This window comes from Rhamphochromis longiceps, linkage group LG3, assembly GCF_057381845.1.
Source record: "Rhamphochromis longiceps isolate RC_006_pf linkage group LG3, R_longiceps_female_GT1.1, whole genome shotgun sequence".
Taxonomy (NCBI): Eukaryota; Metazoa; Chordata; class Actinopteri; order Cichliformes; family Cichlidae; genus Rhamphochromis; species Rhamphochromis longiceps.
The window spans coordinates 30150066-30293253 of record NC_140559.1 but is presented as its reverse complement, the minus strand read 5'-3'; the positions used below and the strand labels follow the sequence as shown (position 1 = coordinate 30293253).

The 143188-nt window shown below is 40.9% G+C and overlaps 9 protein-coding genes and 1 pseudogene across 17 annotated transcripts in view; 4 read left to right on the top strand and 6 right to left on the bottom strand.

The window, feature by feature from the left end:
- LOC146674034 (uncharacterized) overlaps positions 1-13228 on the bottom strand; it is a 27374-nt gene extending 14146 nt beyond the window's left edge. The window contains exons 1-3 of the mRNA XM_085392851.1: positions 13054-13228; positions 8796-9059; positions 4820-5766 (exon numbers count right to left, since the gene is read on the bottom strand). Of these exons, the coding sequence (XP_085248977.1) occupies positions 4820-5766; positions 8796-9059; positions 13054-13225 (1383 nt within the window). The 5' untranslated portion in view covers positions 13226-13228. Of the gene's footprint in view, positions 5767-8795; positions 9060-13053 lie in introns of the transcript that reaches the window.
- A 6729-nt stretch (positions 13229-19957) lies between these two features.
- LOC146674033 (uncharacterized) lies at positions 19958-21105 on the top strand (annotated as a pseudogene).
- Positions 21106-25007: 3902 nt separating this feature from the next.
- Positions 25008-26565, top strand: LOC146674032 (uncharacterized). Its single transcript, XM_085401034.1, has 2 exons — positions 25008-25090; positions 25686-26565. Exons 1-2 carry the CDS (start codon positions 25008-25010, stop codon positions 26563-26565), a joined length of 963 nt encoding a protein of 320 aa, XP_085257160.1.
- A 5438-nt stretch (positions 26566-32003) lies between these two features.
- LOC146674031 (uncharacterized) lies at positions 32004-36894 on the bottom strand. Its single transcript, XM_085401033.1, has 7 exons — positions 36790-36894; positions 36078-36341; positions 35604-35873; positions 32813-32938; positions 32602-32670; positions 32343-32398; positions 32004-32093 (listed from the first exon to the last, which is right to left on the bottom strand). The coding sequence occupies exons 1-7, from the start codon at positions 36854-36856 to the stop codon at positions 32004-32006; spliced, it is 942 nt and encodes a 313-aa protein (XP_085257159.1). The 5' UTR covers positions 36857-36894.
- Positions 36895-39292: 2398 nt separating this feature from the next.
- LOC146674030 (Fc receptor-like protein 5) lies at positions 39293-49372 on the bottom strand. Of its 2 annotated transcripts, XM_085392761.1 has the most exons (17): positions 49188-49372; positions 47944-48061; positions 47578-47613; positions 47132-47395; positions 46268-46537; positions 45886-46164; positions 44310-44579; positions 43927-44205; positions 42585-42695; positions 42443-42458; positions 42274-42347; positions 42134-42184; positions 41995-42051; positions 40649-40708; positions 40418-40483; positions 40210-40269; positions 39293-40050 (listed from the first exon to the last, which is right to left on the bottom strand). In XM_085392761.1, the coding sequence occupies exons 2-17, from the start codon at positions 47978-47980 to the stop codon at positions 39965-39967; spliced, it is 2016 nt and encodes a 671-aa protein (XP_085248887.1). In that variant the 5' UTR covers positions 47981-48061; positions 49188-49372; the 3' UTR covers positions 39293-39964. The 2 variants fall into 2 exon arrangements, with proteins under 2 accessions (XP_085248887.1, XP_085248878.1); XM_085392752.1 differs by lacking the exon at positions 49188-49372 and having other exon boundaries at positions 47944-48427.
- A 7701-nt stretch (positions 49373-57073) lies between these two features.
- On the bottom strand, positions 57074-64364 carry LOC146674029 (uncharacterized). 2 transcript variants are annotated; one of them, XM_085393387.1, is made up of 3 exons: positions 61564-62187; positions 60715-60978; positions 57074-58810 (listed from the first exon to the last, which is right to left on the bottom strand). In XM_085393387.1, exons 2-3 carry the CDS (start codon positions 60908-60910, stop codon positions 57807-57809), a joined length of 1200 nt encoding a protein of 399 aa, XP_085249513.1. In that variant the 5' UTR covers positions 60911-60978; positions 61564-62187; the 3' UTR covers positions 57074-57806. The 2 variants fall into 2 exon arrangements, with proteins under 2 accessions (XP_085249513.1, XP_085249503.1); XM_085393377.1 differs by lacking the exon at positions 61564-62187 and adding an exon at positions 63975-64364 and having other exon boundaries at positions 57081-58810.
- A 10151-nt stretch (positions 64365-74515) lies between these two features.
- Positions 74516-78601, top strand: LOC146674028 (uncharacterized). The gene is made up of 5 exons (XM_085392774.1): positions 74516-74839; positions 74930-75978; positions 76249-76605; positions 76897-77340; positions 77812-78601. Exons 2-5 carry the CDS (start codon positions 75151-75153, stop codon positions 78469-78471), a joined length of 2289 nt encoding a protein of 762 aa, XP_085248900.1. The 5' UTR covers positions 74516-74839; positions 74930-75150; the 3' UTR covers positions 78472-78601.
- Positions 78602-89051: 10450 nt separating this feature from the next.
- LOC146674027 (uncharacterized) lies at positions 89052-98676 on the bottom strand. 5 transcript variants are annotated; one of them, XM_085393528.1, is made up of 3 exons: positions 98011-98672; positions 97426-97884; positions 89052-91503 (listed from the first exon to the last, which is right to left on the bottom strand). In XM_085393528.1, exons 2-3 carry the CDS (start codon positions 97595-97597, stop codon positions 90569-90571), a joined length of 1107 nt encoding a protein of 368 aa, XP_085249654.1. In that variant the 5' UTR covers positions 97598-97884; positions 98011-98672; the 3' UTR covers positions 89052-90568. The 5 variants fall into 5 exon arrangements, with proteins under 5 accessions (XP_085249654.1, XP_085249663.1, XP_085249647.1 ...); XM_085393537.1 differs by having other exon boundaries at positions 97426-97881; XM_085393553.1 differs by having other exon boundaries at positions 91106-91241; positions 91313-91503; positions 97426-98676.
- Positions 98677-107583: 8907 nt separating this feature from the next.
- LOC146674026 (uncharacterized) lies at positions 107584-116351 on the bottom strand. Of its 3 annotated transcripts, none has more exons than XM_085393433.1 (4): positions 116113-116351; positions 114919-115101; positions 113695-113928; positions 107584-108537 (listed from the first exon to the last, which is right to left on the bottom strand). In XM_085393433.1, exons 2-4 carry the CDS (start codon positions 115088-115090, stop codon positions 107687-107689), a joined length of 1257 nt encoding a protein of 418 aa, XP_085249559.1. In that variant the 5' UTR covers positions 115091-115101; positions 116113-116351; the 3' UTR covers positions 107584-107686. The 3 variants fall into 3 exon arrangements, with proteins under 3 accessions (XP_085249559.1, XP_085249548.1, XP_085249570.1); XM_085393422.1 differs by having other exon boundaries at positions 114919-115107; positions 116113-116350; XM_085393444.1 differs by lacking the exon at positions 116113-116351 and having other exon boundaries at positions 113695-114095; positions 114919-115058.
- A 2893-nt stretch (positions 116352-119244) lies between these two features.
- On the top strand, positions 119245-122904 carry LOC146674025 (tripartite motif-containing protein 16-like). The gene is made up of 2 exons (XM_085393092.1): positions 119245-119411; positions 120128-122904. Exon 2 carries the CDS (start codon positions 120424-120426, stop codon positions 122095-122097), a length of 1674 nt encoding a protein of 557 aa, XP_085249218.1. The 5' UTR covers positions 119245-119411; positions 120128-120423; the 3' UTR covers positions 122098-122904.
- The last annotated feature ends 20284 nt before the right edge of the window (positions 122905-143188 follow it).

Here is a 143188-nt window from a genome sequence, read left to right as displayed (position 1 = left end):
TCCAAATACACATTCATTTATACTGCTCTTTTGATATTCTTGTATGAGACTGCTACTTCTATTCCTCTAGCGCTCCTCTCCACTCTACCTGATCATAAAAGGTGAATCTGTCTGGATGATCAGAATAACACTGTTGTTCTTTCAACTGTGTTACTTTTCTGTTCCCCTCAGATAATAACAGATGCATATTTGCTGTGTTTGGATCCAGTGTGATTTCATGTGAATGTTTTAAGAATCCAGCTCTGGTCTTTGGCTCAGGTGGTGACAGTAAAACATCCACTTCAGTGACTGTCAGTGAGATGTTTGTCCATTCCTCTCTCAGAATGTCCTGTAGTTTATCTCTGGTCTCTGACACAGCTGCTATCACATCCTCAAAGTAGCTCAGAGGACGAATATTGATGCTGGATGAGTGTGTAGACTCACTGAGTGCTGACAGTGAGGGGTAGTTGTGTAGAAACTGGTTGTGATCCTCTGTGTGTGAGAGCTGCTCCAGCTCGCCGTCTTTCCTCTTCAGCTCAGCGATCTCCTGCTCCAGCTTCTCCTGAAGCTCTTTGACTCGACTCACTTCAGTTTCCTGCTGGGATCTGACCTGCTGCTTCACATCAGAGCTTCTTTTCTGGATGAGACGGATCAGCTCAGTGAACATCTTCTCACTGTCCTCCACTGCTTTATCAGCAGAGCCATTGATGGCCTCCACCTCCTGTTGAAGCAGCTTCACATCTTTCTCTCGCTCCTGGATTCTCTGCTGGATGTTTAGTCGTCTCACCTCGAGCTCCTTCTGCTTCTCAGTCCTTTCTGCTGCAGCTGGGACTGTTTCATGGCCTTTATGTTCATCCACTGTGCAGAGATAACAGCTATAAGATAAAAGTCTAAGGGGGTCAGATTGTGAGACCTTGGGGGCCATTCAACTGGCCCATGACGACCAATCCACTTTCCAGGAAACTGTTCATCTAGGAATGCTCGGACCTGGCACCCATAATGAGGTGGTGCACCATCTTGCTGGAAAAACTCAGGGAACGTGCCAGCTTCAGTGCACAAAGAGGGAAACACATCATCATGTAGCAATTTCAAATATCCAGTGGCCTTGAGGTTTCCATTGATGAAGAATGGACCCACTATCGTTGTACCCCATACCACACCAAACCATCACTTTTGTTGTTCCAACAGTCTTGGAGGGATCCATCCAATGTGGGTTAGTGTCAGGCCAATAGCGGTGGTTTTGTTTGTTAACTTCACCGTTCACATAAAAGTTTGCCTCATCACTGAACAAAATCTTCTGCGTGAACTGAGGGTCCTGTTCCAATCTTTGTTTTGCCCATTCTGCAAATTCTGTGTGCCGATCTGGGTCGTCCTCGTTGAGATGCTGCAGTAGCTGGAGTTTGTAATGGTGCCATTTGTGAGTAGCTAATATCCGCCGAAGTGATGTTTGACTAATGCCACTCTCCAGTGACATGCGGCGAGTGCTACGCTGTGGGCTCTTGCTGAATGAAGCTAGGACAGCCACTGATGTTTCTTCATTAGTGACAGTTTTCTTGCGTCCACATTTTGGCAAATCCAACACTGAACCAGTTTCACGAAACTTAGCAAGCAGTTTGCTAACTGTAGCATGGGAGATGGGTGGTCTCGTAGGGTGTCTTGCATCGAAATCTGCTGCAATGACCCGGTTACTGCGTTCACCAGATATCAACACAATTTCGATCCGCTCCTCACATGTTAACCTCTTTGACATGTCAATGGCTGTGACCAAAGAGAAACTTGTAAATAACTCATGAAAGAATAAAGTTATGTTGAAACCAAGCACACCATTGTTTTTCTTGTGACATTACCAATAAGTTTGATGTGTCACATGGCCCTCTTCCTATTGAAAAAACAAAAGTTGTATCCAAGATGGCCGACTTCTAAATGGCCAACATGGTCACCACCCATCTTGAGGAGTTTGCCCCCTCACATATACTAATGTGCCACAAACAGGACTTTAATATCACCAACCATTCCCATGTTATTACGGTGTATCCATATAAATGGCCCACCCTGTATATTCCAGATGTGCTCATGGCACATTAATCCAGAGTCAAAGTGTTTTTTCAAAGAGGAAAATCTTAACTCTCTCCGAGCTATTTCCACATAGGGTTAGGGCCCTACCTGCTTCAACTTTCTTGTCTGGCAAGAACAAGACGTTTGTTCTGTAGAAACTTTTGCTGTTTCCACAAAAAAATTTTAAACCTACAAAGAGTAAATTGGCCCAAATGGAGGGTGAATGTAAAAGTTGTATTTGAGAACTTAATTGTTTTTGTTAGTTCAGTCATGAAGCAGATTTATTCAGGTAATTTAATTAAAACACAATTTACTTAGAAAAAGAACATTAAAACAAAACTTTTCATTGCAAGTTTACAAGGACCCCCTACCACCACTGGATCCATCATCAGGAATAAAGACAGAAATCTGTGAAAAACTCAACAATACTATGTTATGCTGTTTTCATATATTAGGTAAGAAACCCTCAAAATACATTTAATTAAATTCAATTTTTTTTAAACAGTGCCAAATCACAACAGTTGCCTCAAGGCGCTTTATACTGCATGTATTCCTACAATAATACATGCAGATCAATGACCCCCTATGAGCAAGCACTTTGGTGACAGTGGGAAGGAAAAAATCCCTTTTAACAGGAAGAGAAAGAAAACAGGATATAAGACATGCTGTGGAAGAGAGACAGAGATTAATAACGGGTATGATTTAGTGCAGAGAGGTCTATTAACACATAGTGACTGAGAAAGGTGATTGAAGAAGAAACACTCAGTGCATCATGAGAATCCCCCAGCAGCCTACACCTATTTCAGCATAACTGAGGGAGGATTCAGGGTCACCTGGTCCAGCCCTAACTATATGCTTTAGAACAAAAGGAAGGTTTTAAGCCTAAAAGTAGAAATAGTGTCTGTCTCCTGAATCCAAACTGGAAGCCGGTTCCACAGAAGAGGGGCCTGAAAACTGAAGGCTCTGTCTTGCTGCAGCATTTTGGATTAATGAAGGCTTTTCAGGGAGGTTTTAGAACTTCCTAATAATAATGAATTAACGTAGTCCAGCCTAGAAGTAATAAATGCATGAACTAGTTTTTTAGCATCACTCTGAAAATTAGAGGTCCAGGTATTTATGTCTTTTTAAGACATTCCTGCAGTTTAACTAACTAATTGGTGTGTGTTATCTGGCTTCATGGATAGATAGAGCTGGGTGTCATCAGCATAGCAGTAAAAATGTATAAGGGAAGCATGTTTAATGTAAACAGAATTGGTCCTAGCTAGGGCTGCTCAATTAATCGAATTTTAATCACGATTACGATCTGGGCTTTCAACGATCATTAAAAATGACTGAGCCGATTATTAGCCCCTCCCTCATTTATCCGCGACACCTTAAAGGCCGGTCCGTGAAAATATTGTCGGGCATAAACCGGTCCGTGGCGCAAAAAAGGTTGGAGACCGCTGATTAAGAGGACCCGAGGGAAGCTCGGAAAGCTAAGCAGAAGTTATTTGGAGAGTGACTGCCGTTGGTTGAAAAGAGAGTTTAAAAAAAAAAAAACTTCAGTGGTGTTGCACACTATTTTATATTATTTTTTTAAAGTCATTGTTAACCCTTTAAAGCCGGTCAGAGCAGCATGCTCCATTTTGCGTAACTATTTTTAAATCCCTGTAGAACCTGAACCGTGTAAGCTAGCGCAATAATTTGTTTTGCATATGAAACCGGAGGAGTTGTACTTACATCTGATGCCACCAGCTTGTCCTCGGTCACGGTTTCGTTCCACATATAGCTTTGCAAAAATTGCATAAAAAGCGCTTGCAGGAACAAAAACATAATATTCCAGAAACACGCTTTGCCGTTCCTATCAGCTGTTCGTAACACTTCCCACAGTGAAATGATGCACATGCTGTTTTCTTTGCAAATTTGCATCATAGGATTGTTTTTTCGTTTTTCCTGCAGTATATAAAAATTGCTGTATCTCCAAAATAAAACTATGAAGACACTCAAAATAAATTTCCTGTGGTGGGAAACTATTTTTTGCAACTTTATTGTATTTAAAGTTTTGAGGGATAAGCCTCTTAAATTTCTCCAAGTAGAAATATATGTAAACAAAACAAAAGCGATTTTCAATTTTTTTTGTAGTTTATTGCACTTTTTTGCAATTTATGTAATTACTATGGACTTAATGCATACTTATTATTAAAACATGGGCTATAACAGTTGTATTGATGTATAGCAACTTGAAATGCTCCCACAAATGGCACTACAGCATGTAAAAAAAATAATATAAGCTCTGGTGGACTTTGTTCTATAGTAGGTCTTAAAGGGTTAAATAAATATCGTGATCTCAATTTCAGTGAAAATAATCGTGATTATCATTTTTCCCATAATCGAGCAGCCCTAGTCCTAGCACTGAACCCTGTGGAACTCCATAATTAAGCTCAGCATGTGAAGAGGACTCTCCATTTCCGTGAAGAAATTGGAGTCTATTAGATAGATATGTTACAAACCACTGCAGCGCAGTACCTGTAATACCTACAGCATGTTCTAATCACTCTAATAGGATATGCAATTATAAGAATAAGGTAATAAACTGAACAAAGAATGATGAGAGTTCTTCACTCCTCTAGACAATCCAATTTTATTCAGTTTTACTTATAAAGCACAAAATCACAATGACAGTTCTCTCAAGACGCTTTAAATTGTAAAGGACCTAAAATAGCAGAAAATACTGTCTTGAATATGAATCATCTCCAATCAGTTGTTGCAGTGACTTGACAGTGTAAGCACTACCACCAACACACTGCTATGACTCACAGGTGCTACGAGAATGCAGCTTCTCATCTTTGTGAGTTCTTGTATGACAGTTCAAAAGTGATTTTCGAGTGAATCTTTTCCCACAGGTGCTACAAGAATACGGCTTCTCGCCTGTGTGAGTTCTTACATGAGATTCCAATGCTGCTTTCTGACTACATCTTTTTCCACAGATCCCACATGAATATGGTTTCTCACCTGTGTGCATTCTCCTGTGTTTTTTAATTGCTGATAAATCAGAAAATCTTTTTCCACACGTGCTACAAGGATATGGTTTCTCACCTGTGTGACTTCTTTCATGACAGTCCAAAATTGATTTCTGAATAAATTTTTTTCCACAGGTGCTACAGGAATATGGCTTCTCACCAGTGTGAATTCTCTTGTGTCTTTTTAATGCTGATGAGTGAGAAAATCTTTTTCCACAGGTGTTACAAGTGTACGGTTTCTCGCCTGTGTGAACTCTCAGATGTATAGTCAGCATAAATTTATGCCGAAAGGTTTTTCCACAGATGTCACATTCTAGAGACTTTTTCCTTGAGACAGGTTTACTTTGACTCTCTGACACAGCAGTGTTGTCTAGTCTCTGTCTATGACTTCTCTTTCTGTGACGTCTCTTCTTCAGCTCTGTATTTCTAGTAGATCCTGACTCCACGTGCCCATTTTCTTCATGATCTCGGCTCTCTCCTTCAGGAGAGCTGTGAGAAAGAAGCTGCTCACTGTGGTCACTTTCCTCATAAGATCGAGTCACCATGAAAGTATCAGCCTCCTGCTTCAGTCCAAGCTGCTCTCCCTCCTGACTGCTGCACAGTTCCTCCTGTTCCTCTTTAATGTGTGGAGGCTCTGGGTCCTCCTGGTCCAGACTGGAGTTCCTCTCCTGGTCACAGACCAGCTGGTCTGTGAGAACACCGTCCTTTTCAGAGAGAGCCTGCTGTTGGAGGTCTGAAAGCACAAAGGAACAAAATGATAAAAAATACATTTACTGACAGGGCTCTAGACTAACTTTTTGCCATCGTTGCACCGGCACAAAAGTTAGGCGGACTAAAATGTTTCAACCGCATCACTTAACACCGCAGTTTTACATGTGCACTTTTTTGGGGGGGAAGTTGCAGTCCATACAGACAATATTCATTTCTAAATTATTAACTAACAATCTTATGCTTACAGTGCTTTGTCAATATTGTAGAAAATGTTAAACTTAATCATCATCTTGGCCTCCTCTGACGACCTGTTTGTTGCTGTCTGTTGCTGAAAGGCAGTGGGGAGAGGGGACACTTGGGCAGTGCATTTTTTGCAGCATATAATGTGCTTTCTGGATACACTGTGTTTTTTCAGCATTCAAAGATAGATGGCACCATGTCAGAGCTGGCTATGAACTTCAGATGGATCAGGCCTTAACTTAACAAAAAAGTTATCAATAGTTCTTTTCATCTTTTCTTATTACCCACAGCTACATCCACTTCTGTTAGGCCAAGGCTGCTCACTAGGGCTGCGTATCATCACTGATTTCTATAATCCATTCGACTCAGGTTCTCAAAGTCCTGATTCGATTCAATTTAGCCTCAGACAGTCAGAAATATTATAATTCTGATCATTTATCAGTACTGATACATGTGAGACTTCATCAGAATTGTGAACATCACAGCAGATGCCTTTGTGTCAAAGTAACTGAGAATAAAACACAGAAAAACATGAATGAGATTTTTCTGGCCTGGCCTTTTATAGCAGATAACCTTAAAAATATTCTGTAATTTTGTATAATTTTAAAAAGTTTTTCTTCAGTATTGAACAGCAGAAACTATGCTTTCTTGTCCGAGGTCATTTAAGTGAAAAAAAAAGAAAAGAAAAGAAAAATACAGCGGCCGACAGCGCTGTAATCAACGGTAGACTGGTGGGTAATAAGCGAATGAATAATGCAGAAAACAGATTTGAGACGGGAAACTGTTCTTGAAGTACAGAGAGAGAGCTAGCTGTGCAGGAAGTGTGATTTTTATCGTGGTGGAAGCAAAACAGCAAAACTCAAAGGGAATTCATGACGACATTGACCAAATGTGAAGCGCAGTTTGCTGCTTCTTTTGCTGCTGGCTCTGTGAATTTTAGTTGGAGAGAGACAAAACCTGCAGCTCAGAATCAGCGCAAAAAGACGTGAACACAGAGCTCCGATAGCGTGTCCGTCTACGGGCCGTCGGGTGAGAAAGCCGAGAAAGACAAAGTTGATTCTGATGCGTCGGTCTGTTCTGTGTTTACGTCTTTGTGTGGAATCCGTGTACCTGCTCTCATTTGCTGTTTGGTTGTTGTTGAAATGGTTTTGTGAGCTTTAATCTGAGAATCTGGCGTTTCTGGTAAAACACAGTTAAATTTAAAAGTCAATTCAGGATTTAATGAATCGATATCGCTTTATTCAAGCTACAGACCTCCCACTTCCAACTGCACTTTCAATTGGACCACAGCCAATCAGAGAGGTCCCGCCCCTGACTATCTCTGATTGGTTTAGTCCATGACACGGGCATAATGTGTGTCTGTTGTTGACCACACGGAGAGTTACTAGGGATGGGTACCGGTGTCCGGTGCCATGATGGCACCGGTTCTGACATAAACGGTAGTAACCAGACCGAAAAGCAGCGCACATTTCGGTGCTTTATTTCGGTGCTTTTTTTTCCTGAGCTGTGATACACTTCTAGCCAATCATTTTACGTTTCCGAGGATAGTAGGCGGGTCCAGGTATGTACGTTCTTTTAGAGCAGAGCTACAGATTAAAAACGCCCAAGACGAAGCGGTCAAAAGTCTGGCTGTACTTCACAGCAAAAGATGCAAACTCAGCAGCCTGCAACAAGTGCTTTAAGCTGATACTGTGATACTGTCAAAGGAGGTAACACCTCAAATCCGATGAAACACCTGGCGACGCGTAGCGTTTTTTTTAAAAGCCGAGAAATGCGCCGTATTTGATAGCTTGCTGCGAGACCTCACACCGAGCGCATCTACTGCGGGTGTGGTGCCTGTTATCAGACCCGGAGTTAGCAACATACCCAAAAACCCAAAGAGGAGAGTCCTGGCCCCTAGCCCTGCCAGTGTAGCAGAAATGATGAGGATGATGATGGCAGCAGCAGCCGTTCTTCTCTGCATGAGTAGCTTAATGTTGTTCGTGTGTAATTTACGTTGAGTAGGCTAACCACGTTATTACATTAATGCATGTAAGGTGAACTAGCAAACATCATCATAGCTACATGCGGCTGTCTTCTTGTTTGATGGCAGATACTCCCTTCACCCTGGCCAAAAAGGCTAAAATGACCAAAGAAAAAGAGGGAAACAGCTAAACATGAGAGGTTTTTGGACAAAGTTTGTGTTTTTTCCATTGTTTAAGCACTGCTTCCAGCCAAGAGTGATACCATATATGCCCCATAGCTGCAGAAAAGGCTAACATTGTTATCTTTTTACAAAAAAACAGCTGAACATGAGAGGTTTTTGGACCAATTTTGTGTTCTCCATTCTTTAAGCACCGTTTGAGCACCGGCACTGTTTCAAAAGTACCGATTTGGCACCGGTATTGGATAAAACCTAAACGATACCCATCCCTAAGAGTTACAGAGTTGTTTTTTTTTTGTTACCCGAACAGTTGGTCGCACTCTGCTCAATGTTATTTTTAGTAACACTGTTATTTTTACAATGTTATTACAATGTTACTGGTGGTGGTCAGAGGGCCCGGTGGCGCCAGTGTCTGGAAGCCTCGCCTCTGTCAGTGCGCCCCAGGGCAGCTGTGGCTACAATGTAGCTTGCCATCACCAGTGTGTGAATGTGTGTGTGAATGGGTGGATGACTGAATGTAGTGTAAAGCGCTTTGGGGTCCTTAGGGACTGAGTAAAGCGCTATACAAATGCAGGCCATTTATCTTTCTTTTTTTTTACAATGTTATTTTTACTCATCACCTACATGGGTGATCTTCATTTTTATTAGGACATCAGAGTCTTACATACCTATTTTGTGTAACTTTATCACAGGTTTCCAGATGATCTCCATCTCTCTCAGCTGCTCTTCCCCAGTCCAGACGATAATGCCTTCAGACTCCTGCTTCAGTCCAAGCTGCTCTCCCTCCTGACTGCTGCAGAGCTCCTCCTGTTCCTCTTTAATCTGTGGAGGCTCTGGGTCCTCCTGGACCAGACTGGAGTTCCTCTCCTGGTTACAGACCTGCTGCTCATCCAGACCCTCCTCTTCCTCACAGTCATGATTTTGTGGGAGGTCTTGAGGAACAAAGAAAAAAAAACAGAACAAGGTAACTAATGTGATGATACAAGAACACACGCAACACTATTTTACAAAAGCATGAATCAAAGCCTGAATAAATCGTGATCAATTGGAGAGACAGTGAGCTCAGATTGTAGCCTGACCGGCGCCACAGTGTGGTATTGATCATGTTAAATTAAGTGTATGAATGCAGGATGTTTTCATCAGCTGAGGCGGGTCATAGAGGCACTCTCAGGCAATGAGGTGGAATTCACAGGTGATGATGCAAAAAATGCATGAATGTTTTCCAGTTTTGAAATAGTTTAAAGTGTAAGAGTTCAAATGTGCAACTGTCATTAAAAATAAAGGCACCACTGAGCAGTGAGATATATTCATTTGTAAATGTATAAAATTAATAGTTTTCTGTTAACATTCTGTTAGCATCTTGTCATTTTTGCAGAAACAATGTTGCACTTTGGCGTTATATTTTTCATGTTCACTGTCGAGCTTCATCACCAGGTCATGTGATAAGGTCTATCATGTTAGATGGTCTGTCTAACAATATCAATAGTAGAGCAGGGCGATATGGCCAAAAATATTTATCACGATATATATTTGAAAATTTGCGATAACGATATAACTGATGATATAATTGATGCGAGACAAAATACAACTCCACAACATTACTAGCGCAAAAAGACAACCTTCCATTTATTTTCACTTAAACAAGAAGCTGGTTTTTATGTACATTAAAGCTTTATAAAAATGTAACAGTGCAAATGCAAATTCCTTGCTGAAAGTTTAACCAAAAGGCATTTTGTCGAGATGAAATATTATTTTACATTCATAATCTGTGACTATTCATAATCATTATTACCGTTGCATCACTTATGATGTATCATTATTATCATTTCATTGACACATTTATGGAAACTGGTGAGGTTATATTGAAGTCCGTATTTCAGGTGTTAGCATAAGCACATAATCTTTCATTGCAGGTGCAACTGTAATCATGTTATACACATATTGCATAATTAAAGGGTTGAAGCTCGGTCAAGTTAATTAATGGTTTGAAGCTACGGGCAGCGCGATGTCTGGCCGATCAATGGAGCAAAGTTCAGCTATTGAAAGGTTGCCTACATGTTTACCGTATAATTTACTACATATTGCCTGTGTGCATTCAGCAGCCTCCTGCATTGAAGTTTGCCTGGTAACAGAGGACGTAGAGGGGGGTCAGGTGCTAAGGTTAACAACACAGACACATAGTCTGCCTGAGGGAACTGATTGCAAATGCTGTGTACCTGCATACGTGACAGTTTAGTTCTGATAAGTCCAGTGTAAGAGTGTAATAACAGGATGCATCTGTTAGGTGGAGGAACATTGGAAGGAACTGTTCTTTTTTAGAATATGTCCTCGCTGGAGTTACTGGAACATGCATCTGCAGTGACGCGTATTGCTTGTATAAATATTACACCCCACCTATTGTCAGGCAGGAGATGGAGCCTGATGTTTTGCAGAGCCTATCTTCACCACATATATGTGTTTTAATAAAATAATTTGTGTTGACCCACTATGGACTTTCAGTCGTATGTCTCTTCCTCAAAATTCGAACCCCGACAGTTTCCAGTAGAAATGGGCTGACATCCTGAGCATAACCATGTATAATATCCACTAAAGTTAAAAAGAGGTGCTTTGCAACATTAAACTGCAGTGTGCAGTATGTATTTTTCGGACCATAAGGTGCACGGGATTATAAGGCACATTAAGCGAAACAAAGCAGTCAGATAAATCAAACTTTATTAAACTCATTCTTCTTGCTTCCTCCACTTCTGTACCATTGATTCATTAATGTTGAATTCTCTGGCAGCTGCTCTATTCCTATGTTGTTGCAGTCTATTAATGTCTAACCTCGTATTGTGGATGGATTATCTCAGTTGTTCTCCTGACTGAAGTTTGGTCCGTTTACAGCATCCTGCCATGCGATTGCATTTGTCTCCAACTCTCAGGAACCTTAACGTTAACTTTTATAAGTGGAAAAGTGTTAGTGTTCGTCCTCCAGCTTCACTGTTTATGTTATGCTAACATAGCTGTGTTGCTAGCGATCAGGTAGCACATCATTATATACCAGCTAGCCCAACTTCAGTAACCCTACAAACGTCACTGCTGTTTAGTTTCCTGTCTTCATTTATGTTGGAAGTGATAGCAGAGCTGTACGTTTGAATTTTTTCAGAAATCTCAGTCAGAACATGCAATATCATGCTTAGGTAACTAGCGAAACTAGCGAGCTAACTTCCGCTAGCTTCCTGCTAACTTCTAACTCCGTTAAATGTAATAAATTTTGTTTTCATGGATGCCTGGAAGTTAAACTTTATAGCTACACCTGGTTAAGCAGCAATGCTGATCGTTTTATTAAAGATGAAAGAATTTAGACAGTTTTTAACTCTAAGTGATGCTGCAGTGTTGTTTGACCTGAAGAACAGAGTTTAGGACCCAGATTACTCCCAGATTTAAGAGCAGCTTAGTCCGACAAATACGACGATAACGACGGCCGCTTGCATGTTCTGCAAAAAAAATGTGCTTTGTTGTGTATCTGACAGACAAACACCAAACCAGTTCCACATCACTGAAGTTGCACCATTTTTACAAACCAATTCTGGTTCATCTGTTTCACTCAACAATCGGCCATGTGCGTATGAAAACAAAGGCACTGCGCATGCGCGTTTTACTCATATTCTATCGCGATATTTCATTTTCCTATCGTTGCCTAACATTATACCGGTATTACCGTGAACGGTATAATATGACCCAGCCCTAATCAATAGGACCTAAAACACTGACACCTGATGAACTGTGGAATCCTGTTGGAGAAAATAAAGTTTAAAAAATTAAATAAATGCAACAAAATGCGTATTCTTTAAAAAAACATTTTTTTCTTTAAGCTTCTCCAAATTTTAGTGCAGAATAAACATTAGAGCACTTTGTTTAAGTATTTATTTTAATCTGGTTTTGTGGAAAGATAAACTAGTTTAGATTTAGATATGTTTACAAAATGTGTGCATAAGTGTTCAAAATGTACAATTTATATTTGCATTTCACGTTATAAAAACAATTTACTCAACATGTCTGTGTTGTTTTTTTTAACAGTAAAATAATACTGGTGGGATTTTGTTTTTGTGTGATTTCAGATCAATGAATGATGTCAATGAAAAAACAATTAAATTCAGACATGCGAGGTTGAGCTGAAAAGAATGATACCAAACAAGGCAAAGGGGGAAAAAAAATAAAATGAAACAGTCTGAGGGTGAAATACAAATGTAAAATCAAAAGGTGTCAAAAATGTCCGGTTATATTTTGGACCTCAGAGGGTTAACCCAACAAATCATGAAAAATTAGGTTTACATTTTTGTTCATAACAGTGCAGATTTATGACATTTTGTGTAAATTTAACATGAAACAATTTGAATTTTTTCTAACAAAAACAGTGTGAAACTTAAGTTAGACTTGTGTGTGTAAATGAACCGCCCTATGTTGTGTAGCTTTCTGGATTTTATACTTATTGGGCTACATATTTATTTATTATACAGACTATACAGTACATAGAATCAAAACTCACATTTTTTATGTAACTAAAGTTTTTAAGTATGTAGGCTACAGACAATGATTAAGCTACAGACTATATTTATATGAAAAAAGTGTATACTTACTGCATTTTAATCATTGTACCACCTGCATATGTGTTTGAAAAGAAAAGGCTTTGATTTTGCCACCCGAAGAAAATTTCTTTAGATCCGTCCCTGGTCTGCTCAGAGCTGCTGCTGTCTACACTGGCTTACTCTGCTGCTACCAGGAGCTAACCTAGCAGTGACCATGGACCTGCACCAGTCCAACTTAGTCCATCACTGGACACTGACCCACAGCACTGATAAATACCCAGTTTAACATCTTCTAGTAAAGTCAGTCACACTGAAGAATCTGAGCTTGAACAGCACAGAGTTAAAAACATGTCCATACCTATGATGTGTGAGTTTCTGTCGGGTTTCCGGCTGATATCTAGCAGTCTGTGCTGACGGTTGATCTCCTCCTCATACTGGACGATGGTTTTTTGAACCTCTGAGAAGATTTCTTCACAAACAGCAGTTAGTCTCTCCTTGATGAACTCTCTCAGATACTGAGCTAAACTCATCGCTGCTTCAACTCAGGCTGAGCGGATCGATACAAGCATCTATACAGACTGATCTACACTGACGTGATGGGATCGATACTTTTTTTTTTTTTTTTTTTTTTTTTGGCCTGTCCCGTTTGGCTCTTTTGCCATCAGAATTGTTGTCTAAAGGCAAAGAAAGATGCCCAACGGATTTACTTTACCAAACTGACCATCCCAGCCTTGCCGTAATGGTCCATTTGATTCATCTTTTATTGTTTATTTTATTTTCACTTACTGAATACGGGACAGACTTGACTGGGGGAAAGAAGGGGAGAAAGAAAGAGGGAAAGAGAAACAGCTGAGAAGAGGGACGGGGGAGAAGGGCAAAAAACAAAAACCAACAGAACGGGCAGAGAAAAAAAATGCATATATCAATCACCTAGATCACCTGCTGAGAAAGAAAAAAGAAAACAAGCAGAAGAGAACAAGAGTAATAGAATAAACAACATCACAATGATATATGGGAATATGACAGTAAATACTAAATATTAAACATTATTGTGCAGCACATAAGATCAACAGAACACAGTGTGCTTTGAGGTAGGAGCCAAAAAGGGTGTAGTTTGTGGGTGTGATCACCCGTGTGTACACCTGTGAGCATGGACGCGCTTGTTTTTTGTTTTTTAAAAGGTTCCTTCATGTAATAATCTGCTAGAGGGTGTGGGGGGGCCACAGCCCCATCCTCCAGGGCGTGAAGCAGGTGTGGAGGAGATCAAAACTCCAGACATCCAGAGGCCCCCAGAACACAAGAGACCAAGGAAGACCAACAGAGGGGCAGCTGCGCCACTGTCCCGGAAAGAGCTGAGGAGAGTCCCAGATGAGGGCTCACTCAGCAGCCGCGGAGCACAAGCCAGGGGGAGTTGCAGTGACGCGCCCGTGAGCTCCGCCGGCAGCCAGCTGCGCCTGAGTGACCGAGCCCCAGGCCGAGAGGCCGGGGGCACCCCACCTCCGAAGTGGCCCGAGCGAGCCCCAAGCCTCAGGCCCCGATAAGCGGCCGCCAAGGAGTGAGCCGGTGTGTACCTGGACGCCCATCCCCGGACACAAAGAACCACCAACGCACCGATGTCTGAGGGGGTCCGCCACTGGCAGGGGAAGTGGTGGTAGGGGGAGATAGGTCTCCAAACCTTGGAGGGCCTGAGATGTCCCCAGAGAGGTGGCGCCTGACACCCAACCTGACATATAGACACAGACATACAGGCACTATCGATGGGATCGATACTTAAGTTTCTCTCTCCCCGGAGTTCAGCAGCCATATCTGTGCACGTGACTATTCTAGCATGGACACGCCTCCTTTTACTTTGTTGCTCTGCTGTGATTTGTTGGCCTGCAGTCACGTGACGTTTTTTCTCCCTCGTTCATAACTTCATTCATATTCCAAAGAGAAAGCGTAAACAGGTTCATGCTTGTTATTGATACAGTATTTATCACAGGTTCTCCATGAATTCTCCTGCTGTATATCATTAAATAAGGAAGAGCAAAAGAGGCAGTAACATAAATAATTATATTCCTACAGTCAGCTGTTATTAATGCTTCTAAACTGAAGGCTAAATCATCAACAGTATGAGGACACGTGTTGGTGCAGCATCAAAAACTACAGCAGATTATTTTGGTTTTATGGATATTTTGAATTTGTCCAATTTGTATGATGATAAAAACACATTATGACGAAGCTGCTGAGAAACTATCAGGATTCAATATGTCAAAAATGAATCCTGAATTAACAAAGAGTCTTATTTTATTTATTTATTTGCTTGGATATTACTCATTTACATATTTGTTGTTGTTTTAATGCATATCCGTGAAAACATTTGCCTACATTCTTTTAAACGAAGCAAAGTATTTTTAGCCTGAGACCATCTTATAACGTGTTTCATAGTCCCTGTTAACACATGCCTGCTGACACATGACACACAGTAATATGTGTTTGAATACAACCTGAAACCTGTTAATGTTCTGATTTAACAGCAGATTTCTCCACATGCAGGACAGAGAAATTCCTGCATCTGTCACACAAAAAGTGGAAAATATATTTGTTTGACATTTTAATCACAATAATAAATAAATAAAAGGTTGGTATATCCACTTTTTACAACGAATCATCCATCAGTAAAGAGTGTTAAGTAGAAAAAGGCCAGTGAGTTTATGTAAATGCTGTATCTGCTGTAAGACACAGACATAAAAATACATTAAAATGATTTTCATTTCTATCCATCATCTTGAACACTGACTATAAATGTGTTCACTTCATTATTGTGTGATTTGGTTTCTTCACGTGTCTCCTTCAGTGCAAATAAAGGACTGTTAGAGTGTGTGCTGTGTGTTTTTCTCAAGCATGACAATCCTTTCCAACAAGTATTTCCAGCTGTTTGTCTCCACTCTGCACTTTAGTCTTTCTTCCTGTCATGTCTGTATCTGTCCACCAGGTGTCTCCCTCAGCTCATTTTCTGTGTGTGAGTTTTCTTTCGGTCTCTGGTCATTTTAATGTTTGTTCAGTTGTGTGTAATTGTTTTTTTCACATATGAAGTCAAATCAAACACACTGAGCTCAACATAAACTTCCTGCTAACAGAATTTTAAATCAGTGCAGAGGCACAGAAGAAAGGACCCCACGCACACACACCGCTGTCAGTTTGCTCAGTTTGTCTATGGCAGCCGATTCTGTTGTTTTGGTGCTTTGCACACTGGAAACAGTCACTCCAAGACTGCTGCCACCCACTCGTCTTTCTGCTCCGCTGTCAATGAAAAAGCCAAGAAGATAGCAGTGTGATCTAACTTACCCCCCCTCCTCTGCAGCAGGCCAGGGAGCACACCTCCACCACAGGCACCAAGAAGTAAAACTGCTTCAGCTATTCATTAAAACATGTTAGTAGTCCAAAATTAAACACATTTAAGTATTCCTTATAGTTCTTATTTCTTTTTAAGATACATGTTAATTTGAGCCCATTAGGTATGAGTCAGACACCCACTTTGCTTTTAGGATAAGGATTAAAACTTTGTTTTTTGATGAAGCTCGTAGTTAGGATCAGCTGACACTGAACCTTCCCTTAGTTATGCCACTTATTCCAGTAGCCTAATCTTCTTCTTTTTCTACACTCATCTTTCTCAAACACCTCTCTGCATTTAATCATTAGTCATTATTAATAACTGGCTCTTTTACCCAATGTGTCTTTTGTCCTTTCATCCTCCCCTCACCCCCAAACAGTCATGGATGGCCCCGCCCCTCCCTGAGCCTGGTTCTGCCAGGAGGTTTCTTCCTGTTAAAAAGGAGTTTTTCCTTGCCACTGTCACCATGTGCTTGCTCATAGGGCTTTGTGTGATTGTTGGGGCAGGAAACGTTGATTGATTAAGAATGACAATAACAGAACTGAGACTGACAGCAGAGGAAAAGTGGATGTGATGTAGAGAACAGACCATCAGCCATGAACAGAGACAGTGAATCCAAATCTTTATTACTGAATATACATTTAAAAAACAGAAGTTCATATTTACTGGCAGTTGTAATCCACAGCAACTCTTCAGTGGTGTTTATTAAAGAAGGGCTTTCTCTCAATCGCCCAATAATTGTTGAGTATTACAGGTTAGTGGTTTTTGTTCTTCCCCCTTTTTTTAATAATGAAAACGACAGGAGTGAATAAAGCAAGTAAAATATTTATTCTTGTCATTGAGAGAAAACAAAATATTGACATTCTTAACAGGAGCTGCATGTCATGCTGTTATGAATGTTAACATCATATTTTTCTATATTAAATAACTAGAGGAGAGAAAAGTTTGAAATGTATGAAAATAAATATTGAATGCAGACTTTGAATACAATTGGCTTTACAGCAGCTTTTAGTTTTACTTTAAACAATTAAAGTCAGAACTTTCAGTTTCTAATCTGCAGGTTTTATTATGACTGCTTTGGTCACAAGTCCAAAAAAATATTTTCTGCATGTCTTTAACCTGTTGGACTCGTTTTCTATCAGTGTTGTTCCAGTAACTGTGTGTGTGGGAGACTGAGATAAACAAGATATTTTCAGGTACAGTACAGAAAAACACTCCCATTTTAATTCAAATGAATCGTCAACACATTTCAGTGTTGTTTTAACAGTTACGTAATATCAATGATGCGAGTTGCTCCTTAATGCTCAAATCTCCCTACTGTCCGTCTGTTTGTGTGCTTTGAATACCAGAGCCTGTCACCTTTGTTATAAAAACCATCCCTCCTAAAGGACTTTGTTGTTCTTTATACACATAGTTACTTTATCTCTGTATTTAAAAATACAAAGCATATACACATGATTATAGGATATGATTCTTTTATTCCTGCAACTTACTGAAAGCTTATAAGATGTGTGTTAACATTCGATACTATTTTTGTTAACTGTCATATTTGATTTCCTTTGTCTTTGGACTGCAAGTGTCCAGAGTCTGCTGCAGCTCAGTTGTGGTGTCTTTGAAGGAGAGGCGATATGAAAGAGGCTGATGACACACAATTCAGAAGTGTGTGACTGATAAGAAAGTTTAAAAGAACTAGTTATCTATGCTTAATCTGTTTTTTAATTCATGTTGAAATAATGTGGTTATTAAAGTAGGATTATCGCTGTTTTCAGCTGGCGCACAAAAACACTCGAGCCCTTCAAATAAAACATTTACAGGGCAGTGTCTAAAGGACGGAAAGCAAATATATTTGAAAGTAAATGTCAAGCAGAGTAACTCCTGTAAATATTTTATTCAGTTGTGTCAGATATGTGGTGTTTCTGGGTGAATATTAATACAATGTTTTATTTTATTTTAAAGCTGTTTCTCACTTGTTGTTTATTCGTGGCTCAAGAGTTGGGAGTTCGCCTTGTAATCGGAAGGTTGTGGTTCGAGCCCTGGCTTGGACAGTCTCGGTCGTTGTGTCCTGGGCAAGACACTTCACCCGTTGCCTACTGGTGGTGGTCAGAGGGCCCAGTGGCGCCAGTGTCCGGCAGCCTCGCCTCTGTCAGTGCGCCCCAGGGTGGCTGTGGCTACAATGTAGCTTGCCATCACCAGTGTGTGAATGTGTGGATGACTGGACATGTAAAGCGCTTTGGGGTCCTTAGGGACTAGTAAGGCGCTATATAAATACAGGCCATTTATTGTAGATGATAAATTAATACTATTTTTATTCTTCATCATGGTCTGTAATACAGCAATTTCCCTTGTGGGAACAATAAAGTATTGATCTGTCTATCTATTAAATTCAGTAAGATTTATATTTCACCAAATCATAACGACATGTTTAATATCGTAATCCTACAATAATATAGGGAAACCACAACAATTACACAAACTCTTAAGAGTGAAACTTTTCCCTTTTAACAGAAAGATCAGGTTCATGGAGGGGCGGCAATCTGCCGTGATCAGTTGGAGGTGATGGGAGGAAAACAGGACAAAAACATGCTGTGGAAGAGAGCCACAGATGAATAATAACTAATAATTAAATGTGGTGAGTTAATGCACCACATTGAGGGAATCCCCCAGATATCTAGGCCTATTTCATCATAACTAAGGAAGGATTCGACACTAACTATATACTTTACCAAAAAGAAAACGTTTTAAGCCTAATCTTAGGAATAGAGAGCATGTCCCAAATCCAAACTGGGAGCTGATTCCACAGAAGAGGTGGTGAAGGCTCTGCCTCCCGTTCTACTTTTAAATATCCAAGGAACAACAAATAAACCAGCAGCCTGAGAGCTGCTCTAGGCTACATCCACACTAATGCGTTTTCGTTTAAAAACGCATTGTTTTCTCTCCGTTTTGGCCTCCTGTCCACACTGAGATGGCGTTTTCTCCAAGGAAAAACATATAGTTTTCAAAACGCTCTCGAAAACGCATACATTTGAAGACGGTGTGTTTGCGTCGCAGTGTGGACAGCGAAAACCGAGACTTTCTAAAACGATGACGCATGTTAGTCATGTGATGCAGTCATGTGACCAATTAAACTAAGATAGCGGAGGGCATTATGCAGCAGTTGTTTTGTTTGCTCTCAGTTTTGACAGCCCCATTAAAGATTAATATCAGTCTGTACATGCTCCAGATAGCTTTTCTTCAAATTCTTTAACTCTCACTCGCTTTTGCTACTTCGTACTTTTGTGTTACTTGCAGCAACAACTCCTTCTCATTGTTAGTCCATTTTAAAAACTCGGTGCTTTTCCTCGACATTTTGCCGCAACGTTTCAAAGAGCCAAAAGGTAAATAAGTGTCGAATCTTCTTGTGTTTCACGCATGCACAGTACTGTAATGTAAGCGCTTTTGGCGCACAACTCTGTGAAAATGACTGAAAACGATAGTGTGCTGAGCGTTTTCAAATGAAAACGCCATTTTCAAATCTATCCAGACTAGTGTGAATTTTATGTCAGCAAAAACATGGTCTCAGTGTGGACGGGAGGCCAAAACGGACAGAAAACGATCAGTTTTCAAACAAAAACGCATTAGTGTGGTCTTAGCCTGGGACTCTCCACCATTTGACCGTAGAGCTGAAGAAGCTTCTCAAATGAGAGGTGAAACGTCTTCAAGCAACTTAAAGAAGTCCAGACGCTTTTCTTCCCAAACTCCCTTGACTACGAGGCCTTGATGACTGAGAACCTTCACAGACATATCTCCTCTCAAGAGTTTACAACCAGATGCAAACCACTGGCTATGCTCAGGAACAAGAAGGATAGCCTGCACAGCACTGAAAATAAAGTCTTGAAAAGATGAAGCCAAGATGAACTTCTATCAGAATCACTGGAAGACCAAAAAAATCGATAAGAGAAACAGTTTGTATGAGGGAACCATATCTGTTGAACATTTTACATTCCTGGTGTTTTGAGGTTTGAACCACATTATTTTAAGGTTTTCTGTTATGCATAAAAGATAACCAAAATGTCATTTCATTTGTTAATATACATTTGTCGTATGTCAATATTTGAATTTTTTTTTCTCTATCACTTTGTAAAGTTTGCAAAGTCTCTGTATCCTCACTTTGGAACTGAGGATACAGAGCGATGAAGCATTTCAGGTGTTATTTTCTCCCATTCATCCTTCACACACAGGAAAAGATTAATAAACCTTGCAATAGAAAACTGCAAAGATGAAACTGTCCTGCAGTGGCTGAGAGAAAATTCAGAGTCTGGCACCTTCAGAAAACTCTCAGACATGTTTGATTTCCTGAAAAGTAAAATTGATGAGGAAGAAAAGAAGAACCACAGCGACACTGTTGACATAATCTTTGTGTCACATGGATCAATCACAGACTCCATGATCCCAGCCAAGTGTTTGCTGCCTCTGCCCACCATCACTGACCTGGTCCTGTACTCTCCCTGGAACTGTGGCACCACACCTGATGTAACCTATGGCATTGCAACAGGGAAAATGAGGCCACAGCACAGAGTTTTTTAACGTTCACTACCATTGTTTTTCCACAGTGTAATTCCACTTGACAAATATCAACCCCCAAACCTGCCAGACTGCTGGAACTCACTGAAGAAAGCTGAAGGACGCATGATCCCAAACATCATTGTTAGACCTCTGCAGCCACATGACGGCGTGTGGGAAAGATTTAAGTCTCTCTCATCAAAATATGATCCACCAGGACGAAACCGCATCGTCATCCCGTTCATCCACCCAGGAGAGAGAGAAAGTGTCCCGTTCTCTGTCGTCTGCTTGGCTCTGTCCCTGGTGCTCCTCTCTTCCAGGTTTAAAGCCACCGTGCACCTTGATACCTGTCTGAGTGATCAGTCTACAGGACAGAAATCTGACAGGAAGCATCTGCAGGAGCAGTACTACTGCACTGTGGACAACACTGTGATGACATGTTCACCAGATGCATTCAGTGTGAACTGGTTGGATCGTATTAAGAGTCTTTTTAATTAGATGCACTCATCGACATCTTATCGTCTTTTCTGTGTCAGTTTCTTAAAAACTGGTCCAGAAACATGAAACCATTTTATTGTTTTTATCTGTGGAGCTCAGATGTAAAAAGAAACCTACACAGGACTCATGTTGAACATATGTTTGAGTTTAATTACAATCACAGATGCTTCCAGTAGTTCAAAGTAGCCTTCAGTCTATCAGCCAGTTTCACTTCTTTAATGAAGCCTACATGAATCAGAATCAGAATACTTTATTGATCCCTAGGGGAATTTATTTAATTATTACATGAACCAGTCTCCAGATTTTTGTGCACTTTAAGCTGTTTGTGTTGTTGCTGCTTTTCCTCAGAGCTCAGGCTGGACTTCAGTGTACAGACTGTCTTATACTTTATCCTGACAGAAAAGAGTACACAGCACTTTATTGTCTAGTTTAGCTCCACACTGACATGGAGGTAAACCTGCAAACAGCTGAGCAGACAAAGACACACAGTGTGTAAACTCTGCCTCTCTGTGTAATTTAAACACCTGAATGTATCTATTTTTTTATGATGAAATCAAACTACATTTTGGATTTTTGTATCATTTGTTCTTTCTTCACTTTTTATATTAATTTAAATTAAAACATAATGACTTTAATTCATTGCTGGGATGTGACTGAACCATAGTCACATGTGATAAAATCCACTGCTCTTTATGGAGCTCACAGGTGGAAGTCAGTTTCAATCAGCAGGCATTATGAAAATGAATGAACTGTGAAAATGAAGCAGAAATTAAACTTCAATCAATGAGCACTTTATCTGCAGAGGATCGACTCATCTGCTTCTCAGTGACATTTAGAGATTATATACAAAACACAAAGGTAATAAGAAATAGACAAACTGAATGTCCATTATGTCTACATCCTTCACAGATACACTCTGTCATGTTTTTTTTTTAATATATATATATTCATTTTCCTCTTTATCCAACAAAGTTGACTCTCTTCACCTGATGCAGCATTTTCAGTGTGAAAAATTTCCCTCCTTGAAGTGACTTCTTCCTCCTTATAAACAGTGCAGCTGCATAGTGATTGAAACCAGCACCACACTGAGCCAGTTTCATAAATGTGAAAAATGGGAGTGGACATCCCTAAGATGAGAATCCCATCAGCTTACACTGCTGTGTATAACTCCTGGCCTCTCATCAATAGTCATAGCAGCTTGCATATTAACGATCAAATGAACAGAATCAACTTTCTGGGATTTGCTTACCTGGATTATTGAGCATGCATCTCTTAGTTGTTTCAAAGGACAAAAACAGTGAATATTTTTTTGAGAGTAAAATGAAAATGTTGAATAGAATGAAAGTAATAAAACAAAGATGAAAGAGAGGAAGAAAATGGTTTGTGTTCCTGTGTCCTGACTGGTTGTAGCACATAAGTGTAGATGAATGTCTATGATAACAATAAATCAGAAACAGATAAACAGTGATGTAAATCAGATGATTTGTGGGAAACTCCAAAGACTGCAGGGTTTACTGATGTGCTTTAGAGAATAAAGTTTGTTCTACCAGATGACAAGTTTTAACAACATATAAAATTAGACGTTAAAACTCAGCTACAAACATGTGTGTGTGCATACACAGATATATAGACAGATTGATGTTTTTGTTGTTATTTTTATTTTATTACAAAGTTTTCATTTCTGACCAGTGATCCTGAACTCATGCCTGATGGTCCAAATACTACTGTTAGATCAAAGCTGCTGGTATTTTACAGAAATCAGTAATCAGCGGTAAAATGTCGTTTAAGTTAACGACTGAAAAGGACTTGCCTTTAACTTTCTGCTGCATGATCACTTTACTGGGACCACAGCGTCATTCGATCTGCACTGCAGTTAGCTCATCTTTAATAAACCCACCCAATTAAAATCCAGGGGCATGTTCAAATAATTAAATAGTTTTGCTCAGGAACGTTCCTAACTAAGAGAAGTGACCTGGAAGTGTCTGTATGGTAACAGGTACAAATGCTCTAGGTGCTTAGCAAAAGAGCTTGAGTGCTGTCTTTATAACCTCCTTTGGCAGTGAATATACTGAACCATCATTTATGAAAGGAGAGGAGAAATATCATCCCGACAGACATCTTATTATTCAATTAACAAAGCCAATGAAGTTAGCTTTGTTAATTGTACTGACAGTACACTGTCTTAGATGGTATAAAGTTTGTCTGAAGGTTAAATTCAGTGAATGGATCTAAGAGCCATCAGTTAAAAATCATATTAATCTCTGCTTCACTTGCTGTAACCCAAAAGCAGACACAATACACAGAATCTAACAGGTTTATTTGTGGGCAGGAAACAACAGAATATAAGGAACATCACAGGGCAGGATGTGTGAAGTGGAGGAGAGTAGAGTTAGTGATGTAGCGCCAGCTTGTTGTGGGAATTGTGTGATATGAACAGCAGGGTTTGTCTTGCTTATTTCACAAGGGAGAGTACTGGAGGGGAAGCTTCCAGAGGCGGGCCGCTGCTCCGAAAGAGAAAGTTAAATAACTTGCTAACATCCATGGACATGACAGTTTCTGAGAGGCTACATGTAAGCTGAACTGCTGAGAGGAAATCAGCTGGTTTACAGGAACTTGTGGTTGTTGTGTAAACACACTGTCACTGCTGTAAAATCAGCTGATCAGAGGTTCAAAGTCTCCTTTCAGGTGTGTGATGGACAGTTTTAAGATTCTTCTAATTCTCTGTGTCAAGATGACCTTAATGAATTAAAAAGGTTCATATCATCATATTCTGTCTCCAATTGTTCAACTTGTTCAACTTAACTTGTGTCCATAAATGACTCTTGTTATTCTTCTCAGTCTAAAACCAGGCAGACTGCTGCTGTGCTCTGTGTTGTTGTCCGATCTGTTTCCAAAGGTAAAGTAAATCCTCACAAAGACAAACTGTGTGAAAATAGATTTATTTCAGATTTATGTATTAATCTGGTGTCAGTGGTTGATGTCCAAGCTTGTGTAGTTGACAGTTCGTGTGGTCCTCAGATCATCTCCACTGGGATTTAGAGGAACACTGTTCTTAAACAGAGAACTGAAATAAATTATTATAATTTTAAAATGACTTCCTGTATGTTCACATCTCCCTGAATGCAGTTGTGACTGTGAGGTAGACTCCTGCTTACAGAGCTGACACGTACAGAGGACGAGATTAAACTCTGTGTCTTATCTTTTATGAGGAAGTGGAAACATGTAGAGCTGCTGCTGGAACCTTAATTTGTTTACTTCCATAGAGTGAGAATGTCTGTTAAAAACAAAAACTACTGATAATATACATAATCCACATGACGCAGTGAATTTTACTTTAAGATTTTTTTCTTTCGTTTTCTTTGTGTAAATAACGGGGATTACCCTGGTGTCTGTGCTTTCACTTTCACCGTGTTTTTATTTGCCTGTGATCTTGATTCAGGCTACATAAAGATCGCTGAACACCTCACATGATCAGACTCCTTCACACACTCACTTGTGCTCTCCAAAGCAGGTAAGGCAAACAGTCTGATTCAGACTGAAAGTTTAACGTCTTCATGTGTGGTGATTATTATTGCCGCTTTCATTGGTGATCTATGTGATCCACTCTGTACATACTTTATATCATAGTTGGATTATTGATCAGCAGACGTTATGAAGGCTTCATTTTAACAAGATGTTGATATTCAAATGTTCACAGAGGTTTTCTGTCATTTAGCTAAACTCAAAAATCAGGTGGACAAAATAATAGAAACAGTGTAAATCTGAGTGGACGTGTCTTTGTTCACTTTGAAGATCTTTAAAACAGAATAATATCACTGAGCTACAGCTACACTTGACTTATGGTTGTTCTTCAGGTCGCAGGAGGAGCTGCTTTGTGTTCCTGAGCTGATTATCGACTGAATATGGACAAAGACGAACTCGAACTCATCATGGCTCTGAGAGCCATGGCTTTTTTAGAGGCGTTGGAAATACAAGCGGAAATTCTGTGAGTCTCTCACGAACAAATTTATTTAGAAGATAATAAAGATTTTCATATTTCAGTCACTGTACAATGAAGAAAACTATTTAAATTAATTGTGTCTAAATCCACTTTTTGAATGGGGCTTTTTGAACATTATGGGGTGGTGGAGATTTGAAGCTCTGACAGAAATCAAATGAACATGAATCCAGTTTTAAAAGAAAAAGGAGAAAGAGAGCTGAGTGATAAACCTCAGGTCATACCTGCCTCCATTTTATTTTTTACATGAAATCCTTCCTCACAGAGTTTGTTATAATTATAGCAAATCTTCTGTTAATAGTATGTAGAGTCACGACTTCTGCAGGTCTTTTATCTGTGGTTCACTGCAGAAGTTTAATGTAGTGATTAGAAGTGAAACTCAGCTAAAGTCAAACTCTATAGTGACAGGCTGGACATGCTGTCTGTAACAGGGTGGCAGAAAACTTGTATGATTAAAAATATCACAGCAGATCTGCATATGTGTGCACATATATAACCTCACTCTCTTTAGTATCACACTGATCCAGTCAAAGCTTTCTGTACTTGCTAAAAAAGATTTATTTTTTTTGTTGTTTTATAAAAGGAAAAGGCTGGCTGCTGCATGTCGCCCTGAAAGTCCCAGGAGCTCTGCTGAAAGGAAAAGATTAATAAACCTTGCAACAGAAAACTGCAAAGATGAAACTGTCCTGCAGTGGCTGAGAGAAAATTCAGAGTCTGGCACCTTCAGAAAACTCTCAGACATGTTTGATTTTCTGAAAAGTAAAATTGATGAAGAAGAAAAGAAGAACCATGATGACACTGTTGACATAATCTTTGTGGCACATGGATCAATCACAGACTCCATGATCCCAGCCAAGTGTTTGCTGCCTCTGCCCACCATCACTGACCTGGTCCTGTACTCTCCCTGGAACTGTGCCACCACACCTGATGTAACCTATGGCATTGCAACAGGAAAAATGAGGCCAGAGCACAGAATTTTTTACCGTAATCTTTCACTACCGTTTGTTCCCCACAGTGGAATTCTTTTTGACGAACATCAACCCCCAAATCTGCCAAACTACTGGAACTCACTGAAGAAAGCCGGAGGACAGAAGATCCCAAATATCAGTGTTAGCCCTCTGCAGGAAGATGAAGGAGTGTGGGAAAGATTTAAGTCTCTCTCAACAAAATATGGTCCACCAGGAAGAAACCGCATCGTCATCCCGTTCATCCTCCCGGAAGAGAGTGAAAGTGTCCCGTTCTCTGTCGTCTGCTTGGCTCTGTCCCTGGTGCTCCTCTCTTCCAGGTTTAAAGCCACCGTGCACCTTGATACCTGTCTGAGTGATAAGTCTACAGGACAGAAATCTGACAGGAAGTATCTGCAGGAGCAGTACTGCTGCACTGAAGACAACACTGTGATGACCTGCTCACCAGATGCATTCAGTGTGAACTGGTTGGATCGTTTTAAGAGTCTGTTTAGTTAAATACACTCAATCGACATCTTTTCTGTGTTAAATGTTTTGAAACTGTTTCAGAAACATCACAAAAACAGTTTCATTGTTAGTTTGAAAAAAGAAACCCACACAGGACTCATGTTGAACATATGTTTGAGTTTAATTACAATCACAGATGCTTCCAGTAGTTCAAAGTAGCCTTCAGTCTATCAGCCAGTTTCACTTCTTTAATGAAGCCTACATGAATCAGAATCAGAATACTATATTGATCCCTAGGGGAATTTATTTAATTATTACATGAATCAGTCTCCAGATTTTTGTGCACTTTAAGCTGTTTGTGTTGTTGCTGCTTTCCTCAGAGCTCAGGCTGGACTTCAGTGTACAGACTGTCTTATACTTTATCCTGACAGAAAAGAGTACACAGCACTTTATTGTCTAGTTTAGCTCCACACTGACATGGAGGTAAACCTGCAAACAGCTGAGCAGACAAAGACACACAGTGTGTAAACTCTGTCTTTCTGTGTAATTTAAACACCTTAATGTATCTATTTTTTTTATGATGAAATCAAACTACATTTTGGATTCTTGTATCATTTGTACTTTCTTGACTTTTTATATCAATGTCATTTAAAACATAATGACTTTAACTCATTGCTGGGATGTGACTGAAGCAGAGTCACATGTGATAAAATCCACTGCTCTTTCAGGAGCTAACAGGTGGAAGTCAGTTTCAACCAGGAGGAATGATTAAAATAAATGACCTGAGAAAATGAAGCAGAAATTAAACTTCAATCAAAGAGCACTTTATCTGCAGAGCATCGACTCATCTGCTTCTCAATGAATTTCAGAGATTATAATCAAAACACAGAGGTCATCAGAAATAAACAAACTGAATGTCCATCATGTCTGTACTATTACAGATACACTCTGTCATGTTTTTTTTTTATATTTTTACTTTCATCTTTATCCAAGAAAGTTGACTCTGTTCATCTGGATGCAGCATTTTCAGTGTGAGAAACTTTCCCTGCTTGAAGTGACTTCTTCAGCCTCAGCTGACTGCAGACGTCCTCAGCTTAATAAACAGTGTGTCAGGAGTTGCTGTGTGGATGTGGAGTAGAGGAGACCCAAACGCTGGACTAGTGATGATTAAGGGTGTTTATTGCAATGGCAGGATGAACAGAACAGGGAAGATAGATGGCTGGCTGGCTGGCTGGCTGGCTGGCTGGCTGAACTGGAAGGCAAACACGAGGAATAGACAGCAGTGACAACATCAATGACACGACAATGAACTGGTGAACCTGAGGAACTTAAATACACAGGCTGAATGATGACGTCAATTGGAAACAGGTGAGTACACGGCTGAACTTAGTCTAACTAATGATGCATGGAATGAACTGGAACATAATACACTGGTAGACAGGCTGGCACAGAAAACTGGAAGTGAAAAACATGGATGTGGAAAATAAGCTGAACATGACAAAACTGAAAACGCTGGTTCAACTACCCAGGAAACCTGACACAGTGCAGCTGCATAATGATTGAAACCAGCGCCACACTGAGCCAGTTTCATGAATGTCAAAAAAAAAAAAAAGGAATAGCCATCCCTAAGATGAGAATCCTATCAGCATACACTGCTCTGTATCACTCATGGCCTCTTAACAATAGCCATAGCAACTTGGATATTCAGGGTAATCAGCTGGCATCCAGTAGAGGTGGACTATTTTTTTCAAATAATAGCAGACAGCCCAAGTACCTGCTGTCAGCATTTTCTCAGTTACGTTGGATAAATGGATAAATATTACTGCTAGATTTGTGTTTGTTGCTGCTGTAGATGTTTATATGCCACATATATTCAGAGGTAAGTTAATCGACCTTATCAAATGATATTTTATAAGTATGTTGTTTTTGTAGCATCTCATCTCTGCCCTGTTAGACCCATTAAAAACTGTCCTATTTACAGCTCTAAGATCTTTTCCATCAGACCAAAGAGAGTTATGACATGTCATGATTTTCTCATTCAATAAAGGAATATTTACATCAATTTACCTTCATTTCTATCATGAACCCACAGAATGATCGCATCTTCTGACTTGAGTTTGTATTTGATTGTATTTTCTTTCTATTGTAGCAGACTTGTAACTTTAGACTGTGCAAAACGCTGCAGATTTGGCTTCTCTTCATTGGTTGCCAGTAAAATTTAGGTTTTGCTTTTATATCCTGGCTTTAACTCTTAGGGCACTACATGGTCAAGCTCACCATCTCTGAGCTGACTGCTCAAAAATCATTCTTCTGGAGATCTTAGCTCTTAAGGTCAGAGGTTACTGCTTTTCAGGCAGTGGCACAAAGATCGCATAATTTTCTTTAACCTTCTTTCCACTGTATAGACTCCACTAACTATTTTTTTTTAAATCTGAAGACATATTTATACAGATAAGCTTTCAATAATTTTTTGTTTTATTCTATTGATTTACATTTGTGATTTTTAAAATCTGTTTATCTAGAGTATTTGGTCTATTCTGAGAGGAGGAGAGTTTTTAACTATCTTGAGATAATTGAACTAAAATCCGTTAATAATTAATAATTGTGATAAATAATCAAATAATAAGTAATAACTTTTGTTGGGTTTCCAAGTTAACTTTCTTAAAAAATCCCAAATCACCCCTGGTTTAATGATTGAAGTTTTTACATGTAATTTGTTCTAAAACAGAGCCCGGTAGTTCTAACCCAAGACTGATTTGTAGTAATATACTTTTGCTTTATAAAAAAAATGTTTTGCTTCTATTATACTTTCATTGTTTGATATATTTTGTACGAATTTCACTGTCTACATATTTTATGTATAATGTGGCAATAAAAGTAGTTATATTTATTTTTATCATTATCTTTAATTGTCTTTAACCCATTTTTTAATATGCTGAATTTAGGGGAAACAAATATTTAGTTTTAACTCAAATCTGAATGGTAATATAACCCTTTTGAGTTTCAACACAATTTTTTGTAATCTTAACTTTAAACACTAATCAATTAACCCAATTTTTGGGTAGTTAGCCTAACCCAGTGTGCTGGATCAAACCAATAACCCAACCCTGTTGAGTTGAAACCAGCCAGAGTCCGCTGGGTCCAAATTAGGTTATTTTTAACCCAGCAGTTTTTAGTGTGTACTATACTATAAATCTATCATTTTAACTTCCCAAAGCTGGAAAATTTAAAAAAACAGTTGAAACATAAGTATTCATTTTACTGCTTTAAAAGCTTTAAAATGATGATTATAAAACAATCAAAAGTCATAATGAAACTCAGTAATTATCATGTTTGGTAATCAGGTTAATGCAGTTCAACTCCCATTGTTAAGTCCTTGTCTGGTCTTATTGATGATTGGCTGGCATCATCAGCTCATCTGTCTTCCAGACCAAAATATTCACTCTCTCTTCCACTCCAGCTGGCATTAACCTATTAGTGGTTTTTATGCTTAATTTATGTTTAATGTATTAATGCTTAATTTATAAGTAAATCTAATTTATATTTTATAATATTTTATTTAAGCAAACCTCTATTGTGGACTCCCTCCTTGCCACCTACTTTTAGCCATCCTTAGACCCATTGGTAAGAGTAACGTTTAAGCTTGATGGCTAAGAAAGTTTGTGGTTTGCTAAATGCTTATCTAAGTTGAAATGTGGCTTCAGTGCAGCATAAAGTACACTCAACAAAAATATAAACGCAACACCTTTGTTACTGCTCCTATTCCCCATGGGATGGACGTAGAGACCTAAAATTCATTCCAGATACACAATATAACCATCCCTCCCAAACAGTGGTCACAAATCAGTCCAAATGTGTGGTAGTGGGCACATCTGCTATATTGAGATAATCCATCCCACCTCACAGGTGTGCCACATCAGGATGCTGATCTGACATCATGAGTAGTGCACAGGTGTACCTCAGACTGCCCACAACAAAAGGCCACCCTGGAATGTGCAGTTTTGTCTCACAGCAAAATGCCACAGATGCCACAAGCAATGAGGGAGCGTGCAATTGGCATGCTGACGGCAGGAATGTCAACCAGATCTGTCGCCCGTGCATTGAATGTTCATTTCTCAACCATAAGCCGTCTCCACAGGCGTTTCAGAGAATATGGCAGCACATCCAACCGGCCTCACAACCGCAGACCTCGTGTAACCACACCAGCCCAGGACCTCCACATCCAGCAGGTTCACCTCCAAGATCGTCTGAGACCAGCCACCCAGACAGCTGCTGGAACAATTGGTTTGCACAACCAAACAATTTCTGCACAAACTGTCAGAAACCGTCTCAGGGACGCTCAACTGCATGCCCGTCGTCCTCATCGGGGTCTTGACCTGACTCCAGCTCGTCGCCGTAACAGACTTGTGTGGGCAAATGCTCACATTCGATGGCGTCTGGCACGTGGAGAGGTGTGCGCTTCACGGATGAATCATGGTTCACATTGTTCAGGGCAGATGGCAGCTGAGAATGTCCCAGTTCTTGCATGGCCAGCATACTCACCGGACATGTCACCCATTGAGCATGTTCGGGATGTGCTTGACCGGCGTATACGACAGCGTGTACCAGTTCCCACGAATATCCAACAACCTCGCACAGCCATTGAAGTGGAGTGGACCAACATTCCACAGGCCACAATTGACAATCTGATAGACTCCATGCGACGATGTGTTGCACTGCATGAGGCAAATGGTGGTCACACCAGATACTGACCGGTTCTGGGTCCCCAGACCCCCGATAGCGCAAAAAACTGCACATTCCAGGGTGGCCTTTTGTTGTGGGCAGTCTGAGGTACACCTGTGCACTACTCATGATGTCAGATCAGCATCCTGATGTGGCACACCTGTGAGGTGGGATGGATTATCTCAATATAGCAGATGTGCCCACTACCACACATTTGGACTGATTTGTGACCACTGTTTGGGAGGGATGGTTATATTGTGTATCTGGAATGAATTTTAGGTCTCTACGTCCATCCCATGGGGAATGGGAGCAGTAACAAAGGTGTTGCGTTTATATTTTTGTTGAGTGTAGTTATAGTAATTTATGGTATAGTATTTGGCTACGTGACCAATATCCTGGATAAGACTACATTTTGTCACCAGCTGCCTCAAGTTGATCAAATGAAAACACTGTTATGCCCCAAAGGCCACGGATCAGATCACCGCCCAACACACATTATGCCCCACATTACACCCCACGCCCATGATGTCTCATGCGGGTGGTGGCCCCACAGGCCCATGTCTCCTCTTCAGGTTGCGCCCAGTCACCAGATGCTTCCTTGAGCACCGTTCCCAGATTTGATTCCAGGGTGGGGTCCTGGGAAGCCTATCCCGGGTAGGCTAGACTAGTCCCTTAATTTGGTTCCTTTGGGGTTGACGAAGATGAAACCCAGGGCAGACCCAGAATACACTCGAGAGATTAAGTGTCTCGGCTGGCCTGCGAGCACCTCAGCGTTCCTGCAGATAAACTGGAGGAGGTGGGTGGGGAGAGGGAGGTGTGGGCTTCTCTGCTTTGGCTGCTGCTACCGTGACCCAGACCTGGATAAGTAGAAGAAAATTAAATGATTGATAGATAAACTCTGCTATTACTGTATAAATAATGTTTATTTTTGCTTGTTTGTATATTTCATTTCTCTTATTTTGTGTATTCACGCCTCTTGTTCATAAGAGCTGAAACACAGACATCGTCACCTTCTGGTGACCTATAATTACAATATTATAGTTGTAATTACAGTTCTTTTATAACCACACAGCTTCCACAAACTGTGTGTAAAGTAAAGTTTATACTGTATCATTTTCAGTGTTTTTAGACCATCTGATGGACTCATAGACACAACGGTCACCTGCAGGTCAAAGAAAATTAGTCTTCTCATTTCTGTGAGCCTAATTTAAGCATAAGTATTCATGCAAGTAGCATTTATATTAAATGTTGATATTGTTGTAGCTTCGTTTAATTCAACAGTGTTAAAACCGCAGCAGATGTTAAAGTACAGTCTTGCAAACTGCTTCAGAATATAGTCTATATTAAAACAGAGAGAGTGCTAACCATGAAGAAGTGAGGAGTATACTTGCTGTTGATCTTCTACCTGACTGACCCTCTGGTCATCAGTAGAACCTTTAAAACAAAAAAAAATTGAAATAAGACATTTGCCTTTGCATGGTTGATTTTTATACATTGTTGTGAACAGTTTCCCGTGCCTGAATGCTGATTCTGTGTACTTAAATATTTAAAGAGTAAAATCTTTTATCAGTGGAACAAAAATGCTCACCTCTGGATTTTCTGTAGCAATAGAACAAGAGCAGCAAGAATATAAATATGACTCCAGAAATTATTCCAATGATCATCAAAATAAGAAATGAAGAGCTTTCAGGACTGGGCACAGCTGTTGTAAATTAGAAACGTGAACTGTTAACTTCAATCAACTCAAGTGAATTTGCCATTTGAATAACAATGAAAGCTTCTAAAGAAAAATAGATCAACTAAACAGGCAGGTTCCAAGACAGCTCTGCAACATCAAGAGCAATACTCTGACTATATGTTTAGGTTTACCAGGCATATCTAGCACCCTCCCCTGTTAGCTGATGCAAATTACAACTGACTGGTGATTAGTTAATAAATGGTACACTTTCTGTTACTTCCCGTTTTTGTCTTTTGTGGTCTGCATTTGGGTCCTCACCTAAGAGAATCCACACAATCTGCCTGCGCATATCGTGACAAACCCAGTGGAAAGCAATCCTCTCTTTCGCTGGTAAAAAACACAAACACATGCAGCAAGCCGAGGGTACTAGGACATCCACCCCTGTCTGGCAACTCTTGCCAAAGAGAACCCAAGAGTTTCTCCAGGAGACTTGTTCCAGATTGAGGTGAGCCCAACTGTAGCTCTGTCAATCTGTCAAACTCATGCACTAGCTCTGCCTCCTCCCACACCAGGGAGGTAATTGCTAGTTTCAGCAACTGGGAACTGGATACCTAAGTCATTTGCCTTTGCCTCTAAGAGAGTGGATACTCCTTAACACAACAGCCAGCAATGATAGCTAGGAGCTGGGGATGTTACTGCCAAGGTCTCTACCCTTGATCCCCTCACACATTGCATTTAACTCCTATGGCTCCTCCTGTGAATGGCAGACCTGAAAGGGAGGTCAGTGTTGGCCTCACAGGCCTCAGGCTTCACAAAATCTCTGTCTCACAAAAACAATATGATTTGCTTTCTAGAACATTTACTTCATCCTGTGCTGATCCTTGTTATGTTTGTAAAATGAAGCTCAACAACAAACATCACTTACTTGATGCTGACAAGTTGAAGGCTTCACTCCACTCTGTTGAAGAATATGAGTCATCTCTGCGTCGACTCTTACACGTGTAGTCTCCACTGCTGGACTCAGAAACATTGAATATCCAGTAATTATTGTGAGTCCACTGTGTGGTCTGGTTGGCTCCTCTCCATCTATACTCCCACTCAGTGGTTTCACCTCCTTCCTGCACCTCACATGTCAGACTGATCGTCTCACTGCTGAATATCTGAGGCCAGCTGGGTCGTCCTTTAACAACAACCTTATTGGAAACTGTTTACACATATTTACAGTTGAGATACAAATAAACATAAAATCAACAGAAATAATTTAATATTGAGTTGCATGATAGTGACGAGTCAATGTACAGTAGTATAAAAAGTGTCTTCCCCCTTCATGATTTCCTATGTCTTGTATTTTTGACTTAAATGTTTCAGATCATCCATCCATCCATTCGCTTCCGCTTATCCTTTTCAGGGTCGCGGGGGGCGCTGGAGCCTATCCCAGCTGTCATAGGGCGATCATCAGATCATCAAACAAATTTAAATGTTAAACATAGATAACAAAAGTAAACACAAATGCAGTTTCTAAATCTTTATCATTAAGTATAAAAAAAATCCAAACCTTGTGTGAAAAAGCGATCGCCACCTAAACCTAATAACTGGTTAGGGCGTCCTTGGCAGCAACAACCAGATTCAGTCATTCCAAACTCTTCATTTTGCTTTTCTTAACCCATTCAGAGGTGGACTTCAGTTCAATTTTATTTTATTCATACAGCACCAAATCACAATAACATTTGCCTCAAGGTGCTTTATATTGTACAATAATACAAAGTAAACTGAGAAAACCCCAACAACCATATGACCCCCTATGAGCAACAGTAGGAAGGGAAAACATGCTGAGCCAGACAGCCAGAGATTACTGGTGTGATCTGGATCGTTGTCCTGCTGCAGAACCCAAGTGTGCTCCAACTTGAGGTCATGAACGCATGGCTGGACATTCTCCTTCATGATGTTTTTATAAACAGCAGAATTCATGGCTCCATTTACCAAAGCAAGTCTTTCAGGTCCTGGGGCAGCAAAACAGACCTGGACCATCCCACTAACACCACCGTAGTTTACTGTTGGTGTTCCATTGCTGAAATGCTGTGTTACTTTTAAGCCAAATGTAATAGGACACACACCTTCCAATTAGTTCAACTATTTTCTCAAAGTATTTTCCTAAAAGTCTTGGGGATCATTAAACTTTTTTCTGGCAAAACTGAGACGAGCCTTAATTTTCCTCTTTTTGTTGTTGTTGTCTCTGCCATGCAGGCCATTTCTGACTAGTCTCTCTCTTAGGGTGGAGACATGAACACTGACCTTAACTGAGGCAACTGAGGCCTGACAGACCGACCTTCAGCAGGTCTGGTAGTAATATCAAGGCAGTATATAAGGCCTTGATATGGGAGTGAAACTAAACTCAGCGTTGTAATAAAAAAATGTGGTTGATCACAGTTAATAATATTATTTAACAAGGTGGGGGCTTTTTCCACACACGGCCAGGTAGGCGTGGACTTTTCCTCCTTTAACTATAAAACCTTTCGATTAGAATCTTTATTTTCTGTTTACTTGTGTTATCTGTTTCTAATATTACACTAAACTTGATTTATGATCTGAAACATTTAAGTGTGACAAACATACAAAAAGTAGGAAATCTGGAGGGGGGCAAACGCTTGTTCACACCACTGCCCATTTCAAAGAAAACTTTTCAACTCACAGGTTATCTCAGTGGTGACATCATCACTTTTATCAGTGTAGTAAACTGGGTTTCCTCTTCTTCCTCTGCAGTGGTAGATTCCTCCTTGAGATACTCTGATTACTCCGTTTTGTTGATCATCTGTTCTGATTTGAACTTCAGTGTTTGGGTCATGTCTGAACCACTCATATTTCCAGCCAGCAGAGCTCCCCACAGAGCAGGCCAGTGTCACACTGCCCCCTACTGGTATGATAGTTGATCCTGGAGTCAGTGTGGCCCTGGGCTTACCTGCTGTTAGGGGGAAATAAAATATGTATACATATGATCTATTATCAAGTAATAAGAACACAGGTCCTGGCTAAAGATTTTTTTTTTTCAAAGCTCCTTCCATGAACACATTAATTAAGTGTACACTCTGTTTTATAATTTAGATTAATATTTGAATTATTATATTAAGTATATTATATTTATTGGTCATGGTCACTGAGGACTTACCCAGCACAGTCAGGGAGACAGTATTACTGTTCTTTGTATAATGTGATTTCTTCATATGACCAGAGCACTGGTATTTACCAGTATCAGATGTAGACTTCATTTGTTTTCTGTAATTTTTGTATATGTTGTACGGGATAAAGGCTCGACCATCCTTCATGAGTTTGTATTCCCAGTCAGTGTGTTTTCCTTCCTTCATGTCACATTTGAAGCTAACAGTCTCTCCGATGTAAGTTGTCGAGCTGGGTTCAACAGTTAGCACAGCATCTAAAATCCAACACAAACACAACATATACTATATGTATATATATATATATATATATATATATATATATATATATATATATATATATATATATATATATATATATATATATATATATATATATATAATATACTCACATATCTATATTATTGCTAATATATATTGTAATATATCTATATCACTAAAGCACTTCTGGATGGATGCAAACTGCATTTCGTTGCCCTGTACCTGTGCATGTGCAATGACAATAAAGTTGAATTCTATTCTATTCTATTCTAAACATCATTGACCTGAAACACTTTTATGTACTTTACAAATCAAAATCTGTTCTGACATGTTCATAAACTTATAAATATATTGAGTAATAAAAACAGAAATGGAAAGTGTTTAAGATTGATGCACTAAGATTAATATTTACTAAATAAATAAAAGTGCAAACTGTTCAGTCACCTTGAGCGTGTCCGCTGCAGAGGAGCGTACAGAGAACTGCAATAAAGGAAGAAACTTCACACATCATCAAACTGAAGACTCACTCAAACATGGCATCAATCAAACACACCTGGTGTTACCAGAGGCTGCTGTGATTGGTTTAAATTATATATTTTATGTAAAATGCATCAAATTATCACTGATGAAGAAACAAACCTTTCTTAGATAAACTAAACCAGCGTCAGTGCACTGAAATCTAATCCAGTCTGCAAACAACCATGTTGAGAACAAAACATGAACTGAAATGCTGCAAATGACTGAAACTCTGTCATTTTACTAAAACATGTTCATCAGTCAATGAATCAAAGGAAGAAGTGATGCACTGACAGAATAGGCCCAGCTCACAGAGGAAAGTGGGTCCCATCCTCACATCCAGCTGTGACACGTCTGAAAACTTCTGCGACTTTGTGTGAAGAGAAAGAAGAAGAAGCACACGAGACGCCGAGAACTGTGAAGAAAACAAAGACTTTAAAACTTCTTCTTCTCTCCACTTCCTTCTTTTTATCACACCTTAACAAGCTCTGACTACAGCATGCTTTGACATGTTTGTATTTTCCTGGTGCTTCAGAAACAAATTAAGGAGATTTCTTTTTATAAAACTAAGTAATAAGAATCATTTTATCATACAGATGTGAGCTGAGTAGTGAAAGAGACAAAATGAGCAGATTACATGTCATTTTGTTTCCTTTGTCTGCTCCTCGTCTGCTTGTTGTGTTTGCTGGGAGCTTTGCCACCAATAATAGTTATTCTCACAGATGCTCCGTCATGGAAATACACCATTCTGATGGGTTCAAACTGCTGTAGAAAAGCAGTTTGAATTGCACAAAATCCTTAAATTGCTTCAAATATAAAATAAATGCATTTTCATCTAGCTTAGCCTCATAGCTTCAACTATCAGTTGACAAATAGCAGTGTCATACTCACCATAAGCAGATGTTCACATCAGTTAATCCATGCACTCTCTCACACAACAATGAAATCTGTAACTAAAAAATTGACTTTTTTTTATCTTAATTGATAAAACTGAGCTTTACTAATATAGATTATTCCATTAAACCCCTGTAAAATCTTCTGGTTTCATCATAAATTGATTTACAGGAAACGGACAACTCAAACAGTAACAGAAGTGAGTGTGAGGTGAGAGGAAGTCGTCCTTTTTTCTGAACTTGCCACTGTTGCCTTACATGTCGCTGTAAGTGGGTTTAGAGGCGTGAAACGACAGACATTTCCTGTTTCATTGCCCAAAGCAATGAGAAGTAAGCAGCAGTGTGGTATATATAAAAAGATTCCCCACTCGCCCCTGTGGGCGGTCAATCCTTCAAGCTCAGGTCCTCTACCAGAGGCCTGGGAGCTTGAGGGTCCTGCGCAGTATCTTAGCTGTTCCCAGGACTGCGCTCTTCTGGACAGAGATCTCCGATGTTGTTCCCGGGATCTGCTGGGAGTCACTGCACCTAGTGCTCCAATTACCACTGGGATCACCGTCACCTTCACCCTCCACATCCTCTCGAGCTCTTCTCTGAGCCCTTTGCACTTCTCCAGCTTCTCGTGTTCCTCCTTCCTGATGTTGCTGTCACTGGGAATCGCTACATTGATCACTACAGAAGTCCCACAGGATCTGAGCTCAGTCATTCTCCATCACCCTTGGAGGAGTCTCCCATTTTGAACTCTGGACTTCCAGGCACTTCCAGACACAGATACTCCTGTATATTATGCCGGCCACTTGGTTATGGCGTTCCATGTATGCCCTGCCTGCTAGCATCTTTCACCCTGCTGTTATGTGTCAGGGGCATCTTTACACAGCCTGTACCTGGGGTCTTGCCTGGTGTGATAGACCCCAGCCTCTATGGATCTTGTGCTCAGAGCTTGTTCCTGTGCTGCCATGATTAGTTGACAGCATTGTTGAACGCTCCTGATCCAGGCTCATGTCAGTACAATGCAAACGCCAACAAAAAAGCTGCTGGTTACACAGCTTGACAAGGTCCTGCCACCATTAACAGGACATGGGAACACATGTGAATTTGAGATGCCACAGTTTCCAACGGGATCCAAGGTGAGTTAAATTAAAAGGAGAGAGATCTCTTTCATGTTTTCATTGTCGTCTGTTTTTGACTTCACTAGGCAAGTCTTAAGACTTAAGATGAAACTGCACCCATTAAGTCACAAAAACTCTGACATGAAATATTAGATTTAAAATACTAACAGAAATTTTCAACACTGTATTCTGTGTTGAAAACTATCGCCCCTCCTCCTGTCCCTCAACAAAGTTTGTCCATTTGTGTGGTATAAAGGGTGTCATACATGTTCAAAGTTTTCCTGCCTCTGTACAAAGTTCCCGCAGGTCAGTGTTATATAAACACTTGAAGGACTCCTCTCAGCATTTATGTTTATGTAATTTATCAACAAACACAACACACAAGACTGAAGCATATACTGTATAACATTTATATAATAAAGGTTACGTGGTTTAAACGAAACACAAAATGAGATAACAGAATAAAAAATTTGACGGCAGTTTACCAAATATGAAATAAACAAATATAAAATGTTATTAATGTACAAACCCATTTAAAAAAACAAGAGGAACAAAAATGCTTATTTGCAAAGGAAAGATCTGTAAATATAGATATAAAAACAATACATGTGTTGGGGGCGTGGTTTACGATGCTGCTGCAGGTGCGATGTACACACCTGCGCGGCGTCTGCAATCACGCCTCGCTGGCTTAAAAGTTCAGAGTTTTGGTTAACGATGTTGTTGTGGTTGTTGTGTTGAGCTGCAGTGTGTGTGTCCAGCAACCGTCAAAGAATTAATACAAGTGATCAAAATGCACTGGGTCTACTGTGTATGTTTACAACATGCAGTTCAATAAATGCTTGTGTGGAAGTGGAAAGATCCTGATCCTAACACCACACTATCACTTGCTGCTGCTGCCTATTTTTAAACGAAAGAAAACTTTTCATAAAAAAGTTGAAATCTGCTGTTAAATTCAAATGAATTAAATTTTGCTTTTGCTACATTTAGTTGGTTTTGCAGACACATGATCATGAAGAATCAATGCAGAATTATTCAGTGTTTAAAGGTGATTTGGGACTCAGTTTATCGAGTTAATCATTACAACAACAAATCACAGTATGTAAGCTATTTTATTTCTGTATTACTAAGAACTGGTTTTGATTTGACTTCAGAATAAACTGCTTCATCAGCTGCTGCAGGGGCTGATTTTCCTGCAAATAAAGAGATTTTTTGATGAGATGACTGCCAGTAACATCTTAATTCAAAGGCTCTACTATTTATACACTTTTTCTTGGTGTGTATAAAAGTATAAAAGTATAAAGCAGACAGCAAAATGAAAAATTTGCAATTTTTTAGATTACTTTACTTACCTTTATGTATCTTGACTTTAGCTCTGTTGTGGGAGACCTCTGCATACAACAGGCTGTAATCTAAAGAGGACAGACGATTCAACACCTAAACTACATGACATGACTGAAGGATGTTCTCTACACTGACTAACATTTCTCAGCATTAGATATTATCTTGTTTGAGTTCATCATTATAGCGACAATGAGTCTGTTATTTCTGTGTAATTACCAAGAGCTGGTTGTGACTTGACTTCAGAACAAATGACTTCTTCAGCTGCTGCAGAGGCTGATTTTTCTGCAAATAAACACATTATTAGTCAAAGATGATTGTCAGTAACATCTTAATTCTAAGTCCACACAGCCAGCAGGATGACAATACCTCAAATCAGCCTTTTAGACTGAGGGGTAAAAAGTGTAAACAGACAGCAAAAAGAAATGTGTGCTTTACTACTTTACTTGCCCTTGTTTCTCTTGGCTTTAGCTCTCTTGTGGGAGACCTCTGCATACAACGGGCTCTCATCTAAAGGAGGACAGACAGACGATAAACTAACTTTGGAGTAACTTTGATTTTCTTTATACTGAAATCATTTTGTCATTAAAGACCTAACTCATCACATGAACTGACTGAGGGAGGTTCTCATCTATTGAAAAAGATTTTTTTTGACAGCCCGTTGTTGTCATTATTTAAAAAAGCTTCTTTCACATTGTGCCTACATCAAAAACAGCCAGTGAGCATTCAGAAGGGTCGCCTCAGTGATAGATGACCCCTGATATTAGAATCACATGAAATACGAGAAGAATGATGCTGGCTAATCTCAGTTAAAATACAGATCTTTGACATGATTGGACTAAACTGAATGTATTGTCTCTGTTGAGAACAGGATTAAAATGAATCCTGTGATTATAGGTTAAGGTTTATAACCTCCAGCACCCATAAGAACATAAAAACCTTTATGGAAAAAAGTAGTTACATTAAATTACACTCTGGAAAAAGGAAAGTGGAATCTCTGAAAAGAAAAAACATATCAGCAAAGGTTTTAAATACTGAAGGAATTGGACTGATTATTAATTGTTCTTTGGTTTATTGTTTTATTGTAAAAGATTCATTATTCAAATTAAATTAAGGGAACATTCGACTATCACAGTATGAAACATTTTCATTCAAACTTCAGGGATACCTGGCTCCATTTCAGCAGCTTTGATGCAACTCAGAATGACAAGAGGTGCACTGAAGAGGAAACAACAACAAAAACCCCAAAAAGAGAATATCTTCGAGGTGGTGTTCACAGGTCATTGCTCTCTCTTTATCCCCCTGACTGACTTTTCTTGTTGCTGTTGTTCAGTCGAGCTGCACATTGCTGTGCTGTGAGTACAAGTCCTAGTAAAGGTCATGAGGCCTCGTGCTGTGTTCGCAGAGTCTATTTCTAACAGTTTGATCAAAAGCATGCACATGAGAATGGGCCGTCCTGGTCTGCCTGTGCAGCCTGATGGTAACGTCTCACAATACCAGCGGTTTGCACCAAAGCAGCTGAAATGGACTCACAATGTTTTATGCTTCCTAACTACACTGATTGAAGTCCCTGAATTTTAACTTTTTAAATGGGTTCCACCTTTTTCCACTTTCTCCTCTATTTATTAGTTTATTTGTTGAACAGAGCACATTACAGCAATCAGCTGGTTTCTTGCTTTTTCTTCTTGGAGCGATAACATGAATGAAAGTCTAGTTTTTCCTTCATTTGGATACTACGGTCCAATAAAAGCATGTAAACTAGTGTATTTTGTATTGGTAGCAGAATAAATACTCACCTTTCTGAGTGATGTTTTTAAACTCAATCAAAGAATATGTGACATCCCCAGATTCAACTAAAATAGAGTTCAAACATTTACACATAAATGAGAATAATCAAAGAGTCTGCATACTTATAAACCGCTGTTTATACTTTACCATTTTTTGTGTCATCGTGGTCTTTGACTGATTCATAGAGACAAGCATCACCTACGAAACAATTAAAACTCATATACATGGATCTGATCACCTTACAAACAGAAATGTCTAAAGCAGAACTCGTCACGGTTAACGCTGACCTTGGTGAGGAGAAGCATGTTGGCTGTCTCGAGCTTCATCCTGGTTGATCGTTTGGTTTATGGTTTGATTTGTGCTGGAACATAAAATGTAGTAAAACAGTGGATTTAATAAGAAACACGGGATGAAATTCTGGTTTGATAAATAATGAGAGAGAAAATGTAAACAAACCTGGCAAAGCATGAATCTGAAAAACAAAACAGAAAAACACAATCAGATGTTTTTATTGCAAACTGTTCTGGTGCTGTACCGTTACATGCAGCGTTCAGGGTTAGATTATGCTCAGTGTAATATCAGAGAGAAATGGTTTCACCCTTTGACTGTTTGAAGCAACAACACAGCAGAAGAAGAATCAGTAAAAGTCCACAGACGAGTCCAACGATCAACAGAGCAGGAAATGAAGAGTTTCCAGTCCTGGGCACTGCTGAATAAATAAGAAGATTTAATTACATGTATGTAAACAGATTTAAATGTACAACAGGCTTCACATGAAACACACACAAGAGCTGGCACTATCTCCAATACCAGAACTCCTGATCACATCTCCGCCACTCTCATGTTATTTTACATGATTTTGTAATATGTACAAAAAAGCACAAGCGAAAGAAAATTTTCTCTGTGTAACTTGGAACCAACAGGATCTCCAGGACAGATGTCAGCTGGTGCAGTGTAATATACAATTACTTCAACTATACAGAGGCAAATCGAGGCAGTGCTGAAAGCTAATGGGGGTCCACCCAGTACCAGCAAGGTGTACCTAATAAAATGTGTAGTACCCTTCTTAATCTCTGAGGTGTGTCCCATTGTCACAGATGTATAAAATCAAGCACGTAGCCTTCTACGGAGCTTCTCTAAACTAAAGCAGCGTTTTGTCTCAGTGTTTTTACACTTTCAGTAAAGACGGCACTGAAAACGCTAAAATTAAAAAGTGTCAGTGTTCACAAGAACGATGGTGATGCAGCCACTGTGATATCTGTAGTAGTGTTGCAGCTGATAAGGAGCAGATATTCTGAATATTACATAAACATCATACTGAATACTGTCAAACTGGCAACAGCCCTCAATATTCACAGTAAAGCACTTTTTTCATCATCATCACTTTACGGGGTATTCGTTGGGGTCCCCAGCTCAATGGCGGGGCAGGCGGCTTGGACACTTGTGTTCATGATTACGATAACTTGGGAACTCATCATCTACTAATAATCTCAGATAAGTTCAAATCTCAGTGACCTCGAGGTCAAAGTTAGAGGTCAGGTTTTCTAAAAAGGAAGGAAATCACTTATGTTCAAGCTTACTTGCATGTACCAGGAAGCTGAGGGGCAGCACGACCATGGTGACTGAGATCAAGTATGTGTGTGTTTTATTTATGTTATCAGCTGGAAGAAAATTTCCAAGAGACTTTTAAATAGGGATGATGTAGTTTTGTCATTATTTGTTTTGTACATTTAAAGTGTTTTTCATAGACACACGTATATGATGTTTGTTTATTTCATCATCTTACTGGGGTGATGGTAATAAAGCTCAACATTAGCTTTGTACCAGCTAAATATTCACAAAGTGTCGGACAAACTATGAGGCTACAATCAGGTTGATCTCATCCTGTGCTGATCCTTGTTATGTTTGTAAAATGAAGCTCATCAACAAACATCACTTACTTGATGCTGACAAGTTGAAGGCTTCACTCCACTCTGTTGAAGAATATGAGTCATCTCTGCGTCGACTCTTACACGTGTAGTCTCCACTGCTGGACTCAGAAACATTGAATATCCAGTAATTATTGTGAGTCCACTGTGTGGTCTGGTTGGCTCCTCTCCATCTATACTCCCACTCAGTGGTTTCACCTCCTTCCTGCACCTCACATGTCAGACTGATCGTCTCACCGCTGAATATCTGAGGCCAGCTGGGTCGTCCTTTAACAACAACCTTATTGGAAACTGTTTATTAACAGTTAAGATACAAACAGAAACATCAGCTCAGCAGAGAAAACTTAACACTGTGTGTCTGAATGTGAATTTCAAACTAAAATGACTGAACTCACAGGTTATCTCAATGGTGACATCATCACTTTTATCAGTGTAGTAAACTGGGTTTCCTCTTCTTCCTCTGCAGTGGTAGATTCCTCCTTGAGATACTCTGATTACTCCGTTTTGTTGATCATCTGTTCTGATTTGAACTTCAGTGTTTGGGTCACGTCTGAACCACTCATATTTCCAGCCAGCAGAGCTCCCCACAGAGCAGTTCAGTGTCACACTGCCCCCTACTGGTACGATAGTTGATCCTGGAGTCAGTGTGGCCCTGGGTTTACCTGCTGTTAGGGGAAAAGAGGAAGAAAAGAAGAAAAATGGATAAAAGACCATTTCATTTTTGTGTGAGAAAAGTTGTTTTTTTTAATTTAATAACAACATCATTTGAAAAAAAAACCTCTTTATTTCATCAATTGTATGAGTTTGAACAGGCATCACAAATTAATCGTTAAAGCATCCCAGCAGTGTTAATACTGGTCTCATCCACTTTCTCCTCTCACACAGCTCTGTAATGCATTTCCATTTATAAACTACTGCTTTCCTTTTTCTGCATCAAGCCTTCCTGCTTGATTCATCAGAAGATTCTCACTAATGTAAGACTCAGATGTCAGACCACACAGAAGCAGATCATCATAGCTGCACAGACAAATCTCTACTGCAGCAGTTTAATTATGAGACTTCTAACTTTCCATTTCTTTAATTCATACCTTCAAACTTTAATATCTTGCTTTTATTTGGTATTAGTTAATCTTCTTTCAACACCATCAGAAGAAATCAAACATTTCACACATCACTGCATTAATAAAACAAACTCATCCATCATTCCTGAGATAAAATGTATAAAAACATGTAATCCATGAAGAAAATCCCTTCAAACAGTTCGGTCCCCTGTGGAGGAAAAAATGTCTGTCGCAGTCTTAAAATGTTGTTTCCACATTAGAGATGTGTTCACATTCACAGCATACAGCAGAAACTATGTTCACATCACTGGGCTCTCTACACCACTTCAGCTGCACAGACGTCACAGAGTCACCATCTCTGTTTCTAGGCTGCCACAATAAACCAGCTCAACAGTGAAAACATTAGATTTCTGCTTGTAGCTCCATCAGTCACCATGACAACATCTCCATCTGAAATATTACAACAAACCTTTTCTCCACCTACTCATCTCTGTTTAACTTCCTACAAGCCTCACTGCTCTTTCTTACACACACAAACTTTACAATAAAATGACCTCAGCTTCTGTTTAGAGTAATTATCAGGAATCAGACCAAATGTCTGTTTGTCCATAATAAACTGGCTCAGGACCTATTAGTGCTTGAAAAGGATCAGTCTCAGTATGATGACTGGGGTTGGTGAGAGTGGTAGTGATGACATGGTAATATGTCTGTGAAGGTTCTCAGTCATCCAGGTCATCGTAGTCACCTTTGACTATGACATGGTAATAACAATATTTGGATGTTTTTCTTTAGTCCCATACGTCCAATGGATTTAAAACTGTCTATAATAAGGCTACAATCAGGTTGATGTCATCCTGTGCTGATCCTTGTTATGTTTGTAAAATGAAGCTCAACAACAAACATCACTTACTTGATGCTGACAAGTTGAAGGCTTCACTCCACTCTGTTGAAGAATATGAGTCATCTCTGCGTCGACTCTTACACGTGTAGTCTCCACTGCTGGACTCAGAAACTCTGAATATCCAGTAATTATTGTGAGTCCACTGTGTGGTCTGCTTGGCTCCTCTCCATCTATACTCCCACTCAGTGGTTTCACCTCCTTCCTGCACCTCACATGTCAGACTGATCGTCTCACCGCTGAATATCTGAGGCCAGCTGGGTCGTCCTTTAACAACAACCTTATTGGAAACTGTTTATTAACAGTTAAGATACAAACAGAAACATCAGCTCAGCAGAGAAAACTTAACACTGTGTGTCTGAATGTGAATTTCAAACTAAATGACTGAACTCACAGGTTATCTCAATGGTGACATCACCACTTTTATCAGTGTAGTAAACTGGGTTTCCTCTTCTTCCTCTGCAGCGGTAGATTCCTCCTTGAGATACTCTGATTACTCCGTTTTGTTGATCATCTGTTCTGATTTGAACGTCAGTGTTTTGGTCATGTCTGAACCACTCATATTTCCAGCCAGCAGAGCTCCCCACAGAGCAGGCCAGAGTCACACTGCCCCCTACTGGTACGATAGTTGATCCTGGAGTCAGTGTGGCCCTGGGTTTACCTGCTGTTAGGGGAAAAGGGGGAAATGTATTATTCATTATGAACTCATAAAAAACAGAAAAGGGAAATTTAAAGATTTGGTTTAATGTGGTGAAACTTTCCACCCACATTACTCTTTATCATATTTTTCTATTTATTTTCTTCTCGTGTCTTTCTCAACATGTGGATATTGTTTCTGTAACTCTGGTTTAAATCTCTAAATAATCACAGTATAAATGTTTGTCTGACCTGAAAGAGTCACACTGATGTAAACTAACACAGGTCACTGCTGAAGGACACACAATGATGGTTTCACAGCTCTGTGTGGTTTTTGGTTTAAATAACAGAAACATCAGTCACCTTAAACTTTATTAAACTTTTCATGTTTCTTCTTTTTCTTTGTTTTAAAGTTTAATTTATCCATAGTTGATGTTTTTTAAAGCATTAAAACACATCTATGTAATGATTACAGAGTCTGTGAGTATTTTATCACTGTGTGTACTGTGAGTGATGTAACAGGTAAAATCAGTTTCCTGTTTAGTTTAAGTTTAAGCTTCAATGCAAAAGAAACAAGTTTCCATGACAACATTATTTAGTGCACATGTCACTGACGACTTACCCGTCACAGTTACAGAGACGATGTTACTGTTCTTTGTTTTCTGTGATGTCGTCCTGTGAGCAGAGCAGCTGTATTTACCACTCTGAGCTGTAGATTCAACTTTTAATCTGAGGCCTTTGTTTGTGTTGGAGTTTAAAATTTCTTGACCATCCTTCATGACTTTGTATTCCCAGTCAGTGTGTTTTCCTTCCTTCATGTCACATTTGAAGCTAACAGTTTCTCCTATGAACATGGTCGAGCTGGGTTCAACAGTTAGCACAGCATCTAGAATCCAACACAAACACAACATCATTGATCTGAAAGACTTTTATGTACTTTACAAATCAAAATCTGTTCATAAACTTATAAATATATTGAGAAATAAAAACAGAAGTGGAAAGTGTTTAAGATTGATGCACTAAGATTAATATTTACTAAATAAATAAAAGTGCAAACTGTTCAGTCACCTTGAGCGTGTCCGCTGCAGAGGAGCGTACAGAGAACTGCAATAAAGGAAGAAACTTCACACATCATCAAACTGAAGACTCACTCAAACATGGCATCAGTCAAACACACCTGGTGTTACCAGAGGCTGCTGTGATTGGTTTAAATTATATATTTTATGTAAAATGCATCAAATTATCACTGATGAAGAAACAAACCATTCTTAGATAAACTAAACCAGCATCAGTGCACTGAAATCTAATCCAGTCTGCAAACAACCATGTTGAGAACAAAACATGAACTGAAATGCTGCAAATGACTGAAACTCTGTCATTTTACTAAAACATGTTCATCAGTCAATGAATCAAAGGAAGAAGTGATGCACTGACAGAATAGGCCCAGCTCACAGAGGAAAGTGGGTCCCATCCTCACATCCAGCTGTGACACGTCTGAAAACTTCTGCGACTTTGTGTGAAGAGAAAGAAGAAGAAGCACACGAGACGAGAACTGTGAAGAAAACAAAGACTTTAAAACTTCTTCTTTATCTGCTTCCTTCCTTTTATCACACCTTAACAAGCTCTGACTACAGCATGCTTTGACATGTTTGGTGCTGCAGAAACAAATTAGTGAGATTTTTATGAAACTAAGTAATAATTTACTTAGTTGTAGTTGTATCATACACATGTGAGCTGAATAATAAATAGACAACTTGAACAGATTATAAGTCCAAGTGAAGCTTTAAATGTGAAGTACTTTTGTTTTACATCCAGAAACACAACAAGAACACAGCTGTCTGCACCTTCACCTGCAGGTCTCATACGCACACTGATCACATATATGCACATGTTAAACAGTCTTTGTCATAAATCACATTCAGACACAGTATTAAATAAATCTAATTCTCAAAACTGTTCCACTCCTGAAACTAATAAAATGTGTTTGTGTTCATTCATTTGAACCCTGACACGGAGAACAGGCAGAGGCAAGTTTGTGGACACTTTTTATTTTTTAATTTTCTTTTAGTTTCTTTTTACTCTTTAAATTACTAAATTACTAAAATGCAGTCATAAAGTTATAAGTAAGTTTACCCTGGATGGTGAAAGTGGCCTCTATCAACTGTTTTTCTTTGTTAGGTGTAGTTAAGAGTTTTGATGTATTAAACATCAAGACCCTCAAAACATTTGAAATCTTGGAATAACTGCATAGGAAGTTTTAAAATTAAAGTCTTGGAGCTCGACTGACTTCTTACAGAAACAGCGATGGACATTTTGTTTCCTTTGTCTGCTCCTCGTCTGCTTGTTGTGTTTGCTGGGAGCTTTGACACCAATAATAGTTACTCTCACAGATGCTCCAGCACACAAACACGTCATTCTGATGGGTTCAAACTGCTGTAGAAAAGTGATTAAAACCATTAGCAAGCACAAGAAAAGACATTTAGTATTTTCCTCCTGCCATAGAAATATTAATCAGCTGCTGATAATTTTCAAGGAGCCACGAATCACTGATTATATTCTAAAGGCTGCTGCACAAAGTCACTACATTGCTTCAAAATACAACAAACACGTTTCCATGAAGCTTTGTAAACAGTTACAAACAGATTGATAGATGATCAGCCCAGAGACGTAATACTTACTCAGAGCAAATGGTCACAGCAGGCGAAAGCACTTCTTCCCACGACAGTGAAATCTTTCACTAAAAATACTTTATTTATCATTTTAACTGACAAACTTCACTAATGTAAAGTCATCACTGCAGAGTCTTTGAACATGAAGTTCAGTTCTGGTCAAATGTTCACTCAAATTCAGGAAGTGAGATGAAGTCCGCCTCCCTCCCTTCTCTTGTCTGTTTCCTTAAAAGTAGCTGTAACTGTTGTATTCAAAGAGATGAAAGCTGTTAACTTTGTCACTCAGTAACCACACAGTGAGCTACTTCCTGAGGCTCATGGGAAATGTTTTTGAGATCGAACAAACTTTGACCGACTTTAAAATGGCAGGTCGTTCAGACTGCAGCAGATAATCGTTCAGTTACAAGCACAGACTGAAACTCACTGAGATGAAACTGAAGAGACACTTTAACTCAAATCCAAAATCCATTTCCTATTTCTTGTAACTGTTGTATAGCTATGACAGGGAGAAACAGCTGAGGTATGCCAGGATTGGTATACAGTTGTAGCAGTAATTCTCTTCATGCTTTCCTTGCAGATGGTGGTTGGGTCATGGGTTCACCCATATGGAAAAGATATATATAAATCTTATAAAGTTTTTATCTGTCTTGTATGAAACTTGTATGAAAAGCATACAAGAGTGAAAACACATATAAGATCCCTTGAAAAATTATATAATGAAACTTGTATGTTTTGTATACTTACTAAAAAAATATATGAAAGTAATTAGAAAGTGGCCACTTTCATGAGTAAATCATATATGTTTTTACTATTTCTTTTCCATATGGGCATAATGGAGGGTCACATTTCATGTTGATAGAATTTGTTTTTATGCTGAGTTTGGTGTTTTTGTTTGATTGTACTGCAGTTTGCTCACTAACAGGAGACTCCCAGTGCCTTAGCAGTGACTTGTTGGCTTTCTGTACTGTTTTATTATTTGCCCCTTTTTAATGGTGACTCATTGTGAGCATGTTGCTGCAGGTATTCTGATGGTATGTGTGCACGTGTGTGAAATTCAACAGAACGCTCTGCTGTGCTGCTTTCATGTATAAGAGATTACGCCTCAGAAAAAATACAATACGTTTGAATAAATCTTTATTTGAACATTGTGAACACAACAAACACTAATAAACAACAAAACAAAACAATGAACCAACAGAATAGGAGTACAGATAACTTTAACTGTCATGAAATATAAGATCAGGTTTTCCCTGAGACAGTTCTAATTATGAGGTGATAAATGCCCGTTTTCAGGAAACATGTTCAACAAACTCAATGGCAAATCTGAGTTTTCAAGTCCCAAACAGCTGATCAGACGAAGTTCAACTGAGTGTACTCTGAGTTAAGTGTAGGGCTGTTCGATATAATGATATACATCGGATGATATGAAAACGTCTATGGTTTCATATCACGCTATCGCTTGTTTTGTAAAATAAACTGTTTATGATCAGTTTTTTTCATCATTTTGAAGCCACTGTTTTTACGCGTTGGTGTTAGCAACAATGACGGTAAACCCAGCGTGTGGCTCCGCCATCCGCTTGTTTATTTCCCACATAAACCTTTCACAATAAAACTGAAGATCCTGTTGAGATTTTTCAAAATGAACTGAAATGATGAGAAACAGAAAGATCAGTCAGAACAAATCCAGGACCTTATTTCTAAACGAGGCATGTAGCCTGGTTATGAAAAGTCTGACACAGACCAGAAAACTGTACCATGCAAATTATGCAGGAAACCGGTTCCCACCTCAGACTCAAACATGGAAAACCTTGTCAACTACCAATGCAAGAATCATGTGAAAGAGTATGGAGAGAGTTTACAAATGAGAAGCAAAAAGAGCCGTCAGGTGCTCAAAACAGGGTTCAGACACCTATCTCAGGGTCAAATTCAAGCACTTTTTAAACACTTTCAAGGTCCTTTTTCAAGCTTTTCCAACCCCCCCACCGCCACTGCCCAAAAAAACCAAGAATGTGTGTTTCAATTCGCATCACCTCAATAAGACCATGTGAAAATTAAAACAAATCATCCTAGGTGATCTTAAACGCCTTTGTTCCCCTTTTGTTAAGACAGAAAAACACACCACACAAAAATACTGCAAAAGGAAACGGTCGCCTTATATACATAGTGTATAAACTCAAAATGCACATTTGACTTAAAAATGAAGATGTGAAAACGTGAACAAATCAACTTGTTAGAGATATTCTTCTCCTGTTGAAAAAAAAACCCAAAAAAGAAATAAATAAGTCTTCTCATCAGATATTGATGCTTCTTTCCTGTGTGACAGAAAATAGGAGACAGATGTTTGTTTGTTTGTTTTCTAAGTTAATTGCCAATAAAACTGTTTTATTGCTGAAGTCCTAAATGATCACTTTTAAAGTGTTTGTGCCAATAACATCATGTACAGTCAGACAGGCATGGACAACAGCACTGACTGAGAGGCTTTGAACAGATCACATAGTTCAATTCAACATATAAGACTTTAAGAATGCACAAGCATCTACTTAAAATCTATTGAATTTATCATCTGTGATGTTATTATGTATAATTCCAATGTATTTTGTTCATCTCCCTTAAATAAACAGGCAGCCTAAAGTATGAAATATTCATATACAAATACACATATAAATGTGTGAACTGTCTCTGTGACTGATTGTGCCCCACAGGCCTCAGTGTGAGCTTGAAGACATTTATAATGTTTAAGTAGTTTAATGTGTCGGTGCTGACGATAAACACAGTTTGAATGAAAGCCGGGGAACTTTGGTAGCACAGAAACAAGTGGCTATTCTTTGTGACCATATGGATCCGTCCCTCATATTACCATTATTTCACCCAAAGGCACCAAGTTAATACTCAAAAAAGCTGCAGCAATACACACAAATATAAACAGTACTTGGTGACAACTTTGCTTTTAGCCTCTAACCCTCTGGGGTCCAGGGTTTAATTGACCGTTTCTGACTACTTTTGATTTGGCCTCTATATTTCACCTTTAAAAACGGTTTATCTTGCCAATCTGTTATTTACTCATTTTGACATATTGTATCAGCACAATTTATCTAAATTCAGACAAAATTGAAAACATGAGTAGAAAGTGATATTTTTGACTGTAAAAACCACAAGCATGTTTAACGAACGATTTTCATAACTTGAAATGCAAATAGAAATTGTACATTTTTAAAAAATATGCACAAGTTTTGCAAACAAAGTTTTATGGTTTACCTAAAAGTGCAGCCAAGGCTCAGATGTTTTTTATATAACCATTTCAAACTATTTACAGAACAAAACGGTGCTCTGCATCAAATAAGAAGGCACACAAATTATTTATGCAACTCCAAAAAATAGTTTGTGTCCACTCTAACACAGATGAGAACAGCACAGGGATAAACCTGCAGGTCTGACAGCAGGTGTGTCACTCGGCGTTGGCACTGCAATCTGCCTTTGGTGGCTTTAAGGCAGCAACTGTAGGGTTGCCAACCGTCCCTTAAAAAATGGAATCGTCCTGTATTTAGAAACAAAAGTACACGTCCCGTGTACTTTTTTAGGGTACATGGGACTAAAAGTGTGTCCCTTATTAGCTCAATAAGTCCCGTATTGAGCTAATAAGGGACGCACTTTGTCCCGTAATACAGTGAGAATCAAAAGTAGTCTATAAATGTTTATGGAATTAACGCTTTGTTTGAAAACATAATTCCCAGCCCCTCTCCTGCTTTGTGACCAATGAGCTGACAGCACACTTATGACAATTCGAGTATGACAATTCAGACCGCTTATCTCATTGGTCGAGGAAAGGTCGCTTGCGGAGAAAATACCGGAAGACAACAGATGACCACAACAAGAAGCATGGCCAACAGGGAAACAAACGCCGACACTGCGGTGCAAGTCTCGGACGACAGTACACCTAAAGCTGGGCAGACACTGTGCGATTTTTTCAGTCACGTTATTCAGCTCCTGCTCAAACTGCACGATTGACTCGCAGGGGTTAGACGTTGGTAGGTCACGATGCAGGTCTCACACTATACCGCCCGATGCTCTGATGCGACCTGAGTGCTCACACTGTGCCTCCATAAAATTAAGGTTATAACAGAAAATCTGTCGCTCTCTCTCTCTGTGTGTCTTTCACTCACACAGACACGCACACCACCATCAACTTTGCTAAATTGCTAATGAAAAACATTGATCAGGCAGCTGTGATTGACCAGCAGTGTAAATTCAACTATTTTCACGGTTGTTGTGGTCGTGATTAGGGATGGGTATCGTTTAGGTTTTATCCGATACCGGTGCCAAACCGGTACTTTTGAAACGGTGCCGGTGCTTAAACGGTGCTCAAACCGGTGCTTAAAGAATGGAGAACACAAAATTGGTCCAAAAACCTCTCATGTTCAGCTGTTTTTTTGTAAAAAGATAACAATGTTAGCCTTTTCTGCAGCTATGGGGCATATATGGTATCACTCTCGGCTGGAAGCAGTGCTTAAACAATGGAAAAAAAACAATCTTTGTCCAAAAACCTCTCATGTTTAGCTGTTTCCCTCTTTTTCTTTGGTCATTTTAGCCTTTTTGTCCAGGGTGAAGGGAGTATCTGCCATCAAACAAGAAGACAGCCGCATGTAGCTATGATGATGTTTGCTAGTTCACCTTACATGCATTAATGTAATAACGTGGTTAGCCTACTCAATGTAAATTACACACGAACAACATTAAGCTACTCACGCAGAGAAGAACGGCTGCTGCTGCCATCATCATCCGTCATCATTTCTGCTACACTGGCAGGGCTAGGGGCCAGGACTCCCCTCTTCGGGTTTTTGGGGGATGCTGCTAACTCTGGGTCCGATAACAGGCAACCCACACGCAGTAGATGCGCTCGGTGTGAGGTCTCGCAGCAAGCTATCAAATACGGCGCATTTCTCGGCTTTTAAAAAAAACACTATGCATCGCCAGGTGTTTCATCGGATTTGAGGTGTTACCTCCTTTGACAGTATCACAGTATCAGCTTAAAGCACTTGTTGCAGGCTGCTGAGTTTGCATATTTTGCTATGAAGTACAGCCAGACTTTAACCGCTTCGCCTTGGGCATTTTTAATCTGTAGCTCTGCTCTAAAAGAACGTATGTACCTGGACCCGCCTACTATCCTCGGAAACGTAAAATGATTGGCTAGAATCTAAAGTGTGTCACAGCTCAGGAAAAAAAAGCACCGAAATGTGCGCTGCTTTTCGGTCTGGTTACTACCGTTTATGTCAGAACCAGTGCCATCATGGCACCGGATACCGGTACCCATCCCTAGTCGTGATAATTTTGTGATGCCACATCGAAAAGGCTCGGATGAGCTTTCCAAAGTTCTACAAGTTGTGCCTCCATCGCTTGTGTCCAGATCACACGCCGCACAGCCGTGCTGCTCAGTCTTTTTCACCGACGTTTACGTGTTTGCAGTGTGAGCAGTGTGAGCGGCTGCGGTGACACCCTCACGAGCGATTGATGATCGGGAGCTGGTCGTGAGGTGTTAATCGCTTCTCGTTACCCCACGTATACTACACGATGAAGAAGGCCAAAATCGGGCTGATCACCAAATCGGTCGCATGACTCAAAAATCGGCTCAAAATGGGCCAAAAATCGCACAGTGTGAGCCCAGCATTAGAGCAGCAATGTTTGTTGCTCAGAGAAAGAAAAAAAAGGCTGCAAAAGGAGGAATGGGAAAAGGAAAACACCTGGCTGGAAAAGTGCACGATAACACCTTTAAAGCACACTGCACTGTGTGCCGGCGCACTTTTCCCATAGGCATGCTTCTAATGGTGCTTCTAATCTTCTAATCTAGTGGTGGGCACATGAAGAACATGAGGGGCGTGAAAGCTCGGGGAACCCTTAACCAATTTCTTGTCCACCAGGCCACGGCAGAAGCAGATATGGTATGTAAACACTGGTTTGTTTTTTAAAACCCTCTGGTTAAGGTTAATATGGGCATGTGCAGTGAATATCAGCACTATGTGGCCAGAAGTGTGATAATATAATTTATTTTGTGTAATAAACAACTGCAAGGATAGATGATTACAACAAATAGATGACTAATACATAAAAGTAGATGAATAATGATGATGAGTTAAGATGAGTAATCATGGGAACAAGTGGGTTTACAAACAGGAGCAGCTGATTAGCATTAGAAAAGCTGAAATAAAACCTCAACTGAAGCCAATTGTACTAAATGCACTATATGTGCACTGTTACAAGAATATTTTTGTTCTATTGCTTTCTATTAATTTATATAATCTTAAGTTAAGCAGGACAGCGTTCTTTTAAAGAAAGATTTACTTATATTCTCAAAAGTTAAGCATGACAGGCTTCTGTTTAAGAAAGAGACCTGTTTTACTGTGTTAATGTTGTCATTGTGAGCTAAAAATAAATGGCTAAATGATCATTTGTTTCCCATATGGTCATATCACAAAGAATATGCATCTACTTTAATCAAATTAAAGTCAAATGGTTAAAAAATAATTTCACACACAAAAAAAGAGCTACCGCACTAGGAAGGGTGAAGACAACTGGGTTGCCCGGCCCTGGCCACGAGGTGTCCCTTATTTATTTTTCAGGGAGTTGGCAACCCTAAGCAACTGTGATGTTCACTAGTAGAACTGACAAAAACAACAAAACAACGACTATACTACACACTAACTACCAGTTATGGGAATAACGGCGTTAATTTTTTCAGTAACGAGTAATCTAACTAATTACTATTCCTATCGTTACAACGCCGTTACAGTTACTAACAAGAAAATGCGGCCTGTTACTATTTTTCAACAAACAGACGGTTGAAGCTGTGTTCAGCTTACCGCATCTTATATCAGTTGCACGGAAGTAGCTGTAAGTAATCTGGACAGTACAGCTGTAATCACGATCACTGTCTAGCACAACACCTGGAGCTAAGGGTGCAAAACAATCGCATGAGTGCTGCTGTTTGACTGAGGAAGAATAAAGTGGTTGTGGTAAGCCAATCACATGACCACTTAAAGACAAAGCAACAAGGTGATAAATACCAGTTTTTAAATTGTGTTGATAGGCCACGTAAAACCAGAGTCATGATAAACAATATATACACGGTGTTTCGTCACGTTAGCGCTAGCAAGCACTCTCTGCTTATGAGCAAAAAAACCAAACAAACAAAAGAACCGGGGACGTTTTAGGAGTGACGACGAGAGAGAGAGAGAGTTTTGAGATGTGAGAGATTTATGATGTTTAGCGTGTTTGGAGTGTGTAGTTAATGTGTTGTCTTGTGTAGTTAGTGTGTAGTGTTGTGTGCCAGAACAATGAGGCGACTGCTGTCTCCAGGTAGAAACAGGAGTGATACACCTGCTGCTGTCAGACCTGCAGGTATCAGGCTGTGATGTTCTCCTTTATAGTGGACAGAAATTATTGTTTTGGAGTTGCACAAATAATTTGTGTGGCATTGAATGAAGAACAGCTGATTGTTCTGTAAATAGTTTGAAATGGTTATTTAAAAAAAATCAAGGTAAAAGGTAAATGGCTGCAAATAACTTTGTTTGCAAAACTTGTGCAAAATTGACAATTTATATTTGCAAGTTATGAAATATGATTCAATAAACATGTTTGTGGTTGTTACAGTAAAAAAAATATAACTTTCTACTAGGATTTTATGTTTTTTGTCTGATTTTAGATCAATTGTGTTAATACAGTATGTCAAAATGAAAACATAACTGTAAATTCAGACATGCGAGGTTGTGCTGAAAAGGATGATACCAAACAAGGCAAAGTAAATAGTTTTTAAAGGTAAAATGTGGAGGAAACATCAAAAGTAGTTAAAAATAGTTAAAAAAAAAAAATTTTGCTTCTACATTTTGTGATTCATTTTATTTTATTTTTTTTATCTGATACGAAAACTATTCAGTCAGATAGTTATTTGTGGTGAATGAAATATAGTTACTTTCAAGCACTTTTAAGCACCACATCTGAAATTCAAGCAGTTTTCAAACCTTGAAAAGACAACATTAAAATTCAAGCATTCTCAAGAATTTCAAGCACCCGTACGAACCCTGACAAAATAAACCTTAGACTCAAACGTTAGAACAGGCCTTTACCTTTTCTTTTCTTTTTTTTCTTTAAAGCCACCTACTATCTGTCACATTGTAAAATCATAAAGTTGTCCAAAAAAAAAGAACAGGCTTTTCTCAGCAGCACACTATGTAGCAAATATTAAAAAAAGGAAAATAGAGGCCGTTACAAATTATATCTGAATTTATATAGTTTAATTCATCTGTCAAAACACTCAGCATAAGGTACACAATGCCCAGCTGAAAACACACGAGTTGCCCAAGATTCACATAATTTATAGTAAATGTAAATTTGTGATATATATCGTTGTCGGGACGATAAATGTCTTATATGGGTATCTGAGATTTTGGTCACATCGCACAGCCCTAGTTAAGTGTGTGGTTGAGTAAAGAAAGGAGCCAACATGATATCGGAGCCTTCATTTTAATCCAATGAACAGAAGAACACAGTGCTGACAATTTTGAAAAAGAAAAAAAAAAAAAAAAAAAAAAAAAATAGGGGGTAAGTCACAGCCGTCCCACATTTTCTAAGCATGAAACTTTAACCAGTATGAATTCTCATCATGTGCTTCTTTAAGTTTGCGCTCTGATTGAACTTTTTTCCACAGCTGTTACAGCAATATGGTTTCTCACCTGTGTGGATTACTAAGTGACGGTCCAGTGCCGTTTTATCTGCAAATGGTTTCTCACAGTTTAAACAAACATACGGCTTCTCACCTGTGTGACATCTTATATGACGCTCCAGTGCTGCTTTCAAAAGAAAACTTTTCCCACAGGTGCTACAAGAATACCTCTTCTCCCCTGTGTGACGTCTTATGTGAGTTTTCAATCCTGTTTTCTGATTGAATCGTTTCCCACAGATGCTACAAGAATATGGTTTCTCACCTGTGTGAAGTCTCATATGTGTAGGCATGTAGGCTTTAGAGTGCATTTTTTTTCCACAGATGCTACAAGAATACATCTTCTGACCTAGATAACTTGTTAAATGATGATCCAATGCAGATTTCTGATCAAATCTTTTCCCACACGTGCTACAAGAATACATTTTCTCACTTGCGTGAATTTCTAAATGTGCAGCGAGGCAGGATATAAACTCGAAAGTTTTGCCACAAGTTTCACATTTTAGGGACATTTTCCTTTCAGTTTTACGTTGGCTCTCTTTGCCTCCTCTTTTACTGTGACGTCTCTTTCTGTAACGTCTCCTTTTCTTCAGCTCTTCATTTCTAGTTGATCCTGAGTCCACATGCTGGCTTTCTTCATGATCTCGGCTCTCTGGTTCAGGAGAGCTGTGAGAAAGGAGCTGCTCACTGTTTGGTTCTGGCTCACTGTGGGAACTTTCCTCATAAGATTGAGTCACCATGAAGGTATCAGCCTCCTGCTTCAGTCCAAGTTGCTCTTCCTCCTGACTGCTGCAATGTTCCTCCTGTTCCTCCTTAATCTGTGGAGGCTCTGGGTCCTCCTCGTCCAGGCTGGAGTTTCTCTCTTGGGTACAGACTTGCTGGTCTGCAAGAACCTCCTCCTCACAGACATCCTCCTGTAGGAAGTCTGAGAGGAAAAACAAACTTTTGAGGAAATATATTATAAGATAATGCAGGAAGGTATACATACACACAACAGTGATAAAGAAAACAAAAAACAAAGGCACAAGTAAGATTGACACTGTCAAAGAGAGTACAAAAACAATGCTCGGTTTTCCATCTAGCTTCACCTTCCAGACCTCCTGCCTCCATCATCCCTGGATCACCCAGGATGGACTCACTGCTCTCGCTCATGCCATCAGGATATTCACCCGGACCTCTCTGACCACAGTTTTAAATGTTCAACTTTTTTTTTTTTTTAACTGCTGTCCAACATTAATTTGTAAATGATTTACTAGCAATCTTGTCAAAACAAAGTTCTTTACTTGGAGCACAGTTCTACAAGAAAGGCAGTGGGGAGAGGGGACACTTGGGCAGTACATTTATCACGGCATATAATGTCCGTATCAGAGCATCCATCCATCCATTCGCTTCCGCTTATCCTTTTCAGGGTCGCGGGGGGCGCTGGAGCCTATCCCAGCTGTCATAGGGCGAAAGGCGGGGTACACCCTGGACAGGTCGCCAGTCTGTCGCAGGGCCAACACACAGGGACAGACAACCATTCACACTCACATTCACTCGCACATTCACACCTAGTGACAATTTGGATTAATCAATTAACCTATCCCCACAAGCTGCATGTCTTTGGACGGTGGGAGGAAGCCGGAATACCCGGAGAGAACCCACGCAAACATGGGGATATAATGTCCGTATCAGAGCACTGGCTATGAATTTCAGATGGATCAGGCCTTAACTTAGCAAAAAAGTTATCAATTGTTCTTTTCATCTTTTCTCATTACCCACAGCTACATCCACTTCTGTTAGGCCTAGGCTACTCACTAGGGCTGTGTATCGTCACTGATTTCTATAATCCATTTCTTTCATTTCTGATCATGTGAGACTTCGTCAGAGGTGTGAGCATTACAGCAGATGCCTTTGAGTCAAAGTAACTGAGAATAAAACACAGAAAAACATGAAGATTTTCCTGACCTGGCTTTTTATAGGCGATAACCGCCTGAAAAATATTCTGCAGTAGATCAAAAACTGAAGAAAACCATTAATCAACATACAGTGGGGCAAAAAAGTATTTAGTCAGCCACCGATTGTGCAAGTTCCCCCACCTAAAATGATGACAGAGGTCAGTAATTTGCACCAGAGGTACACTTCAACTGTGAGAGACAGAATGTGAAAAAAAAAAAAAATCCATGAATCCACATGGTAGGATTTGTAAAGAATTTATTCGTAAATCAGGGTGGAAAATAAGTATTGATATCATGATAATGTTTATTAAATGTGAAATGTAGTTTTGATCTTTTGCTACTGGTTCAGTCAGAAACCTGCAGCAAACAAACAAACAAACAAACAAAGACAAATACGTAAACACGGAGACGCAGAATGTCGGCGTGCCCATGTATGTCATGTCGGATGAGAAAGCAGACATCTCACTGATTCTGATGTGTACGTGGGTCTGCGCTCTGTGTTTACGTCTTTGTGCAGAATCAGTGCACCTGCTTTCATTCACTGATTCAGCTGTTTGGTTTAACCAGCTTTAACCTGAGATTGTGCCGTTTTTGGCTAAAAACATTTATACTCGATTCAGGATTTAGTTAATCGATATGCTTTTATTCACTTTCAAACACAGACGTGAAGGGCTACAGGAATATCTGGACCACGGCCAATGGGAGAGGTCCCACGGTTTAGACCACGATATGGGCATAAGGTGTGTCTGTTGTTGACCACACGGAGACTTTCACAGTTGCTGAGACTTTTTTTCTTTTGTACTGAACAGCTGGTTGCACTGGTGCGACCGAATTTTTTTAAGTCACACCACTGAGAAATTTGGTCGCACTCTAGAGCCCTGGTTTTACATACCTATTCTGTGTAACTTTATCACAGGTTTGCAGATGGTCTCCAGCAGTGTGAGTCGCTCTTCATCAGTCCAGACGATAATGCCTTCAGCCTCCTGCTTCAGTCCAAGCTGCTCTCCCTCCTGAATGCTGCAGAGCTCCTCCTGTTCCTCTTTAATCTGTGGAGGCTCTGGGTCCTCCTGGTCCAGACTGGAGTTCATCTCCTGGTTACAGACCTGCAGCTCATCCAGACCCTCCTCTTCCTCACAGTCATGATGATGTGGGAGGTCTTGAGGTACAAAGAAACAAAAGACCAATAACCAATAATGTAATGATACAAAAACACATAAAGACACATGTTTAATATCAAAACCTGAATAAAAGGTGATCATTTACACATGGGACACAGCCTATAGCAATGCACATCATGTTTTAAACAAGCTATAGTTCAGCCTCTTCTTAAAAACACAATCTGGACCCAACTGTTCTGACCGATTACAGGCAAATTTAGAAGCTTCCCTTTCTTTCAAAAGTTCTGGAGAAAGTAGTCCATTTACAGCTGCAGGCCCACCTTGATCTTAAAGTGATCTCTGGAAAGTTTCAAACAGGTTTTAAATAACTGCACAATAACTGCTTTTAAGGGTTTTAAATACATTCTTTTAACTCTGGACTCGGGCAGCCCTGCTGCCCTCTTGTTGTTGGACCTGACAGAAGCTTTTAACACAGTTGAGCATGATATCGTGTTATCCTGGAATCATATGCTGGCTAAAAGGGTCTGCTCTTCAGTGGTTTTGGCCCTACTTATCTGGAAGCACTTTTTATGTCAACATGGACCCTTACAGCTCCAAAATAGCCCCTCTTAATTATAATGTACCTCATAGTGATGGGTCGTTCGCGAACGAAATGGCTCTTAGAGCCGGCTCTTTGAAGTGAACGACGCGAGCCGGCTCCTTATCGCGAGCCGTCACGTGTTTTTTTTCCCCCCCTCTTTTCTTTCTCTCAGCCTCTCTCTCGCACTTTTTTCCGCTTCACTCTGCACGCGAGTCTTGTGCTTTATGCTGGGCAGAGGGGGGAGGGGCGGTAGTTACACTAAGTAGCACAGGAACAGAGCCAGAGAGAGAGAGAGCCAGGGACAACAACGTCACATTAGAAAGGTATAGTAATCATCCACAACTATTTTCAGTTGCAGATGATAAAGGATTCAGAAAGTTTATTCATGCAGGTCCATATGACAGAGAATATGCATGTTCTTTTTGTTGTCATATTATAATTTATATTTAATTGTGTTGTGGTTTGCAGTGTTTTGTGTTGTTTCACTTTAAATTTGTAAAAGGAAAAAGCGGAAAATTTAAATAGTTAAAAGTTGAAATGTGAACAGTTGATTTTTGTATTATATGATTTATTTATTACAATTTTTGTGGAGTGAATAAATAAAAGTATATTTACGGTGGTCCCTAGAGACAAAGCGCGTAAAAACTCCAAAACACGTAAAAACTCAGAAGCACATAAAAACTCAAAACACGTACAAAAGACAACAGAAGTGCTCCAGGATGCTGGGCGCAGTGTGGAGCTTTTGTTATCTTGTGGCTACACAAGCCAGCAAGTACCAACGACCGGATTTGGTGTGTGGTAGTAACAGGTAGATGAACTTTTTTTTAAATTATTTGAATATATATGAGTGCCTGTGTATAAATACACAAACAATACACACATGCTTTCAATTGTGTAATTTAAGTGATCTAGTAGCTCTGCTTTGGAAGTTCAGTTCATGCTAGAAATGTGTTTTATATATAAACATATATAAATAAAACCACTTTTTTTTTACGTTAGTAATTCCTTTTGTGCACAATTTTATATTATTGTTAATAATAAATTCATTAAAGCAACAAAACAACCTGAAGAGCCAGTTCGGAGCCGAAAGAGCCGGCTCTTTTTAGTGAGCCGAACCTCAAAGCTCTATTTTTGGTCCTGCCTTGTTTGCACTGTATATGTTGCCACTGGGGTCTATTTTCTTCCTCCCTGGGATGTCTGCAAGTTGTTCAAAATGCTGCACCAAGGCTTCTGACCAAATCCACTAAGTATTCACATGTGGCAGTGTTGCTAATACAGCAGCACTGGCTCCCAATTCAATTAAGAATCAATTTTAAGATTCTGGTTCTGACTTTTAGAGCTCTTCGTGGACAAGCACCAGCTTACATTATTGAACTTCTACAGCCTTTTGTCCCTAGCACAGGGGTGGGCAACTCCAGGCCTCGAGGGCCGGCATCCCTGCAGGTTTTAGATGTGTCCTTGAACCAGCACAGCTGATTTAAATGGCTAAATTAGCTCCTCAACATGTTCTGAAGTTCCCCAGAGGCCTGGTAACGAACTAATCATGCGATTCAGGTGTGTTGACCCAAGGTGAGATCTGAAACCTGCAGGACACTGGCCCTCAGGGCCTGGAATTGCCCACCCCTGTCCTAGCAGGGGCCATATGTTTAGGGCCTGCTTGTTATACAACATGCAAGGCTAAGAACTAAGGGAGACAGAGGTTTTGCCAGTGTGGCCACAGACTGTGGAACTCTCTCCCTCTGAGCTTAAGATCTGTGGAGTCAGTAGTCTCTTTTTTAAAAACTAAAAACACATTTTAGAATTGCTATTGGTTAATTTTGTCTGTTTTGTTTTATGCCTTGTTATTTAAGACAAAAGCACTTTGATCTTTTGTCTACTTGAAAGGTGCTATATACACAAAATTCTTTGAAAGTCATTTTTTCAAATGACTTGAAGATTTATCTGCCTATCTATCTGCAGAGGAGCTCGAGAAACTTCCAGTATAACTTAAATCTCACGTGTGGGAGCATTTATAATATACTTACATAAAGCTACTTGACACAACTGTTATGATTTGGCGCTGTATAAATAAAACTGGATGAAGGCAACACAGCCTGTTAAGAATGTCTGAGCCTATCACCTTTAATAACAGATGCCATTAAAACAGTTTTCCATTCAAAATAGAGATTTTTCTTTTCCTCTGAATTCATCACCAAAGTAACAGCGTCCTGCTCTCAGCTAACATCGGCTTAGAGACATCGTGGAACAACATGTCCATAAGATAAGATAACCTTTATTAGTCCCACACGTGGGAAATTTGTTTTGTCACAGCAGGAAGTGGACAGTGCAAAAGTTATGACGCAAAAATTAGAATACAATAAGAGTCTAATTACTAATACGTTAGTTATAAAAAAATTACGAGAAAAAAGATAAGAAAGAAAGAAACTCAGAATGAGCAGAGCTGCTGTAACATACCTGTGATGTGTGAGTTTCTGTCGGGTTGTGCCATCAGATCCACACTTGCGTTGCTGTGTCTTCTGTGTCCAGGGTTCTAAATGTGAGCCGACTAACCCGAAACCAGGAAGATTTTTGTGAAGAGCTCTTGTGGCGCTTGTTGATGACGTCGTCCCGATTCCCCAAACGGAAGCTGCGTTCATGTCCCAGTGTAAAACTAGGACTTGTGACCTTCCTCCGTATACCTGCTTTTATCCAAATAAAATGGATCGTGTTTTTAAACAAACTTGTTGAACTTGAAGAGTTTTCTTCTTCTTCGGCCATGTTCTCTTAATAATGCACACACTTGGTGGTTGATTACTTTTCCCGTTTCTTTTATTGTTAGTAACACAGGAGGGAAAACCATACATTACTTCAGCAGTTCGCGCTTTGGAACAAAAGGAACAGGAAGTGATCTATAATCACCAAAATAAAATCCTTTTCAAAATAAAATGACAATCAGAAAACTTCTTTCACAACATAAAATAAATTAATATATTTAGGCAAGGCAAGGCAAGTTTATTTGTATAGCACAATTCAACAACAAGGTGATTCAAAGTGCTTTACAGAGACATTAGAAACAAAAACAAATAAAAAGCATGATTTAAAATTGATTAAAACAAGCAAACAAACAAACTAACTAAACACACACATTTCACACCTGTTCGCGCGATCTGAACCCTTATCGTAAGGGGAGCTACCAGTCCTTCTGTGGACGAGCTACTTTCTATTTTAAATTCCCTGAATTTAAAATACTCTCTAGACCCAGTCTAGACCCAGTTGGGGAGCTACCCAGAGCTCTAATCCCACACCTGTTCGCGCGATCTGAACCCTTATCGTAAGGGGAGCTACCAGTCCTTCTGTGGACGAGCTACTTTCTATTTTAAATTCCCTGAATTTAAAATACTCTCTAGACCCAGTCTAGACCCAGTTGGGGAGCTACCCAGAGCTCTAATCCCACACCTGTTCGCGCGATCTGAACCCTTATCGTAAGGGGAGCTACCAGTCCTTCTGTGGACGAGCTACTTTCTATTTTAAATTCCCTGAATTTAAAATACTCTCTAGACCCAGTCTAGACCCAGTTGGGGAGCTACCCAGAGCTCTAAACCCACTTAACAAACAAACAAACAAACAAACAAACAAACAAACAAACAAAACAGTATATAAAATCAAAACAGATAAAATCAGAAATAGATAAGATCAGTAGTTAGTGTAAGTTTTGAAATTTAAGCTTAACAAACAAACAAAACAGTATATAAAATCAAAACAGATAAAATCAGAAATAGATAAGATCAGTGGTTAGTGTAAGTTTTGAAATTTAAGCTTAAAAGTGTGGATTTGGTGCTTTATTCAAATGCAGCTGAGAACAGGTGAGTCTTCAACCTGGATTTAAATAAACTGAGTGTTTCAGCTGATCTGAGGCTTTCTGGGAGTTTGTTCCAGATATAAGGAGCATAAAAGCTGAATGCAGCTTCTCCGTGTCTGGTTCTGACTCTGGGAACTGATAAAAGACCGGATCCAGATGACCTGAGGGATCTGGAAGGTTCATACTGGGTCAGGAGGTCACTGATGTATTTTGGTCCTAAACCATTCAGAGCTTTATAGACCAGCATCAGAACTTTAAAGTCTATCCTCTGACGGACAGGCAGCCAGTGTAAAGACCTCAGAGCTGGACTGATGTGGTCCACTTTTTTGGTCTTAGTGAGGACTCGAGCAGCAGAGTTCTGAATGAGCTGTAGTTGTCTGACTGATTTTTTAGGTAGGCCTGTAAAGATGCTGTTACAGTAATCAAGCCTACTAAAGATGAATGCATGGACTAGTTTTTCCAGGTCCTGTTGAGACATCAGATCTTTTATCCTTGAAATATTCTTGAGGTGATAGTAAGCTGATTTTGTTATTGTCTTAATGTGTGTTTTTTCTAAGTTTAGTCATTTAGTCATGAGAACACAAATTTAACACCCCCCCTTGTTCTCATGCTGTTAACCCATAGCATCTTATGCGTTTCCAAAGAACCATTTTTGAAACCCTCTGAGTCTCACTCTTGTAACTGGTTTTGTTAGTATGTCTGCAGCCATTTCTTCTGATGGACAGTGTTCAATGCAGATTTTCCTTTCATTTACTGCTTCACGAATGAAGTGATATTTCACATCAATATGCTTTGACCTCTGTCTGTTCACTGGGTTTTTACTCAACGCAATGGCCCCTTGGTTGTCCCCAAACAGTTTAGTACATGTGTACCTTTTTCTGTCCATGCTGTTTAACAGTTGGGTTAAGTACATGCTTTCCTGAGTAGTGGTTGCAAGACCAATGTATTCAGCTTCACATGTTGAGAGTGCCACTGTAGGCTGTTTCTTTGTTTTCCAAGATATTACTGGTCCCTCTTTAGTAAGTGCAAAACAGTAGCCTGTTGTACTGCGTCTGTCTTTTACAGAGGATGCCCAGTCAGAGTCACTGTAAGCAATTAGATCTAGATCCTCACTGCTTTTCTTAAAGATCAGTTCAAAGTCATTTGTGCCTTTTAGGTATCTGAGGACTTGTTTTGCCATTACTAAGTCCTCTCTCGTGGGTTGAGCTAGTGTTTGAGATAGTCTGCTAACAACCCAACTTATATCTGGTCTCGTACATGTCATGGCATATATCAAACTGCCCACTATTTCTCTGTACTCTCTTGAGTTAACAGTCTCATTTGCATCACTTCCTCCACATGTAGTAGTGTCCGTTTTTAGTTCACACGGTGTGGATCTGGGTTTGCATTCAGACATCCCAAAGCGTTCCAACATTCTTTGAATGTACCTCTTCTGATTCATCCTGATTTCACTCTCTTTTTGTATAAACTGTATCCCAAGAAAACTAGATATTTTCCCCAGGTCTTTCATGTTAAACTTTGACCTCATTGTTTCTTTGAATGTGTTTAACAAGTTAGTATTGCTAGCCGCAATGATCAAGTAATCTACCCAGATGATAACCAGTAGGGTTTCATGTCCAATGTCCTTTCTGTATACACAGTGATCAGAAAGGTTTCTTTCAAAGTCATTTTGTTCAAGGTAGTCATTCAAGAGTTTGTACCAGTTTCTACCTGATTGTTTTAACCCGTAAAGGGATTTCTTTAATTTGTACACCAAGTTTTCTCCTGACTCTGTTTGCTCAAAACCTTCTGGTTGTTCCATGTATATTTCTTCCTCAATGGGAGCATGCAAATATGCAGTTTTAACATCCATTTGGTGGATAATAAGATCATTCTGGACTGCTATTTGCATTAGTGTTCGCACAGATGTCATGTTTGCTGTTGGTGCAAATGTCTCTTGGTAATCTATTCCTTGTGTCTGGTTGTAACCTTTTGCTACAAACCTGGCTTTGAATATTTGTCCTCTTTTTCTAGTAAAAGGCACCTCCCCATTTCAAAGAGAGTTCTCCATTGCCTCTCAGTTGTGCCATTCTGATGGGGAGAATATGGCGCAGATGTCTCATGCTTTATACCCTTTTCCCTTAAAAGAGACTGGAAGGAACTGCTTGTGAACTCTGTGCCATTATCCGATCTAATGCACTTAACACTGCCGTATGGTGCACAGTCAGCTAGAAACTTTGCTGTGGCCTCTGTGGTGTCACTTTTCTGTTTTAGAAAGTAAACTGACACTGCCCCTGAAAAATCATCCGTAAATAATACTTTGGCCACTTGGTTCAATGGGGCCGGCTAGATCAGTGTGCACCAACTGTAATGGCTCACTCGCTTTTGGGTCGCTTTGTCTGTTTCTGTTGTTAGTGAATTTCCCTTCTGTGCACACATTACAATCTAGCATCCCACTGCCTGTGATTTTCATGCCATCTACAACATCGGGTAGCTTTAACACATCACTAACATTACAATGTCCTAAAATTTCGTGCCATGTTTTCACATCACAAGCCAGATTAACAGTGTCACAGGACATCATGTCATTGTATGATGTTTCATTGTTTACCGTTTTCAAATAGTAGAGTCTGTTGTATTCTTCGATGGAGAAGACTGTCCCATCTTTGTTCACCAGTTCATTCTGTCCCTTCTTGAAGATCACCTGTGCTCCATAGTTTGTAGCTGCCTTCACTGAAAATATGCTCTGAGGGTAGGATGGGATGAACAGGGCGTCTCTCAGTGTGATGGTGGTACAGTGTCCTTGTATGTCCCGTAGAGAGACGTTGGCATCTCCCCTCTTGAGTGCGACGTTGTTTGTCCTGGATCCATCAGCGAGCTCCATGTAGTGTTTCTCAGGATCAAAAGTCTCATCAAACTTCATGAACTTGTTCTTCTCCGTAATGATGTGTGAAGTCGCACCACAGTCCACCATTAGTCCTTCTCTTATTATGTCAGTAGGCAGAAGTCTTTGACTAACTTTAAATACAAAAGTCTGCTCTTCTTTCTTGCCCTCTAGTTTTACTACAGTTAGTTTTGCGTCATCTCTGTACTTGGTTTTTCTTCTACATGTCTCATCACTGTGTGTCGAGCTTCTATGGTAGCTACACCACTTAGGTGTTCCCTTTTGGCGACAATCTTTTACAAAATGTCCTCGGTTTCCGCATCCATGGCAGGTGATTGATGTTAAATCAACCTTCATCACATTATCCGCTTTTACTTTGTTGTCAAATTTCTCGATTTCCTCATAACTTCGTAGGTTGCTTTTGAACTGTGTGAATGTTAAATCTTCACTGCTTTGAGTTGTGTGAATAGCAAATGGCTTGTAAGCTTCAGGAAGCCCCTTTAGAATCATAGCGATAATAAGTCCATCACTGATGACTTCTTTTGCATTTCTTAGGGAGGTCACTGCTTTTTCAGCTCGGATAATATAATCTGTCACTGTCTCATCTGGTTTCTTCTGTAAAGACGTCAGCTCTGTGTACAGTGCGATGATTCTGGGCTTGCCTTTACTATCGTAGTGGTCACGTAGTATTTTTAAAGCTTTTCTTCCATCGTCAGTCGCATCTCTCATTACCAGTGCAAGGCTTTTATCATCAAGAAACTGTATCAGTTCAGCGTAGCATTCAGCATTCTTCTCTGCATCTGGGTTAGTGGCTGATAATATAGTGTCCTTTAGACCAATGATCCGCATGTGGCCGAGAAACTTTGCCTCCCAAAGTTCGTAACTGTTTTCGTCTCCGTTGAACACTAACCTCTGCCATCTTCCTCCTGTTGTGTCACGCCTGGGCCCATAATCTGTTGAACTTGAAGAGTTTTCTTCTTCTTCGGCCATGTTCTCTTAATAATGCACACACTTGGTGGTTGATTACTTTTCCCGTTTCTTTTATTGTTAGTAACACAGGAGGGAAAACCATACATTACTTCAGCAGTTCGCGCTTTGGAACAACAGGAACAGGAAGTGAAGTAATCTATAATCACCAAAATAAAATCCTTTTCAAAATAAAATGACAATCAGAAAACTTCTTTCACAACATAAAATAAATTAATATATTTAGTCATGAGAACACAAATCTAACAAAACTAAAAAAGTTGATTTGTGTTTGGTAAATGTAAAAATTCTAGTAAAGTGTTTAAAAGCTTCCGGTAATGGCGGCAAAGTGAGGAGACCCGTGCTTCGCGTGCTCAGTTGTCTTTTTCGTTAAATACTCTCTGTAAATCCAAAATAGAACTTACGTTTTGACATAGTTCGTTTGGGAACATAAGAGAACGCTAACATGCCTAAAAAACTGAACAAGGACAAACAAAAAACTACGTTTGAGGCACAAGACGAAAGCGGGGTGGAGGAAGGGCAGATGGACGCTATGCATGAACACGAACAAGAAAAGCAACCTGCAAACCCAGAAATGCCTTCTACCTTGGACTTATTAAACGCTATTCGATTGCTCAAGCAAGAGTTCCATACTGAAATGGGTGGTATTATGTCAGCAATAGGAGCTGTTCAAGTTGATATACAAAAATGTGGAGGGCGAATTGACGAGGCTGAAAAAAGAATCTCCAATGCAGAGGACGAAATCACCTTATTGAAAAATGATATGGAAAGCCTTGAAAGACAGCCCAAACTTCTATCTAAAAAGGTGGAGGATTTGGAAGGAAGAAGTCGGCGTAATAACATCCGAATCCTCGGCATCCCTGAGAAAGAAGAAGGTACAGATCCACGTACTTTCATGGAGAAGTTTATATCGGACATTTTGAAAATCCCCCCTCCTGTCCTGGAAAGAGTGCACAGGATAAACACAAGGCAAAGCTCCATTGCAAACTGATCGAGAACTTTTATAATTAAGTGCTTAAGTTACAGAGATCGAGAAGGCATCATGAAAGCCGCTAGGGCGACAAAAGAACTGACAATAAGATAGCCTTCCTGCCGGACCTGCCTGCAGAGACATACAGACAGCAGCGTCAGTACGATGGTGTGAGGAGCTGCGGGAGATTGGATTGTGGAAACATCGGATCATTTATCCAGCGAGGCTGCTTTTGACCAACGAGGAACGTACGCATGTATTCGATACACCAGCGGATGTGGATGCCTACATTAAGAGCCTTAATCAAGTACAAGATGTATGATAAGGTATATGATGGTAGATCACTAACTCTGTTCTAACTGTATTTACGAACCATAATGGACTGAACAATTTATTATATTGCCAAAGGGTTGTTATACAATGCTGGGCTAGACATTGGTTGTTTTGTTCTCTTAATAAGAGTTACTAGTAATTTCACTTATTGTGTCAAATCTGTGAGAGTAAAAACTTGACAAGGTGGATTTATTTCTATTGTTATTATCTTTTTTTTGTTTCTTTAGTTAAATTCTTTTAATCAATTGTAATTACTCTAACAACTGTTGCTAAACGCGGGTGAACAGTTCCTCGGTTTAGGGTGGACATGTTCCAAGAAGAGGACGGAAGTATTTTTGGGGTTAAGGGATGCCTGTATGTTCTTACACAGGCTGGGGTGTGGGAAGGGTTGCTCTCTCAAATCAGTAAATGCTTAACATGGTACAATACTGTTCTTTTGTGTATATATATGTGTGTATTTATTTAATAGTACAGTTTTAACATAAGTGAATATATATGGCAGAAGTCTTGATTGACTGTGTTTCTTGGAACTGCAGAGGTCTACGTAAGTTAGTAAAAATAAAACAAGTCATTAGTAGGATTAAGAAATTAAAGGCCAAAATTGTGTTCCTACAAGAAACTCATATGCTAGGCAGTGAGACAAATAGAATGAAACATAGATGGCCCGGTCAAATCTTTTCAGCGCCTTACTCCTCCAATTCCAGGGGCGTCATGATAATGATTCACAAATCTATACCTTTTCACGTTGAGCATGTGCTTAAGAATTGTAATGGACGTTTTCTAATACTACAAGGTAATCTACTATCTACTAGACTAAATTTAATTAATATTTATGGCCCAAATGAAGATAATCCAAACTTTTATAGCAATTTATTTCTTAAAATTTCAGACTTGCAAGGTAAATGTATAATTGCTGGGGACTTAAATTGTGCTTTGAACCCACAGAAGGATAAATCTTCAGGCATGGATAATACTCACAATAGAACACAAAAGGTGATCAGGCAATTTATGAAGGAGTTAAATTTAATTGATATATGGCGAGAGCAAAATCCAACCAAATTACAATATTCTTGCTGGTCAGGTACACACAAAGTGTACTCCAGAATAGATTACTTTCTGGTATCAACTGAGCTGGCTCACTATATAAAAGATTGCCAGTATAAGGAAATAATAATATCTGACCATGCAGCCGTTATTTTGACTTTCATAGAACCAAAACTGATCAAAACTCTGATTGAATGGAGGTTTCAATTGAAGTGGATGCAGGACAAACAGTTTCTTGAGTTTTTAGGCAAGCAAATTAATGAATACTTTGAGCACAATTCAGATCAAACATTGGCAAGTGTGAGATGTGAAGCCTTTAAGGCATACTTAAGAGGGCAAATTATAAGCTATTCTAGTAAGAAAACAAGAGAAAGAAACCAAAGGATAAAATATCTGGAAGAAAAAATAAAAATGTTAGAAGAGATCAGCTTTCAATCAGGTCAAAATAATGAGCATATTGTAAAAGAATTATTACTATTGAGAACGCAATACAATGAAATGACAAGTGAAAAAGCAGCTGTAATTTTATTGAGATTAAAGCAACAATTCTATGATCAAGGAGAAAAACCCAGCAAACTCCTGGCTTGGCGTATAAAAAAGCAGGAATCTGAAAAGGCAATTACAAAACTTGAAACTTCAAATGGAAATATCATAGTAGACCCATTAGAGATAAATAATGCATTTAAAATGTTTTATGAAACGTTATATAACTCTGAATTCAACAATGCAACTAGAATGCAATCTTTATTTCTAGGTAAACTTGATATACCAAAAATTTCAGACAAAGACAAAGAAAATGTTGACAGGCAAATTAGTATATATAAAATTATAGATGCTATAAACTCTCTAAATGCTGGTAAAACAGCTGGCCCAGACGGATTGCCAATTGACCTTTATAAATACTTCAAAGATAAATTAGCACAGCCCCTCTTAGATATGTATATAGAATGTTTTAATACTGGTAATCTTACTGACTCATTAAGGGAGTCCCTGATAATATTGCTTCCTAAACCTGGAAAACTAAATAACAAGTGTGAAAATATGCGTCCTATAAGCTTAATTAACACAGACACTAAAATTATTTGTAAAATTCTTGCCAAAAGATTAGAAAGTATTCTTCCAGTTATTATAGGAGATGATCAAAATGGATTTGTTAAACATAGACAGGGTTTTCATAATGTAAGACGAGTCCTCAACATTCTTCATAATCAAAGTGAGCAGGAAGATACAGCCATTCTTTCGCTTGACGCGGAGAAGGCCTTTGATAGAATTGAACGGTCATATCTCTTTGATGTCATTGTTAGATTTGGGTTTGGAAATTTATTTCTGCATTGGATCAAGCTATTACACTGTCAGTCTGTTGCTCAGGTTCAGACAAATGAGATAATTTTTGTACCATTTGACATTAAAAGAGGGTGCCCGCAGGGTTCACCTTTATCTCCACTTTTATTCCTTTTAGCTATTGAACCGCTGGCAATAGGTGTTAGAACCAGCGGACAAATACAAGGTGTTAGGATTGGTAGAAAGGAGCATAGAATTGCTTTATTTGCTGATGATGTCATATTATTTTTAAAGCAACTAAAAACTTCTGTGCCTGCTATAAAGGATTTAATAGACCAGTTTGGGGCCTTCTCAGGGTATAAAGTTAATGTAACAAAATCATCATTAATGTTACTTAAACAAGGGTATAATCAAAACGTAAGTCAGAATATATCTGGCTTTACTGTTAATTCTGAACTCACTTATCTAGGTATTAAAATAGTTCCTTCATTAAAAGATGTGGTGGTATTTAACTATAATACAATTCTACAGAAAATTTCCAAAGATTTGGAGCGTTGGATAAGTTTACCACTATCTATTATTGGAAGGATAAGTGTTCTTAAAATTAATGTATTACCTAAACTGTTGTATATGTTTCAAAATGTCCCACTGGCTCCTCCTGCTGGATTGTTTACTAAATTAGCATCATTAGTCAGAGAGTTTATCTGGAACAAAAAGCATCCCTGCATTCGCTTGTCTTTGTTGTATCTTCCCTTTGACACAGGGGGGTTGAAATGCCCCAATTTTTACTGGTACTATCTGGCTATTCAATTAAGGACAATAATGTTTTATTTTTCATCCCAAAATACCCCGTCATGGGTGAGGATGGAAGCAAATTCTCTTAAAATGCCATTAAATTTGTAGAAATGTTGCTATTACAAGTGTATTCTAAAAATCTTAAACTAACAGCCCATCAAATTAAGTGTATGGATTATTGTACATTACAGGCAAAACGTATGATTGCATTAAATTGGTAAACATCAGATCCTCCTGCTATTGGTGCTTGGATAAATTCTTTGGCACAGTGTATGGCAATGGAAAGGATAACGTACTTTCTCAAAAACAAGTTAACATATTTTGATGAAATTTGGATGCCATTTAAAAACTTTATAAAAGAAGTAAACATCGGACAACTCATGTAGGAGTGTGGATGAGGAGAAAATTGTTTAGTATGTGCTAGCTATTTCTATTGTCTACTTTTTTTCCTCTCTCCTTTCTTTTTTTTGTTTCCTTGAATATGTATAAATGCCACATATTGTACAAATGTATACATATTATATGTGGGGCTTTTTTGTTTTTGTTTTTTAAAAAATTATTTTGTTGTTTGGAAGAGAGCAGGGTGGGAGGTGAGGGCGGGGGAAAAGGGTTCCTATTACAGCAGCATATTATTGGGAAAACAAACCTTTGTATGTTGTTGCAAAAGCAATAAAATTTATATTTAAAAAAAAAGTCTAAATAAAAAAAATAGGTGTAAAATATTAGTAAGCTTATACAGCAATAATAATACTATATTAGATAACTGAATTTGAACAAAATAAGGAGAGATGCCACTTACTTTTGTAAAAAAAATAAAACAAAATAACAATAATAAATAATTCTGACACATATAAAAAAAGTGTTTAAAAGCTGTTCTGTTTATTTAGAAAAGAAACGTCCACTTCATATGGTGTCAGGGTCCTGGGACTGGGCGACCCAGGATCCCTGAGCAGTCATGTATTATATTATTATTATTATTATTGCTGTGTATTTTGGTGTTGCTCCCCCTTCCCTGTGCTTGTGTATATGTGTGTGTGGGTGGCTGAGCACTTGTTTATAGGCGGCGTCAGGCCTGGAGGGTGTGGCCCTGCAAGGGGACTGGCCACACCCGAAGCCACACACCTGCTGCTGATCAGGCCTCGTCGGGGGAGCTACTTAAGAGAGTCTTGGAGCTCCCACCGACGCGGGATCATTCCTTGAGACTCCACGTTAGTCGTCCCATTGAATTGAGTTAATGTGTGTAAGTGTATGCCCGCGGTTATTTGTGTCCTGACGGCTGCGTCTATTGTTTCCCGCAGGAGGAGCGTGGAAGGCACGAAGAGCAGCGAGCACCGGGGGGTGCTGACACGGGAGCGGAGAGCACAGAGACACGAACTATTCACGCAGAGACACGACACGGGAGTCTGGGAGAACACGGGGATTTATTGTTGTTTTTGTTCCACTCTGTAAATAAACACACTGTTTATACATAGAGCACCGCGCCTGGGTCCTCCTTTCCCCACACCTTCCACGGTGTGCCATGCCGCACCGTGACAGAATGATCCCGCCACTTATGGACCCAGCGGTCTCCGAGGAGAGGCTCAGGAGGGAAATTATGGATGAAGTGTACCACCTATGTGAGGTGTGGTGGGAGAAGCCAGCGGAAGGTTTGCGTCGCGCCGTGGAGAGGCGGCTGCAGGAGATGCTTTTTAAATTCCCCTGGCTGGTGGGCTCCCTTAATGCGGTGGTCCTGGACTTTCTACTTTCCACCCTCCACCTCCACTCTCCTCCTCAGGCTGCCCACCAGCTCGGACAGCTGGTGGATTCACTGCCTGAGACGCCGGCCCCGACGTCTACACGGAAACGACGTTCGCGCCGCCAGCGTTCCTCACCGCAGCCACATCCACGGTCATCTCAAGAGCCGGCTGTGGTGAGTAGTACGGACAATTTTCCATTTCCCTCACCATCTGTGTTTGTGTCTGCAGTGGACGAGCTGACAGCGCAGGTAACATCACCTCGGTCAGAGGTCTTCACACCACTCGCTGCTTCACCATCTGCGGTTGTGGCGCTGTCGTCATCTCATCCGCATGCGGTCATCCCTCAGCCATCTTCTCCACCAGCGGCAGCCTCCATTCCACTACCCACTCCAGCAGCCCTGTCCGGAGGGGGCGACCTCACACGCGTCCAACGCCTGATGGACTGGGTAACTCACACCACCAACGCAAGGGCAAGAGTGGTGGGGTTAAATGCCATCGAGGCAATCCTGGAGGGAAACCCCTACCTCGGCCAGCTCAAGGGAGTTTCCGCCTGCCTTGGCACCCTGCGTAAAGCCCGGGGGGTGGTGCAAGCTCGGGAAACCTCAGACTTCGTCCAGCTGCAGCAGGAGCTCGGCATGCCCGAGCAGGAGCTCAGCGAGCCGGAGGAGCCCGCACCGCCAGCTGAGGAGCTCAGCGAGCCGGAGGAGCTCAGCATGCCCGAGCAGGAGCTCAGCGAGCCGGAGGAGCTCGCACCGTCAGCTGAGGCGCTCAGCGAGCCGGAGGAGCTCAGCATGCCCGAGCAGGAGCTCAGCGAGCCGGAGGAGCTCGCACCGCCAGCTGAGGAGCTCAGCGAGCCGGAGGAGCTCGCACCGTCAGCTGAGGAGCTCAGCGAGCCGGAGGAGCTCGGCATGCCCGAGCAGGAGCTCAGTGAGCCGGAGGAGCCCGCATCGCCAGCTGTGGAGCTCAGCATGCCCGAGCAGGAGCTCAGCGAGCCGGAGGAGCCCGCACCGCCAGCTGAGGAGCTCGGCGAGCCGGAGGAGCTCGGCATGCCCGAGCAGGAGCTCGGCGAGCCGGAGGAGCTCGGCATGCCCGAGGAGGAGCTCGGCGAGCCGGAGGAGCTCGGCATGCCCGAGCAGGAGCTCAGCGAGCCGGAGGAGCCCGCACCGCCAGCTGAGGAGCTCAGCGAGCCGGAGGAGCTCAGCATGCCCGAGCAGGAGCTCAGCGAGCCGGAGGAGCTCGCACCGTCAGCTGAGGCGCTCAGCGAGCCGGAGGAGCTCAGCATGCCCGAGCAGGAGCTCAGCGAGCCGGAGGAGCTCGCACCGCCAGCTGAGGAGCTCAGCGAGCCGGAGGAGCTCGCACCGTCAGCTGAGGAGCTCAGCGAGCCGGAGGAGCTCGGCATGCCCGAGCAGGAGCTCAGTGAGCCGGAGGAGCCCGCATCGCCAGCTGTGGAGCTCAGCATGCCCGAGCAGGAGCTCAGCGAGCCGGAGGAGCCCGCACCGCCAGCTGAGGAGCTCGGCGAGCCGGAGGAGCTCGGCATGCCCGAGCAGGAGCTCGGCGAGCCGGAGGAGCTCGGCATGCCCGAGGAGGAGCTCGGCGAGCCGGAGGAGCTCGGCATGCCCGAGCAGGAGCTCGGCGAGCCGGAGGAGCTCGGCATGCCCGAGCAGGAGCTCAGCGAGCCGGAGGAGCCCGCACCGCCAGCTGAGGAGCTCAGCGAGCCGGAGGAGCTCAGCATGCCCGAGCAGGAGTTCAGCGAGCCGGAGGAGCTCGCACCGTCAGCTGAGGCGCTCAGCGAGCCGGAGGAGCTCAGCATGCCCGAGCAGGAGCTCAGCGAGCCGGAGGAGCTCGCACCGCCAGCTGAGGAGCTCAGCGAGCCGGAGGAGCTCGCACCGTCAGCTGAGGAGCTCAGCGAGCCGGAGGAGCTCGGCATGCCCGAGCAGGAGCTCAGTGAGCCGGAGGAGCCCGCATCGCCAGCTGTGGAGCTCAGCATGCCCGAGCAGGAGCTCAGCGAGCCGGAGGAGCCCGCACCGCCAGCTGAGGAGCTCGGCGAGCCGGAGGAGCTCGGCATGCCCGAGCAGGAGCTCGGCGAGCCGGAGGAGCTCGGCATGCCCGAGCAGGAGCTCAGCGAGCCGGAGGAGCCCGCACCGCCAGCTGAGGAGCTCAGCGAGCCGGAGGAGCTCAGCATGCCCGAGCAGGAGTTCAGCGAGCCGGAGGAGCTCGCACCGTCAGCTGAGGCGCTCAGCGAGCCGGAGGAGCTCAGCATGCCCGAGCAGGAGCTCAGCGAGCCGGAGGAGCTCGCACCGCCAGCTGAGGAGCTCAGCGAGCCGGAGGAGCTCGCACCGTCAGCTGAGGAGCTCAGCGAGCCGGAGGAGCTCGGCATGCCCGAGCAGGAGCTCAGTGAGCCGGAGGAGCCCGCATCGCCAGCTGTGGAGCTCAGCATGCCCGAGCAGGAGCTCAGCGAGCCGGAGGAGCCCGCACCGCCAGCTGAGGAGCTCGGCGAGCCGGAGGAGCTCGGCATGCCCGAGGAGGAGCTCGGCGAGCCGGAGGAGCTCGGCATGCCCGAGCAGGAGCTCGGCGAGCCGGAGGAGCCCGCTCTGCCAGCTGAGGAGCTCAGCGAGCCGGAGGGGGAGCTCTCGCTGCCGGCCGAGGAGGTCAGCAGACCGGAGGGACCTCCACGTCTAGCGCGGCCTCCTCGCCGTCCACGTCCGGTGCGTCCACGTCAGCGATCGGCGCGTCAGGGACCTGTTGCCACGCCTCGCTTTTGCTCACCAGAGCAGCGACGTTGCCATCGGACCCGTGGCAGGCCGCCGGAGGGGCAGCGCCGCCGCCACCGGACCCGTGGCAGGCCACCGGAACCGTTCCACCGCCACCGGACCCGTGGCAGGCCGCCGGAGGAGCAGCGCCGCCGCCACCGGACCCGTGGCAGGCCCCCTGAACTGTTTTGCTGCTGCCGCCGGACCCGGGGCCGTCCGCCGGAGCTGCTACGTCGCCGCCGTTGGGCTCGAGGTAGGCCCCCTGAACTCTCTTGTTGTGTTGATGGGCCGCCTGTGACTGTTTGTGGCGTCTTTTCGTTTTCTTTTTGCACCGCTGCGGGATGCGCGGTCTGACTCTGAGACTGTGGACTGGGTCGGTTTGTTGTTTTGTTGTTTTTGCTTGTTTTGGTTCTGGCCCTCCGTCCTGGTTCCCCCCGCCGCCCGCCCTGGGTTGGTTGTGCTGTTTTTTGTTTTGGTTTTGGGGTCGTCGGGAGCCTTAGAGGGGGGGTACTGTCAGGGTCCTGGGACTGGGCGACCCAGGATCCCTGAGCAGTCATGTATTTTATTATTATTATTATTATTGCTGTGTATTTTGGTGTTGCTCCCCCCAGGGCCGTTGCTAGCCATTTGGGTGCCCTAAGCACAAATGCTTTATGGTGCCCCCCCCCCCCCCCCCCGCCACTGAAAAAAAAAAAAAAAAAAACATTAATACTTTTGAATTTCTCAGTGGAATTTGTTTAATTAAATAACAACAAACATGACAGTTAAACAAATAAATAAGGTTAAAGGAGGTTAAAAATACTGTTACAAATAAATACTGAAACAAAAATTGAACATTGGAACAAGAACAAAGAGCCTGGCAATAATGTGTAATTTTTTTTATAAAAAAAATAATATATATAATATAATAGTATTATTATTAATATATTTACAAATAGTTTCACAATAGAATTTAAATAAGAAACTTAAATAAGAAAAATAAGAATTTGAACACAAAAGCCACATTCCTTAAGTAACTATGTTAAACATTTTTACAATTCGTTGTCAGAGTATGCCCTAGACTCTAGGGCATACTCTGACAACCAGAAAATGCAGGCGTGGTGTGCCTCTCTAGGGCCTAGAGAGGCACACGCCTGCATTTTCTGGTTGCAAAATCAGCTATAAGGTCATCATATGATAGCTTCTGAGCCACGTCACCATTGATGCTGATAACAGCCAGACCACTTAAACGTTCCTGCCCCATTGATGAACGCAGGTACGTTTTAATGAGTTTGAGCTTTGAAAAGCTTCGCTCAGCAGAGGCAACTGTGACAGGCAGGGTCAGTGCAATACGCAGAGCAATCCACAGATTGGGATATACCTCTTGAAGCTGATTGTCATGTAAAAATGACAGCATTTCCAAAGCAGACGTCTGTGGTGGCAGCTGAGGAAGGTTGATGATTTCCTGCATCATCTCAGGTCCATCAATGTCAGCTACTCCCTTATCTGTCAGTGTCTTCTGTACTTCAGTGCAGTGTTTTGTTTTGTTTTTAAATCCTCCTTGGACATCCCATTCACTTTGCTGAAATCAAGCAGCACTCCATATTTCTCCTTCACTTGATTCATGGTCTCAAACCTCTCCTGTAGGGAGATTAAAGCAGAGTCCACAACACAATTGAAAAATGTGACCTCAAGCTTTTTAAGGGCATCATGGAAGGGCTCATCAACAGCTTCATATGCAAACTGCCTTTTTGTGCTCCTGAGCCTTTTCTCCTTCAACTGTGGTTCTATGTTCAGGGCCTCACAGAGTTCTTTGGCAGCTGACACAGCCTCATCAAACCCAGACTGTCTGTATTTAGAGAGGTTACTTTTGGCAGTGTCAATGAGCCTGACAGCAACATCGAGCTGCATGGAGCTGGACTGTAGTAACTTGTTCACCTGGTTTGTGATTGTAAGAAGTTCACACCACACGATGGAGCAAATCAAAAATCGAAATGAGGCTACTTCCTCAGCAAGCACTTGAGCCTCCACCTTTGCGACTGCATCACTTACAGCTTCTCTGGCCTCCAGGAGAGCATCCCTCACTTCTTTTGTCTGACTCCGGACAGCAGTTACACTTTGAAGCCTGCTTTCCCATCTAACGTCACTCCAAGATTTAAGTGTCAATTTCACATGTTTTGTTAAAATGGCCCATCGCTGGGTGGCACTGGAAAAGAAATTGAACAACTTCTGCAAATACCCAAAGTAGCCAGTTGCATCTGGAGAGGACTTGGCAGCATCAGCTATGACCAGATTCATCGTGTGAGCTCCACAAGGCACAAACAATGCTCTCGGGTTTAATTGTAGCAGTCTGGCCTGAACACCTTGCTTCTTCCCCTTCATGTTGGCCCCATTGTCATAGGCCTGTCCTCGACAGTTTTCAAATGGAATGCCAAGCTCCTTCAACTTGTCAAGGACAACATTGGACAGGTTAAGGCCAGTTGTTTGCTCCACATTTATATAGCCAAGAAAGTATTCTTTAATATCTGGTTGTGCTTGGAAACAAACAATGCGTACTATGACTGACATTTGTTCAGTGTGACTCACATCTGGAGTACAGTCAAGAATGATGGAGAAGTATTTTGCCAACTGGATTTGCTTCACAATGGCGCGGAATGTTTCTGAAGAGATAATCTGAATTAGTTCGTTCTGTGTCTCAGGGCTGAGGTAATGTGTGTGGGAACCTTCATCTTTTATGTTGGCCAAGTGATTTGCCATTACAAGGTCATATGTTGCCATAAGCTCTACTTCCTTCAAGAAGTTGCCATTGTCCGGCTCATAAAGACAGTCAGAAGAGCCCCTAAAAGACAAATTTCTGGAAGCCAGTGAGAGAGTTATTGAGAGTAATCGTTTGAGAATCTCTCGCCACTTTTTCCTTTCTGCCTCTAGTAAGGTCAACTCCTGTTGATCTATTGCCATGCTTTTCTTTAGCCGTGTGTCCAGTTCTCTCCACTTAAGCATGCACTGTATGTGGTCTTGGCTACACTCATGACCCCTCAAACGGATGTTGATGTTCGACCAGTCACTGAAGCCCTCTGTACTCAGCTTTATATCCTTCACACTGAAAAGCTTACATGCAAAGCAGAACACAGCATTGTTCTGCGGTGAGTACACTAACCAGCTCCGGTGAACCTTTTCTCCATTGGGAAGAATTTTGAACTTAAGGCTAGTGTGAAATGCTCTTCCATCAGGCCCCTTTGGAAAATTAAAATCAGAGCTGACATTAAAAGGACCTCTCCGCACAATTTCAACACGATCAGCATCTACAATGTGAGCTGGCCAAAGAGCAGGATCGGTTGAAGGGGGCACACATGTCTCCACAGTGTCACTTTCTGATAGTCTCTCAGTGACAGGACTCTCAGTGGTACTTGTGTATGGAACTGTACCTGAACTGGTGGTTGATGGTTCTTGTTCTTCTTGGCTAGGGATTGTTGCAGGGTCTACAATGGCTGGTGGTTGATGTCCAGGGATGGCACTACTACTGGATGGTTCATCCTGTCCTTGAGATCCTCCTTGAACATATTTAAGCATTGACCCTGCATACAAGAGAAAATATTCAGGGATTTTACAGAAATACAATTTTGAATCTACAGTAGGCCTACGAAAGATTGCATTATAAGACTAATAAATTAAGTAAGTCACTGGTACATTTAAAAATTACTAACTATATTTTACATGTATAGATTTTCATAATGGCAAATGGCAATATAAACATGCTGTACATAATTTGATATAAATGCGCAAGTAGGAAATCTATATTACTGGAAGATATAGGTTTCATATTACAGTTTCACCAACAGATGTCGCCCTTGATCTATGAACCTAAAGAAAGACGAGAACTATTTGTGTTCAGACGTCAATGGCATAAATAAGATATGCGTCTTTATAGATATCCTGAAATGCAGCAACATACAAAGTAATCTTGTCTAATCTGATAATAATACTTGACTGCATCACTGACCTATCCCAAAGTTAAGGTTAATCAGTAGCATGCATGACGTTAGCCAGCTAGCAACCTGAGGAGGGAAATGCTAGTCTCACGAATCACGATAACGTTAGCAATCGTGAGTCACGATTGCTAACGTTATCTGAAAACCGTCAATTGAGTGACCATGATGAGTTGCTTTTAGTAGTCCATTCTATATTCATATCCACAACGTAAACAAACTACCCAACATCAATCATTTGCAACATTTGTTAACACAGTATGAACACTGCTAAGAGGAGCTATCACAGAGTTGACGGACATGAGCGTGCAAGCAAGGGCTACAATAATGAACTTTTTTTATTATTATTATTTAAACATTGCCTTACCGGCAAGCGACGCCTGAGTTTCATCACGCTTCCTCTTCTTCTTTCTTTTCTCCGCTCCCGACTCCTGTTGCCGTTTCGAGGCCATGTTCAAACAGGTGTTTACCAATTATAGAACAGACCACTGGGAGTGGGGGGGCACCAGGAGGAGACTGGAGACAGGGCACAAAGCAGATTCACCCCTTTTCTCGGGAAAATTGTTTTATGTTGCTTTTGTATTGTTTAACCATATTAATGCATATGATATTTATAGTATTAATATGGTTTACTTTTTTTTTTTACGACCCTGATTTTTTTGGTGCCCTACCGGCCATTTGGTGCCCTACGCAGTGTGCGTTATGTGCGTTTGCGGAGCTACGGCACTGGCTCCCCCTTCCCTGTGCTTGTGTATATGTGTGTGCTTGTTTATAGGCGGCGTCAGGCCTGCAAGGGGACTGGCCACACCCGAAGCCACACACCTGCTGCTGATCAGGCCTCGTCGGGGGAGCTACTTAAGAGAGTCCAAGGTTCCTCACCGCGTTACTGGAGGCCAAGGTAATGCCATCCAGAGTAAGAATCTGGTTAGATACCATATTTCTAAGATTTTCAGGGCCGAGTACAATAACCTCAGTTTTATCTGAATTAAGAAGCAGAAAGTTAGCGGCCATCCAGGTCTTTATGTCTTTAAGACATTCCTGCAGTTTAACTAATTGGTGTGTGTTATCTGGCTTCATGGACAGATAGAGCTGGGTGTCATCAGCATAACAGTGAAAAGGTATGCTATGTCTTCTAATGATACTGCCTAAGGGAAGCATGTATAATGTAAACAGAATTGGTCCTAGCACTGAACCCTGTGGAACTCCATAATTAACCTCAGTGTGTGAAGAGGACTCTCCATTTACATGCACAAACTGGAGTCTATTAGATAGATATGATACAAACCACTGCAGCGCAGTACCTGTAATACCTACAGCATGTTCTAATCGCTCTAATAGGATATTATGGTCGACAGTATCGAATGCTGCACTGAGGTCTAGCAGGACAAGCACAGAGATGAGTCCACTGTCAGAGGCCATAAGAAGATCATTTGTAACCTTCACTAAAGCTGTTTCTGTGCTGTGATGAGCTCTGAAACCTGACTGAAACTCTTCAAATAAACCATTCCTCTGCAGATGATCTGTTAGCTGTTTGACAACTACTCTTTCAAGGATTTTTGATATGAAAGGAAGGTTGGAGATTGGCCTATAATTAGCTAAGACTGCTGGGTCTAGAGATGGCTTTTTGAGTAAAGGTTTAACTACAGCCAGCTTGAAGGCCTGTGGTACATAGCCGATCATTAGAGATAGGTTGATTATATTTAAGATCGGAGAATTAATTAATGGCAGGACTTCTTTGAGCAGTTTTGTAGGAATGGGGTCTAAAAGACAGGTTGATGGTTTGGAGGAAGTAATTATTGAAGTTAACTCAGAAAGATCAATTGGAGAAAAAGAGTCTAACTTAACATCAATGGTACTAAGAGTAGCTGTAGATAATATTACATCTGTGGGATGATTATTGGTAATTTTTTCTCTAATGATAAAAATTTTATTTGTGAAGAAGTTCATGAAGTCATTTCTAGTTAACGTTAAAGGGATTGTTGGCTCAAAAGAGCTCTGACTTTTTGTCAGCCTGGCTACAGTGCTGAAGAGAAACCTAGGGTTGTTCTTATTTACTTCAATCAGTGATGAATAGTAAGATGTTCTGGCTTTGCGGAGGGCTTTCTTATAAAGCAGCAAACTATTTCTCCAGGCTAAATGATGATCTTCTAAATTTACGAGTCATCTGCTTTAGGGTACGTGTTTGAGAATTATACCACGGAGTCAGGTACTTCTGATTTGAGGCCTTAGTTTTCACAGGAGCTACAGTATCCAGAGTCGTACGTAGTGAGGAGGTGAAATTATTAACAAGATAATCGACCTCTGTTGGGGTAGCGTTCAGATAGCTGCTCTGCTCTGTGTTGGTACAGGGCATTGGAGATGATAACAGTGGGTGGATTATATTCTTAAACTTAGTTACAGCACTTTCAGAAAGACATCTACTTTGATAAAGTCTACTCTTCACCGCTGTGTAATCAATTATTGTAAAAGTAAATGTTATCAGGAAATGATCAGACAGGAGAGGGTTTTCAGGAAACACTGTTAAATGTTCAGGTTCGATGCCATATGTTAAAACAAGATCTAGAGTGTGATTAAAGTGGTGGGTGGGTTCTTTTACATTTTGAGAGAAGCCAATTGAGTCTAATAACAGATTAAATGCCATGTTGAGGCTGTCATTTTTAGCATCTACATGGATGTTAAAATCACCCACAATAATTATTTTATCTGAGCTCAGAACTAAATTAGATATAAAGTCTGAGAAATCAGACAGAAACTCTGTGTAAGGCCCAGGTGGACGATAGATGATAACAAGTAAGACTGGTTTCTGAGTTTCACAGCTGGGGTGGACGAGGCTAAGCATCAGGCTTTCAAATGAATTAAAAGTCTGTCTTGGTCTTTCATTAATTAATAGGCTGGTGTGAAAAAATTGCTGCCACACCGCCCCCTCGGCCTGTGCTTCGAGATTTCTGGTAGTTAGAATGACTCGGGGCTGTTGATTCATTTAAACTAACATAATCATCCTGCTGCAACCAGGTTTCTGTAAGGCAGAGTAAATCAATTTGTTGATCAATTATTAAGTCATGTACTATAAGGGGCTTGGAGGAGAGAGACCTAATATTTAATAATCCACATTTCACTGTTTTACTCTTTGGTTCAGATGTGTTGGCTTCGTGTTTGTGTTTTTTGCACTAGATTCTGAAGCTTCAAGTTTCATCACTCTCCAATCAAAATTGACTGAACCAGCAGCAAAAGAAGCTCCAAAGTATACAGGAGAGGTGGAGGAAGATCTCAGCCTGGGTGTTTATTGTCTTATGTAGTCTGGAAGATGAGTGGATGGTGGGGTGGGTGCAGTTTTCTCTGTGGTGGGGTTGGGAGGACTGTCCCGGGCTCTGTGGGGCCGGGAGGCGCTGCTGCGCTGGGCCCCGGTCTGGATGGGCCTGGGCCCCCCTTCCCTGGCGGGTCGCGGAGTATGGGAGTGCCTACTGGGGTCAGCGGGGGAGCTGGCCCCAGGGAGGGGTCACTTGCCCCTCCCTTCCTTCCCTCCCCATCTCCAGCTGCCTCCCTCTTCCCGCTCCACCACAACCACCCACACATGCAGGACCTTGGAGTAGGGGTATGTCACCAGGGTGCAGAGGAGGCTACCCCCCCCCCCCCCCCTCTGTCCCCTTCTGGCTGCCTCTGCCTCAATTTTATCCCACAACTTAGACATTCACATTAGTCACACTCTCATTACACATACATATAGGATCTTGGGGGTGGGCACGATACATGGAGTCCAAATTACCATCAGGGTGTACACCCCACCCCTGGCATCGTTGCCCACCTCTCAATTTTAAATACACGTAGACATTGAGGGCTAGCAGGAGGGACCATGCGCTTACCTGCTGCTCTCTGGCAGGTAGCTCCAAGCCCTCCTGGGTTTTAAATGCACCTTAGAACACACATGCATCAACACTACAATGAGCGGGTGGAGGGGGGTTTGGAGTCTTCTCTCACCCCCATTCTCTGCGACCTGCTGGAGCGGGGGGGCTAGGAGGAGGAGTTGGCCGTCCGACTGCGGTCTGGAGTGTGGGGCCTCCCTTCTGCTGCGGAGTCGGGGCGGTCTGCCTCTCCCCACCGTAGGGAAAAGGGTAACACCACCTGGGTCTGGGTGCAGTTCCCCCCTCCAGGGGCGGGGGCACCTAGACCTGGTTTGTAGAGTACGCTTGGGGAGTGTGATTGTGTGTACAGCGTCTCTTTATGTCTGTCTCCACGTTGGTTGAGTGTGGAGTAAGTGCATATGAGAGCATGAGGGTGGGAATGGATGTTTGTATCTGTGTGTGCCTGTATGTCTGTGTCTATATGTCAGGTTGGGTGTCAGGCACCACCTCTCTGGGGACATCTCAGGCCCTCCAAGGTTTGGAGGCCTATCTCCCCCTACCACCACTTCCCCTGCCAGTGGCGGTCCCCCTCGGACATCGGTGCGTTGGTGGTTCTTTGTGTCTGGGGGTGGGCGTCCAGGTACACACCGGCTCACTCCTTGGCGGCCGCTTATCGGGGCCTGGAGCCTGGGGCTCGCTCGGGCCACTTCGGAGGTGGGGTGCCCCCGGCCTCTCGGCCTGGGGCTCGGTCACTCAGGCGCGGCTGGCTGCCGGCGGAGCTCACGGGCGCGTCACTGCAACTCCCCCTGGCTTCTGCTCCGCGGCTGCTGGGTGAGCCCTCATCTGGGACTCTCCTCAGCTCTTTCTGGGACAGTGGCGCGGCTGCCCCTCTGTTGGTCTTCCATGGTCTCTTGTGTTCTGGGGGCCTCTGGATGTCTGGAGTTTTGATCTCCTCCATACCTGCTTCATGCCCTGAAGGACGGGGCTGTGGCCCCCCCACACCCTCTAGCAGATCATTACATGAAGGAACCTTTTAAAAAAACAAAAAACAAGCGCGTCCATGCTCACAGGTGTACACATGGGTGATCACACCCACAAACTACACCCTTTTTGGCTCCTACCTCAAAGCACACTGTGTTCTGTTGATCTTATGTGCTGCACAATAATGTTTAATATTTAGTATTTACTGTCATATTCCCATATATCATTGTGATGTTGTTTATTCTATTACTCTTGTTCTCTTCAGCTTGTTTTCTTTTTTCTTTCTCAGCAGGTGACCCAGGTGATTGATATATGCATTTTTTTTCTCTGCCCGTTCCTTTGGTTTTTGTCTTTTGCCCTTCTCCCCCGTCCCTCTTCTCAGCTGTTTCTCTTTCCCTCTTTCTTTCTCCCCTTCTTTCCCCCAGTCAAGTCTGTCCCGTATTAGTAAGTGAAAATAAAATAAACAATAAAAGGTGAATCAAATGGACCATTACGGCAAGGCTGGGATGGTCAATTTGGTAAAGTAAATCCGTTGGGCATCTTTCTTTGCCTTTAGACAACAATTTTGATGGCAAAAGAGCCAAACGGGACAGGCAAAAAAAAAAAAAAAAAAGCTCCAAAGTAAGCTTCACATAAATATCATCATGAATTCCCTCTTACTTTTACTGTTTGGCTTCCACCATTTTAAAAATCACAGTAACTAATTACTTCCCCGAAAAAGTAATCCCATTACTTTACTGATTACTTATTTTCAAAAGTAATTACTTACTTAGTTACTTTTTAAAAACATGATTTACAACCTGAATATGTGATAAAGTGATAGATCTTTCAGCCCAGCGCTACTTTTTCTGCATAATCCATCATTCAAAATGTAATCAAATGGAAACGTCTCTTTTTAAAACTTGTTTTATTAGTTTTAATCTTTTAAAAATTTTTATTATATGCAACATTCTCTGACTGGAAGAAATTTGTTTAAAATTTAAACCTATTTTCTGCACATTCCAGCACATAAAATAACAATATTTTTTTGTGTTTACACTCAGTCTTTCAAATAGATGCAAGTAACACACAGTAGAAAATAAATAAAATCAAAGACTAGCGGTCCTTTTGCTCTATTTTCACCTGTATAGCAGGAGTGGGGAAGGCGGAGGTTTGCCCTGGTGCAGGTGCACTTTAAAATCTAATTAGTAAGCGGTTTATCCTGGTGCAGGTGTGCCGCAGCGGTCAGTTAAAGAATCCGCGAGTTTCTCTGTGAGTTTCCCATTACGTGGTAGCGCACTCGGTGCTTGCTCGGAAGTTTAGGGGGTTTTTTTCGCTGTAAAAAGAAGTTTTCTTCCCACGCACAATGGACGCTAATGTTTTTGTCACTTTTTATGGAATCAAACTCAAAGTAAGGTCAGTAGTTCCACGCTTTAAACGCTGCACGCTCATACTCTCTCCCGCACTCGATATATTATCGATTGTTGATCTGCACACAGCTACTACAATACTCAATACTTGAAATGTGCAATTCACTTGTATTTTTATTTTTATACCTATTTATTCTGTTTATCCCCTTCGTATATTTTATTTATATATGTCTCTGTATTTATATGTGTGTGTATATATAATATTCTGTAACTTCTGTCAGTGCTGTGCTTTTGGAAACCTAATTTTCCAGAGGAACCCACCCGAGGGATTAATAAAGTTTTATCTTATCTCTCTTAGCTGTTGTCACGACTGTCGCACTCGCATACGTCTCTGTCATGAGACATTCTTGCAAAAATAAAAATTAAAAAAATCACGGTTTTAGTAACACAGTGCTTACGGGAAAGTAATGGTAATCTAATTACCGTTTTTGCAATAGTAATCCCTTACTTTACTTGGAAAAAGGTAATCGGATTACAGTAACGCATTTAACACGTTACTGCCCATCTCTGCTGATAAATGATCAGAATTATAACATTACTGACTGAGGCAACATTTCCCTGATTCAAACCTTGTGAATCGCAATTTTAAAAAACAACCTTTTGAAAATCAGTTTTTAGTCATTATTATTATTATTATTGTGTGAGGCTCTTGTGGTCCTCCATAGTCAAAAGCTAGAAAAAAAGCATTCACTAATTACAAGCGATCTACTACTTAAAAATAATAATAATAATAATAATAATAATGGATACTTTATTGATCCCCATGGGGAAATTACTTGTTTTTCTCTGCATTTGACCCATTCACTCAGTGAAGCAGTGGGCAGCCCACTAAGCAGGCGCCCGGGGAGCAGTGTGTAGGGACGGTACCTTGCTCAGGGGTACCTCAGGGTAGCCGTTAAGTGGATTCGAACCGCCGACCTTCCGATCATGGGGCGACCACTTTACTGACTAGTTTTTTTCCCCTTCCCATTTTTTGTTGCCAATGATATTTGTGGTGTGAATGTTTCATAATCAACAGGAGGCAGGTTCACCATAACCACACACATCCAGACTCAGACATCATGTTACACGATACAGTCCACGGTAGCTATATGCTCCAAGTGAAGCTGAAGAAAGCATCTTCGTGGTTCAGAGGTTTCTCAGCAGAGGAGGATTTAGCTGAAACAGCTGAAGTCACGTTTGGTTTTTACAACAATGACAACAAAAAAAACACCAGTTTTGCTAACAGATGTAGAATTTTGCTGGAGCACAGCTCTTTACAGTTTATGTTTATGAATTTCTAAATTAGTATAAAACATCAGAAACAAAGAAAAATCTTGTGCATAATATGGCAGAATCCTTTTTTTATGCGTCTTGCAAACATTAAAAATGACACCTCAGAAATAAAATCTCAAAAGAAATTTAAACAAAACTTTATTTAAACATTAGGAACACAAAGCAAACACTAAAACTAAACCTAAACAATGATCAAACAGAACAAGAGGATACTGAACCTTAACCATCATGAAATGTATGATCATGGTTTTCCTGGTACATTTTAATAATGAGGTGATAAACTTAACTATTGCAGAAAGCATGTTCAAAAGTTGATTAATTCTGAGATCAGAAACCTTAGCCCCTTTTTCCATTAGTACCTACTTGGATCAACTTGGCACAATTTGCCAAGGTTTTCCATCTGGTACCAGGTCACAGTACCTGGTATCAGGTACTGTGACCTGATTCTTTACAAATCCTATCATGTGAATTCATGGATTTTTTTTTCACATTCTGTCTCTCACAGTTGAAGTATACCTCTGGTGCAAATTACTGACCTCTGTCATCATTTTAAGTGGGGGAACTTGCACAATCGGTGGCTGACTAAATACTTTTTTGCCCCACTGTAAATCCCTGCTTCGAAATAAACTCTTTTTGTAGGTTTCATGTTGCGTATTGATTACACTGCGGGACGAGTGCTATGACAACAACCACTCACATTAGATAGTACCGGATTGTAGTGGAAAACCAGTCAAGTTGTGGGAAGTCGATCCAAGTAGCTACTAATTTCAAAACAGGCTTTTGAGTGTTTGGTTCCAAAACAGCTGATCAGAGTAGAGAAAGGAAGCCATCATTAATGGAGCTCCAATATCACAATTCACCATGGGAACAGGTAAATGAAGAGCAGTGCCTCCATATGTCAGTGCTGACCACGAGGCTAATTTACAAAAACAAAAATGGCAGGACCACTCACAGCTGTCCAACATTTTCTAAGCATGAAACTTTAATCAGTATGGATTTTCATGTGTCTCTTTGCGTGTCCGAGATGACTGAATCTTTTCTCACAAAAGCTACAGGAATACGGTTTCTCACCAGTGTGCCTTCTTACATGACGTTGCAACTCATAGTTCTCTCTGAATCCTTTCCCACAGGTGCTGCAAAGATGCGGCTTCTCACCTGTATGAATTTTTAAGTGATAATACAAATGTGCACGCCGACTGAATCTTTTCCCACAAACGGTACAGATATGGGGCTTCTCACCTGTGTGAATCCTTGCATGAGACTCAAGATGTGATTTATAGGAAAATCTTTTACCACAAGTGCTACAAGGATATGGTTTCTCACCTGTGTAACAGTTACCATGATTTTTCAAAGCTGATATCTGACGGAATTGTTTCCCACAGGTGCTACAAGAATACGGTTTCTCACCTGTGTGAATTCTGAGATGTGCATTCAGGTGACATTTAAACTGAAAATGTTTTCCACAGACGTCACATTTCAGAGACTTTTTCTTTGTGTCAGTTTTACTTTGATTCTCTGAAACAGCAGGGTTGTCTACTCTCTGACTGTGACTTCCGTTGCTGTGATGTCTCCTCTTCTTCAGCTCTGCATTTCTAGTTGATCCTGAGTCCACATGCTGGCTTGCTTTCTGATCTCGGCTCTCTGCTTCAGGAAAGCTGTGAGAAAGGAGATGCTCAACGTTTGTTTCTGATTCAGTGTGTGCACTTTCCTCATAAGCGGCTGTCACCATGAAGGCATCAGTCTCCTGCTTCAGTCCAAGCTGCTCTCCCTCCTGACTGCTGCACACTTCCTCCTGTTCCTCTTTAATCTGTGGAGGCTCTGGGTCCTCCTGGTCCAGACTGGAGTTCCTTTCTTGGATACAGACCTGTTGGTCTGTAAGAACCTCCTCCTTCTCAATGACATGTTGCTGTTGGAGGTCTGAAAAGACAAATGTAGGGGGTGGGGGTGACAGAAAAACAAACATTTGAGAAAATATGTTCTGATCTGAAACATTAACAGGTCTCTCCACAGTGAGAATGTGTCTCACATATACAAGTGAAATTTAAAGTGTACAAAATTTGACAAATTATTTGAGCACTGACGCAAGTTATCGTTTAGTTCTGGCACTCTTATTAGTAGAATGATCTCTTTCTGTTTACAATGTGAAAACTTTGTCACCGAGTGTTATAGTTTTAATGTGGAAAGGTCTTAATCTCGGGTAAGTAAGCAAGAGTTTCTCTGCATTTCTGTGTAAAGAAGTAAACAAATGAACCAATCACAAACAAGCTGTTTCTGATTGGTGGAGTCAGGTCAGACAACTATTTAAATGTGACTTAGTGACACACAGTCACACCTGTCCACCCAATAAAAGATGGGTGATCTTTTTGCTGAGTAATCTGACATTTTCGCCTCACACATAGTCTGTCTCACTCCCTTGGGCTGGAAGTGTATATATAGTGATTATGCTGTAATGGGATTGTAATATTATTTTATGCCATGTTAGACCCCTAATTAAAGATTGTGAATTATTATGTAGTTTTAGTTTGCATTATTCTCCTGAATTAGAAGAAGCTGATAACTATTGCATTTGTTAAACTGATTTGCATTACATTAGACTGCTGATTTATTGTGAATGAATGATATTGTTTTATGATGCATTATACTGCTGAGTTATAAGAAATACTGTTTGCAGAAAGTCATCGCCTTATTTGTCTGATTAGAAGAGAACAGAACATGCTGGAGTTTTCTGCCCCATCTCAGCAGGAGCAGAGAAACAGGGAGCCAAGGTCGTAGCTTAGGCGCTGTGTGAGAGAAAGAATGTGAATGTTTAGGCTTTTATGATAAGGTGGGAAAACCAGAGGCTATAAGAGTTTGATCAATGCTCCACCATTTTGAGATCTGAGGCTGTCTGTGTACGGTGTCCATCTCCCAAGCGTGTGATCATTAAAATCATCGTTTGACTCAACCCGGCCGGACCAGTGTTGTTATTGTGGTTTTTCCTCTTGAATCCATCCCCAATATTTGAATCCGTAACAGTGTGCTGCAAAGTGCACAAAAATCAAAGAATTTTGTGTTGAGGATAGGGCTGGGCGATATGGCCTAAAATTCATATCGTGATATAATTTGAAGCACGTGCAGTAACGATATATATCGCGATATATTCTTTTCTTCTGTATAACGTATTTTCCACACTATAAGCCACACTTAAAATCCTTTAATTTTCTCAAAAATCGAGAGTGTGCCTTATGTATGAATTCTGGTTGTGCTTACTGACCTCGAACCGATTTTGGCGTGCAGAAATCTGTTCAAAAATGTTTTAGTACAACTTTGGTAAGCCGCACTGCTTGATGGATTGTCAGAGCATTACGGCTGCTGTAGTGAGGAGCTTCGTGGAGTAATCTGGGTCCAAAACTCCGTCCACTTCAGGTCCCAAAGTCAAACGAATACTGAGAGTTAAAAACGGTCTAAATTCTTTCATCTTTAATAAAATCATCAGCGTTGTTGCTCTACCAGGTGTAACAATTAAGTTTAACATCCATGCATCCATGAAAACAGAATTTATTACATTTAACGGAGTTAGAAGTTAACAGGAAGTTAGCTCGTTAGATTCCACCTAAACATGTTGTGCTACGTGATTGCTACCGACACAGCTATGTTAGCATAACATTAGCACAGTGAAGCTGGAGGATGAACGCCAACTTTTTTCCACTCATTAAAATTTAACGTGAGGGATTCTGGTGGTCAGGGACAAATGCAATCGCATAGCAGGATGCTATACACGGGCCAAACATCAGTCAGGAGAACAACTGAGATTATTCATCCACAATACGAGGTTAGTTATTAATATACTGCAACAACATGGGAATAGAACAGCTGCGAGAGAATTCAACATTAATGAATCAATGTTACGGAAGTGGAGGAAGCGCAGTTTTTGGCTTTCCCCATATTTCAAAAGTGCTTCATCTCTTTGCTATGACTGTCGGTATAATTTGCAGATGATAATGATTTTAGCCGCTGCGATGCTTTCGACCAAAACAGGCACAGCTTGATGACATCATCAACATGCGCTATCGCGATAGAGCGATATAGTGAAAATCTCTATCGTTGGCCAAATTTATATCGTTTATATCGTATATCGTTTATATCGCCCACCCCTAGTTGAGGATTAGTCCAGTTACTCAGCGAATCGTTGCGGCCCTAGTATAGATCATGATAGTTAGAAAATTAATTTGGTCTCACAGGAAAAATCCTTAGTTTGTTTACCTTGAAGGTAGGGATCATTTTGTCTACAGTGATGCAAACTAATCACACAACACCATGATGCTGTGTGGAGTCTTACAAGGGACAAATCACAGGGCCCTCTTATTGAATCTGCATATGGTTCCTTTTTGTGAAATCTTTCAGGAGTTAGTTGATAAGTTGTCTTATCACAGCTATGCTGATGATACCCAGATTTATTTGACTATGTCATTATGTTTGTGTCCTAAAAATGTAAACAACACAACAAAAATTACCTCCAATTCATCCATTCTCTTCCACTTATCGGGGCTGTGGGAATTTGCAGCCTATCCCAGCTGCTATAGGGCAAGAGGCAGGGTCTTTTTCTCCAATTGATCTTTCTCATTACATTTAAGTAATCACTTCCTCCAAACCATCAACATGTCTTTTAGAACCCAGTTCTACAAGACTGCTTAAAGAAGTCCTAACATTAATTTGTGTTTCAATCTTAAATATGATCAGCCTATCACTACTAGTCGGTTATGTACCACGGGGCTTCAAATTAGCGGTAATTAAGCTGTTACTTAAAAACCCATATACTTCACCTAGCTGTCTTAACTAATTATAGGCTGATCTCCAACCCACTTTTAATCTAAAAAAAGTCTCAAAAGAGTAGTTGTAACAGCTTGCTGATCATCTGCAAAGGAATGGCTTATTTGAAGAGTTTCTGTCAGGTTTCAGAGCTCATTGCTGTACAGAAACAGCTTCAGTGAAGGTTACAAATGATCTTCTTATGGCCTCTGACAGTGGACTCATCTCTGTGCTTGTCCTGCTAGACTTTACTGCAGTGTTTGATCAATTAGAGCATGTTGCAAGTATTAAAGGTACTGCACTGTGGTGGTTTGGTTTAATAGACTCCAAGTTGTTCATGTAAATTGAGAGTCCTCTTTATACATTAAGGTTAATAATAGACTTCCACAGGGTTCCATGATAGAAAAATTGGATTTACATTATACATTCTTCACAATCCGACAAGTACAGTGCAACGGATGAAATCCTGTGCAACAGAGTTTATGTTGAATAAGGTTTTAGTTATTTATTATATTGAATTACCATGTTCTACCTTATTTTTATAAATTTTATATAACTTTTTGTTTCTGACACCGCAGAGAGTGCTCTTAATTTTGTTGTATGTTACAATGACAATAATGATATTCAGATTTTTATCCTTAGTTATGCTGCAATAGGTCAAGGCTGTGTTTCCTCTTTACTAACCTGTTTTACTCATTATGTTTTTATACAACTCACTGAATTGAATTCATATTCATTTCTGGCTCTCTTCCACAGCATGTCCTTGTCCTGTCTTCCTCCCCTCACCCCACCCAGTCGGAGCAGATGGCCGCCCCTCCCTAAGCCTGGATCTACAGGAGGTTTCTTCCTGTTAAAAGGGAGTTTCTCCTCCTCTCTCCACTCTTGCCAAAGTGCTTGCTCATAGGGGGTCATATGATTGTTGGGTTTTTCTCTGTAAGGTGCTTTTAGAGCCATACATATGGATTATATAGAGATCACGTTTAGTGCAAATCCTGTTGTCTTTTATTTTCTGTTATAATCATTGGGCGAGTTTGACTACAGTTTAACATTATTGTGAAATTTTGAGTTTAATTTTAAATAAATAAATAAATAAAGAAGAAAATTATTAATATAGCACCTTTCTGGACAGAGTCACGAAGTGCTACTGAGTCCACAGTTGTTAAACTTAGAGGGAGAAAGTTCCACAGTGGCAAAGCTCTATCACCCTTAGTTCTCATCCTTGTGTGTTGTATAGCAAGTAGGCCCTGATTAGGTCATCTCAGTGACCTGCTAGGGACATAGGGCTGTAGAAGATCAGAAATATGTGCTGGTACCATATGTGTTGGATCAAGGACACATCTAAAAAGTGCAGGAAACCAGCCCTCGACACCTGTGACTTAGAGGATCTGGTCAAAGCCTAGCTGCAGTGTTTTGCACAACCTGCAGACGATCCAGGGAAACTTTGCTTAGACACATAAACAACTGAATGTCATCACCATAACAGTGACAGAAAATGTCCTCAAAGGAGCCCATTATATGCTGGCAGGGGAGAAGATATATTTAACAATAAAGCACCCAAAACCAAATCTTGAGGGACGCCATAAGTAAGGGAGGTAGAGGATAACCTAAAATTAGAGACCACCACAGAAAAACCACAGGTGATGTAGATAGAACCACTCCAAGGCAGTTCTAGATACACCAACCCAATAGTTGAGCCTTTCAAGCAGGATGTGGTAGTAAACGGTGTCAAATGCCGACGTGAGGTCCAACATCAACAAAACAAAGCATTTTCCTGCATCGTTACTCATCAAAATGTTACTAGAGACCATAAGATAAGCTGTTTCCATGGAATGAACTCTACGAAAGCCAAACGGAAACCTATCAAAAATGCATTGTTTATCCAGAACTGTTATAAGTTGCTTAGTCACAACCCTTTCTAGAAACTTAGCAATTAATGGTAATTTAGAGATTGGCCTGTACATCATGAGGCATCATAGAGGATCAGATGGATAGCTAAACCAGGGGATCATACACCAAGACAGCCAGTACATCGTTGACACAAAGTGAGAACAGCAGGGCAGAGAAGAATAACACAAAATTAGAGTGGGACAAACTGCACCCGGCAGCGGCAGAGCCAAACACAGGCACCATCATACTGAAAGTCATGAAAGCGTTACTTCATGTTAAGCATTATCAGAAAAGACACTGAAAGGATAGAAGGATCACAGATGAACAGAACAATACAGGGTCACTGCATTTGCCGTGTTTAGTCAAAATACGATGAAGAAGTTGTAAATGGAAATATTTGGATCATCATCTTTTGTATTTGCATTTTTTTAACTAAAGATTATTGCAAAAAAAGAAATTCAGTTTTGCGTGAGTTACTTTTTAAACAGTGCTTCAAGTATGACACAGATACTAAATCTACTCCCATGACAAGTACTATATGAATAGAAATATGAAGTGAATGGATTGATTGGCCAGGAGCTGTTGGGTCAGCCTGTCATGTGACCGATTATGAGCAGGTCTATTTCACATTTATCCTATTTTTGCACATTTATTGATGGAGGCAGCACAGCCTGCTAAGAATGACTGAGCCTATTAACATCACTAACATGTGACACATTTAGACATCATACTTTGCTTCAGTCAACAGAAACTTTAACCACTGATTGCTTTCTTGCTTTTGCTGCAGATGTAAAGACATTAATTACAGCATTATTTGTAATGTGGACAGATTTTGTTCTGATGCTTTGGGGAGTCACTGTGTGTGTTCACTTTGAGGCTCTCATGGAGAATAAATGGAATAAACAGTTGGTGTGGACGCTCATCTTCATCAATGTTAGTCAGCAGACAGTTTTCACACTGTCTCATTAAGAGTGTGTGTGCTCTTCCTCAACTATCACCGTTTGCTCCTCTGAATTCATCACCAAAGTAACAGCTTCCTGCTCTCAGCTAACATCAGCTTAGAGAAATCCTGGAGAAGCTGATAAACTTTCAGATTTATCACCAATCAACTAAATACCGAAGAATCTGAGCTTGAACAGCACAGAGTTAAAAACATGTCCATACCTGTGATGTGTGAGTTTCTGTCGGGTTTCCGGCTGATATCCAGCAGTCTGTGCTGACGGTTGATCTCCTCCTCATACTGGACGATGGTTTTTTGAACCTCTGAGAAGATTTCTTCACAAACAGCAGTTAGTCTCTCCTTGATGAACTCTCTCAGATACTGAGCTGAACTCATCGCTGCTTCCGCTGAGCGGATCGATACCGACGTTTGTATCAGATCCACACTAACGTGATAGTTCTGTATCGAGGCTGCTAAATGTTAGCCGATTAACCCGAGTCCAGACAGATTTTTGTGAAGCGCTATTGAGGCGTTTGTTGATGACGTCAAGTCCCGGGAGCCGGTGTTGTGCCAAAAAGTGATTGTCTGCCAGAAACTGATTGCAGGTGTTCCAGATCTACTGGCGTTTAGATCAACTGGCGTTGGTCGAACAGATGTGTGGCAGTCTTGCGTTTCAGGAGCTGCTACCGACAAACCAGCAAAAAAACGCCAAATGTGTCATCTGTGACACTTGTGAGGTTGTCTCAAACACACTCCGTCAGTCTTGATGCTGTTGAACAACAAAATGTTTAAAAATGTGGCGAGTTTACCTGGTGATATCCTCATGCGCGACGCGATCGCGAAAACAGCAAACAAGTAACACCACGCCGATGTTGTTCACAGGACAGCAAGAGTAAACGATCGGGAGACTCTTGTCGTCGTTATCGTTCCCCTCGCACGGTTTATTTCTCCGAATTCAGCGTTTTTGCTTCACAACTACAGCGTGCTGTTTACTTTGTGCACTAACATGGAGTCGAGTCAACCAGCGCCACCTCTGGCCAAGTGCCACAGCCTACAGCCAGATCAACCTGTGACACACATCTGCACCACGTTTGAATTCGTGTCATGCACATTTGTACCTTTCAATTGTGTCTGTTTGTGCGTCATGCAAATAAACCTTTGGAAAGAATGAAATGATATCATATATTTATTATCAGCCTACATTTGTACAAAATGCCAAATGACATACACATAAGAATCACCATCCTGATATCAATACTTTTGCCCATACGAAAAATGTCGTGAACACACTAATATTTCACCAGTGTTGTAACATCACATGTCGTTAGCGTAGTCTGTCTGTGTCTGCCCTCTGCAAACAAACATGTTAGAGTTGGTTGTGATATACAGTCTGCATAAGTGTGGTCAATCTAATAAACATTTATAAGGAGATGGCAGTTACTGTGAATGTACAGCAGTTACACAGTGATTAGTAATAAACTGTCAGACAATGACTCTGACAATCTCATTCAATCTTGCAGATCGAATGCACCTTCTGTGGAAAGTGGTACCTCACGGTGTGTGTGGACTTCCCCTGTGCAGAAGGCGACTACAGATGTTGTGGGTGCTAAATAAACAGAAAAAATTGATCCCTGTTGTCTTTGCTTACTGATTGTTTTTAGTGTTGACAATCCACATTGCTGGCATTGCATCTTTCAACATGTTTGTGGGTAGATTTGGATGTACCAGGGGTAAGTGCAGCCACTCAGCCTCTACTCAATGTGATCATAGCAGCAGGTGCAGATGTGTCACAAGTTAATCTAGTAGTGGCCTATGGTCATGTGTTAGTGGTGGGAACAGTCATATCCACTCACTCTCACTGGCTGTTTATTACTAATCACTGTGTAACTGCTGTGAAATCACAGTAACTGCCGTCTCCTTACAAATCTTCATTAGATTAACCACACTTATACAGACTGTATATAACTCCAGCCATGTTGATGAATTGCCTATATTGGCTGGAAAAATTCATTTTCAGGGAAAAGACACAGACAGACGATGCTTACAGGATGTGATGTGACAACACTAATGAAATATTGATGTGTCATATTTGTCCAAGGTGTATTTCATTGTTATGGAAAAAGAGAATATTAAAATCATGATGACCAATTGGAGTGGTGATGTCTATGACTTTGTGTATATAATTTGGAATTTTGTACAAATGTAGGCTGATAATAAATACATGACATCATTTCATTCATTTCAAAGGTTTATTTGCATGACGCACAAACAGACACAATTGAAAGGTACAAATGTGCATGACACGAATTCAAACGTGGTGCAGATGTGTGTCACAGGTTGATCTGGCTGTAGGCTGTGGCACTTGGCCAGAGGTGGCGCTGGTTGACTCGACTCCATGTTAGTGCACAAAGTAAACAGCACGCTGTAGTTGTGAAGCAAAAACGCTGAATTCGGAGAAATAAACCGTGCGAGGGGAACGATAACGACGACAAGAGTCTCCCGATCGTTTACTCTTGCTGTCCTGTGAACAACATCGGCGTGGTGTTAATTGTTTGCTGTTTTCGCGATCGCGTCGCGCATGAGGATATCACCAGGTAAACTCGCCACATTTTTAAACATTTTGTTGTTCAACAGCATCAAGACTGACGGAGTGTGTTTGAGATAACCTCACAAGTGTCACAGATGACACATTTGGCTTTTTTTTTGCTGGTTTGTCAGTAGCAGCTCCTGAAACGCAAGACTGCCACACATCTGTTCGACCAACGCCAGTTGATCTAAACGCCAGTAGATCTGGAACACCGTCCGCGGGAGCGCGCGCAGCTGCTTAAAGCTGCAGCGCCCGGATTACTTGCATTGCCAGCTACTTCCGTGCAACTGATATAACGTGGGGGGGAACCAACACATTTATGCCTTTGTTATTAGGCAAAGGTATGCATTTATGGAGCTTTAACGTTTCTTGTAACCGAATTATGACGCTTATCAGAAGGTTGCTTTCAGTGTGTAGCGCAGTCACGAATGACTACACGCATCACGATGGAATAATTAATGCCTACAGGTTTAGTATGTCTACTCTCGTTGTTCATATTTGTTATAAGACTGTCGAATAGTGGTTAAAACAATAAAGACCTATTGTGCCAGTATCACCATGACTCTTTCTTGTTTGTGCAGAATAACGACTGAGAACATGGCATTTTAGCGCTACCAAAAAGTGATTGTGGCCTATAACTTGTCACTGAAACAATATTTCGGCTTCAAACTTGTTGGATATATTCCAGAAGGGTTACATGTGATATATTAAATCCCAAACACTCTCCAAGAGCTGCTACCGCCCCAGCCTTCCTCTTTAGGAAGCTGGGTGACCTGTGTGATGGTCCAGTGGGTTCTTCTTGTGGAAAGTGAGCGACTCTTTCTGTTTGAATTATGAGAGCTATGAGACGTAACAGTAGGCGGAGCCTCTCCTTGTGACTAAGGAATTACTTTGGTTCTCATCCATCAGATCTTGTCTTTGTTAGAGCTGTGCGATGTGACCAAAATTTTATATTCTGATATAAGTATGTATCCCGACAATGATATAAATCACAAAAATGTAACATTTCTGTAAATTCTGTGAATCTCGGGCAACTCGACTTGCGTGAAGTGTTTCCAGCTGGAGTCGAGTGTTTTGACCGATGCACGAAGCTATACATTTTTAGACATAAGTTGAAACGGCCGCCATTTTCTTTTTCAGTATTTATTACATGGTGTGCTGCGGGGAAAAGCCTGTTCTAACGTTAATTTTTTTTTAGCACCTAACGGCTCTTTTTTGCTTCTCATCCATAAACACTGCATACTCTTTCACATGATTCATTTTATTTAGAAAAATCTCAACAGGATCTTCAGCTTTATTGTGAAAGGTTTATGTGGAAAATAAACAAGCGGAGCCACGCAATCATGGGATGTTGCCAATGACAATGTATAAAAGCAGTTGCTTGTCTGTCTGTAGTGTGGTTATTTTAAATATAAGAGAAAGAGAGAACTGTAAGAAAATAATATAGCCACTACAGTGACCATCAAAATGGTGAAAAACAATATTGCCGTAAACAGTTAGTTTTGCGACACAAAACAAACGATAGTGTAAAATGAAACGATAGATGTTTTTATATTTTCAGCCGATATATATCGTGTGAGTGTGTGTACAGTGTCCATGTCTGTTTGTCTCCACATTGGACGAGTGTCGAGTATGTGTATATGTGTGCATGAGGGGTGGAGGAATGCACGTTTGTGTCTGTGTCTATATGTCAGCTTGGGTCTTAGACTCCACCTCTCTGGGAACATCTCAGGCCCTCCAAGGTATGGAGGCCTATCTCCCCCCACCAGACTCCCTGCCGGTGGCTGATGCCCTCACACGTCGGTACGTTGGTGGTTCTCGGTGTCCAGGCTGGGTGCTCAGGTATGTACCCGATGTGGGCCTGGCACCCATGGCTCAGTTGGGCCCCTTCTAGGGGCTGGGGGGCCCTCGGGCCTCTGGGCCCGGGGCTAGGTCCGTTCTGGCATAGCTGGCACCTGGCAGAGCCCCGTTCGCTGTCACCCCCTGTGGCTTCTGCACCGTGTCTGCTGGGTGACCCCTCGTCTGGGGCTCTCCTCAGCTCTTTCCAGGACAGTGGCACAGTTGCCCCTCTGTTGGTCCTCCATTGGGCTCTTGCACTCTGGGGGCCTCTGGATGTCTGGGGCCTGGATCTCCTCCATGCCTGCTTCATGACCTGAGGAACAGGGCTGTGGCTCCCCACAACCTCTAGCAGATTGTTACATGGAGAAACCTTTTGAATACAAGCATGCCCGTCCACACATGTGTTCACAGACACAAACTACACTTTTCTTGGCTGCTACCTCGAAGCACACTGTGCACTGTTGGTCTTGCGTGCTGCACAATAACATTCAATATTTAATATTTACCGTTATCTACATTTATTTAGGTTATTGCAATGATGTTGTGTTTATTGTGTTGCTCTTTTTTATGCTTTTTTATGTTTTCTTTCCCCCCCCCCCCCCCCAAACAGGTGATCCAGGTGATTTTTTCCTCTTCTTTTTTAAATGTCCTCTCTCACTGCCCCTCTTCCCCTCTGTTTATCTTTCCCTCTCTTTCTTTCTTTCTCCCTTTCCTATAGAATAGAATAGAATAGAATGCCTTTATTGTCACTATACAGTAGGGCTGCCACAAACGATTATTTTGATAGTCGACTGGTCACCGATTAATTTTGCGATTAGTCGACTAATCAGATCATGTATCAATTGGACGTAAAACGTACAGCTTATTGCACCAGCAGCATCTGCTCTTATATAACTATCATTAGCTTTAAGTGTTTCAGGTCTGTGCTAACTAAAAATAAAGACAAGATGATAGTTTGTTAAATTTTAATGAAATTTGCAGATTGTTTCGGTGAAGTTTAATAAACTCCTTGCTGTCTAAAATGTAACAGGACACCGGAGTAAATTCTCGAGCATCTCACACTTCTGATGATCAGCTGTCTGCTTGACGTTTATTCAGCTGTGTAAAAACTATAACTTTAATCTCAGCCAAACAGGAACAAATAAAATACTAAAAAAAAGCCAAACAATAACATGTTTAAGTTATCTAAGTGACTTATATATCATGTTTAACCTGAGCAGCGAAAGACGGCGGTGGGTTTGAAAACGATTTGCCGGGAGTCCGGTGTTCTCACGGCTCTAGCTAGCCTTGCCCCCGGCTCGCTATCGAGCTAGTGGGTAACAGACATCTCTGAAAACGTCGGAGCACTTTTGAAAATATGCGGTGTCTTGATAAACTGAGCAGATATTTGAGGTTTGCGCTATGAATGGGCTGCGCTATGAATTCTGGGACAGAGCTACTTCTTCTTCTTCGGGGTTTAACGGCAGCTGGCATCCTTGTACATGCAGTGCTGCCATCTTCTGTTTCACTCTGTTATTACACTCTTAAATCCTACTACTCATTCCTGCGTCTTTTGGGATCTTACAAAGCTTCAAACGACGCGTCGACTATTAAATCAGTCGTCGACAATTTTAATAGTCGACGTAATCGTGGCAGCCCTACTATACAGTTGTACAATGAGATACAGAGCATCTCCTACTCAGTGTAAACATGCTGGGGGGGTACAATTCTGCAGCGCTATGTACATATGGACAGTATTAACAAAGGAAAAAACATATATACAGTGGGTCAAAAAAGTGTTTAGTCAGCCACCGATTGTGCAAGTTCCCCCACTTAAAATGATGACAGAGGTCAGTAATTTGCACCAGAGGTACACTTCAACTGTGAGAGACAGAATGTGAAAAAAAAAATCCATGAATCCACATGGTAGGATTTGTAAAGAATTTATTTGTAAATTAGGGTGGAAAATAAGTATTTGGTCACCTCAAACAAGGAAAATCTCTGGCTCTCACAGACCTGTAACGTCTTCTGTAAGAAGCTTTTCTGTCCCCCACTTGTTACCTGTATGAATGGCACCTGTTTGAACTCATCATCTGTATAAAAGACACCTGTCCACAGCCTCAAACAGTCAGACTCCAAACTCCGCCATGGCCAAGACCAAAGAGCTTTCGAAGGACACCAGGAAAAGTATTGTAGACCTGCACCAGACTGGGAAGAGTGAATCTACAATAGGCAAGCAGCTTGGTGTGAAAAAATCAACTGTGGGAGCAATCATCAGAAAATGGAAGACATACAAGACCACTGATAATCTCCCTCGATCTGGGGCTCCACGCAAGATCTCATCCCGTGGGGTCAAAATGATCACGAGAACGGTGAGCAAAGATCCCAGAACCACACGGGGGGACCTGGTGAATGACCTGCAGAGAGCTGGGACCAAAGTAACAAAGGTCACCATCAGTAACACACTACAACGGCAGGGAATCAAATCCCGCAGTGCCAGACGTGTTCCGCTGCTGAAGCCAGTGCATGTCCAGGCTCGTCTGAAGTTTGCCAGAGAGCACATGGATGATACAGCAGAGGATTGGGAGAATGTCATGTGGTCAGATGAAACCAAAGTAGAACTTTTTGGTATAAACTCAACTCGTCGTGTTTGGAGGACGAAGAATACTGAGTTGCATCCCAAGAACACCATACCTACTGTGAAGCATGGGGGTGGAAACATCATGCTATGGGGCTGTTTTTCTGCCAAGGGGACAGGACGACTGATCCGTGTTAAGGACAGAATGAATGGGGCCATGTATCGTGAGATTTTGAGCCAAAACCTCCTTCCATCAGTGAGAACTTTGAAGATGAAACGAGGCTGGGTCTTCCAACATGACAATGATCCAAAACACACCGCCCGGGCAACAAAGGAGTGGCTCCGTAAGAAGCATTTGAAAGTCCTGGAGTGGCCTAGCCAGTCTCCAGACCTCAACCCCATAGAAAATCTGTGGCGGGAGTTGAAAGTCCGTGTTGCTCGGCGACAGCCCCAAAACATCACTGCTCTCGAGAAGATCTGCATGGAGGAATGGGCCAAAATACCAGCTACTGTGTGTGCAAACCTGGTAAAGACCTATAGTAAACGTTTGACCTCTGTTATTGCCAACAAAGGTTATGTTACAAAGTATTGAGTTGTATTTTTGTTATTGACCAAATACTTATTTTCCACCCTGATTTACGAATAAATTCTTTACAAATCCTACCATGTGAATTCATGGATTTTTTTTTCACATTCTGTCTCTCACAGTTGAAGTGTACCTCTGGTGCAAATTACTGACCTCTGTCATCATTTTAGGTGGGGGAACTTGCACAATCGGTGGCTGACTAAATACTTTTTTGCCACACTGTATATATAAAATGTACAATATACAAGACGTAAGTAATATGTAATAAATAGTGTTATGTATATACAGTTGAGTTATTGCACATAGAATTGGTATTGCACAGTGGTGGTCCATGTGGGAAGTTGGGGGGCTGTGTTATCTGTGCATGTGTGAGTTCAGGGTGGTTATCGCTTTGGGGAAGAAACTGTTTTTGAGTCTGTGGGTTTTTGTGTTGATGCACCTGTAGCGCTTCCCTGAGGGAAGCAGGCTGAACATGTTGAAGCCAGGGTGGGAGCTGTCCTTGATAATGTTTGCTGCTCTGGTGAGGCAGCGGGAGGAATAGATGTCCATCAGGGCGGCCGATGATCTTTTGTGCTGTCTTGACCACACTCTGAAGCCTCACTCTATCTGCTTTGGTGCAGCTGCCGTACCATACCGTGATGCAGTAGTATCCTTCTATACTTAACAGGCCGAGCAGCAAAGTCAGCTTCTTTGTCACATTTCTACTTTTTGTCCTCCTCCTCTTCTTTCGTCCTCAACAACTGTGCAGTAAAAACTTCTGAACTTGGCACAATGATGAAGGGATGAGGCTTTATTTTCAAAATGAGGTACCACTGATTCTTTGGAAATTAGTCTAATCATTTAAGACGTTACTCACTCTCTCTCTCTCTCTCTCCAGACTGGCTCTCTGATGTACTCGCTCACTCCCAGTGAAAATCTGAACATTGTCTTCATCTAGGCCTCCAACTTTCCCTCATCCTACGCCTGCAACTAGTCCAGAATGCCGCAGCACATCTTTTAAGCGGCACCAGAAGACATGATCATATTACACCTGTCTTAGCCAACCTTCAATGGCTCCCCGTCAAATAACGTATCGTTTTTAAAATCCTTTTGTACACTTTTAAAATTTTAAATAACTTGGCGCCCAGCTACTTGATTGACCTCCTTGACCTATATACCCCTAAGAGAGCACTTAGATCCTCTAATCCAGGGCTGCCCAATCCCAGTCCTCGAGAGCTACTATCCTGCAGCTTTTAGATGCATCCCTACTCCAACACAGCTGAATCAAATGAATGGCTTGTTATCAGGCCTTTGCCAAACACGATGGCATGCTGAAGAGGTAATCAAACCATTTGATTCAGCTGTGTTGGAGTAGGGATGCATCTAAAAGCTGCAGGACGGTAGCTCTCGAGGACCGGGATTGGGCACCCCTGCTCTAATCAATCGCTCTTACAGCAACCAATGTCCCGACAGAAGACTAGGGAGGATTGTGCTGTTGCTGCAGCTAAACTTTGGAATAGCCTGCTGATTGATGTCTGTGCGTCGAAACAAATTAGACTTTAACTTCCACCCAGTTCACGCTTGTGCCCGCCACTTACCTCTAACAATTTTGTAATGATAACTGTATTTTCTTTGTTCTTCTATTGTTGTAATCCTGCAACACAGCAATTGTGTGAAGCAATTTGATGTTAAATGTGCTATAGAAATAAAATTGAAACTGAAATATATACTTTGAGACTTTGTAAGTGTTAGTGTGTCTATGTAGTCATTTCTACTGGAAGACCATATTCTGATCAGTGAATCCTAGTATCATTCTCTATAGGGCCATGTTTGTTTTCCAAACAAAAAAGAAGAAAGGTAAACTAGAACAACAATATGGAATGAGGCATGTTTATCCAAAAGGGTCAAAACATCAATTTCTGCATTTACAGTATATAAAACAACATCAGAAACAAGGTAAGTAAACAAACTTTATTTATACATTACCTTTCGCAGGTGAAAAACTACAAAGTCCTTTACAATAGAAACAGGCAATAAAAACATAAAACAACATACTTATAACATACGGCCTAAAACTATATGGCCTATGACTCCAAGAACACCGTCCCCAATGTTAAACATTGAGGTGGAAACATTGTGCTTTGGGGGTGTTTTTCTGCCAGGGGGACAGGACAACTGCACCGCATTGAAGAGAGGATGGAAAAGGCCATGTACTGTCAAATCTTGGTTGAGAACCTCCTTCTCTCAGCCAGGGCATTGAGAATGGGTCGTTAGTGGGTATTCCAGCATGACAGTGATCCAAAACACATGGTCAAGGCTACAAAGGATTGGCTCAGCGACCTTAATCCCATAGAAAAATCTGTGGAAGGAGCTGAAGGTTCGAGATGCCATGAAACATTAATTACTCAGAGGATCTGCAACGAGGAGTGAGACAAAATCCCCACTGAGATATGTGCAAAACTCGTAGACAACTACAAGACACATCAGACCTCTGTGATTGGAAACAAAGGTTTTGCCACCAAGCAAAGGTTTCAAAAGTTTTGCAAAGGGACCAAATATTTATTTCACTAAATAACGTGCAAATTGATCTATAACTTTTTTTGCATTTTTCGGTGTTGTTGTTCTATCACTGTTCAAATAAACCTACCATTAAATTTATAGACTGATAATTCCTTTGTTAGTGGGCAGACTAAAGATTTCAGCAGAGGTTCAAAAGGTTTTTTTCCCTGACTATATAATAATGAGGTAATAAACTGCCCTATTCTGGGAAGCATATTCAAGAGCTGATTAATTTTGACATCAGCAATTCTGAGTTTTCAGTTTCAGTGCATAACAAAAAAAAACAAAAAAAAAAACAAACAAAAAAAAAAACAGCAGAACCTCCATCTGTCAAAAAGAAGTATGACGAATCACAACCCATTTTCTGAGGAAGACACTTTAAACAGCATGAATTTTCATGTGAATCTTTACATGGTCAAGCCGCCTATATCTTTTCCCACAGCTGCTACAGGAATACGGTTTCTCACCTGTGTGAATTCTTACATGACGTTGCAATGAAGAGTTTAGTTTGAATCTTTTTCCACAGGTCCTGCAAAGATGTGGTTTCTCACCTGTGTGAATTCTTACATGACGTTGCAATGTAGAGTTTAGTTTGAATCTTTTTCCACAGGTCCTGCAAAGATGTGGCTTCTCATCTGAGTGAATTTTTACATGATCACTCAAATGTGACTTCTGAAAGAATCTTTTCCCACAGGTGTTACAGGAATGTGGTCTCTCACCTGTGTGACGTCTCTTATGGCTAATCAATTTGGATTTCTTTTGACAAAGCTTTCCACATATGTCACATATCAGATGCTTATGCCTGTTCTGAGGTTTACTCTGACTCTCTGACACAGAAGTGTTGTTTACTCTCTGACTGTGACTTCTCTTTCTGTCATATCTATTCTTTTTCAGCTCTGCATTTCTAGCTGATCCTGAGTCCACACGCTGGCTTTCGTCATGATCTCGGCTCTCTGCTTCAGGAGAGATGTGAGAAATGAACTGCTCACTGTTTGGTTCTGGTTCACTGTAGTCACTTTCCCCATAAGTCGGAGTCTCCATGAAAGTATCAGCCTCCTGCTTCAGTCCAAGCTGCTCTCCCTCCTGACTGCTGCACAGTTCCTCCTGTTCCTCTTTAATCTGTGGAGGCTCTGGGTCCTCCTGGTCCAGACTGGAGTTCCTTTCTTTATTACAGACCTGCTTCTCTCTGGTGACCATCTCCTCATCATGGACACTCTGCTGGTGAAGGTCTGAAGAGAAATAGGGAATAAATTAACTAATAACAAACATTTGAGAAAATGTATTCTGATCTGAATCATTAGCAGCTCTCTACGTAGTGACCATGTAACAGTGAAATTTAAAGAGTACAAAGTGACAAATTATTTGGGCACTGATGCAAATGACTTATTTCTTATTAATAAAGATCAGTTAAATGTGTGGATGTCTATAAATGTGTGAAATGTAGTGATGTTGGTGTGTTTTTTGGTAAATGAAAGTGGATTTCTCAGTTTAAGTGTTACACATTTGTGCTGCTTCAGAAACTTTTCTTTGTGCTCGCAGTGTCAAAGCTTTGTTACTGAGTGTTATAGTTTTAATGTGGCTTTTTTCTTAATCCAGTATAAGTAAGCAGGAGTTTCTTAGCATTTCAGTGTCTCACTCATTTGGGGGGGAAAGTAAACCAATGAACCAATCAGAAACAAATAACAACTTGAGTAGTTTTTCTACAGTGGAAATTGTAATGTCCTATTAGACAGATTACAAAATTCACTTTATCTCCTAGGAACAAGGCTGGCAACTCCTCCCCCTTTTGTGAGTGTGGACGCTTCATCTCTTTGCTCTTTAAATGCTTTGCTTCTTTTATTGATTTTTATGCTGATTTTTTCCCTTTTTTCTGTATGAGCTTACCTGCGATAGCTTCTGGACACTTATAGATCATTAGGACTAAAGTGTTCTTAACAGAAACAGCAAATTTTATAGTTACCTTATCCTCAGCGCTCTGTGTGTCTGTGGCCTAGACACAGCTGAAGCCTGATTACAGCGTCTGGGCACCGAACAGCCTCAATAGCCTGGAAAGGTGCTAACCGCTAGGCTAACTAGCAACAAGATGCCTCCCCTCTCCACAGATGACTACCACAGCCTCATGCAGAAGATTGCAGTACTGGAGACAAAAAATCATCGCTTAGAAGTAAACGTGGAGGTAAATGGACTGTGTGGAAATGAAACAACCTTGCCTTTGATTCAAAACAATGGCGATGAGCAAGCTAGTACACAGCTAAGGAGCACAGATAACATGACCAAGAAAGTAGACTCCGTGCATTATTATAAATCCTCAAGTGATAATCCCCCCTTGGACTGTCTTGGTGCAAAACCAAGACATAAATCATGTCCCCTGGAAGGGGGAGGACGTATCACAGGCAAAGCACAGCGAGCTGAAATCTCTGAAACCGACTGGCCTTCACTTCCTACGAGACAGAGAAGCTCTTCTACCCCTGTATACGGGAGGAAACAGGACTGGACAACCGTGAATAGGAAGGTTAACAACAAACCTCCAAAACAACTGAATGTGAAACTGCAGAACAGATTTGTATAGTATAGTATAGTGACAAAGTTGCTAAGTTGGCAACACTGACAAACACTAAGGGATAGCAGCACCCCTTTATGAAATGCAAAACACCATGATGCTGTGTGCAGTCCCACAATGACCAATTCATGGGACTGTCCTATTTAATCTGCATATGCTGTCTCTTCATGACATCTTTTAGGAGTTAGCTGTGATAAGCCATCTATCAAATATGTAAATGATACCCAGATTCATTTCTGTGCTCTCATTATGTTTGTGCCTTGGAAAAGTGGATGTCTGGACACAACTAAAACTTAATTCCATTCATCCTCCTTCAATTAAACAGAAAAAAAGACAAATCCATTTAGTTTACATCTTCAGACTTCAGACACTGAAGACCTGTGTAAAAAATTACAGAGCCTATCCAGGAAAACAATGTCGTAACCAGAAACTGCTCTAACCCTAGGCCGTAACCTTCCTACGCCTAACTACACATCATATCAATGCAGCCTTCAACATCTTGAATGGCATGGAAGGTTGAAAGGAGCTTCCAATTACAAAGTAAATCGGGGCGTAGATTTCTTACAAAGGTTTAAATCAAGCTTTACTTTCAATGGCCATATTAAAGCAACACCTCTGAAAGATTGAAGATTGTATGTGGCGTTCCTCAAGGTTCTATTTTGGGACCTAAACTTTTTAATTTATATATCAATGATATCTGTGACGTATCAAAAAGGTTACATTTCGTTTTAATTGCAGATGATACAAATTTTTATTGCTCAAGAGAGAATTTGAAAGATTTGGTTAAAATTATGGTTTCTGAGATGGTAATATTTAAAAATGGTTTGATGTAAATAAATTATCTTTGAATCTGACAAAAACAAAATTTGTGATATTTGGTAATGGTGTAAAGGAGGAATAAGTTATTATGTCTACTATTGGAGAATTGATTGAAAGAGTTACTGAATTTTGCTTTTTCGGTGTAATAGTATATGAAAATTTAACTTGGAAATCTCATATTGAGTATATTAGAAAGAAAATTGTCAAAAACATTTATATTTTGGGAAATGTTAGAGATTTATTAGACTACAAGTCAATGTGAATCTTATACTTTACATTGTTTTTCTCATACCCCAGTTATTGTATGGAAGCTTGAATACCATAAACCTTCTATACTTATTAAAGAAGAAAGTGATACGAATGATTCATAATGTTAAATATAGAGAACATACAAATAAATTGTTCATAAAATTGCAAACTATTGAAATTACAAGATTTAGTGAAACTACGGACACTATGTTTAAGGCTAAAAATAATACTTTGCCTTTCAAGTTACAAAATTTAATTTCAATGTGTTTGGGAGGTGAAGACAGCAGAAGAAAATATAATTTTAAGCATCAGCTAGCTAGGACTACACAAAGATTAATGAGTCAACGGTTAGGGGTATACGACTGTGCTGAACTCTCTTCATTATAATCTAAAGAGTTGTACAAATTTACATTGTTTTAAAAAGTGTTACATGTTTAAAACGATAAATCAATATGAAGAATATGAAAGAAATTGGAGTTCATAGAAGGGGATTTTTTTTCTCCCTCTTTCTTTCTCCTTATTTTATTCTATTTACTTTTTTTCTTCTCCTTGTTATTATGTGATGTGGTATATTGCTGATTGTAAATGTGTTGTTTGGTCTGTGTTAGGATTTGGAGATAAATGCTAGTGTGTTCCCTGGTTTATGGTGCCCACTTATATTAGTTGAATCGCAGATAGAGGGCGGGGTTTAATAAGAATATTTTCTTCTTCCTGCTCCTTTTCACGCATGGTTGGAGTGCTATATCACGGGAAAGCATGGTTTGTGTGTATGAAAGGATAAAACTGTTGAAACTGTTGAACCAAGTGTGAAATAAATAAATAAATAAATGAAGGCTGAATTAAATCCAAACCATTAAATTATTTATGGCAATATTAAACAAATACATAGGAATGCTTTCTTACATTTGCATAGTAACTCAAAAAATACCAATATCCTCTCTAGAAAAGCTAGTTCATGCATTTATTACTTCTAGTTTGGACTACTGTAAATTGATATTACTGGGATGTCCTAAAACTCCATGTAAGGCTTTGAGTTGATCCAAAGTGCTGCAGCAAGTGTACTGAAAGGAACTAGAAAGAGAGAGCATATTTCTACTATATCGGGGTCTCTTCATTAGCGTTCTGTTAAATCCTGCTTTTCACACACAAGTTCTTGAATAATCAGGCTCCATCTTATCTTAATGAGCTTATAGTACCATATCACTCCATTAAAACACTTTGTCTTCAGGCTGCAGATTTACTGGTGTTTTCTAGAATATTTGGCTAGAGGAGACAGACAACCTCTTTACTTTTAAGAAAGCATACAGTTAGGGCTGGATCAGGTAACCCTGAATCCTCCCATAGTTATGCTGCAATAGGTGTAGACTGCTGTGGGATTCCCATGATACACTCAGTATTTCTTCTTCAGTCACCTTTCTCACTCATTATGTGTTAATAGACCTCTCTGCATTGAATCATTACAAATTATTAATCTCTGGCTCTCTTTAACAGCATCTCTTTGTCCTTTCCTCCTGCCCTCACCCCCACCGGTCAGGGCAGATATCTGCCCTGCTGTGAACCTGTTTCTTCCTGTTAAAAGGGAGTTTTCCCTTCTTACTGTAGGAGTGCATTGAAGCAACTGTTGTTAGGATTGTGCTCTGTATGAATAACACAAATTTGAATTGAATAGAAATTAGAAATGTAGCTAAACTGAGAGATCCATTTATTTATTTCTTGAGGAGATGGCTACTGCAGCTGTCTTTTTATTGACTTTCCTAAAAGACACGACAGCTGTTTGTATAGTGGTCGCTACATTTGACAGCTATTCAAAGGTTTTTTCTTGTATTTCTGTCAGTGTTGATGGTGTACTTGCACATGAACCACTACACTGATGTGTCACTCCATGCCCTGCCACCCACTGGCTGACCAGTTATATTTGTTACATATATTCTTATATTATTATAAAATATAATTGAAATATATGAAAAAGTATTTTTGTTATGTTATCGTTTTTACACAGTGTTTATTATTCATTAATTTGTCAAAACCTATATTGTCCACCTAAGTGGACATGTAAAAAACTCTGTGAAAAGTACATGTTTAAAAAAATGAAGTTCAAAAAATTATTTTTTTCCCCATGTTTAAAGATGAATAAAAATACGAAAAAAAATCCAGATTGAGGTTGTCATCATTCATGTATGAAAGGGTTAAAGGGTCACATGATCTTATTTCAAAAAAGTATAAGCTAGCAACCATTATTGTAAGCTAATGTTTTAATCACCCCATCTTAGCTTTCTGATACTTAAAAAAAAACTATGTGGAAACATCTAGACTTATTTGCATTCAGACAGCTTTTTAATCTCCACTTTAAAGGCTGTAGGTTGAAGCCATTGCTTTAACACTCTGTATAATCTTAAAATGTATTGTTTTATCTTTAAGGCTCATATACCCTGATTTCTTTATATTACATAATTACCTCATGATTTGTATCACACATTTATGTTTTATCTTTTATTCTACAAATATGTATTGGAAGTGGACTGCACATTGACACTAGCAGAAACAGACAGAAGTGTTCTGAGGAATTTGATGGGGCAGGTCTCTCTGGACTAGTGATGTCACCAGAAGGTACAAAGCTTTAAGGCTCACTCTGCTAGAGGTAAACAGCGCTATAAAATTTGGTGTTAGGCAATGCTCTCTTTGCCCCCATTCTCTAATTCTGCAGGCCTTCTCCATGAGTCATATTTAGTTTTATTATGACCATCACAGTTTTACATACCTATTCTGTGTGACTGCATCTCAGGTTTCCAGACCATCTCCAGCAGCCTGAGCTGCTCTTCATCAGTCCAGACAATAATGTCTTCAGCCTCCTGCTTCAGTCCAAGCTGCTCTCCCTCCTGACTGCTGCACAGTTCCTCCTGTTCCTCTTTAATCTGTGGAGGCTCTGGGTCCTCCTGGTCCAGACTGGAGTTCGTCTCCTGATTACAGACCTGCTGCTCACCCAGACTCTCCTCTTCCTCACAGTCATGTTGTTTTGTGAGGTTTTGAGGAAAAACAGAGTGACAAGATTCTCTTGTTATATTTGTAATGAAAATGTTGCATTTTGGTGTTATTCTTGTATGTTCCCTGTAGATCTTCATCACCAGGTCATGTGATAATGTCCTGATCAGAGCAGGCGTTCTTTAGTTGGTCCATTTTATGATGAAGAAGACAGAAAGAAGGTGCATCAAACAGTTCTTTTTATGGGAGCAAACACAGAGCCTCAAGCAGAAATACTGTCTCAACAGGGAAAGTTAATAACCACTGTCACAACAGAGCTCAACACTGAAGCTCACAAAGTAAAAATGCCATTCTGGGATTTTGATTATGACACTGTGAAACGATGGTATGAGCTCCTGTAGAAACCAAATGTCTGTATGATATCAAGCTTGTTATAACAAAAGAGACTTTTCTTCAAAGAACTACTCCACCCACAATCCTAAACTGAAAAAGGCAATGTCTGAGATTGGTGGAGTTCACTGTTATTATGCAAATGCTCAAATTTGCAAACTAGAGATGCACCAATTGAGTAGCTCGCCGGCCCATTTCACACACATATGTTATCGTAATGGAGCAGCATGATAAGACTGACTGAGTCTATCAACATCACTAACATGTGTCATTAAAACGTTTACCTCTCTCTTATAAAGTCTCTGCTGTTACTAGGACCTAACCTATCAGTGACCATGAACCTGCACCAGTGCAACATAGTCCATCACTGGACACTGAACCACAGCACTGATAAATAGTTTTCACACTGTCTCATTAAGACTGTGTGTGCTCTTCCTCAACTATCACAGTTTGCTCCTCTGAATTCATCACCAAAGTAACAGCTTCCTGCTCTCAGCTAACATCAGCTTAGAGAAATCCTGGAGATGCTGATAAACTTTCAGATTTATCACCAATCAACCAAACACTGAAGAATCTGAGCTTGAACAGCACAGAGTTAAAAACATGTCCATACCTATGATGTGAGAGTTTCTGTCGGGTTTCCGGCTGATATCCGGCAGTCTGTGCTGACGGTTGATCTCCTCCTCATACTGGACGATGGTTTTTTGAACCTCTGAGAAGATTTCTTCACAAACAGCAGTTAGTCTCTCCTTGATGAACTCTCTCAGATACTGAGCTGAACTCATTGCTGCTGAGGCTGGGGCTGGGCGGATCGATACAAATGATACAGACATATTGGTATAAGACCCACACTAACGTGAAGGGATCAGTACTTTAGTTTGTGTTTCTCACAAATACGGGCCATTCAAGTCTGTCAGGTTTATATTGTTGATTGTCATTTATGCTTAGAAAAATAAAACCATATATGCTTAGAGGTGAATAATTGATTGTGTAGTGATAGGATGTGTGATCCTTAGTAGTTTGCAAAGACTGTGTGTCTTCCAGAGTGTTCTGGCATTCACACTCAGATCCTGGAGTCACAAGAAGAGCTCGTACCTTCTTTTATTGTTTTATGGTATAGCAAACACAAGTACATCTGTTTTAGTCTAGGTGCCTTTTGTTTAGATGAACTGCTGGACTGCAGGTTTAGGGAAGTCGTTCACAGGGTCACATCTTGATTTAGCTAGTAGGCCATCACTGTTTCCCTCATCAGATCGGTTGGTTTTTGAGCTGTTCTTTACTCAAGTGAACTGGCTTCACGCTTCTAAATAAATTACAGTACAATGTTTCTAAATCTCACTGCAACTGCTGCGTCACAATAATCTGTCCTGCTTCATAAATCTGTCCCATAGCTTATATAGTAACACATATCTTATTTTCCTATATCTACTTGTTGTAATTCAGTGGAACTTATTTCCTTCATCCATCAATTACCCCAGCTGAAGTAAAAATATTAATAACAATAACAATGAGCTGATTCCACATGATGTTTGTCATGTTTTCCTGTCTATGCTGAGCTCGTTATCACTTCAGCCACTTTATCACCATCTTGTCACTTTTTCCACCACATTGTCATTCTACCTACTGCTTGAACACTTTGCCCAAACTGCACCTCCTTTCCATTTACTAGACTCAGTCGTGAGTCTTTACCTTGCTGAACCACATCCCTACAAACACTCATCAGAGAGCCGTTCCTCAGTATTATATCACTCTTAACCTCCCTGCATGCTTATTTATCGCCGTTGTAGCTGAAACTGGTTCCACTCACCGAGCCGAAGACTTTTTCTTCTGGAGACAGTTTTTTAACCTCGACTTAAATCCGTCCTCGTGTCTCGTTGTCACGGTTACATTGCGCTCACTGTCCGTTTCATCCACATTACAGATTTACTTTCACTGTTTTGTTTTTTTTTTTTGTATTTTCCCCTCTTGTTTGACCTTTTTTTCACCCCCGCTCTTCTCTCCCGCCATCGACTTCTGTTCTTACTTCACTTCCTGAAACGTCACGTCGCTCTGCTGTTTCCGGTCCCTTCGCAGACCTGCCGGTCAAACCTCTCGTGGACCCTCCCCCCTCCTCTGTTTTTGTGTGTGTGTGTGTGTGTGTGTGTGTGTGTGTGTGTGTGTGTGTGTGTGTGTGTGTTTGTGTTTTCGCCTCTTGTTGAACTTTTTTCACCACCGCTCTTTCTCCCGCTATCGACTTCTGTTCTTATTTCACTTCCTGATACCTCTCTCTCTATCTCTCTCTCACACACACACACACACACACACACGTCACCCTTGTGACTCAAGGTAAATTGATGTATTCTAATAATGTAATTGTAGAAAACTGTCCCATCATTTGAATACCGCAGACCTGCGGACACAACAGTGGAGGTTCAAACATAGCTGGGTCAACCAAACACTGGAAACATCTAGAGTATTAGAAAGGACAGAAAAACGTAAATTCCAACTTGTATAAACTTTTGTTGCTTGAAATGATTAAAATACTGCTCTTATTTTAGGTGTTACATTATGTCCCTAGTAGCACAAGTGCAAAACCTTCCCGCCATTTTGGTTTCAGTTTCCCTTTTGAACCCTCCATTGTACCATGTAGACACACACAGAGTTAATATGTTCACAATTTATATATTGGCATCACAAACATAATTCATTCATTTATTCATTACGATACCTCACAGAGTGTCGTTATAATCACTCTGCCTGTTTTACATTTATTGTCCACTTGATGGCACAAAAGAGCAAATAAAGCATCGTAAAGCTTCAGTCCATGAACGAAGCAAATAGATAAAAGCTTCAATGCTCCATGGAGCTTTATCTTTCCACCACTAGAGAGTGCAAATTACAATGTATACAAGACAAATATAGTGGAAATGAAATAAAGTTGAAATAATTAGAATCAATACATTAAAATATATTCAGTAAAATACTTTGACTGCAAAAATGTAACACATTAGATGCACACTGGCCCTTTCCATGCTCTATTTTAACAGTGCTGGCCTTTGTGAGATCCATGTTATTTAAGCACAGCGGCTTAATGTTAAGTGAAATGTGTGTCAATGTTTGTCACGTATCATGTATGAAGAACTCACTTTGAAGCTTTGAAATATGTTCAGATTCAGATTTCTTTAAAATAATAATAATTATTATTTTGATTGCTGCTGAGACATTTAAAGAATATAAATACCCGTATAAATTAAACTCACATTATCAGCCATAATAACGAATTTCATCACAATATTTCACTCACAATGCTATATTATTGCTATTAGTTTTTAACATTTTGCAATATGAGCATATTGCTATTTATCACATTTATTTCCAGCTGCAAATTATGTCCTTAAATCTAAATGTTGTCAGTATCTGTTTTGTGCACTAAGGTAAAGTTCCCTCACTTGAGTTGTTTTTTTGTTTTTGCTGGAAAATTAGATTATTAAGCTGTCGATAATATCTGCTGTCAGTCTAAAATCTGCCTACAGTTGGGGTCATTTTAGCAAATACTTGTATTATCTATCAATTAACTTTGCTAACACATAAAAAATCACATATATGTTGCTGTATAAGAATATAACAAGAATTCAAATAGATGGTCAGTAAAGTGTCATTCAGTTGGCAATCTATCGCCATTTAAAAATTAGACGGCAACTATTTTCAAACTTTTAACAATCTCTTTGACAATGACTACAGTCATTTTCTTTTGTACATGCTAGGAAATTACGGTCCTATTTTTACTCGTGTGGCTGACCCATGTGTTTGGTCTGAATTTGGTCTGACTGGACCTATTCGCACCATCTTAGCTACTGTATACCGCCCCCCTGAACCTGTCTTCCTCAGTGATCTCATCTCTCACTCTGTCCTTCTAAGCAGACTTTCCTCTCTCAGCATCTCTGACATCCATCCGTCCTCCCTCCCACTTTCTTCTTTTACAGAATGCCTGACTTAAAATCCTGGTTCAGCTCTAATTTTCTTAAGCTAAATGAGGATAAAACTGAAATCCTCCTTATTGGCACTAAATTCAACCTTTTGAATGCAAATCATTTCTATCTGCTTATTGATAACTCCACAGTTTTCCTTTCTCCTCAGGTTAAGAGCCTTGGTGTCATCCTAGACAGTTCACTTTCCTTTAAATCTCACATCAATAATCTCGTTCTGCCTATTTCCATCTACGCAATATCAACAGATTACGTCCTTCTCTTTCCACCCAGTCTACATCCATTCTTGTCCTAGTCTAATTACCTCCCGCATTGACTACTGTAATTTTCTCTTCCAGGGTCTTCCTCCAAAATCCCCCCATAAGCTTCAACTGGTTCAAAATTCACTAAACTTCACTGGGTCCTTCCGGATAATATACAAACTTCTTCTGCTCACCGTCAAGGCCCTTCATAACCTTGCTCCTCCTTACCTCTCTGACCTGTTAAGCACTACCTCTTCTGCCCGTTCACTTCGATCTTCTTTTTCTATCCAGCTTTCTGTGTCTTCTTATGGCCTCACCACCACGGGAAGCAGAGCTTTTAGTTGCTCTGCTCCCAGGCTGTGGAACTCTCTGCCCCCAGATATAAGAAACATTGGTTTGCTCCCCCAGTTTAAATCAAGACTCAAAACCCATCTGTTCAAATCTGCATATTCACTGTGAACCCACTGTTTGTTCATTTTATCTTGTGCTTTTGTGTTTATTGCTCTTCTTTTGTCAACGTTGTGTTATGTGTTTTATTCTAGCATTATTATTATCATCATCATCATCATCATCATCATCATCATCATCATCATCATCAACAACAACAACAACAACAACAACAACAACAACAACAAACTATTATTTATTTGATTGTTTGCTATGAGCTAACGCTAGTCCACACTCCAAGCCACTTGGTGGCGGTAATGCGCCACGTCGTTGTTTGCTAACCGCCAAGAAACGACGACGACGACGACGAAGTTAAACGAGGCGAAAACCACAATAAGAGCAAAATGAAATCTGTAATGTGGAGAAAATGGGCAGTGTAACCGTGACAACGAGACACGAAGAGGGATGTAAAGTATAAAAAAATGGCCCAAGAAGAAAAACTCTTCGGCTCGGTGAGTGGAACCAGATTTAGCAACAACAGCGATAAATACGCCTGTAGGGAGATGAAGAGTGCTAAAATACTGAGAAACGGCTCTCTGATGAGTGTTTGTAGAGATGTGTTTCAGCAAGATAAAGACACACGACTCAGTCAAATAAGCGTTAATGGACTCCACAGTCTGCTGCCTGACAACAAAAGAGCGTCTGTGGGGTTTTATCCGGAGTACCTGAAATAGAAAAAAGAAAACAGAAACGGGGACAAAAGTTCTGTTTTAAAATGCATATTATAGCGAGAAATGTGACGGCTTGTCTGTTGTTATTATGTTTGATGAGCCAAGTAAGATGTAGATGTGGATAAATTAGCTATGAGATTAGGCCTCCCCCCACCACGGAGATGCTGTAAGAATCAAAGCAGCTCAGATTACTTGTTTCTTTCTTATTAAAGAGAATGACAAAAGTTTCACTGTGAGGACGTGATTTAAAGATGAAAAATGTCTAAATTGCACATATCATGTCCTGAGTAAAGGACTGGCATTTTTATGTTGGGGTGTCTGTTGATTCTCACTTGTCTTGGAAACATTGGTTAGGAAAACAATCAAATCAGTAAAACGCATATTACTGGATGCAACAGTTTGCTAGAATTGGAAGGAATTTGTCAGGCCAATTGTGTAATTGATTGATTCAAAGATTTTCTTTTTTCCTTTTCACTGCTTTACCCTTGTCTGCACAGGTGATGAAAATGGATCTGTGTTTGCCAAATGCCATTAAGATCTGAAGAAGAAGAGAGGTGCTGTTTGATGAAGCGGACTTAAGTTAAAGGAGAGACACAAACTAAAGTATTGATACCATCACGTTAATGTGGATCTGATACCATCGTCTGTATCACTTCTATCATTCTGACATGCAGTCAACATGTGGTGATGTGTAAGAGCTGACAGGCTCCATTCACATTTTGAGATCAGAGCTCAGACTAGTTTCAGTTATAAGGAAGAGAAACTCACACAGTCACTGACACTGAGAGGAGAAATGGCACAGAAAGGAGTTCAGCTGGACCGAGAAACCTTCTCTTGTTCCATCTGTTTGGATCTACTGATAAATCCGGTGACTATTCCCTGTGGACACAGCTACTGCAGGAACTGTATTAAAACCCACTTTGATGAAGAGGACAGGAAGGGAATCCACAGCTGCCCTCAGTGCAGGAAGACTTTCACACCGAGGCCTGTCCTGGAGAAAAACACCATGTTAGCAGCTTTAGTGGAGCAGCTGAAGAAGACTGGACTCCAAGCTGCTCCAGCTGATCACTGCTATGCTGGACCTGAAGATGTGGCCTGTGATGTCTGCACTGGGAGGAAGCTGAAAGCCATCAAGTCCTGTTTAGTCTGTCTGGCCTCTTACTGTGAGAAACACCTCCAACCTCACTATGATGCAGCTCCGTTAAAGAAACACAAGCTGGTGGCCCCCTCCAAGAAGCTCCAGGAGAACATCTGCTCTCGTCATGATGAGGTGATGAAGATTTTCTGTCGTACTGATCAGCAGAGTATCTGTTATCTCTGCACGATGGATGAACATAAAGGCCATGAAACAGTCCCAGCTGCAGCAGAAAGGACTGAGAAGCAGAAGGAGCTCGAGGTGAGACGACTAAACATCCAGCAGAGAATCCAGGAGCGAGAGAAAGATGTGAAGCTGCTTCAACAGGAGGTGGAGGCCATCAATGGCTCTGCTGATAAAGCAGTGGAGGACAGTGAGAAGATGTTCACTGAGCTGATCCGTCTCATCCAGAAAAGAAGATCCAATATGAAGAAGAAGGTCAGATCCCAGCAGGAAACTGAAGTGAGTCGAGTCAAAGAGCTTCAGGACAAGCTGGAGCAGGAGATCGCTGAGCTGAAGAGGAAAGACGGCGAGCTGGAGCAGCTCTCACACACAGAGGATCACAACCAGTTTCTACACAACTACCCCTCACTGTCAGCACTCAGTGAGTCTACACACTCATCCAGCATCAATATTCGTCCTCTGAGCTACTTTGAGGATGTGACAGCAGCTGTGTCAGAGACCAGAGATAAACTACAGGACATTCTGAGAGAGGAATGGACAAACATCTCACTGACAGTCACTGAAGAGGATGTTTTACTGTCACCAGCAGAGCCAAAGACCAGAGCTGGATTCTTAAAATATTCACGTGAAATCACACTGGATCCAAACACAACTCACACACATCTATTATTATCTGAAGGGAACAGAAAAGTAATATTTATGGAACAACAACAGTCTTATTCTGATCATCCAGACAGATTCACAGGATGTTATCAAGTCCTGAGTAGAGAGAGTCTGACTGGACGTTGTTACTGGGAGGTGGAGTGGGGATGGGGAGGAGTTTGTATAGCAGTCACATACAAGAACATCGGCAGAGTAGGGAGAGTGAATGAATGTTTCTTTGGACGCAACGACAAATCTTGGGCATTATATTGGTACACAGACAATAATAAATTTCGCCATAACAATGTCCAAACTCACCTCTCAGGTCCTCCGTCCACCAGAGTAGGAGTGTACCTGGATCACAGAGCAGGTATTCTGTCTTTCTACAGCGTCTCTGAAACCATGACTCTCCTCCACAGAGTCCAGACCACATTCACTCAGCCGCTCTATGCTGGACTTTTTCTTTATGGACTTGGAGCCACTGCAGAGTTGATTAAAGTCAAATAGAGAAGACAGGTTCATGTTGATCCCTGACCATTATATGTACTTGTGTAGTTTCTAAATGAGGCTTTACATTTTAGAAGCTGAGAAGTTCAGTGGTCCATTGATGTGTGAAAATAATGTTGGACTGATTCAAACTTTTGTTACGACTGTTGTCGTAATTTTAATATTCAAATCTGAGTGTGCAGGTGCCTCTCCATGATTGGTGCATCCAGTGGGACTTTTCGTACCGATTGGCTAATGACCAGGAGGCAGCATATAAGAAGACACCCCCCTGGACGGCCAGTCATTCATCCTCGGCCCATCCCAACTGGCAGACTGTGTGTTTACTGTATAGTAATGTTTGTTTAATGCAGGAGCATGTACGGGTGGACCACCTTTTTGTTTGATTACAGTTTTCTCCTGTTTTTGTTAGTTAGGGAGGTAAGTCGTTGTGGTTTGGTTTAATTCTTTTGAATAGGTAAGTTTGATTTATCCCTGAGATAGGCTCCCTTCTGTTTGTTATTTTGTCCTTAGGTTCGAAGTTATAATAATCTCCCTTCCTTTGTTTCTAAATTCACTCATTGTAAATAAATCACTGTCAAAAAGTATTAATTGCGTGATGTGCTGCTTTGGATCAGATGGGGATGGATCACTCTTATGTTATGGTCTTGCCACGCCTAGACAGACCATAACACTGTACTAACATTTATATACCTTATATATCATCAATATAAATCTAAATTTGTTCTTATGGCTGATAATCATGTGAGTTTACATTATACTACTCTTCATATTCAGCATGTTTGAAATCTGTCATCAGTCTGGTTAGTGGTTTTATTCTGTAGTTGCTGTAGTGGGTTGTCAAATTCTACTTGCTTCAAACGGCACATTTATAGGAAACAAGGAGATATGATGTATGACTTACCTTTGTTCTCGTCCTGGTTGCAAATAGAGTGCAAGTGTCAACCAAGAAAGGACAGTCCTGTCTCATCCTTTAACCAGCCACGACCTGCTCGTAAGTACACCTCTCCACTCACAACAATATTACATGGGACAAATGCATCCCATCCTGTACAGGCAGCACAACCCATCATAACAGCTAAGGCAGCATGTGCATATTGCTGCTCACCTGAACACCACATTAGCAAGTGCCCTGAGTTTATTAACTAGACAAAGAATGACTCAGCTGCTCTATGCTGGACTTTTTCTTTATGGACTTGGAGCCACTGCAGAGTTGATTAAAGTCAACTAGAGAAGACAGGTTCATGTTGATCCTTGACCATTATATGTACTGGTATGTATGTATGGTCATTTGTTATGTGTGTATATATATATATGTATGTATGTATATATGTGTGTGTGTGTGTGTGTGTGTGTGTGTGTGTGTGTGTGTGTGTGTATATATATATATATATATGGCAGCATGGTGGCACGGTGGTTAGCACTGTTGCCGCACAGCAAGAAGGTCCTGAGTTCAATTCCAACACCAGGCCGGGGGTCTTTCTGTGTGGAGTTTGCATGTTCTCCCCGTGTTTGCGTGGGTTCTCTCCGGGTACTCCGGCTTCCTCCCACCGTCCAAAGACATGCAGCTTGAGGGGATAGGTTAATTGGAAAATCCAAATTGCCATGGTGTGAATGTGAGTGCGAATGGTTGTCTGTCCCTGTGTGTTGGCCCTGCGACAGACTGGCGACCTGTCCAGGGTGTACCCTGCCTCTCGCCCTATGACAGCTGGGATAGGCTCCAGCGCCCCCCGCGACCCTGAAAAGGATAAGCGGAAGCGAATGGATGGATGGATGGAGATATATATATATATATATATATATATATACACACACACACACACACACACACAGTGGGGCAAAAAAGTATTTAGTCAGCCACCGATTGTGCAAGTTCCCCCACTTAAAATGATGACAGAGGTCAGTAATTTGCACCAGAGGTACACTTCAACTGTGAGAGACAGAATGTGGAAAAAAATCCATGAATTCACATGGTAGGATTTGTAAAGAATTTATTCGTAAATCAGGGTGGAAAATAAGTATTTGGTCAATAACAAAAATACAACTCAATACTTTGTAACATAACCTTTGTTGGCAATAACAGAGGTCAAACGTTTACTATAGGTCTTTACCAGGTTTGCACACACAGTAGCTGGTATTTTGGCCCATTCCTCCATGCAGATCTTCTCGAGAGCAGTGATGTTTTGGGGTTGTCGCCGAGCAACACGGACTTTCAACTCCCGCCACAGATTTTCTATGGGGTTGAGGTCTGGAGACTGGCTAGGCCACTCCAGGACTTTCAAATGCTTCTTACGGAGCCACTCCTTTGTTGCCCGGGCGGTGTGTTTTGGATCATTGTCATGTTGGAAGACCCAGCCTCGTTTCATCTTCCATCAGTGAACCTCCTTCACTGATGGAAGGAGGTTTTGGCTCAAAATCTCACGATACATGGCCCCATTCATTCTGTCCTTAACACGGATCAGTCGTCCTGTCCCCTTGGCAGAAAAACAGCCCCATAGCATGATGTTTCCACCCCCATGCTTCACAGTAGGTATGGTGTTCTTGGGATGCAACTCAGTATTCTTCTTCCTCCAAACACGACGAGTTGAGTTTATACCAAAAAGTTCTACTTTGGTTTCATCTGACCACATGACATTCTCCCAATCCTCTGCTGTATCATCCATGTGCTCTCTGGCAAACTTCAGACGGGCCTGGACATGCACTGGCTTCAGCAGCGGAACACGTCTGGCACTGCGGGATTTGATTCCTTGCCGTTGTAGTGTGTTACTGATGGTGACCTTTGTTACTTTGGTCCCAGCTCTCTGCAGGTCATTCACCAGGTCCCCCCGTGTGGTTCTCGGATCTTTGCTCACCGTTCTCATGATCATTTTGACCCCACGGGATGAGATCTTGCGTGGAGCCCCAGATTGAGGGAGATTATCAGTGGTCTTGTATGTCTTCCATTTTCTGATGATTGCTCCCACAGTTGATTTTTTCACACCAAGCTGCTTGCCTATTGTAGATTCACTCTTCCCAGTCTGGTGCAGGTCTACAATACTTTTCCTGGTGTCCTTCGAAAGCTCTTTGGTCTTGGCCATGGCGGAGTTTGGAGTCTGACTGTTTGAGGCTGTGGACAGGTGTCTTTTATACAGATGATGAGTTCAAACAGGTGCCATTCATACAGGTAACGAGTGGGGGACAGAAAAGCTTCTTACAGAAGACGTTACAGGTCTGTGAGAGCCAGAGATTTTCCTTGTTTGAGGTGACCAAATACTTATTTTCCACCTTAATTTACGAATAAATTCTTTACAAATCCTACCATGTGAATTCATGGATTTTTTTTTTTCACATTCTGTCTCTCACAGTTGAAGTGTACCTCTGGTGCAAATTACTGACCTCTGTCATCATTTTAAGTGGGGGAACTTGCACAATCGGTGGCTGACTAAATACTTTTTTGCCCCACTGTATGTATCGAACAATACAACATTTGTAATTTATTTTATCAACTTTCCTTCTGACGATGCTGTCTGTGTTGAGCGCTCAGTGAATCTGCGTTCGACTACTCCGCCTAGGCTGCACTGTCGAGCGCAGATCCACTGAGCGCTCAACACAGACAGCATCGTCAGAAGGAAGAGCGCAGGGCACCTCCCCCACCCTCCCCCACCCTCATTCAGATCTGGCGTTTGGAATTATTTTGGTTTTCATGTGGCGTATGACCCTGAAGGTAAGCGAGTCATGGACTAAAGTAAAACAGTATGTTGGATGTGCCATGCAATGCTCAATTACATGGGTGGGAACTAGTGTGTTAGCGCAGTTAGCTCGTTAACGTGTTGGCCGTCTAGCCCCATGCAGGGGGCGATCGGCGGTAGCTCGTTAACGGAGATTTGCCGTGTTGTGGCGTTAAGGTCATTTCAACGAGATTAACCTGAAAGCACTAGTGGGAACATAACGAATATGACTGCACATTTACGCCGACATCATCGTAGTGCAAAGACAAGTGGAAGCAGAAAAAAAACAAGCAAGCATGCTACTAACTTTAGCCGAGTCATTTAGACAGCTGTTTAATATGCTGCTGAGAATATAGCCCAGAAGAAGCGGATAGTATAGCTTTTATTTTGGAAAGAGACATTTCTCTGTAATAAACTCTCTTTTCCAAAGATGAGTGATTCCTCAATCAGATACAGGGCTCGCAAAATCGCTAGCCCGACGTCCCGGGGCTAGCGATTTTTTTCAGTCGGGCTACCAAAATCTATCTCTGCCCTGCCCGTCGGGCTATTGTAGGAAGGAAAAATATATGTCAATGCTTTTGCATTCTTTCAGAAATGTAGCTGGGTAATTATGTCATTGGCATCGGTGAGCCACTGTCAATATGTGACATATTGAAATCGCGTTTGAATTTGCGCTTGTTTTTTTGCTTTCACTTTGCAATCGCGCGAACTGTGTATAGAGAGCGACAGCACTGATCTGTGAGTGATGATAATTTGTGCACCAATTCCTCTGACATCGTCTTATTAATTGTTAGCTTACTATGCAAACATGACAAGTGAAATCTCCCGCAGCTTAAACATGTGAGAGGTTGATCGCGCAGAGAATCGCTGAGCTTATGTGAGTGCGTGTGTAAAAGCAGCAGGATATATATTTGCCTACGATGACCTGGATGACTGAGAACCTTCACAGACAGATATATATTCAGTGTTGGGGAGTAACGGAATACATGTACCGCCGTTACGTATTTAAAATACAAAATATGAGTAACTGTATTCCGTTACAGTTACCGTTTAAAAAGGTGGTATTCAGAATACAGTTACTTTGTTGAAATAAATGGATTACACTGCGGTACTTTCCTGTTTCATATTGTCGCGGGTCAGGACTGTTTGGGTTTGTTTGACAGCTACGTTCTTTTGTTCCAGGTGGCAGCGTTACGGTTTCCATGGTTACAGGGCGACGCGCTCTCTCTCTCTCTGCGACTGTGTGTTTCCTGGGTGAGAGAGCGCCTTTTCGTTATTGTTGTTGTTGTGCTAAGCTAACAGGCAGAATGCTACAAGCATAGCTCTAAAGAATGTAGCATCATGTTCAGTGTAGTCCGTGCTGCAGGGAGAATGGACTGCCATACACGTTATGTGTCTGTGAGCGCTAGGAGGGAGAAAAAGGGGAGTGGAAAGGTACGAGCAGTCATCGAGCAAAAACGGGAGCTGGAAGCATGTAAATGTAATAATAACCACTGCAGCCAAGAAGAGTGCCTGACGAGCCCAGTTGTAAGTAAGGTATTAAGACTCGACTGTACACTGTGTTCGTGTTTTCCTCCGAAAACAACAAGTTCCGTTGGAGCAGCCTTTCAACGCCTCTCTCTGTCTGTCGCAAGAAAAGTTGACCCACACAACAAAGTAGAGCTATTTTTCGGCTACCAGCCGACAGGGACCCCGCCGTATTATGCTGGGCTTACACTGTGCGATTTTTTTCAGTCGCGCGATTCAGCTCCTGCTCAAACTGTACGATTGACTCGCAGGGGTTAGAAGTTCATAGGTCACGATGCAGGGTCTCACACTATACTGCTGATGCTCTGATGCGACCTGAGTGCTCACACTGTGCGTCCATAAAAATGAAGGTTATAACAGAAATTCTGTCGCTCGCTCTCCCTCTCCGTCTTTCACTCACACAGACACACCACCACCATCAACTTTGCTAGATTGCTAATGAAAAACATTGGTCAGGCAGCTGTGATTGAGCAGCAGTGTCGATCCAACTATTTTCACGGTTGTTGTGGTCGTGATAATTTTGTGAGGCCACATCGAAAGGGCTCGGATGGTTCTACAGGTTGTGCCTCCATCGCTTGTGTCCAGATCACACGCTGCACTGCCGTGCTACGCCGTCTTTTTCGCTGACATTTGTGTTTGCGCGTGCGCAGTGTGGCAAACTGCGGTGACACCCTCACGACCAAGCGATTGATGATCGGGAGCTGGTCGTGAGGTGTCAATCGCTTCTCGTTACCCCACGTATACTACACGATGCACGACGCACGATGAAGGCCAAAATCGGGCCGATCGCCAAAACGATCGCACGACTCAAAAATCGGCCCAAAATGGGCCAAAAATCGCACAGTGTGAGCCCAGCATTAGTCAGAGGTCCCTTTACTACAGTTCGGAGTCGCGGACCTTCAGTAATAGTAATAAATCACACAGCAATAGTACATTCACGTTGTTGTAAAAAGCATGATAATATTGTAGCGGGTCAGGGCTGTTCGGGGTTCTGCTTGTACAGTTATGTTTTGTGTATGTTGCCATGGTGACGGGTGACGCCCTCTCGCTGCGACGGTGTGTCCTTCCGGGGTCAGAGGGCGCCCTATGTGTGTTGTGGTTGCCGCGCTGAGCAGTTAGCTAGTGGCAGTGTGTTCTTCTGCAAATGTAATAAACGGCTGTGCTCCCTGGCTAGCTCACGGGAAGCAAGACCAAACGATACCTCCGTCTCCTCCTTGTCTGAACTCGCCACAATATATTAAGTAATCCAAAGTATTCAGAATACGTTACTGTCATTGAGTAACGTAACGGAATAGGTTACAGAATACATTTTGGGGCATGTATTCTGTATTCTGTAATGGAATACATTTTAAAAGTAACCTTCCCAACACTGTATATATTTTAGTTCTGCTGAGCCAAATAAGACAGGTCAGGGTGAAGAAGTGACAGCCAAAGAAAAGCTTACCACAAAACGGAGAAGTTATGACAAATCAGACTATAAGGCAAAAAGAAAGTGCAGCTTTATGGTTTCATGGACAAAAGAATTTCTGTGGCTGCAATATGACGAGCTAAATAACCAGGGCTGCACATAAGTGGTCCGCAGGTGCGCATTCGCTGTCAAAATAAAAAACACGCACAAGGGTTAGGGTTAAATTTAAAAACTGTACTTTTGAGTTAAAATATATATTTATAATTTTAATAAATGACAAATTAAAAAGGCATGAACATTTTTTTGTATCGAAAAAATATCGAACCGTGACACCAAAGTATCGAACCGAACCGAACCGTGAATTTTGTGTATCGTTGCACCCCTAATAAATATATATATATATATATATATATATATATATATATATATCTCTGACAATACTATAATATTGGCCATATTATATTTACATTACCACAGTGAGATGACTTTAGTCTCATGAACAACATAACAACATTAACTAGTTGTTATTTGCTAACTAATCTTAAATGACTGTTCAGCACAGAAATGAAGCCCAACAATCATGTTCTACAGTCCCGTGGTCTCAGCCTCAGATACTCAACTAATCAAGGTGATGTCATGACAAAATGAATGACCAACAAAACATTTTTCTCCTTCATTTCTGTCAAACAAAGCTGTATGTAACGTGTCTCGTGGTTAGTATCATGGTTGCTAGGCAACGGAGGCTAGACCATCCCATTTCACAAGCCTCGCACTTCCGGCCTTAGCGGTCTTTAAGTACGCGGCCCGTGAGGACTGGCTCACGGGCTGCAGACCCTGAATTGGGATACAGACTAGAAGCTATTGATGTGCTTTTTGATGACGTCTTTTCTGACGTCGACGTCTCGAGATCTGGCCATACCACGAAAAAACACTAAGGCTCTCAAGACTGCTAACATCTACAACCGATTGAAACTGCTAACTTGATTTTGGCTCTTGCAAACTTTTGTTTATTTATGTTCCCCTTAATTTATTTTATTTTTTGTACTCACTTTTGTCTCACTGTCCTTGTCACTCTCTCTGTTCCTCATTGTACTACCACAATGTTATATTTTATGTGATTCCTGTTTTACTTGACTGTATGTCTAAAATGTGATAAATAAAGTTAAAAAAAAAAATCTGGCCATACCACGTGACAAATTTATGAACGGGTTAGCGCGTTTGGCGTGACATTAAAATAGGGGGCAGTTACAACTTACAAGTCACACTTTGTGGACTTTTGACTTTATTGTTTGTTTGTTTTTTAAACTTCTTTTTATCTAATGGAAATTGCAAGAAAGGTGTATTTTTCACCTGTCTGAGCATACTTATTAGGAGCTGATGTATCCTAATAAGTTCTGCACATACTAATAAATACTTGTAAATACTTAGCTGTGTTGAACAATAAAATCTCAGCTCTGTTGCAGTATTAGAGAGACTTGCAGGAAAACAAGGAGACCAACCTGGCTAAAACCTTTAAAAATCACATGGTATGCTTGTATTATACAACTTTAATTTATATTTTAAATATGAGTAATTACAGACATCTCCAAATGAATATTGTATTTTTGTTTTATCATCAGCAGAGATGAATGATGTGGATGAGGTCTTGGTCAATATAATGATGGAGGATTCCCAGCCCTTTACTATTGAGGAGGACAAACAGTTCAGAAAGCTCAGAAAACTTTGAAACAAACACATCCTCCAACAACGCACACCCATATTTTGTTTTCAAATTCCATTGCAGTCATTTCACACCTTAAACCTTTGGTAAACAATTGAACAAATAAAAGTAAACTGCAATAAATAACGAGGAATACAGAGTTCATCACACAACATAATAATAATTCTGTCGAGAGACCTACCTCGGCACTTGTGCTGGTGAAGCCAAAGGCAAGATATGCTTCATCATATTTTCTAGTCTTTGGCTTGGAAAGAAGTTGGTTTGGAAACATATTTGGTGATGCTTCAGCCTCTGCCTTGCATTTGTGTGGGAGCCCTGTCAGAAAACCTGTCCATTATGCTAGCAGTGTCCAAGCATTCTTTTTTTTTTTCTTTTTTTTATTCATGCCGCAGTCCCCCTGCAATGGCTCTGCGCCCCCAGGGGACACGCCCCCCACTCTGGAACCTCTGCCTTGTATGTAAAAATATCACATTTGTTGTATTTTTGTGCGCCTGACCAATCGCAACAGTTGGAGCAACGATGAAGAAACTTTCCTCAACTGTATTTGCGATGTATAGCTGCTGCTTTGGATGCTGTGTATCACTGGAATGATGTTTTACTCAGCCTGAGTCTTGAGTTTCGGTTATAATAAACGTCTGGCTTCCTGTTGTTATGAGGTACTCTAGGGCTGTCGAACTCCAGGCCTCAAGGGACAGTGTCCTGCAGGTTTTAGATCTCACCCTGGGTCAACACACCTGAATCAAATGATTAGTTCATTACCAGGCCTCTGGAGAACTTCAAGACATGTTGAGGAGGTAATTTAGCCATTTAAATCAGCTGTGTTGGATCAAGGACACATCTAAAACCTGCAGGGACACCGACCCTCGAGGCCTGGAGTTCAACACCTGCGTGATAGTCGCACCAGAAGTGTCTGTGAGAATAACCAAGGTAAAAGAAAAAAAAATTTGTCATGAAAATTGCTAAGAAGTAGATCACCTGTAATTAATTAATGTGTTTTTCTAGCTCTTCTTTTCTTGTGGTGACACAGTATGTGAGTAATGGGTTATAGTGAGGATGATGTCACTTGAGCAAATAACATTTTCTCTTGAAAGTAGGAAAAAAAAAAAAAAAGAAAAGGACAGACAGAGCTGAAAACTCTTCCTGATTTATTTTCTCCTTGAAAGCAGAGACTTTTTGTTGAGATGTTTTGGACTCAAACTTAGTAGACAATTTTTAGGCATGGTTTCTTCCTGTCACAACATTACTGCGCACCAGTGCACAAAACAAGGTCGATAAAGACAATGATGAGCAATTTTGGTGTGGAAGAACTTGACTGGCATGTGCAGAGCCAGGACCTCAACTAATAGAACACCTTTGGGATGATTAAGTTTGTGGAAAGCCATGCAGAAGCATCACATCGCAGAACGGCTCACTGCAGTTGTGGGGTCTCAGAACCAAAAGAATGACAACACCACGGAACAGAAGTTTGATACCATCATGGGGAGGCTCGCGGCTCTCCAACGGGAGATTGAGAGACCAGTGTCAGAGTGCTAAATTCGGAGCTGCTCGCATAAAGGAGAAATCAACAATTCATTCATTTCATTCATTTATTTGTTCATTTTCAGGCACAACAAATACCTATAGTGAACATAAAATGCACAAAACAAAAAACAAAAATTGCCTGAAAAAGGAGTGTGACGAAGAAAACTTATTAAATCCCACCCCTATACTCACTCATCAACGAAAAAAACAATAAACTTCCCGCAGCTACGCTGTCAATGGAAAATTGTATTTAGTAGTCAGTATAATCTTTTAGTGATATAAGTTTGCATATGGTAGAATACTGCATGTAGTTATTTGTATTAGGAAATATTTAACCATGTGTGCTTAGAGGCATATAATCAATTGTGTAGTGACAGGATGTGTGATCTCTAGCAGGCTGCAGGCTTGGTGTGCACCCCAGGAATGCACCCCCACGTCCTGGGATCATGAGAGCTCGTACCTTGTTTTATTGTTTTATGGTAGGATTAACGTAGCTACGTCTGTTCTAGTCGAAGTGTTTTAACTGCTGGACTTCCTCACCGTGTTATCTAGGGTGAACCATCTAGGGTGGGGGAGACTACCCTCTTTGTGACCAAGGATGTACCTTTTGTGCTTTCATGTTATATGACCCTTTGATCAGCAGGACACACACACACACACACACACACACACACACACACACACACACACACACTGAAGTATAAAATAAAGACAGGGGCAGTTTCTTAGCGCGAGTCTCTCTGTCTGGAGGCTGCCCTTGCTAGCAAGACGTTCTGTGTGTTTCTCTTCTCTGAGTCTTTACTGAAGAAGTGTTTTAGAACATTTTCCCTAACATTATTTGGTCCTTCGAGCCGGATGCAGAAAATATCAGAACTGTTATCTGTGACTCTGTTCCAGGATCCAGCACTGATTCCTGACGCCGTGGGGAGCCAGCACCGAAGCCTGTGCACAGCCCTCATGGACGAGGAGAGAGCCCCAGGACGTTAAATTCGGGTCTGGGCCGGTGTTATAATCTGGTCCACGGCGGTGGGATTCAGTCCGATGATCTGAATCACCAGTGAGACGTCGGAGAGTGAGAAACACTATTTTGGTATATAAGACGGCCGCAAAGGTTTAAAGTAACGTGATAAATTAGGTTGGGTTCGCCGAAAGGAGCTGAATTAGACTTAGGTTTTAGAGGTAGCCGAAATTACTTCGTGACAAATTCAAATGAAAACACGTTGAGACAAAGAAATTAAAATAGGTTGGGTTCGCCGGAAAGAGCTGAATTAGACTTGAGTTTTAGAGGTAGCTGAAATTATCTCGTGACAAATTAGCGCGCAAATGTCTATGTGTGTGTATGTGTCTGGAAGTAAGTTGATTTTACAGCACAATACGCTGCTGAACTACTTCCATTTTTGTTTTCTTTGCTGAGGCTCACGTACTGGTGACAAAGGAGAACGGTTGAGTTTCATCTCATAAAACTGATACCGCTTCACCGTTAGGGTGAAGTCGAAGGCCGTATCAGTAAACCACTCTGAAGTCAAGCGTGCCAGCAACGGCCCAGCAAAATCTTTGAAAATGGGGGATAAACAAAAAAAAATTAACAGCTGATGAGGAATGGTTAGAAAAACAACAAACCGGAGCAGGTAAAATAAGTGCAAATAGGTGGAGAAATCCACAAAAAGCAAAAAAAACCAAAAACAAAAAACGCAGATTCTTTAGATTGCCCTGATCAACAACAGCCAGTGCTCCAGACCATTAATTTAACCAGTTGTTAATAGAAATCTGCATTAAGCTTAGGGTTGCTCAAATTCAGTATAATGACATATGAGATGAAGTAAAATAGGCAAATATTTAAACTAATGATGTGCATAGAGGCATTTGACCTGTTTGAAAGACTGTCGTCTTATTATGAGCCATGGTCGAGATATAGAGCACACCTGTGAAAACAACTAATATGTTGAACCCTGTAGGAAACATCTAAAGGTACATGATGGAGAAGCTGAATTGAATATGAAAGTGCAAGACTTTGCCACTGTGTGGCAAAGCACGCGACCACTGTGAAGTTGCGTTGCGGTCTCTTCTGAGCTGATGAGCAAGCTACACATCATCAGATCGAGAGCTGTCTGAGAACTCCTCAAAGAGAGGGAAACAGAACTGTGATATCTAGAGTGTGCAGCGTTTCCGTGAGCAGTTTTTCTGCATCTTGACTCATGTGTAGAGTGTTCATAGCATCAGCATTATGTTTTTGTTTATTTGTTTTGTTGGGTGGAAAAATTGTTAAATAAACTGGTGATCATATTTATGGATCACCATGGCACATATCATCAGCCATGTGATTTATTTATGCAGATGAAAAAGTGAGTGTGAATGTGTCTGACGTCACAGTGTTTTTGTGCGCTGTGTAAAAGTAATTGCCTCTGATTGTGAGAGCGGTGATTCTGCAGGTCACCAGCTATTTAAACAAAACAAAAAAAAGAGTGAAGAAGAGACAAAATTTACATTGTAGATGAAAAATAATCATAGGAAAAAGGTTTTGTGTTGATCAGCCAAGAACTACAATCTCATTTTCTGCTTTTAAGAAAGGACTGTTCACAAAAACAGAGAGAGAGAGAGATGAAGCAGTGATAATAATAATGAAAATGTCTTAGTTTGTCACTTTCAGGTGCAAAGCAGACCTGAATCAATTTTCCACATGCAGCGGTCGGAAGAAAGTCATAGTTTAACATCATTGGAAACATTCAGGCCAAGTTTCTGGCTGACTTATTTACAGCACCATGTGTCTCTCAAACTCACAAGCAAGCGCTCACTCCTCCCTGAAGACAAGGAATGCAGCTCCAAAGAGCAATAACATGGCAGATAAAGAGACAGCAGCAAAGTCCTGAGCAAAGAGTCCCAACAAGCAGCAGCAGTGTGGACAAACAGCATCAGAGAAGAAGAGCAAACCCATCATCCTGACTGATCGGATGAATGGCACTGTGTTTACAACAAGCTACAAATTCACTATCCATGTGAAGAAAACTTTTGAGGACAACTGAGGAGACTGTTGGAGTTTGACATTTGCCACCTTTGGAGTAAAATGGCAAGAAGAGACAGTGGAACACAGGACAAAGCTGAAGGAGAACTGCCGGCTGGGGACTGTTGTAGTGGGAGAGGACAACAGAGTGAGTAAGTAGAACACAGAGGAGTGCTGGTGTTAAATGTGGGGAAATCAAAATTTGGGTTAGCAAACCTGGGGAAAACAAAACTGACTGCTTAAGTTGGAAAATTGAGAAGGAGTCTGAAACACTGCAAAAAGAAACATACAAAATCACACACACAAGCAGAACATGCATTAACCCTACTAATACAAACACAAAATAGCTCATGAAGATTAGACAACATCTTAAGCATGTGAGTCTGTTTATCATCTTGTCCAAGTCACTTAGTGTGATGCAAAGACCAGTGGACTCATAGTACATCAGTTACAAAATGATCAAATAATAGCAGAGAAATGTGTAGGAAAGGCAGCTTTAAGAACATGTTCTGCTGGAGATGCAGCTCCACAGACATGCATTAAACCTGCCTAATAACACAAACCCATGCAATGAAAATTAGCTTGTTATCTTTCATCAGTGTTAAAATAGTGTCAATTTAGCAGACACTTGTTATCAAATACTGAATTTATCCAATGCAACAAATTGACTCTCTAGGTTGCAGGACAACAATTTAACTTTTGTGGGAAAAAAGATTCTGGTTTGACCAACCAGTGATCAGACAATAAATTTAGTTGTTAATATAGTAAATTGGGAGATGCTTTCTGCTTGATTGATGCAGCACAAAGTAATTTACTGTATGAGGGAAATTCTATTTTTGTGATAACATTTTGAACATGCATTTCTGTTGTCCTGTCATCTTAGTGGGTTAATAGCTGATTCAAATTAGTTGATCGTTCCTAGATTAATGAAAGGTGACTGAATTCTAGCACGAGTGAATGGGATGTTTGTTGTGTGTTGAGTGGAGACTCTAAAACACTGAGTTTCCTGTTTTGATGTGCGAGTGAATCCTGTACCTAGATACACAACTCTGAATACATAAGAACAAACTTCTTTTGTGAAGTGCATGACAACATGTCACATGTTTTATGATGAAGGGAAAAAGGAAAATTGAATAAAATAGATCTGTGGCCTAAATGAGTGAAAAGCACAGACCTGGGGATTAAACTCATAGCTAATATGACATTAGGGTTATATTGTGTGTTGTGCAGCTGATGGTTGGTTTGGAGTTAATCTAGCTGATGATTTTTCTTTTGTTGTGAAGTTGAGCCTGCCAATTAGTATGATGGTATGATAAACCATGCTAATGGTATGATTTACCCTCCTGAGATGAGGAGCTTGTGTCATGACTTAACAAGGCCTTTTTATTTTGATACTTTCACAGTGCACTGAAAGTTTTGTTTGATAATCTCTGTTATTTTTCATTTTTTGAACAGGCACTGATTTTGTTTGTCAATTTCTTTTCTTTAAGCAGATCTGTACGTCGGGAATTAAAAGCGCTATGCCGACATGTCGAGAAAACCGTTACAAGTGAGTTTCTCCACATTAAAATGGGCTCTGGAGACCGCCACTTATTTGGGACAATTAGAAAATGAGAGTGCCTTCCTAAAAAGGATTCAGCAAGGAAATCCGATCTAAAAGTTCTTCTTTTTCTTTTGAAATTACGTCATTTTGCTGAAAGTGGAAACTAAATGCGACGACAGGTTCCACTATCAGCAAAGAAAGAAAGAATGAATGAATGAATGAATGGAAATAAAAAACAAACTGACTGACTGGTAAAAGCTGACAAGACTTGACCACGACTCAAGGTTAACCTCCACCTAGACAGGACAAAGGGTGGAGGAATTTATGTGTTTTTTGTTACAGGAGCAGAAAGATGATAGCAACATTCGAGGTTGCATGATGGTTTAACCTTTGAAATGCCATTTTCTGTGTCTGTGCATCTACCAGGGGTGTTATTCACTACCTTGTGTTGCTTACAGAGGTAACTGTGACAAAGTATGCATACGCCTGCGCAGCGGTAACATTTATATTTTCTTTTCTACAGCATTGCAGTTTTTCATGTGTTTGATCATGTGATTTATAAGAGGATTAGTTAATGTTTTTCTACTACAGGATTTCTGGGTTTATGTGTGAAGGAAACTGTGTTTACAGGTTATGAGTTGGTGATGCTTTTACACTGTGTTTTTGGGAAAATGTGAAGGTTACTTTGATGATGTGAATAACATTCTTTCCACAGCTATGGATGGCTAACTTTATGGTCTTTTTATGGCACCTCTGGAACCTGTCGACCTGCGTTTGACCTGTGTCTGACCACCGTCTGACCACAGTCAATGTGTATTGCTAATGTTTGTTTTTCTAAGAATGCTTATTACTCTTATGATATAATTGTTTATAAGTGTGAAATTTGATTTCACTTCCAGATCTTGTTTTCCAGGCCATGATGGTGTGTATGCAGGCTCCTGGCGGAGCCAGTCTTTAAGCAAATTTAATATGCAAAACACACTAACATTTTTATTGCAGGATTATAGGTCCAGGGTGGTGCTGCTCCAGAGGAGGAGATGCCCTGATGTTACCTGGGATATGATCTAGCTAATCTTTTTCTTTAAGACAGGAATCTGATTTTGATGAGTTGACTCATGGGAATGTCCATGTGTCAAGATGAGGGATCCAGGATTAATATGAAACAATGAATTAACATTAAATTTTGGAATTAATATTAAATTTTGTTTTATATGATTTTTGCAGCGATTTGTGTGATTAACAGTTCATTCAACGGGTATTAAACCTATGCAAGTGGTGCATCCATGTTCAGATGAGGCTTTGATGGCCTATAAGTGAAGTTCACTGAACTAAAGAATGTGGTTTGATGATTGTTGACATGCTCTCCAAATAGAAGTTTTTCCTCCTAGCAAGGAAATACAGGTGCAGCAGTAATCTCCTGAGAAATCTTCAGAGGCCCAGTGAGAAGCGTGAACCATTCCAGGCATAACTGACAGCCCAGGCAGTGGTTGAGGTCAAAGGTCGAGCTGGTTGGGGCCCATTATGAGATCAGACTTTGGAGCCACAGCAAGGACCATGAAACTGCGTTGGAATGAGAGCTGTGCCAGGGGGGATTTCCAGAGGCCAACAGAGGAGATTGTGGACAACGGACGGGCACCTGAAGGATGAGGGGAGCGTGCCAAGCTCAATCAACAGCGCAGAGGGAATCTAAGGATGTCATCATGATTCTGTGAAAGCACAGGAACCAGAAGCTATGGTGGTGATAACAGCAGTTTCCTATGAACATCACCTAATGCTGTGTCACTGTACTATGCATACGATGACACACTGAAGACTGCTGGGATCATAACAGCAGTAAGATAACTGGACCCAGCACCCTTTCCACAGAGAGGTTTTTCTGCAGAGGATGGACAGTAGAAGAGTCATAAGTATTCCTATCGCAGGATGAAGGCCTGAAGTGAGGTGATGGGGGTTGATAGAGGCCAATTCAAGTGCTTCTGACCATTTCAACTGCCTGCAAAATAGCAGAGAGACCCTCCTGGATATATCAGAGCCACTGCAAAAACGTTGAGGTCCCAGGAAACCCCGGCACCCCCAAGACAGCACAATAGAGAAATCTCACACTTGGTTGTTTCAGTGGTGAGGGGGGAGTGCTGATTGAGCCCCCGTAGGGTAAGCTCGCACTTCAACCTCCAGCCTCTGATCAACTCTAGGGCAACCAAGTGCGAGGCGTGACGGACCTGTGTGCAACCATGGGAAGGTGGACCCTCTTGGTTACCTTGACTACGACGCTCACCCATACAGAACCCCAGCTGACGCAAACAACAGCTGAACCAGGAGAAAGGCAGAAAAGATGGACACACGACAACTCTCACCTAAGAGACATGACGCAAGACCACATCCATCCGTGGATGAACAATGCCTGGTACCGTTATATTCACGACAGAACAAAAGCAGAATCGGCAAATACAGACTATTATGTCTGTTCCCATCTACCCAGCACGGCAACATACCCCACACTATATATGTTCCTGGACCAATTCCCAGGGAAGAACTACTCTATGATACTAGCAGAGAAAGGGGACTTTGTGTCCTCTTCAACAACACATGCTGCACTTACATAAAGAAGATGCACACTCATTAAACATGACTGACGCCCTGAATGCTTTGAGACAGATCCAGCAGGCCCAAAATCAGGACTATGTAAGTGATACAAGTGACTGGTTTTCTTGGCTCTACACCGACTCCTGGTTACAGGTGCTAAAAAGACTACTCATCGGAGTTGGGATATTTTTACTTTTATGTTGTGTCTTTGTAACGTGTATATTGCCATGTCTAAAACTCATGATTAACTACATAATATTTTCTACTGTTGCTGCATACATAGCCATGACAAGTGATAATGATAATGACCCCGACCTGTTGGAACATGAAGACTTTGTGTGATTAATGACGATGTGACTGAAAATGTACAACAAGATGTTACAAACTGGTATCTCACTTTTAGTTTTACTGACAACAGGAGGGAATGTCAATGGAAAATTGTATTTAGTAGTCAGTATAATCTTTTAGTGATATAAGTTTGCATATGGTAGAATATAGGGGTGCAACGATACACAAAATTCACGGTTCGATATTTTTTCGATACAAAATAAAATGTTCATGCCTTTTTAATTTGTCATTTATTAAAATTATAAATATATATTTTAACTCAAAAGTACAGTTTTTAAATTTAACCCTAACCCTTGTGCGTGTGTTTTATTTTGACAGCGAATGCGCACCTGCGGACCACTTATGTGCACCCCTGGTTATTTAGCTCATCATATCGCAGCCACAGAAATTATTTTGTCCATGAAACCATAAAGCTGCACTTTCTTTTTGCCTTATTTGTCATAACTTCTCCGTTTTGTGGTAAGCTTTTCTTTGGCTGTCACTTCTTCACCCTGACCTGTCTTATTTGGCTCAGCAGAACTGAAATATATATCCTGCTGCTTTTACACACACACTCACATAAGCTCAGCGATTCTCTGCGCGATCAACCTCTCACATGTTTAAGCTGCGGGAGATTTCACTTGTCATGTTTGCATAGTAAGCTAACGATTAATAAGACGATGTCAGAGGAATTGGTGCGCAAATTATCATCACTCACCAATCAGTGCTGTCGCTCTCTATACACAGTTCACGCGATTGCAAAGTTTTCTCGAATTTCAAATCTAGTTTGTAAATTTGCCGGTAAAAGTTTAGTAAAAGCTTTATACAAAATTATGGATGTATTGTAATTAACCAGATCCTGGAATTTAAGTAACTTTGCCTGAAGAAAGAATTTGTGAGTATGATCTAGATAACCAGCCTTGTGAATAATACGCAGTGCTTGTTTCTGTACTGTGACTAATGGATTAGTTGTATTTTTATATGTATTTCCCCACACTTCCACACAATATGTAAGATATGGAAGAACCAGGGTACAGTACAGAGTACGAAGTGCATCTTTATCAAGGAATTGTTTCACTTTGTTCAAAACTGCGAGGCTTCTGGAAATTTTGGTTTTTATGTGTCTGACGTGGGGTTTCCATGAAATTTTATTATCAATTACGACTCCCAAAAACTTGTTTTCACTCACATTATCAATTGGTACACCTTCAATGACAATTGGTAATTCTATATTATATTTTAAATTACCAAAAAACATTGCTTTAGTTTCATTTATATTTAAATTAATGATAATTAATTTATAATTATAATTTATTTATGTCCATCCATTTTTTTATTAATTTTAGCTCCCTGTTTACGGTCATTACAAGATCAGTATAATCATCGTTACTGAAAAATATGTTGGTGTCATCTGCCAACAGTATTGAAAGAAATCTCCGTCCCGGGTCATCCGTGGATCGGGTTTTCCTCCGAGGCGTGGGCACCTATAAGCAGAGTTTTGTCTTTACCCTATAAGATTCAAAATTATTCAAAGTAACACTCAGGTATTTATTTATTTATTTAACCTTTATTTAACCAGGAATGTCCCGTTGAGATCAAAGACCTCTTTTTCAAGGGAGTCCTGGCCAAGAGGCAGCACATTTCAAGACAAATACATACGAACAAACAAAGTTAAAATTACACAAAACAATTACACATTATTGAGGCAGCCTGTAGGCCTTTGAGTTTAGTTTTAAAAACATTTAAAGACAACAATTCAGTTAGTTTCCAGTCTTTCTGTAACATGTTCCATGAAAAAGGCGCAGAGTGGACAAAGGCTTTCTTACCCAGCTCTGTGCGGACAAGGGGAACAGACAACAGCAGCTGATCATTTGAGCGCAAGGAGTAAGAACCACTATTTGTCCTTGTGACCAAAGTACAAATATAAGGAGGCAGCAATCCAAGCATAGCTTTGTAAATAAAAGTGTACCAATGCCCCTGTCTTCTAATGGCCAAAGAAGGCCATTTTACTCTTAAGTACAAATCACAGTGATGGGTCAGGTATTTACAATTGGTAATAAACCTCAAGGAAGCATGATACATCGTGTCCAACATTAGAAGACATGAAGAAGAAGCGTTCATATACAGAATGTCACCATAATCTAACACAGATAAAAAGGTTGCAGTGACAAGACGTTTTTTTACTGCAAAAGAAAAGCACTGTTTATTACGGAAGAAAAAACGAAGTTTAAGTCTCAGTTTCTTTACTAGTCTCTCTATATGTGGTTTAAAGGTGAAGGAGTCATCAATCCAGACACCAAGGTATTTATATTCATGAACTATCTCTATGACATTTCCTTCAAGGGTGGACACCACTGGAATAGGCTCCGGGACCTTCTTTGACTTGGAAAACAACATTAGCTTAGTCTTGTCAGCATTGAGAACTAATTTTAGCTGAATAAGTGAATGCTGGAAAGCAACAAAGGCTTTCTGTAAAGTTTCAATGGCCTGAGCAAGAGATGATCCATAACAGTAAATAACTGTGTCGTCAGCATAAAAATGCAAATTTGTGTCTGAGACATTTTGACCCAAGTCATTGATATATAAAAGGAACAGAAGGGGACCCAAAACTGAGCCCTGTGGCACCCCCTTGTGGACAGCAACAAATTTAGAACAAAGACCTTCAAGTTTAATGCACTGGGTTCTATTTTTCAGATAATTTGAGAACCACGCTAATGCATGTTCTGACAATCCAAAGCTGAGCAGTCTGTTTTTTAGGACTGCATGATCAACAGTGTCAAAAGCTTTTGAGAGGTCAATAAAGAGTGACGCACAGTACAATTTCTTATCAAGTGCCACAATAATATCATTTATCACTTTCATAGTGGCAGTGTTAGTACTGTGTTTTTTCCTGAAGCCTGACTGAAATTTGGAGACAATATCATTAGAGTACAAAAACTCTTTCAACTGGTCACAAACTAGAGATTCCAGGATTTTGGATAAAACACACAAATTTGATATTGGCCTATAATTAGTCAACACCGATGGATCACCTCCTTTCAATAAAGGCAAAACGAAAGCTGATTTCCAAACCGCTGGAATTTCTTTGGTTTTAATTGAAAAATTAAATAGAATTGAGAGTGGTTCTGCAATAAAATCAGCTGCCAACTTCAAAAAATAAGGTTCCATCAAGTCTGGACCAGGAGGTTTTCTGTGATCCAAAGCCTTTAAAGCTTTATGCACTTCATAAACACTAAAAGGTACAAAGTTAAAACGGTCTCCAGAAAACATAGAGAGTTCTGGGCAAGTATTTGTTAAAAAAGTTTCTGCAGAAGCAAACAAGGAACCCACTGATAGAAAGTGTTCATTAAAACAATTCAAAATTTCAGTTTTATCATTAATTGAGACTGAATCTTTTACAACAGATTTAGGAAAGGTTTGAGTCATTTTATTGGCGGAAAAAGACTTGATTACTTTCCAAAATTTCTGTGGATCATTGAGGTTCTCAGTGGTGACAGACAAAAAGTATTCAGATTTGGCCTTTTTAATAAGAGAAGTACATTTATTTCTAAGCTGTTTGAAAACAGACCAATCAGTGGAAGTATCTGTTTGTCTCGCCTTGTCCCATGCTCTATTACGCTTGTGTATGCTATCTGCGAGTGTCTGCGAAAACCAAGGATTTTCTCGACCTTTAATTCTAACTTTCCGTAAGGGGGCATGTTTATTAACAATTCCCATAAAACTTTCCTTAAAATATGTCCAAGCTAGCTCTACATCTGGT

Coding starts and splice junctions, on each gene's coding strand:
- LOC146674029 (XM_085393377.1), bottom strand. CDS start 64,008: ATGGCACAACCCGACAGAAACTCACACATCACAG. Junction 60,979..63,974: donor CAGAAACTCACACATCACAG/GTATGTTACAGC, acceptor TTGTACCTCAAG/ACCTCCCACATCATCATGAC. Junction 58,811..60,714: donor GATAAAGTTACACAGAATAG/GTATGTAAAACC, acceptor TTTTCCTCTCAG/ACTTCCTACAGGAGGATGTC.
- LOC146674027 (XM_085393521.1), bottom strand. CDS start 97,597: ATGAGTTCAGCTCAGTATCTGAGAGAGTTCATCAAGGAGAGACTAACT. Junction 91,504..97,425: donor CAGAAACTCACACATCACAG/GTATGGACATGT, acceptor TTGTCTTTTCAG/ACCTCCAACAGCAACATGTC.
- LOC146674032 (XM_085401034.1), top strand. CDS start 25,008: ATGGACAAAGACGAACTCGAACTCATCATGGCTCTGAGAGCCATGGCT. Junction 25,091..25,685: donor GAAATACAAGCGGAAATTCT/GTGAGTCTCTCA, acceptor GTTTTATAAAAG/GAAAAGGCTGGCTGCTGCAT.
- LOC146674031 (XM_085401033.1), bottom strand. CDS start 36,856: ATGATGTGTGAAGTTTCTTCCTTTATTGCAGTTCTCTGTACGCTCCTC. Junction 36,342..36,789: donor CTGCAGCGGACACGCTCAAG/GTGACTGAACAG, acceptor GTTGGATTTTAG/ATGCTGTGCTAACTGTTGAA. Junction 32,671..32,812: donor ATCCAGAGGTGAGCATTTTT/GTTCCACTGATA, acceptor TTTGTTTTAAAG/GTTCTACTGATGACCAGAGG.
- LOC146674030 (XM_085392752.1), bottom strand. CDS start 48,238: ATGTGTATGATACAACTACAACTAAGTAAATTATTACTTAGTTTCATA. Junction 47,396..47,577: donor CTGCAGCGGACACGCTCAAG/GTGACTGAACAG, acceptor GTTGGATTCTAG/ATGCTGTGCTAACTGTTGAA. Junction 46,538..47,131: donor CGTCTCTGTAACTGTGACGG/GTAAGTCGTCAG, acceptor TTCCCCTAACAG/CAGGTAAACCCAGGGCCACA.
- LOC146674028 (XM_085392774.1), top strand. CDS start 75,151: ATGCCGCACCGTGACAGAATGATCCCGCCACTTATGGACCCAGCGGTC. Junction 75,979..76,248: donor CTCGGGAAACCTCAGACTTC/GTCCAGCTGCAG, acceptor CCGTCAGCTGAG/GAGCTCAGCGAGCCGGAGGA. Junction 77,341..77,811: donor AGGAGCCCGCATCGCCAGCT/GTGGAGCTCAGC, acceptor AGCATGCCCGAG/CAGGAGCTCAGCGAGCCGGA.
- LOC146674025 (XM_085393092.1), top strand. CDS start 120,424: ATGGCACAGAAAGGAGTTCAGCTGGACCGAGAAACCTTCTCTTGTTCC.
- LOC146674026 (XM_085393433.1), bottom strand. CDS start 115,090: ATGAGTTCAGCTCAGTATCTGAGAGAGTTCATCAAGGAGAGACTAACT. Junction 113,929..114,918: donor CAGAAACTCTCACATCATAG/GTATGGACATGT, acceptor ACTGTGAGGAAG/AGGAGAGTCTGGGTGAGCAG. Junction 108,538..113,694: donor GATGCAGTCACACAGAATAG/GTATGTAAAACT, acceptor ATTTCTCTTCAG/ACCTTCACCAGCAGAGTGTC.